Source organism: Xenopus laevis, chromosome 2S, assembly GCF_017654675.1.
Source record: "Xenopus laevis strain J_2021 chromosome 2S, Xenopus_laevis_v10.1, whole genome shotgun sequence".
NCBI lineage: Eukaryota > Metazoa > Chordata > Amphibia > Anura > Pipidae > Xenopus > Xenopus laevis.
The window spans coordinates 71,487,756-71,631,934 of record NC_054374.1 but is presented as its reverse complement, the minus strand read 5'-3'; the positions used below and the strand labels follow the sequence as shown (position 1 = coordinate 71,631,934).

The window sequence follows — 144,179 nt, the reverse complement described above, 5'->3', positions numbered from 1 at the left end:
ACATGTTTTTTTACTTCTAGGCATACAGCTTCCATGTCATTTGCAACACTGCATCTTGCTACAACGTAGTCATCAATTTGTCTTGCCCTGGTGTTACCAGCTACCAGTGCAGTTATATTTATGTGTATATGTAATGTACTCACACGCCCCTCATCGTGCAGAATTGTTTTGCCCCGCAAACACTATATATGTAAACACTATATATGGTATACATTGTATTATCCATGGTAGAGACATATTTCAATTTATCACATGTTCATAAAGTTGAAAATAATTGATTAAACCACTCAGTGTACATTCTGGACCAAACTGGAAGATAAACATTCCATGTCCAGGACCAAAAAAGACATATATCCTGACTGAAAAGCATTTGTGTCAGAAGCATGTCATTTGGCGAGGGGCAACATCTGATTAATCTCAAAATCTTACCAAATGTGTTGTTTCATGTACAGTATGTGGTGCTTTTCTTTCCACATTGCCCTGCCCTCTGCGAGCCATTATCAGCCCAAGAAAACACAACCCAGACTGCTTTGTTTGTCTCACAACTTGTTAGAAGAAATCATTATAAATAAATGTGTTTAAAGTATATTCAAAAAATGTCAAAGGCCTGAGTTATTCAGCTAGAAGTGTTCTACAAAACAATTTTCCATGAAAAAAATGATATACACTGCTGACTGCGACACTGACCACACTGTCTGAAAACTTGTGTATGTGTTGGTTGGTGGTTTTAGGTTGTTAAGTCCTTTACCTCCAGGTGTTTTGTGTACAAATCAGGATTCCCCAGCATTAAAGCAGACACAAGATATCAATTTTCCGCTTACTGCTCCTGTTCAAGGCTCTGTGTCACTTCTACTATCTTGAGCAGGACTTTTGGCAGATAGCTTATTGACTTTAGTCAGATGGAGCATAAACTGAATCCCATCTGCTCTCTCACCTAGAACTTCTAGTTAGGCATGTTTTCTGTTTGAAGAGCATGGATTTAGAAGAAAATAGTAGAAAGACATTAAAAAGAAAAAAATGCCTTCACATTAGTTGTTATCTTTAATCTCTACACCCAAGTGTCCTTGCCAAGTTACTGAATAAGGGCAGATTTATCAAAATACTTGTTTGAGAAAAAAAAAAATTTGAGACTTTTTTCAAAAAATGCTAGCTTGTTTAAAAAAAAAATGTGACAAAATATTTCCTTTACGTGTTTTTTTTTTGCGGGAAAAAAAGTTGCATGCCATTTCATTGTTCCTTCCATTATCAATAAGGCTGAAAATAAAGTTGTTAGATAACATTTCCACTGATTTATATACAACCTTGCAAACTTTTATTTGCTGAGTTTTTTCTGGTGACGTCTCATGTTTTTTCCCTTTAATAAGGTATGGTGTTGCCCGTCTGTGCCTCCATGCAGATTAACACTATATACTAAAAAATCAGCTTTGGTGTCCACTCCTGTGGGTACAGACACACAGTACAAAATTAGATCAGTTCATTAATGCATTGAGACAGGATGGAATGCATAAAATTGCACCACATGCACATATTATATGAATGCCTGTGTGTACAGAGCCCTACTCCTATATTTCCCTTGATCCTGATCTATATTTTAGGTATAGAAGCTAGTGATGAGCGAAACTGGCCATTTTTGCTTCCTTGGCCAATTTGCAAAACTACAATTAAGTTGGCAAATTGGTGACATTTGTTGAAATGCATTGGAGTCACTGGGAGGTAAAAATACATTGCAGTTTATTAGCTCTACAATAGCACATGCATTGCTCTACCTTGTTAAAGAAGTTCCTTTCTACAAAGTTACAACTGTTCTTCATTCAAAATATATATCTCCCATGGTGCCAATATTTTCCAAACATGGAGCTTGAACAATTCCAAGGGGGGAATACAGGGGACTACTCAGCACATGGTGAAATACTTTGTTGTTGGTGAAACCATAAACCCATCCCTAATAGCAGTCATACAGCGATTGGCCTTATTTATTTAAAGGTGAGAGAACTAGGTCTTGGTGTATTTGTTGTAACCTAGTTAATGCCAGATGTCCTTATCTTCTCTTTGTCTTTTATTAAATAGGGTAGGAAAAAATAATCCAAATGAAATATGTCCCTTTGCACTATTGCATTGCTGGTATGCAGTTTGTAGCCGTTGTAAAGAATACGTTTAAACAAAAACAATGAGCAAAATGCAAAAAACCCCAAAAAAAACAAAAACACACCCACCTTAAAATTAAATAAAAGAGCTGATAAGGAGAAAGGCTAGGAGCAGAACAGCAGCCACTCATTTCACAGGCATGTGGCAAATAGAAATAATGGCTTAGAGGCCCAAAGACATACAAACAATAAGAGAATGTCACATTCCAGCCTACTGTGCTATGTAGCTAGTAGCTTTTTCAGTTGACTTGTGTTAATCCACATAAATGTCAGTTAATTTTGCTGGATTTTATATGTGCATCACCCAAAAATATAACAATATTATTAGCTCATTAGCTCAAAATACACGCATGTGGCTTAAGCCAAAATGTACTGTATATTTAATATTTAGGAATCATTGCCTTTTAGCTTAATTACTCGTTACAGTACTTACAGTATTTTTTTTTATACAGTTTACTTTTATACGAGAAAGTTATTCTTTGCAAAGATTCTTCCTTGGAGGTGGCACTGATAACAAGGAACCACAATGTCATTATTTGTCAGTATCACAAGGAATGGTTATATAAAGCTTCTGGGAAAGCTATCTAAAGCCAAGTTATAAGGGAAGCTGGTATTAAGCTAGTTTTTATCAGCATTAATGACTCACATTTGGTTTTAAAAAAAACAAAACACATCTGTAAACACATAAGCACACACATAGTTATGTATTCATATACACACACGGTACATAAATATTTTGGCATTATTTAAACGAAAGACATTAATAAGAGTTTTGCATGTCATGGAATCTGCTATCACAACTAGCAATACACTGGTCTTAAATTTCACCTGCATACTTAAGGTAACAACTGATCTATAAAGAGGCAAAATTGTGGTTTTAATCCCTGAAGTCAATGTCCTTTTTTTTAAATACATAAGAATAATTTATAAGCTTTAGTAGACACTAACACTTATCAAAATCATTCTAAATCAACGAGGCCCCAAACACAGTTCCATCAAGTGTTTACACTAGTGATGCATTTAATCCAGCATTCGTTATGCTGCAAAAAAAGCAGATGTTTTCAATCCATGAATATAAACATCACCTCCTTTGGCTTTAAAGGGTGCAGGCTGTCATCATGTTTCCTTATTTCCTTTTTTAAAACAATTGATATAGCACCCCTACTGGCCATAAATAGCTTTCACGTTAATAGTATGTTTATTTCCATTCCATTTTAGAACCTTATTCTAAACAACACTAAACTCTGCAGTTGCTAATGAGGTTCTGTGTATACATAAAGGTGAGGCTGAAGAATAATTGCTATCAATCTCAGTGAGTTTCATTGACTATACATTTTACATTTGATCCAAACTGTGTCCTTATATCTTTCCTATTGGATTGTCCTGCAAGACAGGTTGGGCCAGTCATTGGTATCCACTTCTGCAGAGGAGAATGGCCTTCAGATCTCTTAATACTATGAGAAAGTGCCAGAGATAGCATCACTATGCCCTAGAGACCCAAATCAGATGCTAAAACCAACTTGTAAAAATCCTGTGGATCCCTCTTCCCAAACAAACATGAAAGTAACAAATCTTTCCAATCTTTAAAATCCCTAAAGCTGCATGTGTTCTTTTAAAATGCATATAAAATCAAAGCAGGATTATGTTTCATTAATGGTAGTTTTGAGAAAGAATACAGTAAAATAAAAATATGCCTGTTCATCTGAGTAAATACAATAAATGCTGATTTAATCAGTGGTTTGGAAACATGTATTTTAGTTTGCCCTTTAATCATGTAGCTCTTCTGGAGGAAGAGTACAGTACTCTGCCATTAACAAAAAATGCTGTCTAGCAATGTCACTGGTGCAGTATCTCTTGTCTAAATTGCAAGTTATTGAGTTATAGTATTGCAAGGTAGGCATACAAAGGCAAAGCAGACAAGAAACACAGAATCTGGTGCAAGTCAGAATGGCTGAAACCTAAAAGAGAAGTACGATGACAAATCTTTATTATAACAAATGCTGCTATCAGAGATGCTATATCTGTATGCAGTAAATCATAATTGTAAATGAGCAGATCAATTCAGCTGACTTTTTATCTATGTATTCTATGATATGATTGTATATGCATGTCCAGTCCCACCTCCTCCACTGATAGATGGGTAGGTTGGACACAGGTATATAAATCATTGCAGCAAAGTCAGTCTCAGGTTGGATTTTTCAATCTGCAAATCACTACAGCAATGTTTTCATGCGGAAAGCACAGGCCCTTTCTAAAGCACAAAACATGTGGCTGTGGTGCTGCTTGGTGCAAAAAACATGCCAGTTTGCACTTTGAACCACGTGAATTTCCCCTTATACTGTACAATGGCAGAGCAATGTGCTGCAAATGTGCTGCAAATGGCTGGGAATGTTTTTATTGGTGTTTACCGTAACATTGCTGGCATGGGTCTGGAGGGGGCCACATTGCTAGAATAGAGATCGAAATTGCACTCTCTGCGCTAGACAAACAGAATTTCCAGTTTAATAACCGGAAATATGGCCCTTAACGTTACCAGAAGCGGCTTTTTACTGCCCCTGGTAACTTCTGGGTAACTGCCGCTTGAAGCAAGGTTCTCACCAGAAACAATGGCCACAATGCAGTGTTTACTCAGATTTCTAGTGTAATTGCAGGTGCATGCTAAGTTGCATCTGCCACAACGTATGGGTACAAAGCACCAATATGAACACAAATTAATCTTGGCATTCTTTAACACATTAGTGTTGGAATGGCTTCACTTCCATTGAACAGTATTAACAACTTCAGATTGTTGGCTACAGATGCAACTGGCAAAGAGAACCTATAAATTACTAACATGTCCGGTCTACTGTTATTTGCAGCATGAATGTGCACCAAACTAGTGCTTTGATCTCGCAATTACTTTCATAAATTATCTCTTATACTTATGAGTCCCTATAGATGGGTTTAGATCCCTTGCGAGACAGAGGTTAACATAAGGATAAAAGAGAGACTGCTGACACTTTATTAGCCTGCATTTGCTAAACTGATGTCCTCAGATGCTTGATATCTGTGTATGGCTAAGGGTTAGAGAATGTCTTACAGCAATCAGCAGTTGGGAACTTCATCAAAATGTACCTAACATGAAATGACCTCTGACTTATTCCTGATCTTTAGAAGGTCCATGCTATATTTTCATGGTTTTTCTTTTTAATTTTATATTTCTTAGATTTTCTATAATTCTTCTAGTCAAGGTGATTCCCTTTTACTTGCTGTAAATAGCAGAATAATTTATAGCTGTTTTTAATATTTTGGGTTCTAAAATTATTTTTGTTTTTAGTTTTGCAGCTCCCAGGTTTGTAATTAAAAGGATTTTTAGAGGTTAATTACCCTAACTGTAAAGGGACCTAAAAAAACAAGAATAAAGCATAATAATAATAATAATAATAATAATAAAAAAAGTCTCCTCACACACATTTTATTACTTAAAAACTGTGATTGCAATATGGTAAATAAAATATTAATATACAGATGAAGCCACTTTGATTTGTGAGTTAAATGCGTCATGACTCAGGGTTAATTGAATAAACTGTGCTATCTAAAGTCATCTTAACTCATTTAATGCATTTAACCTTTTCATTAGCATACCAAAGCACCATTGTTCACAATGGTGAATGCTTTAATTAGATGGGATGTTGTGATGCAGTTTTCTGTGTTAAATGAGATAAATGGGATATCTGTGTTTAGTTATTCTGTGTCAAACAGACAAACCAAAGTGGCTGCATCTGTAATAATTACAGATGTCTACATAAATTTACTGTATATTAGTGAACAACCAGAACAACAAAAATTCCATCTTCTAGCTTAGGGGGCGTGGCTTGGAACGCTATGGAGTAGCAGCTCCTCACAGCAGTTCCTGGGCCAAAGTTATTAGAGTGTCCGAAACCACGCTAAACGGCAATAAAACTAGATCCGATAAAACCAGAGTGTTTCGGAACATTAACCAACATGTGCAGAACAAGGAGAAAGAAATTGCCGCTTAAACTTACATCGTTCTTTGCAAAGAACTCGGAGTCTGAGAACACCCAAGATGGTGCTGGAAAGCAGTCGGAAGATACGGCCTCTCGACAAAGCCCCCCAGCTACAGGGAAATCTGCCCTGTCTACGCCTCACAGGCCCTCCAATTCTGAACTTCATATGATGGAAATGCTCTCCTCATTCCAGTCAGATCTACAGGCTGATTTTAAAAACATGCTTAAGGAGCTAAAACCGGAGATTACAGCGCTGGGGAACAGAACAGTACATCTGGCGAATAAAACGTAGATATAACTTAGTAGACGAGTCGCAAAAAACTGAGGATGCTGTGTCTGAGATAAGATGAAAAATCATGGACATGGAAGATAGATCCAGGCGCAATAATGTGCGGATAAGGGGTATTCCGGAGGAGATACAAAAAAGTAATTTGCATGAATTTTTTATGGAATTCGTACCCACTTCGCTGCCTGAAGTAGACTCAAGCTATCTACTTGTGGATAGAATTCACCGTACGCATAAATCCAAAGAGATGCTGCTTAAAGCACACAGGGACCCTTCCACAAAGGTCGATACATTTAAACACCTTGTACTATTTGCTGGTTTATCTCCCATGACTTTACAAGCCAGAAGGGAATTTCATGAAACAACTTCAGTATTATGGCAACATAATATTCCCTATATATGGGGATTCCCCCTGCGGCTAATCATTGTGAAGGACGGGGTTACAACTACAGTAACAACTCCAATACACGGCGAATTACAAGTGAAGCAGTGGGGTCTTAAACCACAATTATAAATGCAGCATGTACCACTAATAAGCTGGGGATTAGTCAAAACGTTGTAAGATCGCTTCAAGATTGTATATTAAAATATATCTGCCTAGTTAGGTTTATCCATTGATGTTTGTTACCCAGATCCTGCGAGTGCCTTGTCACTTTATACCACCTAAGAGACAGGTCACCCACCCAAATGGACTTTACCATTATGGCTCTATCTTTTGAGGAGCCCCATGGTACAGTGGTAACAACCATTTTATTAGTGTTAATGTTTCTTTTATTATTTTTTTTCTTTTTTTCCCCTTTCTTTGTGGTATGAGCTACTTAATATATTGTTGATATGTTTGGATATAATGTACATAAAATATCTTCAATTCTGTACGAAGCAAGGAAACAAAAAGCAGATATTATATTTATCCAGGAGACACATTTTACTCCACAAACAAATTGTCTCCCTAGGAATAAATATTATTCCATATTATATTCGGCTCCAGCTCAGTAAAAAAAAGAGGGAGTAGCAATAATGATTAACACCAATTTAGATTTTGTCTATCTAAGTCATCATGTGGATCCTAATGGATATTGCACTGTACTAAATTGTAATATTAACCAAAACCCATATACGTTGGTCAATCTTTATACGCCTAATACATCACAACTATCTTTTATTAAGCAAGTGTTCCAAAAAAGATCTCTCTTAAAACATGGATATGTAATAATAGGGGGGATTTTAACACTGTCCCTAAGCCTCAGTTAGATAGATTGTATTCGATAAATAGAGACCCTTATACTAAGCCCTCTCCATATCAGAAATTATTATTTAAATATTCAGTATATGATATTTGGAGTCTTCATCACCCAAACGAAAAGTACTACACATTTTATTCCCATGTCCACTCTTGATACTCAAGAATAGATCTAGTATGAATACAAACATTACATGGTCCCATACTCCTCATTATTAATCCCACATTAACCAAAATTTTTAATTTAGCATTTACCTTGGGAAGATCCTACATTAGTACAAAATTATAGACCAATCAGCTTATTAAATGCTGATTTAAAAATATATGCTAAAATCATTGCACTGCGTTTACAACTGATTATAAGATAATTGATCCAGACCAGGTGGGATTCACTATGGGAAGAGGAGCTCCAGATGGTACACGTAGGGCTATAGATATAATTCACTATTTGCAATATACTCGGACGCCTTCTCTGCTTCTATCATTAGAAGCGGAGAAGGCATTTGATCGAGTTAATTGGTTGTATTTATCTACAGTTTTGCGAAGAATGAATTTCCCAGTTGAACTGAGGAAGGCTATAATGGCCCTGTACCAGGGACCTTCAGCTCAAGTGATTATTAATGGCACCCTCTCTACTTCTTTTAATATAACTAAAGGAACACGTCAGGGTTGTCCATTATCCCCCCTGATCTATTCATTAGCGATTGAACCACTAGCACAATCCATAAGGCAAGATTCCAAAATCAAGGGGGTCGATATAGCTGGATACTAAGTGCTCCAGTAAGAAAGTATGTGCATGTTTGCAATCTTTTGGGAGGGCCGGGGACACCAGAGGACGTTGGCCTCTGGGCACCCTTGGAGGAAATTAGATTGTTTTGGAATAATGGCAGTGTTGTAAGATATATGTAACCTCATTATTACATTAAAGGGGAGTTTAATAAGACATATATATAGACATCTAAGAAGAGCATATGATAGATTGGCTCAATCATGATATGTAGACAGATTAAATGGATGTCTATGTTTGCAAGGTACTCATCACTATATACTTCTAGTTTAAGCTTGCACTGTGAATAAGGCACCACCCATTTGAGTTAGCCATTGTTAATATTTTACTGTCAGTCTGATATATTGAGATCAGTTCTTGGAAGGACCAGCCCAAATAGCAATTGTGTAAGAATGCATGTATGAATGTACACCCTTTTATATATTTTGCATTTACATAATTCTGCTGTCAAAATAGGCTGACAACACCATATGTTATTTTAATTAGATGCTCATTTTATATTGTGTATTTTTTAGTTTCCCAATGAATGTGTTAAAGGGGAACACCACCAAAATATTGACAAAAATTACTTTTTGCATGATAAAACAAATGTACAGTAATTCTTCCAAAGTGCAATAATTTTAAAAAAAAGTTGCAATAAAAGAAAAAGTTTTTAAATATTTTGCAAGTTATTTGTCAGGAAAGGATAATGATGATAATGTAATTGCCAGTGTCTCTGTCTGTTCTCTGCACTGCTTCTCATGATTCTTGATACAAAGCTTCAGAAGCCAGCTCTTCTCCAGCAAGACTTCATTTCCCACACTGCTTTGCATGATTTGTGACAAACAACTTGAAACTGTAAAATAATTCTTCACATTGAAACTGTAAGGCAATGGATTAAATGAATAATACAAAAATATATAAAATATAAAAATGTATACTATATGGCTATAGTGCATTTTTCATTTCCATTCCCTTTGGGTGTTGAAGTAAGTCTTGGAGGCCTATTTATTAAAGGTCAAATTTGTGGTTTTAGTGGTTTCTGAAAACATGATTAAACTCTAAAACCACAAAGTTATTAAAATATCCAAATTTAAAAATCTGAATGATGGGCAAAACAATGAATATATCTTAAACCTCTAAAAATTTTAGTTTTTCAGGGAATTACAAGCAAAAAAGCTGAAAACGTAAATTTTGGAGTTTTATTGTACCCCAAGTCAGCTATAAATCCAAATCTGAAAATACTCCATCTTTAACCTGTCAAAGTCAATGGCAAAGGTCCGCAGAATTTCAAAGAAAGTTTTCTTCAATTAAATTTTTAGAGTTTTTACAATGATAAATAAGATAAATCCTGGATGGGAGTTTAGTCAGACTTTTTAAAATTAAATTGTAAGAAAAAAATCAGATTTTTGTAAATAAGCCCCCAAATCTCAAAGTATAAGGGGGTTATTTACTAAACTCCGAATGCAAAAATCTGACTTTTCAAAAATCACGAATTTTTGGAATTTATTAAACCCACGAGGATGGAAAAATCAGAATCTGAAAATCTGGCATCTCAGACCTGTCGAGGTTGCATATACTGTAAGTCAATGGGAGAAGTCCCAATGATTTTTTGATATGCGCTGGGTTTCGTGCAATACCGCAAATTTTTCGGAGGTTTCGGATGAAAAAATAGTGAAAATCTGATGTTTTCCCACAAAGCAGATTTTTGGGAAAATGTAATAATAAATAAGCGGAAAAACCCCAAGCGGATTTGATTTGAGTTTGTAGCAGTAGTAAAAAAAAAAAGCATGTATGGACTGTAAAATGACATTAACCAAATTTCGTTCCTCTGCAGAATGCATGTAGAAATACACAATCAATTATCTTTTTACAATGCACATGAAACCTACACAGGTATAAGCAACTGGAGTTATTTGGGAGGAAAAATTCGGTATGTTAGAGTTATCCAAGGGCCTAAGACAAATATTTAGCAGAACTGTTGTGTCTACAAAAAAGCAGCACAGGTACAAGAACAGCAGCTTTAGTTCTTTAGTGAATAAAGTGTGCAGTATTTTATATATGTTGTTGGGTATATTCTGCCTTTAAGGAGGTCCTTTCTTTTGTTGTGGGGACAACAATTGACACGAAAGCACACAATGCTGTATTTCAGTTTCAGTATATTAGAAAGTATCTTAGAATTTAATTTTCATTCACCATGCAAATTTTATATTTTCATCACTTATACATAAATGTGAGAAAAACACAGAGGACATAAAAACTGTAGGTTAGATCTGTATTTTGTGAAAAACAATGCACATACACTTGGAATCAAGCAGCAATATGGGGCTGGGACCTCCTTCGTCTTATGTTTCACAGTTTGTATATGTTAATAATCCTACTGTATAATCTTTCAAGAAAGCATCAGATTGGGGGGCTCAGGGCCCACTAGAGCTAATGCCTTGGGGCTCTCCACACCCTCCTGAAACCCCACTGCAGCTGCAAAGCTCCCCCACCCAGGTAGGGAGGTCAGAAGCAGATGCAGCATCTTCATGCAGGGAGCAGATCTTGGTCGGAGGGTCCAAAAGGATTAGGGCCACCAGGTTTTTTTCCCCGGTGTCCTGCTGGCCCATTCCGACCCTGTATATGATTCATACATATGTGTTTGCTACATTGTGTAATTCGTTATGGTGAAGGCTGTTCCAGGAGCCCATGTACTCATACCATTGAACTGACTGTACATCACAAATAATTGCAGGGGAGGTGGTGCTAATGGGTTGGTATAATTAAAAACATCAACAGCATAATCAAACATTCAACCACAAAAGCATTCAACTCAAATTGAAATCATGAATTCTGGTTAAAAGGGATAAAAGGGGATAAACCAGAAATATCAGTGTCTACCTTGAATCTCAGTTCTGTTCCTCTTCTTCTCTTCCAACATACTAAATACATAAATCCTCGGCACACTACTTACCCTAAATAGTTGGCTACTATCACAAGGTCACATAGAGCTCCTTTTTTCTTTTTTGTAAACAAAACAAGAGAATTTGTGTCCAGGATATTAAGAAAACGGACATGCTATAACCTGAACACTTTAGAACTTTAGGTGTGTGCCTTATATCTCCCAATAACACTATTTTATATAATGGAAGCTATTATGAGACAAAATAGTAGTTTAGTAAGGATATCAGTCTTTAAAGGGTACCCTCCCCGGAGTGCTTCAAAAAGAAGCATTTCTCAACTCAAGGAATGTATCCTTAAAATAATCTTGCAGCTGTCTAATAAGGAGCATCGGTGAGAAGAAATGATTACTGCTTGCAATTTCAATAAAAAAGCTGGTTATACCGAAACTGCTAAAAGGAGAAGGCAGCACGATCAGTTAATCATTTCCTCTATAAAAACAGAACATATTCGTGAACTTGGATTTAGTTTATAAAGGAAATTTGACAAACCACCTGTGTCATCAAATTATATTTTTCTGTATCTGTTTCACACGCCAAGGAAACTTCAGTTGGTATAAAGCAACAGGCTTGGTAAAACGATACCCTCACTGTATTGAAAACTGTCAGACATCCTATAGATGACAAATCACTGAAACAAAAGACCCTCATTTCATCCACTGTTCACTTTCACTGGGGTTTTCTTATTTATTTGACACATTTTCAAATCTTTGCATTGTGTAGACCACCTGTAATGGTGTTTTTTAACTGCATGCAATTAGCTCTGACACTGACTTGAAATCTAATGACTGATGTGGTCAGACCTGGCAGATTGTATAGGCAGAAAGGAACAACATGTTAGCTCTTGAACTCTGCTTGTTGTTAAATCTCCCATAGCATTTCCTTTATATTGGCTCCAAACTGGTGTTGAAATACACCAAACATTGCTATTTCAACTCCATGGATCTCTGTGTAAAATGTGTATTTGAAAAGCTGTATAATGACATATTTGTTGCCAAGTGTAACATTTTGGCAATTTGGATTAAAAAATGCATAAAAAACTTGTGTTGAGGGTTGTCATTGTCTACACATCATTTTGCAGCACTTTTCTAGGCAGAAATTCTTTGCCATGTAAAATTGTTAATGTTAATGGGTTATGTTAGGTCTACACTAATGTGAAATTTTAGGTATTAGTCTAACATATTTAAATTTAAATTTACTGACTGGCTGTTTGCATTGGTCTATGCCTTTGATCATGATGCATGGGATTAATCCATATTTAGGGAGACACTTTTTTTTGGCATAAAATATTTTACATGGTTTAAAAAATAGATGTAGTACTATAATCTATTGCTACACAACTGATTTTCAGACTGCAGGATAAGACTAAAAATATTGTTCAATACTAGTACTTTATACTGAAGTAAAGAAGAAAGTCTCTCACTACTACTGCAAGATCCATGATAGTTCAGGGTTCTAGTCTTTTCTTTTCCTTCCAGAAGGTGGCACTACACAGTCTTTATCTAGTTACCTTCCACTGATGCAGTGTCCCGCTTGTAAACAATGTATAAATGTGTTACATTTTTACTATAGCATAAACAGTATTGAGTAGTTCTTTTTTTCAGTAGTCAGATGTTATCCTCAACCCTTTATTTATCAGCATAGGCAAACAGTGGAACGATTCTTTAATGTAATAATATTAATGTAAAGTCAGAGTGTTGATGAGCATAAGTAGATACTACAACCCCTAAACTTCTGTTCATAATTATAATTGTAGTGGAGGTGTTTCCTATATGTTGCTAAGATTTGCTCTGATAAACAGCCCTGGTAAAGAGATAAGAGAAGAGAAAATCCCTGGTATGTCATAATGAAGACCTTTTTTCACAGGATAACTCTTTTTCAAAGCAAACTTTCAGCGGTAAAATGAGCTGACATTTTTGGCCCAACTCACTAAGAAGTGCTTCAGCAAGGTAGTCTCCTACACTTTTATAGGGAAAAGGGGTCAGCAACTTGACTTCTGGGTTTCTTACTGATTCTGCCCTAGAAGTTCAAATGGTTTTCCCCAGAAAAAAGGATGCTTTGGAAAGAAAATTAACTCTAACAGTGTCCAAGGCATGATGAATAAGAGATTTTAAAAAGTGTCACTATGACTATGAAGATTTTCATTCATCCAGGTCATGGTATATCTAGTATAGGTAAATCTAAAAACAACTGGACTTGCTGAGTAATCAATAAAGACGTTTCACTACTCATCCGAGCAGCTTCCAAGTCCAGTTGTTCTTAGATTTACCTTTACTAGATAAGAAGTATCAATATTTGATATAAGTGCTATAGCGCATGAGAGGGCAAATTAAGAGGGGTGACACGAGCACCAGAGGATGCAAGGCTGAGAACATGCATTCAATACAGGGCTCTCTTGCACCTGTCAGTCATGCAGAGATTGTAGGAGCACTAACTATGCACATGAGTAAGACCCTACATTTTACTGTGAGATAAACACTGGATTTCAGCAACGGAAGTGAGATAAGCGAGTGCCCCTGACAAAATACCCCATTTGAGTGTTGAAAATAATTTTCAATCTTCATCCTCCAGCTGTTGTTAAACTATAATGCACAGCATCCCTTCCCTAAATGCATTTGTTAATGAAGTGCTACTGATTGACTAAATCCAACAACTTATCAACTGCTGGTAGATCCCAGCTTGGAAATTAATGACATATCTAAGCATGACTGTAATTTGCTAGTTTTAATTCATCCCTTAAAAAGCCAGTATAAATTACAGCTTAATCCACCAGGTAGGAATTTCCAGCAGCATGTGCAGTGATGTAAATACCCAGGGCTCAGGTTGATCACCCACTAAAGGGGCCTTGGGACAGAATTTTAGTACAATGAATATCTCTGCCATAATTCTAGAAGCTGGTTTTGCAGGGGGGGCGCTTGTCATGTTGCATTAACTTCTGAAACAGACTCACAAACATAGGTGTGAGTTTAATAAAACATCTGGTTGGTCCAAATTGGATGGCTACTGTTCACTGAGCATATTTTCATCAATATATGTGATGTATTTATATTCACCCACTATCAAGAGGCTACTGGAAGATAAAAGTGATGGTACTTTTTAGCACTCAGCTCTTGAAAAGCAAATCGTTCTATATTGAGATATCTAAAATAGCCAAATTTTTAGCTTTTACCAGATTGAAAGTACAGGTCTGTTGTTGCATGTTGCACTTATAGGAACTCACTGTTGCACCACTTAAATTACATACAGTTGTTGGGGTTTATAAGTGCACAGCGCACAGTGCAAAGTCTTTGTGCCTTATAGTGGTGGAATTCTGAGAAGGTATGTTGCATTGTTGGTATGCATAGCAAATGGTGCATCAGTGTTTTTGTACTTTAGTAAAGGAGTCCTCTATTCCTTTATTCCAAGCCTGGGCATAGCATAGTTCACACAGTTGACTCAGTTATAGATACCAAAGGCAGCAAACAGAAGACATAGCTGCAAAAGTGTGCAAGTGCATGAATGAAACTGTTTGGTGTGCACATATCACTGAATGCCTATGCAAAAGGTCTGCTTCCGTTTGAGGCAGTTTTCCTTATCTTTTACTAATTGCATGATGGCAACTTCCCTTTTAAATAACAATATCAACAGTGGAAGATGTAACCAGACAAACAGGCTTCGATAGTAGTACTTTAATGAAACAGCGTGTACTTCAATTCTTTTGTGTAATGAAAACATTGCACAGTCACTCACTTTCTATTCATTCCTAGGGGATTTTTAGAATTGTATTTATAAAATGGAGAACTCTAACTTTAGCCTATTGAAAAATACTATTTTAAAAATGCCATAGGAAAGAATAGGAAGGGGCTGAGTTTTTCTGTAGTATAGTAATTTTGATAAATTTGCCCCTAAGTTTGAGGAGGGACAACTAAAGCTCCCCATACACGAGCCAATATAAGATGCCAACAGATCAAGTCAGCAGCTTATTGGGCAGTGTATGGGGCCCTCTGCGGGGCTTCTCTGATCAATATCTGGTTGATGTGGTCCTCTGACTGCTGGTATACTCCACTGTGATTGGATCGTTGGGCACTAGAGCCCACAATTGGATCAGCTTGATATTGCCAACCTCAAGGTTCATTTCATACTATAACACTCAAAATTGATACAGAAAAATTATGGAAAGTTTTAGTATGAATTTTATTTAGAAATCACACTTAATAACAATAAGCAAGGTGCAAAGTTCAAAAAGCTTGCCTCCTCGTGCCTATAATAATTGCACTATGGACCTAATTCACAACAATTGCAGTAATTGCTAAGGCACAGGCACTGCCCTAGAAAATGCACTTACAATGCACTGCATCTATGCATTAAATATATATATATATATATTTTTAGTTATTTTTTATGAAAGATTTACTGTAGTACGTTGTAAGTAAAAAATAAATAAGAGCACTAAATTGGTGTAAAATAGACTGAATTTTTACTTTGGCTGTTTTTTAAAATTTTATCTTGTTTTGTCCCATTTTGTTGCAATGTTTTACCAGCTCCCATCAATAATGAACTAGGTCAAATTGCATGTCTAGCAGGCTTGGAGGGCCAGAAATGTGCCCACTGGTACATAAAAGTAGTCTTGCATAAAAATTTTCTCCAATTAGGCATGGAGAAAATGTATTTTTACAAATATAGAAAACACTAAAATTATTAATCCTTTAAAAGAATTTATAAACTGGAAACCTCTGGGGACGTGAATGTTTTTTTAGCCAGAGTAATCAATTTTTATTTTACTCTGGCAATCTTTTCCAAAACCATGCACCATAACAAAACAAGTCTGGGTTTACATTTACTATGGATTTTCAAATTTATTTCAAATAGTTGTTGGCATGAATTTGCCTTTAAACAAAGTGACTTTCTGTATTCACCTTTGAGGAATTTGTCATTTCCATCTGTCACTGCTTCGAGGCAGAAAGTCATGCCCCTGGAACACCTCACATTGCTTTCAGGGACTGTAAATATCAACTTTTCAGTGGAATCTGTGTACCACACCTATGTTTATTCAGCTAGTTGCCTCTAAATTATCTTAACATCATTACTGACTCTCTTCTTCTGGTGGAGATTCTTAAATCAAAGCTATAGTAGATATATCTGTCTCTTAACATGTTAACGAAGTATATTGCATATTCATGGAGTCTCTCTTAGCAATACAGCTACTAAACTATGCCGCCAGTTTGTCTAGTAACATGCTTTATTAAAAGTAATGGCAACCTGCAGATAAGAGGAAAAACCACAAAAGAGAAACAAAAAACACTTGTCTCTCAAATGCTCAAAATGAATGAAAACTATATTATGCACACCTTAACAAATGGACAACCAAGTAAAGTTGGGGTTTTGCACAGTAAGAAACGTATAAAAAAAAGGAAAGGTATATAACATATGAGAAAATCAGTGCAAAAACTACTCAAGTCAAATCTTACAATGTATAAAATTATTATTTTAAGTATTACGTAAACATCAGGAGCGAAACTTGTTACTCAAAAAGAAGAAGAAAACTACCCAGAATTTTAAACATATTAACAAAACATTAGTTCCATCTTTGTGAGTTGTTTTAAGCTTTTGTGTTTCCTGCCACATTTTGAGGTTATTTACTAAGATCATAAACATTTCTAATTTTTTTCTTAAAACCACTTCGACCTAACTTCTGTGCAAAATTTGACCTTATTTATTAATAAATGAACTCGAAAAAATCTGGTGTGGGAAAAGACGTGAAAAAATTCCGATTTGACACCTGAAAACCACAAATTAATCGGATTATTGTACGAAACCCAGCGCAGATCTTGATATCTAATATTGATATGTAAACAGGACATCTGCCATTGAATTCTACATGACCTCGGCAGGTTTGAGATGGAGTACTTTTCTATTTGGACTTTTAGTAGCCTTGGAGTTTAATAAATCTTGAAAATTCGATTTTTTTGCTCCAAAAAAATAGTTTTCCCCTTTATTTATATTCAAACATTTTATTGAAGTTATACAATAATAAGACATAAAAGTGTAGGTGATGGATATAACATGCAGTATCAATAACCAGTGACTTAAATGACACTACATTTGATAAGTTCTAAATTTATAGGAAAATAAAAGAAATGTATATGTATATGTAACATTATAGGTATACCCACTGGATGTGCAGGAAAAAAGACAAGTAAATAAATAAAGATTAACCATTATTTCCATGATATGGAAGAACTTAACCATCTGATCTTTATTTTTGGAATCAAACTTAGTTTTCCCCTTTAAACCTCCGAACAAAAAAAAATCTTTAATAAGACTTTATCCCCTTTGAGTTACATTTGAGAGCATTTTTCTGAATTTGCTTTTAGCCCTTCCTGAATATGTCCTGTCTAAATATATATGCCATCAAGCAGGGCCGGAACTAGGGGTAGGCAAAAGAGGAACGTGCTTAGGGTGCAAGGCTTGGGGGCATCAGGCACGTACCTCATAAGTAGCCTACCCCATGTCTGCCACTGAAAAAGGTTAAGCAAGGGCTGACGCAGGCCCGTCCTGCTCGTTTGCGCATGACTGCGCACGCGTGTCCCCATTTGCGCACAGGGGGGAGGGGCGCAACATGGCTGGGTTGCCAGGGACACCCTGGGCCGGCATTTCCTGGGACTGCAATCAAGTAAGTCATTAAGTAACTCTCAGCTATACACATAGAGGGACATTCATCAAAGGACGAATTTCAAATTCATGTGAGTATTTTTAAACTCCTTTAAATTCGAATATACTCAAATTCAATTGGAGGGGTTACTTAATAAAAAAATCGAATATCTAAAACTTGCACAAATTTTACACACTCGAAAAGTCGAATCGAATTTGACCAAACTCCCTGGACCTCTCCCATTGACTTATACATGAACTCAGCAGGTTTTAGGTATAGTCAAATTTGAGTTCTTAAAGGGCCAAAGTATGATAAATCTCGAAATTTAATTAAAACTTAAATGGAGTTTGGATAATTCACAATTCGAATTTGAGAGTTTTGTCCATAGAAAAAAATTTAAAATTTTCAAATCGAATTTGAAATTTCAATTCGACCCTTAATAAATCTGCCCCATAGCATGTAATAATGATTTTTTATTTCAGAGAAGAGATTCCTGGCATCTTTTAAAGATCAGTATGGGGTAATGAAAGTGTTATCACCCTAAATTTTAGTTGATTTCTCATCTTTCAATTCATCAAAATGAAGAAAAAGATTGTAAATGCAGGTTAATAAGTCATGATTTTTTTTGAGTGTGGCTGATATATGGATAAGGTTTTTCCAGCTATGACAGAAGGCTTCTAATTTATATTAATATGCTAAAGTGGTATAAAATCAATATGGGTATGTGATCTGTTATCTGGAAATCCACCATCCAGAAAGCTATGAATTATGAAAGGCCATCTCTTATAGACTCCATTAAAAAAAAGGTTTAACTTTTAAATATTATTCTCTGTAATAATAAAACAATACCTTGTTCTTGATCCTAAATAAGGTAAAATTGATCCTTATGTCAAAAACACAATCCTTTTCTCATGCCAAAACAACCTTGGTTTACTTATTTGACTTAAGGTAGGGAGAGCCAAATTACAGAAAGATCCCTTATCCGGAAACCCCCAGGTCCCAATCATTCTGGACAACAGGTTCCATACCTATACTGGGTGAAACAATGCAAAAGAGGATCTGAGAACAGAAAGAGGTACAGTGAGCTTTATAACATTCTAAAAATGTCAGGAAGTTTTCTTTCTTTGTGTATTTGCGTTGATTTTTGTAGTAAAAGAACAGTATGATAGTAACATATACCATTATGAGGTCCATCAGAATGTTAGTGATTTGTTGCTACTTTTTCTTACTCATCTTTTATTTAGGTCCTCTCCAGTCTCTTATTCAAATCAGAGAATTGTTGCTTGGGAAATTTTGAACCTAGCAACCAGATTGCTGAAATTGCAAACTGGAGAGCTGCTGAATAAAAAGCTAACTAACCAACCCCTTTAACCAGTGGAATGGGAGCCCTCAGGGAGCAGGTCTGGAAGAAACTGGCAATGTGTGATTTTATTTTTTTCAATGAAGAACAGTTGTAGCATTGTGGAAATTAGTTTCTATAACAAGGTAGGACAATATTTATGCTTTTATATTGCTTTAAATGCTTTACTATACTGTAATTTTGGCTTTGGCCTGCATTTTGAAAAAAGTTTGCTCATTACTAGTTGGAATCGCATTATCATATAATACTTGCCCTTATACCTTAAAGAGGAAATATCCATAAGCCTCGAATAAGAAGGCAAAATTGTGCCAAATGCATTGGTATCAATGGGCTTTTTTCCAGTGAAAAAAAAACCAAACACATTTTTTCCTGCCTTTATCAATGAGATTGCCTCAAAAATCTTTTTACAAAATAATATATCTATATCTTATAGACCAGTTACTTTTTTTAAGTGATGTAAAATGTTATGGGACCAATGCAGTAGATGACTATATGCAAACATCCACGTTTCAACAAAAAAGCCAAAGGTTGATTGCCTTGCAAAGCTATTGAACAGGACTTTTTATTGTCTTTTTTTTTTTTTTTTTTAGAAATCCTTGCCTTTGGCAGGTATTTAAAACTTTGGATGAAGCGTTAGTATGCTAATACAGCAGATGTTGTAAAATCAGTGGAGATATCTCAACCCATGTTTCTGTAGAAGGAGCGATAGATAGATATCCCAACTGTAACCAAGCTTGTTTGCCTTGATTAGTAACCCCAGTATTGACCCACTAAGTGGGTAGATAAAACAGCTAAGAATTAAACATGTAGTAATGTTTGCAGATATCCTCAGTTTTCTCAGTTTAGCGCTGAATGCCCTAAATTTTTTACAATAAATAATGCTGATTTCATGCACATGATAGAGCACTACATATATAAAATAAAGCTACCGTAGTTTTGCCTAAAGTTGTGGAAAATATATTAGACTGATTAAACATTAAAAATGTTTTCTGGGAGCTCCTTTAGGCCACGTATGTGTCTTTTTTTTTATAAACAATGACTTCAGCTTCCAGTTAGCTGTGCCAATCAGAAGTCAATAGTAGTGATTTAGTACATGTAGGGCAAAGTGCAGAATCCACCATGTTTTTGCACTACACTCCCTGCCCTTTATGTAGGGAAATTGTTGTAGGTGTCTGCACTCGAAAAAGTAGCACAGTTTGCACAATGAATACAGCACTGACTGCTATCTAGGTGCAGAGTACAACCAGACCCCAGAAGCAAGAGCTTTTTAAATGAGCATCATGGGTTGCACTGCACACTGCATGGATAGCTATCCCTCAAAAACACAGACTAGGAGCAAAAATAACATACACATCTCCCTCATTCCTATGTTTTCACTTAGTGGCGGTTTGATTTCTGGAACATGTAATGATTACTAAACTGCCGCATGCTCTATAGCATGAATGAAGTCCCATCTACTCCACTCTACATGTCATTTTAAATAGTATCTGGGGTATAGATTTACATGACAGACAGATAGATATGCATCCCAGAGAAGTCTGGTTTAGTGTATAGTATATATGTGTGTGTGTGTGTCGGTTTTGGGAAAAGGTAAATGATAGGTCATACACTTTGCCTTAGGGAAATGGACTTGTGGGTGGGGAAAATAACTAAATTCCCTATATAATAGTTATAGAATTAGCTGATAAGTGAATGGTGCCCAAAGGCTAGAAAAATATACTTAGAATTCTTTTTGCTAAACCAGGTCTTGAAAAGCAGGTTGATGATTGTTATTCTTTGGAATCTAGTAGGAAGCAAATCCAAATGGTTCATCCAGTCTCCAGTAATCATCAATATACTGTAACCATGCCACAAGAATTCATTTTGCCGTCTTTTGAAGTGCTTTAAAGCGCTTCTGCAAAATAAAATGTTCACATACAATCATATGGAAAATATCTACTTGGAAGGCTAGCAATAATTGGCCCATAATAGAAGAATCAATCAAATCAGACCACATTGTGGTTACCCGTTAGAGACATAGTTAAAATGATTTGTAAGACGGCATCTTATTCATACTGTATAAAGAATCTGAATGATTGTGTAGCATTGATCTGTACAGGAAAAAATCGTATCTATTCTTCTACAGAACTACACATACCAACATCGAAAAAGAGCAATCAAATATTTCCCCAACGCAGTAAAGGAAGTAATTGAAAGAAATTATTTGGAAGTCCCTTTTTAACCAGTGGGCTGTTTTTGTGCTCTCCTTCTGTGTCATAGGGTATGTGTATTGTGTAATAATCAAAATGACTGTCTTCCATTCCAAGTCATTTTCCTTTAAGGAGAACTAAAGCTTAACAAAAGAAGTAGGGTATAAATGTTGTACATTACGTTTTGGGCTTCTCAAGCTTCCCAAGGCAACCACAACCCTTTAGCAGGAAAGCTCTATGTATCCAAAGATCCCACAGTAGTTCCCCATCTTCTTTTCTGCGGATAATTGTGACACCGCAGTTTACACAATTAGCAGCAGAATTTAATAAACAACCCTGCAGCATCAGCTTAAATGACAGGCCAACCTCATTTTCTGATTGATAATTTGTGACGACCCCTAAGCTTAGCTTCTCAACAGCTGTTCAGAGCCCACTGAGCATGTGAGTGTCACAGACACTTTCCAAGATGGTCACCCCCTGTGACAAGTTTTAAATCCAGGATCATTACTGCTATTGAGAAGCTGAAGCTGGTGCAATAAGTTCGGTATATAAAAGATTTTCAGCCACATTCATTTTTAGGGTTTAGTTCTCCTTTAAATTAAGTTGAAACCTTCGATTAAGTTGAAACACTTGAATTCCATTACTTTCACTGGTTGCATTGCAATGTAGCATTTAATTGCTAAGAAGAAAAGAAGGCACAGTATAATGTTTTCTGCCACAAGCAAATGTTGGTAATAGTTTGTATCCAGTGTCTCCTACCATTTATTAAAAGTAAGTAACCTGTGGGTTGAGATGATTTTGGGAATGGACGACTCTCTCCATTTAGTAGTTGTACAAAATTGAATTCAAATGTACTGCAGTTAACTTATTTTAGCTTTTTATTTTATACAGTAAATACCACATTTATAGTGACAGAGGAGATTTTCTCCTTAATTACAAAAAAGTCACAACTGTAAATTAGTCCATGCAACTATAAATTCTCCTCAACTGCCTCCAAAACACAAACAAACTGAACCTCATGAGATCAGTAGTATGCGTTGAAAACTTTTATTTATAAAAAAAATTAGTTATAAGCCTAAAGCCTATGACTAAGCCAAGCTTAGGCACTAAGCCTCTGGGTTTATTGCCACATACCCCATTGTGCCCGAAAGGGATTTACCTCTAAATCTTCACCAAGGGGGTTATTTACTAAACTACGAATGTAAAAATCACTAAAAATTCATGATTTTTTTAAAATAAAATCTGACTTTTAAAAAAATCATGAATTTTTCGGAATTTCTTAAAAAATATATTAAACCCTGAGGATGGAAAAGTCCGATTTTGAAAATCAGACCTGTCGAAGTTGCATATAAGTCAATGGGAGAAGTCCCAATGATTTTTTGATGTGCGCTGGGTTTTTGTGCAATACCTCGAAGCTTGCCGAGTTTTTGGGTGAAAATTCAGAAAAAATCATGAAATTCGGATGAAAAAATCCGAAAGATTCGAGAAAAATCAGATTTTTACCGCAAAGCTAATTTTCGCGAAAATGTAATAATAATAATAAGCGTAAAAAACCGAGTGGATTTGATCGGAGTTTGTAGAAGAAAATATTGAGATAAATTCGGACTTTGATAAATAAGTGTGTTTATTCCTATAGAAAACTCCCACTGTATGTATCCTCACTTTGCAATTCATGCCTAAGTTTATTTATACATCCCCCCTTTCTGCCCCAGTAAATTAATCTTTACTACATTTTCTGTCCCCTTTCTTCCCCTTTTTGCCTAAAGTATTTATCCAAACCAAGGTCAGTTACCGTATATACTCGAGTATAAGCCGACCCGAGTATAAGCCGAGGTACCTAATTTTACCTACGAAAACTGGGAAAACTTATTGACTCTAGTATAAGCCTAGACACAACTACAGCCCTGTCTCCCAGTAGCGCACATTCTGCCAAAGCGACCCCCCCAGCGATCAACCGGACTTCTTTGCAAAGTTGATGGTGACAGAGAATTGCCAAACAGATTACTGTGTGCATTGTCCCACTGTCCCACTACCATGTGCAGAGGGTGCTGTGTGATATTGCCATCACTGTTAATCCTTCATATAACCAACAGAGGGCGCTGTGTGATATTGCAGTCACTGTTATTCTTTAATATAACCAACAGAGGGCGCTGTGTGATATTGCAGTCACTGTTATTCTTTCATATAACCAACAGAGGGCGCTGTGTGATATTGCAGTCACTGTTATTCTTTCATATTACCAACAGAGGGTGCTGTGTGATATTGCAGTCACTGTTATTCTTTCATATAACCAACAGAGGGCGCACTGTTATTCTTTCATATAACCAACAGAGGGTACTGTGTGATATTGCAGTCACTGTTATTCTTTCATATAACCAACAGAGGGCGCTGTGTGATATTGCAGTCACTGTTATCCTTTCATATAACCAACAGATGGCACTGTGTGATTTTGCAGTCACTGTTATTCTTTCATATAACCAACAGAGGGTGCTGTGTGATATTGCAGTCACTGTTATTCTTTCATATAACCAACAGATGGCGCTGTGTGATATTGCAGTCACTGTTATTCTTTCATATAACCAACAGAGGGCGCACTGTTATTCTTTCATATAACCAACAGAGGGCATTGTGGGATATTGCAGTCTCTCCCCAAGTGAACTGTTGGCATAGGAATGATTAAAAGTGACTGCAATCTCAGCTAAAGCCGAGGTAGACTTTTTCTGCCATCCATTTATAGACCTGCCGATGACATCACAAAAGGGGTAGGCGTGCACCTATAAAACCGTAAGCCGGCAGCACAGAGCAGTAACTCGAAACCGCCCCCAACTCGTGGGTAAACAGGCAGGTCCCGTGAGTAAACCTGCAGGTATTGGGTCGGCCCGCACATCACTACCAAGAACCATAACACCACATAAGAGTTACTGTGCTAAGCTGCAAAAAAAAACCATAAGCAAAACCAAACAAACAAACAAGACAGAATACAATTTGTTTTGCTAAAGGTTTATATCCTGATGACGTTGCCAAAAAGAGCAGCTGAACACATGTTGTATGTGTAGCCCTCAAATTTAGTAAATATATCTTTCTGTCCTATAGCAAAGCATGGGACTAGAAGGCATTTCTAAATTTCAGGATTAATATTAACTGTGCATGTTAATATTTATTGTTTTGTGTTTTTTTGGACAGATTTATCAACTAGAAAATCCTTATGGATTCCCGGTAGAATGTCACATACTTTTCCTGGATAGTTAGTGTCACATTTATCAAACCTGAAACCTATATTAATTCATTAAATTGTGTTCTACTGCTCAGAGCGCTGTTCTATGGTGTGCCACCATTTGGAGCATTCTTGTAGCACTGATGAGCGCTATCCTCTGTCTGAATCTTTGCAGTGTGATGCATATTGTAGGTTTAAAGAAGGGATTTGTACTACTATTTCCGGTGCTAGGCACTTTATATTTGAAACCTGAAATAAAGATGAAAGCTGAAAAAATAGTTAACTTTTCCATGATTTGAACATAGATATGTTACTTGTGAAAGCAATTGCTAAATAATAATGAAATGGACCTTGCCTGACCTTTTCAAGTAAACCTGTAGTATCTCTGGGTTTTACACTCAACAAGAAAAACATAATCATCTAAAAGCCTTAAATGTGATAATATGAATGGAAGCAGAAAAAGTTTGGGCATTGATAGGTCTTCTATAGTAAAGTTAATCCAATATTAAAGCATGGGCAGGCGCCAGAAAAAATGCAGTGTATTAATATCATGACACAGTGTCTTTGTATGTTATTGTGCCAGAATACAATACATTCTTTGGGATAATGCAAAAAAAGAATTCCACATATCACTTAACCCACCTGTACAATCATACAGTGGTGAAATAGGCATCATGTGGGCAAAAGCAGCAGGCAAGCATAAGATTTATACTGAATAAAAGTGGGACTATGCTAAGTATTAGTTATAGACTGACACAGACCCCATTCATCCCCATAACTTCAGACTATATGAAGATAAGAGCAACACCTTCTTATAGCATTAAACAGGTATGGGAACTATTATCCAGAATGCTCAGGATATCAGATCTTTCTGTAATTTGGATTTTCATACCTTAAGTCTACCAGAAATCATGTAAACATGAAATAAACCCAAAAGGCTGGTTTTGCTTCCAATAAGGATTAATTATATCTTAGTTTGGATCAAGTACAAGGCACTGTTTTATTATTACAGAGAAAATAGAAATCATTTTAAAAAATGTGGATTATTTGGATAAAATTAAGTCTGTGGGAGACGGTCTTTCCATAATTGCTTTCTGGATAATGGGTTTCTGGATAACGGATCTCATACCTGTAGTTTATCAATGTCAGCTTGTCTACTCCTAATTGACTTTGCATCTATTTCGTTGTTGAAAGTCGCAGAAAAATGTTTTTGGATAAGTTAAGACAAATTTATTACAGGGATAGTTCACCTTTAAATGTACATTTAGTACTAGTATGATGCAGATATTTTGAGACAATATGAAGCTGGTCTTCATTTTTTGTTTTCGAATTATTATTAGATTTTTGTTGTAGCTTTTATGTTTTGAATTTCAGCTATTATTTGGTTGCTAGGGCTGAATTACCCAAGCAATTAAGCAGTGGTTTCAATGATAGACCGGAATTTGAATAGGAGAGGGACTGAATAGGAAGATAAGTAATAAAAGTTACAATAACTAAAAAATAGTTGCTATTGCAGGGCAATAGTTTTGTTGGCTGCTAGGGGCAGTGAACTCCATTTGAAAGCTGGAAAGGAACAGAAGAGAAAGGCTAGATCATGAAATATGTAAAAAGAATTGTTCTTCCAGAAAAGTTGTTCCTTTGTATGTGAAACTGCGTACATCTTGAAGAACAGGTATAGGATCCATAATCTAGAAACCCATTATCCAGAAAGGATAGGACCATCTCTCATACACTCCATTTTCATCATATTTTAAAAAATTATATATTTTTCTCTGTAATAAAAAAAGTGTATTTTCTACTTGACCTAACTAAATCCTTATTGCAGGTAAAACAATTATTTGGGGTTTATTAAATGTTCAATAATTTTTAGTAGACTTAAGCTATGGAGATCCAAATTACTGAAAGACCCCTTACCTGGAAAACCACACACCCGGTCATTCTGGATAACAGGTCCTATATCGGCACTGCATAATGGAAAGGTGGTACATGTTCCATGACAAACTTGGAGCTTGTGCAGCATTCAAAACCTATTAAAAAGCTAGGAGTGCTAGAAGATGTTAAGAAGGCCTCTACTTATTGCTTGCTTACGGCAAGTACAGGACATCCTTTCACCTGTCAGGTCTGTGCTCTGCACCTCATTTCTGGTTTTAAGTCTGGCTCAAGGTGCAATGGCATCACTGGAAGCCCTAGGTACAATTGCTTTGCACATGAGGCACTAGGAAAATTGGGAGTCTTGGGTGGAGGGAAGCTGAATGCTGCAAGATCGTATCCATTGCATGGGTAGTCAGAAACAGCAGTGCAGAGAATAGCAAAGAGCCCAAGAGGTTAATTAGGACTTTAGTTTCAACCAGACCTGCCGCTTATTCCTGTCACTTCCTTGGAAGTTAAATTGTACCACATAACTCTTTATGCAAGTAGTTGTCAAAAACATAGGTTAGTGCATTCTTTGACAAGATGGAATGACACCGTTCTACTGGTTATATAACCTTGTCACACTGTGGATGAATAAAACATCTTTCCAGTATACAGTAAATAACCAGCATGTGGCTTTAAACTTGGTATATAGTGTATGATAAACTGCCAATAGCTTATGTATAAGTTGTAGGCCATGTTTTTTCTTGGAACAGATCAGCTTTCTCAAATTAAATTAGAGGCTTTTGGCAGAGAGCTCAGAAAACTCACTTAGATAGAATTGTAACAATGTAAGATAAACAGGTCTCTTGGGAGAACTGTGACTCACAGCTTAAAGGACAATTCCACCTTTATTAGCCAAACTGTTATAATACATAAAACATGTGCCTAAAACTGTCAGAAATGTGTTCAAACTTTCAAAGCCTGCCAAATTTTGTAAAATGGACAGAATAATTAGGGGTTGTGGCCATAAAATGGATGTGGTTGAAAACATTTACGGTGCATGATGCGTGGCAGATCTGTTTGTCCTTCTTTCCAGTTTTCAGATGTTGGGAAGTTTGTCACTAGAGGGCAATACCTCACCAACAGCTAAAGGAAGTCCAAAAAAACAAATACAGCTCAACAGGCGAGTCAGAAGTGATGGGGCACCAAGTGACAGTGGATCCTGGACTGTGCTGCTCTAGCTTGCTCTCCTGTCTGTAACCCAGTGCCAATTCATCACTGAGGCACCCCAACCAATGTCAAACCCTTATTTATAGGTGGACATACAGTAGATCTGCCACAGTTCTCCTGGTGTGAAATCCACAACCTATTCACAACCTATTCTTATATTTTATATGATTCTTAACAGTTCTCGTTTGATGAACTAAGTTGAAATCCCTGTCCTCCGCTATAGGACAATTTGGCATCACTGGGGGGAAGGTCTGGTGTGAGTGGAGGCCAAGCTTGAATCAAAGTGTCAATTGCGTGTACACGCAATCCTAGGGCTTTGTCATCTGTCTGTAAGTTTGATAAATATGCTCAATAATGCTTAGGAATTCCATGAACATTAATAACTTAATTCATTACTACAACTCTTCTTTAATTTAATTTTTTTTTTAATCCCAGTTAATCAGCCTTAGTGAATGACAGAGGAAAACCAAGATGAGCTCCCACTGCCATAAAACCAAGGTCAAGGACTCAAAGGGCACTGCTAATATGCTGTATATAATAGAGTAGATATACATTTTAGGGTTTGACCACCATCACAGATTCAAAAACATGGGCTAAATAATGAGCAATTTTGCTTTGTATTGCATTTATATTATTATTGTACTTTATGGTTACTAGAGTTGGTGACCCTTCAGCTCCAAAAAGGACATGAAGTAAAATTAAAACAAAAAGAGGGAAAAGAGAAATCAATTAATTAGGACACTTACACGCCTAATTTAATCTTAAGAAAAATCAGTAGATGATAAATATAAAGGGGGTTATATAATACAAGGCAATAAGTTTGCCCAGGAGCAGTTACCCATAGCAACCATTCAGAAGGTAGGATTCCCTGGTCATCTGTTTAAATGCAAATATCTTATTGGTTGCTAATGGTTTCTACTCCTGGGCAAACTTAGTGCCTTATAACATATGGAAGAAAGTGTAATACATTTTTTTATTTCAGTTTTTTCCATACATATCTACATTATCAAAGAGGCTGTTCACACCTGGAGCAAAATAAACAAAACCTATACTGATTCTTTTAATTTACAATATGAATATTTTCTTAGATATTTTTGCATTATAAAATAGCAATTGCGAATAATTTTGCTTTCACACTTACTACTGGAGTAACTTAAATTTTCCCTGTTTGCCCTGCTTAACACTTGAGATAACAAAAACCATAGATCATAGTTAAAGCAATATGCAAACTGTTCTATTTATTAATTTGATGTTCAAGAAGTGGGTATGCTGCCCCTTTAATAATTTTTGGTAATCCTGTAAAATTCAGCTAGTGAGCTGATATCCTAAGCATAAAATAAGACCATAAATAAAAATCAGTCTAGGTTTACTTGTACTTCTTGTAAAAATAGTAGCAATCCTTAAACTTTAACGTACAAAATTACTCTTTGGTGTGTCCAACCAACCCCCCCCATGATCTTTGTGTCAACTTTTACCTAATAACTGACTACATGAACTTATATTGGTTAGTCTGCTTAATTGTTTGTTTTGGATGTATAATGGATGTACAAAAAAATAAAGTAGCAATAGTTCCAGCCGTCATTTTGGTACAGCTGAATGCCACATCATTGGCCATATAAGTGAGCAGTTCCAGAAAGTTATGATGGAAAATACCTCTTACATTGCAAAGCAACTTGCTTCCTGTGATTAGAGTAATCTCAACAAACCAGTTTTCTGCGAGAATAATCAATTGTTTGATAGCACATCACCATCAGAGTCTGTTTCTATATTTAAAGGGCAGATTGTTTAATGTTAAGAGGATACCCTTGTATTGTTCCACTGTAAGTTACCCTTGTATTGTTCCACTGTAAGGTTAATTATTATCTGATATAACTGACACTAGTGTGTACACTTTGTAGAGAAATTAGAATTTAAGCACTACTGGGCTAGGAATGATATAAATAAATTCATACATTGCAGCTATATAAATAAAGCATAATAAATAAACATATGGTCAAGACAACTGATTAGCACAGGGGTCCCCATCCTTTTTTACTTGTGAGCCACATTTAAATGTAAAAAGAGTTGGGGAGCAACACAAGCATGAAAAAGTCTATGGGAATGTCAAATAAGGGCTGTGTTTGGCTGTTTGGTATCCCCTATATGCACTGGAAGCCTACAGGAGGCTCTGTTTGGCAGTACACCTGTTTTTTGCAACTAAAACTTGCCTCCAAGCCTGAAATTCAAAAATAATCACCTGCTTTTAGGCCACTGGGAGCAACATTCAAGGGGTTGGTGAGCAACATGCTGCTCACGAGCTACCGCTTGGGAACCACTGGACTAGCACATTCTAAAATTATTACCTCCTGGATCATTCCATAGCTCACTCCTTTTTCATTTATTTCACTGCATTAGAAACACTGGCACCTGTGTTGATTAGAGAACACTACCTGGGCAAAAGAAATAGTGATTACAGTGAGGAAAGCTTTTTTGGCATTGGTTTAATGAAAAGCATGTTTTTTATTGTTTTTTAATCACTAAATATCACTGGTAAAGTATTAGAATAACGGCTTTTGGGACCTTTGTTTCATGCGAACTAGTGCTAATTATTCATTATAGTGATGTGCTGCAAACATACAGTACTACATGTACCACTCATGCCTCCCTCTCCCAGTTTCAGTTTTTTGGTAGCTCCCACATACCTCCCAGCACTTTGGGAAAAAAGAGCAGGACAAAAAAGTTGGCATTTTTTGACTACGCCCGTTTTTGCGACCACACAACCTAATTACCATGTTCATTTTACAAAATTTGGCAGGTTATGAAAGTTTGAACATATTTCTGTGGTTTTTTTTTCCAGCTATTACAGTTTTGCTAATGAAGGTGAATTGCCCTTTAAGCCATGAGTATAACTTTTCCCACGAGACCTGTTATCTTATATTGTTACAATTACTTATCTCGAAATTGTTACAAAAGTATCTTATCTGCAGCTGTGGCTGTTCTGGGCTCTCTGCCAAAAGCCAATTAAGTTAGAAACTTTGTTTCTTTTTCTGGCTGTTCAATAGGGACTTTCCAGTACAAAAGAGGGACTGTGGGTTGAGCTGTCAAAAGAGGGACTGTCCCTCTGAAAAAGGGACAGTTGGGAAGTATGGCTCCCATACATGAGAAATTCTTTGTTCTAGGCAGGTAAAGGTGGAGGCATGTGGTTTTGCCCTCAAATGGGCAGCAAAACAGTCAACATTCTGGACAGAGTGATCATTAGAAACCAGTCATGCATCTAAGTGATAGCAGATGTGGTCTTATTAACATGGACATGGCCAAACTTTTCCGTACCATGCTGTACATGTCTTGGTTCCAGTTCCACATTCGCAGTACAATTCTTCCCTCCACTAGGCCATCTTATTCTTGTTTTTGGGAATTTATTTTTTAAGGGTTTTTGTAAGCCATACAAAGCTGCTGGTTTTTCATTTTATATAAAGCCCTGTAGCTATTAACTGAGAAAAAATTCTTGGAGAAAAGTTGAAGCAAGGCAACAATACTTTGAATTCTTCTCATGCTTAGTTTCTAGGAAATCTGCCAGCCAGGAAGCACAAAGAAACAAAATGCTGTAGGTCAGTATTTAAGAATTTAGCTTTGATCAGTTCTTATGCGGTAAGACTAATGAGAGAAACAAAATTACCTCAAGCTCTCTCTTACATTAAAATGATTGATCGCTTCTTTCCTAAAACTGATGAGTCAACAATTACATACAGTATATATATATATATATATATATATATATATATATATATATATATATATATATATATATATATATAATTTATATATATATATATATATATCTATATGAACTCAAGAGACTTAGGTCTTCCTTCCCAAATCAAAGAAGTACTCAGTTTGATATAGTGTACATGTAAATGCTGACAAATTAAGCTAATTGTGATTTTATGTCGCATTCACATAAGAGAAAGGTTTACTGATGGAATATAGACATCTGTAAAGACTCTTCAGTGGAAAGGAAAATAAAATTTTAGGGGATAGAGTAAAGGTCAGCAAAACAGTAGGCAGAAGAAGGGCTGTGCAAAGTGTGCAGGCCTGAATTTATGAATTATGAACCAGAGGGTCCTACAACTGCTCCTTGCACCCACACCCCCTCCCTTGTGAGTGCACACTTACGCAGGTTTCTGCTGGAGCACTGGGTATAGGTGCACAAAAGATTGAAAAAGTTGTCTAATCTCAGGTGCATCCCCAGTGCTTTCAAAACAATTAAGATGAGACTGGGCTGCATGCTGCCGTAAAAAATCTTGCTGCCCTAGGCCTGGGCCTTTGTAGCCTTCTCACAAAGCTGGGCCTGGGGCGTGCAGAATTGACGAAATGATGGAATAAAATACCAGAACTAGCAGGACAGGCACTGGAATACCTTAGGGTAAATAGGGACCCGTGAACGTCCAGCTCTCCATCACTTTGCTGTCCCAGAAGCCAGCGTACATATTTCACCTGCAGACCTGGACCAGAGCCCCTAATCCTCTCCACACATCAAGGCTGTTGTGCTGACAGATACAGGCTTACTGGCAGAGACAGCATGTGCGAGAATAATGTACAGTTAAGTAATCCGGTCACAGGAGGGCAGGCCAAAAAAAACATTCGGTCATAAAAGGCCCCCTGCACATGTGACGAAGTTACATTTCAAAAGTCTAAAAATATATACGACGTGCCTCTCCAACATATGTCAAATATATGAATATGATATATGAACAAGACCAGGCAGCAACTGAAAAAATATTATAAATATAACTCTGAGCCCAGACTTAAATATAATTCAACTTAGGAAACACACTGTACTGCCAACCACAAGATGGCAGCAAATACCAACCTCTCAGTCCACTACCTAAACATCATAAACTGAACATCAGACACTCTATAGACCAAATAGAACAAGACCAATCTAACTTTCTTAGGTAGAATACATCTAATAAACTGTTTCCCCCCCAAATTACTATATAAAATACAAATGTTACCATACCAAATCACTCCCAAAGACTGCAAAAGAATAAAATAATGAGAACATTTATATGGAACAAAAAGTGCCCTAGAATCAGTACCTTTCATCTTCAACAACTAGAAACTCTTGGAGGCGTTAACTTCCCCAACATAACGGAATATAATGAAGCTGCCATTCTGTGATACATCGGGGATTGGCTACACCACAGGAGCACTTTAACCGAAGGCACGACGAAACTTTAACTGAAGGCACCTCCATGAACTACCTCTTACACATACCCCTTGGACACATCCCCCAAGCAATGCAAGGTGAGCCTCACTTTATTCATACTTACAAAATCCTGCACCTATTCTGTAAAAGAAATAACTTCTCTCCTTTAAACTCTATCCATTTTACTTGGATAGGGAACAAAAATGTATTCCCAGGCCTCAACAATGCTCTAATCTGAACACATTAGGACTACACAATATTAATGATCTTACAACAGACACCCATACAATATCACCAATCAAATCCCTAATGCAAAAGATCCCTTTTTGAATAACCACCACTTACTGCTATTACAGTTACTTCATTTTACCAAAAACTATCACAACCAACTTACAGAGACAAGAACAATCCACTAGACCAACTCTGGATGAGGCACCACACTATAAAATCCACATACAAAATATATAAACATATCAAAGCCACCATTAACACAGATCCCCCAATATTAAACTATTAAAACTGACAACACTAATCTCACAGACATGCAAGATATTTTTCAATACTATACCCATATCATGAAATGCCTTCCATCTAGTAAATGTCATGAAATGCCCCTACAAATCTTACACCAATCTTATCTGACACCCCTTAAAATACATCATATACTGTAGGTAAGGCCCCCACAGACAAATGTTTGAAATGTGATAGTCCCAGAGCAGATCTTATACACTGCATTTGAACCTGCCCAAACATACAACAATTTTGAGAGGAAATTGACAATTACTGGAAGAACCTGACAGGGAAAACTTAAAATATTACCCCTATCTGAGCTATTTTTAGTAAGCTTACTTCTAATACACAAATTGCATGTCCAGAAAAAGCCTTAGCAGAACACCTAGCCACAGCAGCAAGGAAAGCAATACTACATCAATGGCTCTCACAAACCTCTCCACCCCTTAAATTAGTGCAACACAAACTTTACCACATTTTTGTCTTAATTGGAAGAAACCTTGACCAATAAGGAAAAACATACTTCGATACATGGCTCACATACAACTTCTTACCTCTACCAACAAAGAATTTAACAATACTTGTATTCCAACACACCACATTGTATAGCACCGAAATACTCAGAAACAACCCACTTGTCCATGAGGCAAAACAGACAAATTTTGCCATCCCAAGACAACCTTTAATGTACGTACTCCAGGAGTTATCAAGCTGACCATCGTTTAACAAATTTTTCGGTAGGACTGTTTTGATCTGAACACCTCTGCCAGAAATCTCAAACCCCATCCTCGAAATGTCTTAACCTCAATGGACAAATCACAGATACACTTTGAAGTCACAATTTTGAAAAATTTACTATGTTTTTGTTTTATTCTCTTCATTTTATTGTGCAATATGATAAACAGATAACTTTATTGAACTTTCGAAACTGTTTTACAATATACTGAAAATTCATTAAATAAAAACATTTTGGAAAAAAAAAGTAACACATAACTAGTAGGGGGCAATGTCCAATGCAATGGAGAGGGGGAGTGAATGAAAAGTAAAAAAAGTCTGCTTTAGAGGCTGTGGGGAAAGGGGTTCCTTCATACACACATGGTGGACCTGTACAATAGCCCAAACATTCTGGAATACAGTAGCAACCCTGCTCTCCGAGGTCCTACAATGCACCATACCAGCAACTCCTCAATCATTCTTGTTAGGCATGAAAATAAGTGCCTTACACTCAAAGCAGTCCCGCAAACTAGCCACTCACATTCTCACAGCAGCGCGATCACTATTAGCAGCACACTGGAAAAAAACTCACATACCAGGACTACAGATGCTGATTACAAAAGTGAAATGGATCAGGGCAATGGAGTCAATCAGAGACCATCTACTTGAGCGGAGCTACGAAGGAGAGCTGGAGTGGCTTCCGTGGACCCATTATTTGGAAAAGACACAGCTGAGACCCAGTAATCTCCCCTAGGTTGCCCATTATAATGAACGTATTTTTCTCCGTTTTAGCAGTCTCTATGGAACCTGTGCTAAATCTTGTACCCCTACCCTCATCTCTTCTTTCCTCCTATACCCACCCTCCCCCCCTACTGGTTTGACGTAAGAGCTATACTGTGGCACATTGTGCTACCAATGTGCGCATTACTGAATCATATACATCTCAATGACTGAATGCATACCAATGTATAATTGTGACTGATGACGTGTCACTGAGCTACTTCTATTTGTACTGTGTTTTCAGTATTATGACTGTTAAACCTATCTTTCTTTGAAAATCAATAAAATGTTCAAATGAAAAAAAAAAAAAAAAAAGTAAAAAAAGTGACAACTGATAATACGTAAGAAGATAGTGAGAAGGGCTGCAATGAAAAGGAAGATCACAAAAGGAAAGGATTTTTAGCCACAATGTAGCTTCCCAGAATTTCAGCATAATTGCAAGTGTGTGGGAAGCTGTGCCCTCCTCAATATGCATGCAATACGTCGAATCGAATGCAAATATAGCATGTGTTCTTAGGAGAATCTGGCACGTGTTTCAGCTTCACAGAAAACATTGCTTCACTTCTACACATATTGAAAATTATGTTTATGTCCAATTCACTGGACACAGGGTGTTAAGCCTATTGACGCAACTTGCTGTGGGAGCTCTGAACTTCTGCCACATCCAGGGTGCTATGCTGCAGCTAGTCACTGTAATTAAGCCTTTTGGCCTTATTTACTTTTAGGTGCCATATCACATACATACTCCCGTCACTTTGAAATTCTGGTAACTTTTTGTTTTTTAGGACTAAGAGGTACATATACAGTTAACAGAAAAAAAAACTTTTCGTCACATGCTATAAGGTGATTGGTCGAGAGCTTTGCCTTTCAAACTGATTGTTGGTAATTGTGTATGCTAATTAATTTAATTGGTCACTCTTTATATTGTTTGCACTATGGTCAGTATGTATGCTTGATAAAGGGGGTCACCCCGAAATGTTGCACGTCTGCACAAGAAATAAAAAGCAAGGGGAAACCCTGCATTTCACTTGCCTCGAGTGCCAGAGTTTTTCTCATTCTACATATACAGTTAATCCTGTTCACTTCTATTTATTACAAACTCAGTTGCAAGTATGGGAGTTATTTGCATACCAATTGATGATAAGTCATACATTTAGTCGGTTATTTATTTATTTATTATATAGTCTGAATGAAAAGAACTCGAAAACTTTAAAAACATACATTTTTAGTGGAAAAAAAACTCACATGAAAAAAACGTGAAAATAAGATTTTTTTCCGCAAAGCAAATTTCGGGAAAATGTAATAATAAATAAGCGTAAAAAAACAGAGCAGATTTGATTGGAGCTTGTAGCAGAAAGTATTGAGATAAATTCGGACTTTGATAAATAACCCCCTAATAGTGCAGTTTATCTGCTAAATAAATTTGTAGCAAATTAGACTTTAGGTCAAGTGAGCTTTCCAAGTGATTTCAATAGCGCAGTGAGAGACAAGAAGATCTAAATATCAGTTTCTCGTCTGACTCCCCTAAGAGGAGGATTTGGAGGGTTGTCAGGTGTAGTAAACCTCTGTTCATATAACTTTATACCATGATCTTAAGAAACTAATAAAAAATGTGTAATGACTTCTCTTTACACAGGAATTGTATTGGACAGAATTTTGCTGAGATGAAGATTGTATTGGCTTTAACCCTGTACAACTTTCGTGTGAGATTGGATGAAACCAAGACAATACGTAGAAAACCTGATCTGATCCTATGTGCAGAAAATGGACTATGGCTGCAGGTGGAAGAACATGACTGGTGGAACCAACTGGCTTGGCAAAGTCCAGAATTAAATATGAAGTGTGTCAAACTAAAGAATAAATTGGTAGTATATGTTTACTCACTTGGGTGTACACAAATAAGGGCAAGAGCGGGTAAGTGCCCCCTCCTACTGCTTTAGCTAGTTCCAAGTAAAAGAAAATATTTCCACATCAAGTTTCCCAAAACACACACTCACACTGTAATATCAGATGGGAGGATTTGAAGGGAAAAATTCAGGGTCTGTATTATAGGCAGCTGCATACCTGTTACAGAGGCAGGGATTGGCTAAACTAAGAACATGCAGGGAGTGCTCATTGACTGTTAACATGGTAGTGGGAGGGTATAGAGTGAAGCAAGTGAAAGAACTGCCCATATAGGAAAGAGGCTTTCTGCCCTTCAAAAAGAATTGTGACCTATTTCTAGGATGGTACCAGATCTGGACTGGGATTCAAAAATTCAGGCCCTGTCATTTCAAGTATACGGAGGCCCAAACAGCCTCCCACCAGCTAAATAAATAGTGACTTTCTATTGCATCTTACAGCAGCTCTGCTGGCATTTGAAAGAATCTACAAATTGCCAAACTGGGCAGGTTGGTACTTGTAAGGTATATCAAACTAAATTATCTTAAAGGGATTCTGTCATGAATTTTATGGTGCAAATAATTCACTCTACCATGTAAAATTTCAATCCTAACATAACAAGTGGATTTTTTTTAGTTGTAATATTGGTGTGTAGGCTGCCATCTCAGGTCATTTTACCTGGTCATGTGCTTTCAAAAAGAGCCAGGATGGAACAGCTTTCAGGCAGGCTATTGTTTCTGAAGGTGTCTCAGTGGGACATGGATTTTTACTATTAAGTGCTGTTCTTACATCTACCAGGTTATCTGGTTATCTTCCCATTGTTCTGCTGATGGGCTGCTGGGGGGGGGAAGGAAGGGGTTGATATCACTCCAACTTGCAGTGCAGTATAAAGAGTAACTGAAGTTTATCAGAGCACAAATAACATGACTGGGAGCACCTAGGAAACTGACAATATGTCTAGCCCTATGTCAGATTTCAAAATTAAATATTAAAAAATCTCTTTGCTCTTTTGAAAAATGGATTTCAGTGCAGAAGTCTGCTGGAGCAGCAGCATTTTGAAAAAAAAACATGTTTTCCCATGACAGTATCCCTTTAAGATGCTTTGCAGACTTCATATATGCCACCTGCTGCTTCTGTCCTGCCTCGTGCACGTGCTGTGCCAGTTCTGTTCCCTCCTCTGTTATTGATTTGAGACAGCCCATGTGACTGTCTCAAAATGAACAGTGACAGATTATTAATGGATTAATTCATCAATAACACTCAACATTTGGACTGCACATTCCAGTCTGCCAGTCCAAACAGTACCCTATAACGTTCAGGAGTCATGACTGGGAGGACGAGTGATTGATTTTTTTATGAATCTCTAACCAGACAATTTTACAAAATAGCTGATGTGGAGCTCTTTCTCTGAAATTACAGAATGATTGGAATGTGCAGGTCTGAAGGGACACCTGTTAGCCCTTTACTAGACTTACTGACACCATAGAAGGAATATATAAAAAAGTTGGGTCTAATATGCTGTGGCTTCCTAAATATGCCAAGGTACTGTCCAGACCTGCACTGGCATCTGTGGATTCTGGCAAATGCCAGAGGGGCTGCTGTAAGATGCTATAGATAGTCACTATTTATTGGGTTAATATGGGGTTTTATGGCCTCTGTGTGCCCTAAATGATGATAATTTAGCTACAAATGTGCATGTGTGTGTGTTGTGCATTGCCATAAATGGTTCTTCAGTGGGATGCTACCCTGTGTGATACTAGATTTATTTGCCTTCTCCCAAAAAATATCTGCAGGTGCCCATGGTTACAATTCTGTAGATATACACTCAGGACATTTAACGTTTGCCTTTAACTCTCTACATTTCTTACGTCCGAAAAAAGGCAATATGAAGGTGTTCAGCTTGATGTTGTGTACTTGTAGATGCTAACATATTCAACTAATTTTAAAGGAAAACTATACCCCCCCAAACAATGTAGGTCTCTATAAAAAGATATTGCATAAAACAGCTCATATGTAAAACCCTGCTTCATGTAAATAAACGATTTTCATAATAATATACTTTTCTAGTAGTATGTGCCATTGGGTAATCATAAATAGAAAATTGCCATTTTAAAAATAAGGGCCGCCCCCTGGGATCGTAGGATTCACTGTACTCACAAACATACCAACAAACCATACATGTTAGGTCACATGAGCCAATTAACAGACAGAGTTGTGTCTTTTGCTTCCACACTTCTTCCTGTTACAGTAAGAGTTGTAGTATTTCTGGTCAGGTGATCTCTGAGACAGCACACAGATCATCACGAAATGGTGGCACAAGGCAAGAGATGTAAAAGGGCAATATCTACTTAAATATATATTCCAGTTTGGTAAGATTCTTTAATATGTCACTTAATATGATATGAACTATCTGTTGCTTAAGTGTTCATTTTGGGGGTATAGTTTTCCTTTAAGTAGTATGCACATAAGAGAAAGGTTTGCAGATGGAATATAGGCATCAATAAAGGACTCTTTAAGTGGATACAAAAAAAATATTTTTAAGGAGTATAGTAAAGGGCAAGCAAGCAAAAGAGAAGGAGGTGAAGGAAAATGTAATGGTGGGAGAAAAAGAAGGACAGGGATGGGGGATTAAAGAAAAAAAGAAAAATAAATATTGAAGGGGTAGAAGCACAGATGAGAGAAAATACCAAGGAGATAGCAGACAAAAGAAAAGTAGAAAGTGGAGCTTTAAATTGGTTGTTCATCTTTTAGTATGATGTAGAGAGTGATCTTCTGAGACAATTTGCAATTGGTTTTCATTTTTTATTTGTGGTTTTTCAGTTGTGCATTCTGAACGTACACCACATTCGGGATTGTTGTGTCAGTAGACGCATTTGTGCACGATTCATCAGAATACATAACAATCACACAATAACACTCAGTGCTGTATTGCAGTTAGCGACTGTAAATGAGCTATTTGGTTTAATGTACTTTTAGGTGTGACATCACACACATTTTCACACACCATGCTATTACTGTGACGTAGGCACTGCACACTTTTTGCATTGTGAATGTTAAGCTCCTATGGCTTACATGCTAGTCACAAATAAAGCCAATCTCAGGCCGGATGTTACAGCTCCAATTTAGAACATCATGGGCCCACCCCTGAAAATTATTGTCCCATCTCCATTTGTCAGTGTCAGACTGAAGTACCTACCTCCCACTGGAAAACCCAAGGGCCACTACCCCTTTGCAGTCACATATACTGGTATTTGTATGTCATATGGCAACTTTTGTGAGAATGGTCTTCTTTGACTTTATTATAGCAGTAGAATTACAAAGAACAAATGTTTGAATGTCTTTGTGCTCATAATAATGGTGGCAGTGGGGTACAGCATCAGTACCCTAACAAGAACTTCAAACCCAGAGCTGCTAGCAAAATTAGTAATGCTGTTATTAGTGTGCCCCCCCTAAAAAACTGTGTCTGGACACTGCAATAGTGGGATGTCTAGCTGGGCATGAATTAATATTAAGCCATCATTCTGGATCAGGATGACTGTACAGCACAGCATAACAACATGCTTGGTGAGTTTTCTTTCATTATTTTTATTTAGCAAGGCACTAATGTATTAAAATTAATCAGCCTTTATTCTGAAGATTAGATGTAAGCAGAAATCGTAGGGACGTAGGGGAGGGCATAGGTAAGGGATCCCTTATACAGAAAGCTCCTGATTATGGGAAGGTCATCTCCCACAAGATCCATTTTATTCTGTGTAATAAAACAGTACTTGGTACTTGATCCTAACTATGCTACGTAAATCCATATTGGTAGAAAAGCAATCCTATTGGTTTTATCTTTAAAAAATGTTTGCAGGCTAAATCCAAGCCTGATCCATATTCTGGAAAGATCCCATATCCAAAAAAAACCAAAACCTGGATCCAAAATATTCTAGATAACAGATTCCATATCTGTACAGTGAAAACTCGGTAGACACATCTGTCAGATTTCACATTTATATCTAATACCATAAGGTGCAATTTCAGATAAATAACACAGTGAGGCAGCAAAACCCCATTAGTTCACAGTCAGGTCTGCTCTTTTTAGATTGGCTGAAAGGAGGCCGTGCCCAAAGCAATGTAGGAAGTATCTAAACAAAATTCACAGAGGTCGTATTTGTTGGGATAGTAACTGCAACTCTTGTAATTGCTAGGTAAGAAACTTTCTTTCTAGTAACTGCCATGTATGCTGATTCAGGAAAAAAATATAATTTATTTTATTTTAAAACAGCACAGAATTTTTTTTTTGTTAGAGGGCCAAATATAATGTGTGTATGAATCAGTGAGCAGCACTTTAGGGTATGTCAGTAGTGCAGATGGATTGATTATTAGCAGAGGAAGCAGTAATTCTCTAGTTCAGGGGTCCCCAACCTTTTTTACTCGTGAGCCACATTTAAATGTAAAAAGAGTTGGAGAGCAACTCAAGCATGAGAAAGTCCATGGGGATGTCAAATAAGGGCTGTGATTGGCTGTTTGGTACCCCCTATGTGAACTGGTAGCCTACAGGAGGCTCTGTTTGGCTGTACACCTGGTTTTTATACAACCAAAACTTGCCTCCAAGCCTGGAATTCAAAAATAAGCTCCTGCTTTGAGGCCACTGGGAGCAAGATCTAAGGGGTTGGAGAGCAACATGTTGCTCGCGAGCTACTGGTTGGGGACCACTGTCTAGTTAGTGGATCTGGCACTAATACAGTAATATATCATTTTGGCTGTTTGCAAATAATGTATTGTATGTCGGGACTATTGTTGCATATAAATTGTAAGCTTGGCAAGCCAGGGAACTACTTCTTCCTGGTCCTCTCTAGCATGGCACTTACATTTTGTAACTGTGTATACAAGCAGTGCTATATAAAGAAAGTTATACACACATACACCAACAACTCGGATGAAATACTGGCAGCTGAGCCATGTGCTGGGAACACTAGTTAACACATACCTCCCAACATTTTGGAAGTAAAAAGAGGGACAAAAAATGTTTTCCCGCATGTAGCGCAGCAATTTTTGGACCACACCCCTTTCTGTGGCCACACCCCCTAATTACCATGTTTGTTTTACAAAATTTGGCAGGTTATGAAAGTTTGAAAATATTTCTCCTTATCTAAACTGTGTTTTTGTGTCTCGAAATTGTTACAAAGTATCTTATTTGCACCTGTTAGCTGTTCTGGGCTCTCTGCTAAAAGCCAATTAAGTGAGAAACTTTGTTTCTTTTTCTGGCTGTTCAGTGCAGAGAAAAGAGGGACTTTCCAGTACAAATGAGGGACTGCGGGTTGAGCTGTCAAAAGAGGGACTGTCCCTCCGAAAAAGGGACAGTTGGGAGGTATGGTTAACACATCTGCAGTGCTGGTGCAGAAAACTGTAATGTCTGTTTTTCATGTGTCATTTCATGAAAAACGTCAGCAAAACTGTGGCCATTGCTTCTTGTTTACAGTGAATCAGTTAAACGTAATCAAATTAACTGTTAAAAGCCATCCCAATAGGCCATAAACTGCTGCAGCAAATGTGCCAGGGCTACATGATAATCTATGATTTATGTTATTATGGGAGATAAAAGTTGAAATGTGTACTTACACCACGGGCATTGCGTATTCATCTAGCTGTTGTATACATTTTTACATACAACTCCAGCAGAAAAAACAATGTATGCTTAGAATGCTATTTAAAAAATAAAGATCTTCCATTGCTGTTTTGCTTGAACAGTTTTAACTTGAACAGTTTATGCCATAATAGAACCGGGTATGATAACCCCCATTAAATACTTCAAGCAGCATAATATAATATAAATTATTTGCCATTTATTCTGCACTACAAAATTCACCCCTTCATTCTGCACTGCAGAATTTGTTCTATTGTCCCTTGAGTAAATTGCATAACTCATTTACATAAATTGTAGACTTGATTATAAACTTAGATCCTTCTAGACCAAGTTGGTAGCTTTTTGACCAGTGTATGGGGCCCACGAATGGGCCTACCTGACCAATATCTGCCTGTAAATCAGCCAGATACAAATCAGGTAAGATTGAATATTCCATTAGTCACAAGGGCTAGAAAAAAAAAAAAAAAAGTCTTTATTCAAAGCTACATTCAAAAAGTCAGCATCTCCATCCTAAGGACACTAAATGAGGGTGTCATGGGGCTGGTACACCTGGACCACGTCCTCCACTTGGTGGAAAAGGGGTTGGTCACTTTTAAATTAACTTTTTAGTATGATGTAGAAAGTGTTAGAGACTGTTTGCAATTGATTTTCATTTATGATTTTTGAGTTATTTAGCTTTTTATTTATCAGCTCTCCAATCTACAATTTCAGCAATCCGATTTCTAGGGTCCAAATGACCCTAGTAGACGTACACTCATTTGAATAAGAGACTGAAATATAACTAAGAGAGGGTCTGTATAGAATGATGAGTAATAAAAAGTAGCTACTGTATAACAATCATTAGCCTTTGGAGCATTTGTTTTTTTTAGATGGAATCAGGGACCCCCATATGTAAGGTGGAAAGAGTCAAGAGAAAGACAAATAATTAAAAACACGTATTAGCCATTCTATAACATTCTAATCGTTGACTTAAAGGTGAACCACTTGTTTAAGTCAGAGACATGATTAGGCAATACTTGTTTGAGTAAAAGACTCCCACCATGTAGCCAACAGCATGCAGATATTGCCAATTAAAGGCTGTTTTCAGCAGTACAATTCACCAATAAATTAACATAGTATCTATTATCTGAAATGCTTGGGGTCTAGTTTTTCTCTATACTGATTTTTTTTTTTTGTAATTTGGAGCACCATGCTTTAAAGCTACTTAAAACATGTTAATATTAAAAAAAAAAACAGGATGTTTTTGCCATCAGTTGGGCGTAAACCATTTGAATAGACCGGGAGACCATTGGTTCTTGCTGCATGTTGTTGTAGAACATGTATGGATCCAAGTAGCTTGAGTGAAGAATGCAATAGAAAAAAAAACACAATTGTAATCTATTACCATGAATTACAGGGAAACTCAAGCTTTAAAATAAACTCAATTGTGAGAAAAATGCTAAATACATAGGAATGTGGCACAAAAAAGTCCCCCAAAGCTGCCCCCAGCTTTGGCAGTAGCATGATCCTTCCTCGGGCTAATTACAAGTGAACACAGAACTCTAACCAATGGAAGAATTGTGCCACCACCAGCCCAGTGTGACCAAACAGCTTTTTAAAACTTAAAAAATCCTGCCATATGCATTTACATACCCAGGGACATCTTTTAGACAGGTGGAAAATTCCATTGTCTGAGAGCAGCAAGGGGCATGAATATAGTCAGGGGCCAGTGGGTCTGAAAAGGTCCTAGATTTGATCCAGTTGTTGGCTCAAGAGTTCAACTTGTCCCATGTCTTTGACTAAAACAACTGTGGCGTAGCCCATATTGGAGCCCGCTTTTGTCAACTGCCTGTTTCAACAAATAATGCCTAAGGATTGGGGAATAGAAGTGGTCCATAGATGTAGCATCTGTAATGTCAAAGCAACAAGTATTATGCATAGTTTAGTACCTGCAAAGATGGGACCACTACTTTGTACAATGTTTCTTAATGTTGTCCACGAAACTACATTTGTCTCTAATGAGAGCGTCATTAGTTAGCCAACCGGTGCGCACAGAGAGGAGGCTACCTACCCTTGTCTGATTTTGATAACCAAGTAATTAACAATGTTTTTTGCATTTTGTTTTCTCAACAGCTTTTATATGTCTTCCTTCTCTCTCTCTCTCTCTCTCTCTCTCTTACTATAGGATGTTGCAGTTTTTGGACCATTTTCTGGACTCCCTAAACCCGAGTCACACAACATTCCGAGTTTATATTTTTGCCGCTATTATTCTAATCTTCTCTCTTATTATCTTTCGAACCATATTAAAGATGGTGAAATTTATTTATGCTTACATCATCAATGCCAGGCGTCTGCGTTGTTTTCCAGAGCCTCCAAGACGTAGCTGGCTTTTAGGACATATGGGACTGGTAAGCATGCTTAATTACTCCTGAAGTTGGTGATGCAGAGAAAGCATAAAGTTGTTTATTAAATATAATATTACACCCTGCATTGGGTCAGAGAGTATCAAGAAATAATCAGCAATTATCTTTGAACAATCGAATGCAGTTAGTAAGAAAACAACGATCCATAATTATATTTGTAAAAAAAAAAAAGTAAAATACTTTTTAATAATCAAGCATTACCAAATAAATATATCTAGATTATGCATGGTGGTAATGGACTGGTGTTTAGCCCAACAGTTCTCAACCTGCCTGTTGTCATTTGGGGTTCACTTGTCATAACTAGGCACAGTGAAGTTATGCATCGAAGTATAAGTTTAAGGTCAGATATTTATGTGTAACACTGCATTGCTTAGCTGAGCTCTAACCTTTACTATATCATTATGAGGGAGGAGCCACAATTAACCGAAAAGCCCTGGAAAATTAAGTAAGACGGAATTGCTTCGCTGCTAATTTATACACCACCTATGACCGATGCTCCATCTTTATGTAACAGGAAACAACTCAAGTCCTACGAAGTTGCCGGCTTCAGCAAAATGCAATAACATTTCAGATTTAACTTAGAAATACATTTTTTGCCTTATGCTGAAGGTTTGAGTTTGCCATTAACACCATCTAGCTTCCCTAGGATCTGTGCTTTGCTTTCATTGCTTTGCTGTCGTTGTTTGCAGTTTATGCCAACAGAGGAGGGCCTTACAGAAGAGAATGATGCCATCTCTACTTTTCGTAAAACATTTCTGACATGGCTGGGACCCATCTCTTTAGTATCACTGTTTCACCCAGATACAGTTAAACCAATGGTTGCAGCCTCAGGTACAGTAGAAAAAGCCTGTAATAGGCCACAACAATCTAACAGGTTATCATTGCTATACTTGAAAAACATACAGCAGGTTGTTGGCTCCTGTCTCCTGTCACTGTTCCTTGTGTTTGTGATAGGGACCTTAGATTGTAAGCTCTACTGGGGCAGGAAATGATGTATCGTGATTATATAATTATATAAAAGTGCTGCTTAAATGTGTCACCGCTATATAAATAACAGATAATAATAAGACCTTAAATTTCAGCTAAATTAATATACCAGAGCTTTCACTGTTAGCAACACTATGGGCATATTTATTTACATTAAAGACAAACATGCTGATGTTGCCCATAGCAATCAATCAGCAGTTCGATTTGAACAGTCACCTACATGAAAATAAAAGCAAAGATCTGATTGGTTGCTATGAGCAACATCACCCATGATATTTGGCTCCAATGTTAATACTGTAAATAAACCCCTAAGGCAATTGCGTATTACCCATTATTTTTAATGTAAATAAAGGAGTATTTGCAGGCTACATCATTTGGTTTTCAGTGTACCGCCCATAGCTACATACTAATGATTGCCCACAATCTCACTGTTCTTACTTCCCCCTCACTCCAGATCAAGAATACTGAAGAAGGACTGTTGGTGGTGGACAGCTTGGTGAAGACCTACATCTATGCCTGCTCTTGGTGGTTTAGTCTTTGTTATCCCATTGTGCGACTTTTCCACCCAAGTAGCATTAAGACAATACTGCAGGTGTCAGGTAGACTTTCATAGCTCTCCTGCAATTTCCTTGCCTGTTGCAGCCTTGCCCCTGTTTGTTTTACTTTCAGCAGCAGGGATCATAGTAGAGTAGTGTCGGCTGAGCACAATGTTAAATTCAATAAAAATACTATAAAAAACAAGAACACGTATTTTAGTTAACATCGTGATGGGGTTTTAATACCTTTAAAGGCCACAGTATGCATAGAATTACATGGCAAGGATTGCCATACTAGTGGGGCAGATTATCCTCTTATAGTAATGCTCCATGTGGCATTTTGTTTGATGAAGGTCTCTTAGGATAAACTATGAAAACTGCCCCACTAAGTTCTATTTCTTAAGAATGCAGAAGTTGGAGAGCATTTCCCATTCTGCTGAAAGGGAAGTGGCTGCCTACGGTGAAGGGTGTCTTGATCACTGTGTTTTTTTCACACAGAAATGTGGCAATTTAAATTTCTGGTTTATTTACTGATATTTACGTTTGGTCGGGGCAGGCTTTGAGGCTCAAGCAGTATCTGTCTCAAGTAGTATGCGCTTTATTATGTATGACAATATGAAGTAAAAGTTTGTTGCCCATACAACTACATGAAAATTTCTCCAAGACAGACAGCTTTTTAAGAGACAAATGGGGTTATGTTATAAAGAGCATTAAGTTTGCCCAGAAGCAGTAAACTATAGCAATCAATCAGCAGGTAGCATTTGCTGGTCATCTGATTAGAAGCAAACATCTTGTTAGTTGCTATGGGTTACTGCTTCTGGGCAAACTTTTATTACATATATCAAAAACTGTTCTATTCTATATTGGTGTTGTACCTTAGATAGGTAATTCATTGTCGCCATTCATTTTAAACCCTTTTATAAATTGTTTACTTATCTGGGGGAAAATGAAATATAATTATATATCATTATATTGGGGCTGATTCACAAAAGGTCGATATTCCTTAACACGCAGTTGTGTGCGTTATTTAAGACGCATTATTTAAGAAATGATTCATCAAAGTATTTTCACAAATCTAAAAGGCATATCACAAGCGCTAATTCTACATTTCTGCAAAGCGGTATTCTAATCGCATTGCAATATTTATAGAATAGAATTAATCTTAACGCATTATTCACTAACATATTTTAAGCAACAAAAGCATAAAATAGTGTGATAATTACTGTGAAATTTAATACCTCCCAGAAGTAGGCGTTACTAAACAACATCAGATGGATTAATAGAGGAAGATGTAGTGAAGAGCTGTAGGGCAGCAATTAAAGACCTTTATGAGGAACTGGAGACCTACAGCCACTAACACATTTTCATGATACCTTGAGCAGGTCCAGAATGCACTACGTTCTGTGTCATGGAATTATATTGAGTTTCCCAGGGAAAGATATGACTAGAATACTGTAAAAAGAGACTTCTACTCTGCCAGTGGCATCCCGAATGTCTTAGGTGCTATAGATTGCACTAATAACGTGTGACAATATCATATGCCTTAAAATATCGCACAAAGATTCAGTAAAAGATTCAGTGGAAGACAGGTTAGATGAGATAGTGGGCAAAGAAAGGGAAAATGTGGGAGCAGATTTGGCTGGGGGTACTGTTAAAGATAGGGAGGACCACATGTCATATGTTCAATATGGTACCAGTATTAATTGCATGTTTGCAAATGCAAGGAGTCAAACTGGTAAAATGGGAGAGCTGGAGGTGCTGGATGGAAAATATGATGTGATTGGTGTGGCCGAAACATGGCTGAATGAGTCGCATGACTGGGCAGTTAATATCAGTGGCTATACTTTGTTTTGGAGGGACAGAGGCAATAGAAAATGAGGAGGGGTATGTCTGTTTGTTAGGCAGGATTTAAAAGCTCATATAAAGGAGGAGGTTATGTTAGAAAATGAGGGGGCAGAAGTTGTATGGGTGGAGTTCTTCACCAATTGTAAAGAGTCCAGCAAATTAATTGTAGGCGTATGTTATAGACCCCCTAATGCAGGGGTCCCCAACCTTTTTTACTCGTGAGCCACATTCAAATGTAAAAAGAGTTGGGGAGCAACACAAGCATGAAAAAGTCCCTTGATTTGCCAAATAAGTGCTGTGATTGGCCATTTGGTAGCCCCTATGTGAACTAGCAGCCTACAGGAGACTCTACTTGGCAGTATACTTAGGTTTTTATGCAATTAAAACTTGCCTCCAAGCCTGGAATTCAAAAATAAGCTCCTGCTTTGAGGCCACTGAGAGCAACATCCAAGAGGTTGGTGAGCAACATGTTGCTCACGAGCTACTGGTTGGGGATCACTGCCCTAATGTAAGTGAGGAGGAGGAGGCTAAGCCCCTGATGCAAATAGAAAAGGCTGCTAGTTTGGTAATGATAATGGGGGATTTAATTACCCAGATATTGACTGGAGCAACAGTACTGCCAGATCAGTTAATGGAAACAAGTTTATAAACTTGTTGTATGACAATTTTATGGCACAGGTTGCTGAGGAGCCTACCAGAAAAAATGCTATTCTGGATCTAGTGATCTCTAATGACCCAGAACTTTTAGCAAATGTGCAAGTCATTGAACCCCTGGGTAATAGTGACCACAATGTTATATCATTTAGGGGCACATTTACAAAGCTCGAGTGAAGGATTCGAATTAAAAAAACTTCGAATTTCGAAGTGTTTTTTGGGCTACTTCGACCATCGAATGGGCTACTTCGACCTTCGACTACGACTACGAATCGAACGATTCTAACTAAAAATTGTTCGACTATTCGACCATTCGATAATCGAAATACTGTCTCTTTAAGAAAAACTTCGACCCCCTACTTCGGCAGCTAAAAGCTACCGAAGTCAATGTTAGCCTATGGGGAAGGTCCCCATAGGCTTGCCTGAGTTTTTTTGATCGAAGGATATTCCTTCGATCGTTGTATTAAAATCCTTCGAATCATTCGATTCGAAGGATTTAATCGTTCGATCGAACGAATAATCCTTCGATCGTTCGATCGTAGGATTAGCGCTAAATCGTTCGACTTCGATATTCGAAGTCGAACGATTTTAGTTCCTAGTCGAATATCGAGGGTTAATTAACCCTCGATATTCGACCCTTAGTAAATCTGCCCCTTAATGTCTGGTGCAAAAAACAAATATATACTGGGGCAACAAAAACCATGAATTTTGGAAAAGCTTATATTAGTGCCTTGAGGGCTGCCCTACAGAGCATTGATTGGGGCATTAGGTTTCCAGCTAAAAACACAGAACATAAATGGCTGTCATTTAAAATTATATTAAATCATTACTGTTCTCAATGTATTCCCTTAAGGAGTAAATGTAGAAGCTCTAAGAATCATCCTGTGTGGCTTAATACAGAAGTAAAGAAGTTAATAGGAAAGAAGAGAAAGGCATTAAAAAACTACAAATCTGTTGGGACAGAAGCTGCATTTATTGAATAAGAACACTGTAATGAATGTTGTAAATCAGCAATCCGGAATGCAAAGAAAGGAACGGAAGAGTTAATTGCAGTGGAGGTGAAAACTAACCCTAAAAAGTTTTTTAAATATATTAATAGTAAAAAGATGCAGGTTGAGAGTGTTGCTCCATTAAATAACAGTACCAGTATGGTTGTAACAGAAACAGAAAAGGCAAATGTGTTAAATCAGTTCTTTTCTTCAGTGTATACAATAGAGGAGTCTGAGTTCTCAGGCTTACTTTATAACTGCACGAATGGTTCAGCTCAATCTAGTCAGTGGCAGAGCTTTATGATTCATAAAGCTTTAATAAAAATTAATGTAAACAAGGCTCCAGGTCTTGATGGCATACTCCCCAGGTTATAAGAGAGCTTAGTTCAGTTTTAGACCAGCCCTTATTTCTGATTTTCTCAGATTCACTGTCATCTGGTATGGTGCCTATGGATTGGAGAAAAGCTGATGTTATTCCAATATTTAAAAAGGGATTATGATCTCAGCCTGGCAATTAAACACCAGTAAGCTTGACATCTGTGGTAGGCAAATTATTTGAAGGGATCACATTCAAAGTTTTGTCCTAGTGATTGGCATTATGAGCAGCAATCAGCATGGCTTTATGAAGGATAGGTCATGTCAGACAAATTTGATTGCTTTTTATGATGAGGTAAGTAAGATGCTGGGTGGGGGGGGCAGTAGATGTGATCTATTTGGATTTTGCAAAAGCGCTTGATACTGTGCCCCACAAACGACTGCTTTCTAAACTAAGGTCTGTTGGGCTCAATGAAGTCATTTGCACATGGATAGGAAACTGGCTACAGGATCGGGTACAGAGGGTGGTTGTTAATGGTACATTCTCTACTTGGAGTAAGGTTCTTAGTGGGGTCCCTCAGGGCTCAGTATTGGGTACACTTTTATTTAATGTGTTTATTAATGACTTAGGGGAGGGTGTTGTAAGTAATGTATCAGTGTTTGCAGATGACAAAAAACTATCCAGCCCAATTAATTCCATCCAGGATGTGGCATTCTTGCAACAGGATCGTATACCCTTAATGGGACTGCACTAGGCCAATCCATTATGGAAAAGGACTTGGAGTCCTTGTAGATGATAAACTTGGCTGTAGCAAGCAATGCCAGTCAGCAGCATCAAGGGCAAATAAGATCTTGAGCTGTATTAAAAGGGGCATAGAGTCACGGGAGGAGGGGGTCATTCTTCCACTGTATAGAGCACTTGTAAGGCCCCATCTAGAATATGCCTTAAGTTTTGGTCTCCATCACTCAAACAGGACTTTATTGTATTAGAGAGGGTACAGAGAAGGGCAACTAAGCTGGTAAAAGGTATGGAAAATCTTAGCTATGAGGAAAGACTGGCCAAATTGGGGATGTTCACGCTGGAGAAGAGGCGCTTAAGGGGTGATATGATAACTATGTATAAATATATAAGGGGATCATATAATAATCTCTCTAATGCTTTATTTACCAGTAGGTCTTTCCAGCTGACACAAGGTCACCCATTCCGATTAGAAGAAAAGAGGTTTGGCCTAAATATTCGGAAGGGGTTTTTTACAGTGAGAGCTGTGAAGATTTGTAATTCTCTCCCTGAATCAGTTGTACAGGCTGATACATTAGATAGCTTTAAGAAGGGGTTGGATGGCTTTTTAGCAAGTGAGGGAATACAGAGTTATGGGAGATAGCTCATAGTACAAGTTGATCCAGGGACTAGTCCGATTGCCATTTTAGAGTCAGGAAGGAAATATTTCCCCCTTTTTTCAACCTTACTTACTATGTAACTATGAATGGAATCATACTTGTGTCATGCTGGAAGGGTATTTTATTTGCTTATGCTGATGTCTTTGTCTCAACATAGATACTGTTAGGTGTGTCAATAAATAATTATAAACTGGTTAAAACTCTTTAGCTTACATATGTAGTATTCTAAGCTCACACGTGGGATAAAAGTGCCACTGCATTGTCTTTTTAAAATACTTTGAAATAAGAAATATATACACCATTTATTTTGCAACATGAACCAGTAGGGCTATTGCATTTCCTTCCTGTTTCTAGAGAATAAACACATTGCTCAAGAAAATCTCACAACTTCTTCTGGTACTTTGATCTTGAACAGATCTGTATCTGATTATAATTACTATATGGCAGGACATGGTACCAGAACCCTATGCAATAAAGAAAAACTATTTTCAGTGTAAAGAAAGCTTATTAGTATTTTACAGTGATATCAAACTATATGAGGGAAAAGTAACAATAAATTGTCTGCTTTTGGTTACTAGAACTTTAAACCGTATTCCACAAAGTCGAACCATAAGGAAATGATAACAGGCAGCCGTTTAGAAACATCCTGCTGAGCTTTTATGGATAACTCATTGTAACAAAGCTCAAGGTGACTGGGTTGTGTTCCAATGATTTCCATTAAACAGACAAATAAGGATACACTTTGCCTACTGTACAAGAATGTGAATTTTGAAGAATGTTGAATATAAATGGTTTGTTTATCAGGTATGGCTTAGTAAATATTAAGTAAACCCTGGGATTGTATAATATAACGAGGCAATTTCAGTTTGCTGAGATTTTTAAATTTCTGTAAGATTTTCATTGTGCTTGTCTTGTTAAATAAAAAGATATTCTGCTTATGCCAAAAAGCTTGCTGCTTATTTTTACATGATTTTAAATTGTTGCCCAATCTATCTCTATCTCTTCCTCTATAGATATATGTTAATGTCACAAAAGTCCTTCTTCAAACGTAGTTACCCCATGTTTTTTCCATGCCACACACCATAAAACCCTTTGGCTCATTCTGTGCACGAGTCTTCATATTTATTTAGAAGGCAGAAGTTTCCATATAGGGTGCCCTTTATATTGCAGTTTATTGAGTACAGTTTATTGTGCTTTTGTGAGTCATTACACTTTGTGAAAAATTGTAAACTTTATTTTTTTACAGTGATGAACTTTTTGATTTCTTTAACCCATCTATACATAGATCGGCAGGTAGCTTTTTATAATAAACTCACTAATTTAATCTAATTAAGGAAACAAACAATTTTGCAAGGAATCGTATAAACACACATCCACAGCGCCATCATTAGTTTAATGAGCAAAAGGCTACTACTTCCTCTTTCTGTAAATGGCATACTCTTTACATATATCATATTATCAACCATACACTAAAAAACTATTTTGATCTTGCTTGCCTTATAGCTGCCATTGCTCAAAAAGATGAACTGTTCTATGGTTTCCTCAGACCCTGGCTTGGTGAGTTCTTGAAATTAAAAAAAAAAATAAAAAGTGCTTTCATATATCAGTTCCAAGGTTTTTTTTATTCAGGGTTGAATTCTTCTTTAAAGGGGTTGTTCACCTTTGAGATAACTTTTAGTATGATGTAGAGAGTGATATGCTGAGACAATTTGCAATTGTTTTTCACTTTTTATTAGTTAAGGTTTTTGAGTTATTTAGCTTTTTATTCTGCAGCTTTTCAATTTGCATTTTAATATATATATTTACTAAAATATTTTTTAAAACATTGCTATTTTTAATATAATATGCATTGCAAATGTTCATAGTATGATTTTTTTTCTTTCAACTGGCAATGTTATTTTTGTTTCCATTTCTTTTAAATGTAATTATTTATTGTTAGTTTGCTAAGCTAGGTTACCCATGAAGTTCAGACTCCTAAAGATAATGGCACTAAGCTTGTTTTAGTTATTGAGCAAAGGCTGCACAAAGATCTGAAGTTGCGCACAAGTTACTGATCGTTTGCGAAGTTGCGCTAGTGATGTTACGATCATCAGTTCGAATTTACACTAGCGACCGTAAATTTGCATACAGTGCGAAATAGAAGTTTGAATGGACGTGTATGCTGCAGCAAATACATTACACTACACAAGCCCAGGAAAACTTAATAAAATGAATGGTATATAGAGGTGTTCTAATGCCCTACACATGAGCCCACAGTATAGTTTATGTGCCATATGTTAACAAAAGTATGGGGGAAGGAGGGTACGCTAAAAACAAAAAATTTGATCTTTTTCAGCCCATCACATTATAAAATGTAAAAAAACTCCAGCATTTTTTGGGACCTCGAAAAATGTTTAACTTTTTTTTTACAAACTCCTATCTACTCAATTGCACTTCGCCTTGTCTAACCTGGTAAATTTGCGTAGTTTTGCCCCTTCCCCAGAGTGCAACTTCGCCTGGCGTTAGGCTGTGAAGTTGTACTAGTCTATCTACTTCGCTAGCGAATTTTCGCCAGGGACACTTTTAGTAAATGGGCGAAGTGGCAAAATGACGTAACGATGTCGAATTTTTGCTAGCGTAAGCCACTTTGCCGGTTAGTGAATTTGCCCCTATATCATGCTGGGTAAACCTGGTCTGCTGGTTGTTAACAGGTTTTGAAGATTTTATACATTATGTCTGGCATGTATATAACTCTTATATCTGGTGAGTGGGAAATCTCCCCAGAGAGGCACATATCACCTCTTCTGATTTGCAATGATTTTCATTCATGGTGTGTGGCTGTGTGCACTAATATAATTCACTTGTCTGGAAATTCTACACCAGGAAGTTTTTTGTTTTTGAGTTTTCCCCACATAATTCATGCTCTGACTGTAGATGAACAGGAACATGCTACATCAGACTAGGCCTATGCTGATGTACATGAGACATGAGTCTTACTGATCCTGTTGCAATGATATTGCAGCTAGCTGGTACTTTTCTGCTTTGCCTTCTCTCTGATATCTGTGTGGACTTGTATGACCATTATTTTAAATGTAATTTATTTTTAGGGGATGGACTGTTGCTTAGCCATGGGGAGAAATGGGGGCGGCACCGGCGTCTTCTAACACCTGCCTTTCACTTTGACATCCTTAAGAACTATGTGAAGATTTTTAATCAGAGCACAGATATCATGCTTGTAAGTTCCCTTTTGGGATTGTGTTGTACTCCCTGTAGTTTTTCTTGGCCACTGAATATTTGAACAGCTTTCAAAAGTTTGCCAAAAATCCAAGTTGCTTTTTGTAATTTTCAAAATATTTGCTTTTTTTGTTGTACGGGTATAGGATCCCTTATCCAGAAACCCGATATCCAGAAAGCTCCGAATTACGGAATGGCGGTCTCCCATAGACTTCATTTTATCCAAATAATCCAAATTTTTAAAAATGATTTCCTTTTTCTCTGTAATAATAAAACAGTAGCTTGTACTTGATCCCAACTAAGATATAATTAATCCTTATTGGAAGCAAAACCAGCCTATTGGGTTTATTTAATGTTTACATGATTTTCTAGTAGACTTAAGGCATGAAGACCCAAATTACAGAAATCTGTTATCCGGAAAACCCCAGGTCCCGAGCATTCTGGATAACAGGTTCCATACCAGCACCATGTACCTAATCCAAACTAAGATATAATTAATCCTTATTGGAAGCAAACTCAGCTTGTTGGGTTTATTTAATGTTAATGCATTTCTAGTAGACTTAAGTAATGAAGATCCAAATTACGGAAACATTGTTATGAGAAAAACCCCAGGTCCTGGGCATTCTGGATAACAGATCCAATACCAGAACAAAGCTTAACTCACAAAATAATTTACTGTGATGTTTCAGTAAGGAGGATTTATTTCACTATAAATTAATTACTAACCAGCTTTTGAGACTCTATGGTATATTTATCAAAGAGTCAGTGTTCTCCACAGTCCTCTAGAGTGAAATTCCGCCACTCTCCAGTCATTTCTATGGCTTTTTGAAAGGCGCATTTATCAAAGGATGAACTTTCACACATTGATAAATACTCTTTTAAAAATCCCATAGGCGTAATTTCACTAGTCTACTGTGGCTATCTCTAGCTTCACTCTTTGATAAATATACCCCAAGGTCTTGTTAAGGTAAAAGTCACAGAGGGTTAATACCTGTGCTACTCTGTGTGTGCAGGTCATTGATGGTAGCAGACAGTTCATTCCTTTAATAAAATGTAATCCTTCACTGAAAGTTATTCTGAGGTATCAAATAAATATGTCTGCAGTTTTAACAGTGGGAATACATGTTTAATATACCTACTACTAGCACATCTTTTTAAAGGGAATGGAAAAAGCAGAGTCTCCTGGTTTTGGCCTCCACTCTACTAGTCTAACTTTCCCCCAAAAGAAAATATAAAACCTCCTGTATTTTGTCAACATTGACTAGTGATGAGCGAATTTGTCCTGTTTTGATTCAACGAAAAACTTGAGAAACTGCGAAAACATTTGCGAAACTGCAAAGAATTTGCTAAACAAATTGAAGTCAAAATTCTGTTGACACGCGTGACAATTTTTTCGCTACAAATGCATTAAAGTCAATGGGCATTTTTTCCTTAAGGTGACTTTTTTGTCTAAACGCATTTTTTTTGGTTGGGCGTGTTTTTATTTTTTTTGCAACAACTTTTTTGTCGCAACGACTTTTTTCTTTGTTGCAGCGAATTGTCCTCAGCAAATTTTTGCCACAGTTTCCCGAACAAATTTCGTTGTGAATCATTCTCCATCACTAACAGTAAGTTGTTGGCCTCAGGCAGTATAAGAAGGCATGGCCAGGATGTGGTTGGGGAGTGGTGGGGCAATGATTCCAAAATACTATTTTGTCTGTTACTACATCTTTCTCACATGGCTGATGATTGCAGTGACAGGTCATCTAAGATAAACCCAAATTAAGTCTAAAATGTTAAAAAGTTTTTTTTTTCAAAAGTGCATTATCTATTTTCACAGGCAAAGTGGAGGAGGTTGGCTGTAGAGGGCCCTGTGTCTCTTGATATGTTTGAACATGTCAGCCTGATGACCTTGGATACACTTCTTAAATGTACTTTCAGCTATGACAGTGACTGCCAAGAGTAAGGCTTATTCCTTCTTACTTACACATGATTTTATTTTCACATTGTAAGACAGCTGCAGAATGTGGAAGAATCAGGCACAAGGTGCAGAGCTCAGCACATTGAGGTGCTCTGTGCTTAAATAAAGCAAAGTGCAAAAAGGAGGCCACTTTTAATCTGTTTATGCAAGAAGCTGTTGTTTAAAAGGTATTCTTTAGAAACATATTGAGGTACATTACAATCTAGACTTGCAAACAGGAGCAGAAAATCAACTTAACTGACAGAGCTGCCAATCAAACAAGTAACAGATCCAATATGTACCAAACTTATTTTGAAGTGATAATCAAAAAAGTACCTTCTTCTGACCAAATATACACATAGTCATCCATTGGATTTTAAAACAGTATCAGATGCCCTTACCCTGCTGGAATAGAAAATGAAGGGGGTGTAAGTTGCCTATGGCAATGACATTGTAATAAAAGTTGAACATTTGCTCCAGATCTAGTATCCCATGGCAACCAATCTGCAAGTGGAACAAGGTAAAGCTGAGCACACTCCCTCCTTTCCTCAGATGGCCTGGTGCACAATGTAAGAGGGTACAGCAACCCCCAAATAGGACAATTGTGTAGAAATACACTGGCACTCAAACGTTCGCACGAAATAAACAGCAAGGGGTAACCCTGCACTTTAATCGCCTTGAGTGCCAGTGTATTTCTACACAATTAACCAATCTGCAAGTCCCATTTATTGATCTACTTGGATAAACTTTATCTACTATTAATATTACTCATGACTTGTGTGATAATAAGAAATGTTTTGATTTCAGGAAGCCAAGTGATTATATCACTGCTATTTATGAACTGAGCTCACTAGTGGTGAAACGTGAGCACTACTTGCCTCATCATGTTGATTTTATCTACAACCTTTCCTCCAATGGAAGAAAATTCCGCCTGGCTTGCAAAAAAGTACACAAATTCACTGCAGGAGTGGTACAGCAGAGAAAGAAGGCCTTGCAAGAGACGGGGGCGGAGGAATGGATAAAGTCAAAGCAAGGCAAAACCAAGGATTTTATTGATATTCTATTACTGTCAAAGGTCAGACAAATCATATTCATCATAAATATTTGATTTCCTGACCACAAACCTTCCTAATAATATAAATATATTATATAATATAAGTATAGTATGTTTCAATAATATAAATGTGGAGGCATATTTATTAAAAGTCTGATTTTAGTGGTTTTAGAGATTTTGAAACCATGACTAAACTCACAAATGCTAAAACCAGGACTGTCATTGAATTTATTAACAGTCATCATTATAAAAAGTATGAGGGAAAAAAAGGTCTGAGCATTCTGATGAAAGAATACGAATACCACGAAAAGCTCTAAAATTTTGAATTTTTCTGACAATTCGTAGGGAAATAAAATCCAAAAAACCTCTAACATTCTGATTGGTTTAAATGGTCCAATAGGATCAGTGCTCCTCCCAGTGGCTTCTACAGCACCTTAACAACTTCTATTTCCTCCCCCCTCCCCTATTTATTAATAAATGTTTTGAAAATTTCTTGTCCGGGAAAAAACTCTATAAAATTTCAAAAATATCTGAATCGTACGATTTTTTTTGGATATGTTGCTGAAACCTCCAACTTTTTCAGATTTGACGCCTGAAGCATCTGACTTTTTTCGGGGTTTGACACCGAAACAAAGAAATCTTTGGATTATTGAATGAAATCCAGCGCAGATCAGGGTATCTGCCACTGACTTCTACGTGAACTAGGCAAGTTTGAGTTGGAGCACATTTTTATTCTGACTTTTAACACTGTCGTAGTTTATTAAATCATGGGGAAAAAATCAAGTTTTTTTTCCTCTGAAAAAATAGTTTTTCCCTTTAAAAGTCCAACCAGAAAAAATCTGACTTTAATTAATAACCCCCTAAGTATGCTTGACTTTATTAAGTCAATGGCAGAAGTCTCTTTAACAATTTTAAGATGTTCCTTGCCATCATGATTTTCTCTAGGGTTTGAGCTGGTTTTCATTCACTAATCCAAAAAAAAAAAACAATTTTTGGACATCAAATTGAAAATTCACATTTTTCAGGGCATCAAATCGAAAAAGTCACAGAATTTGTCTCTGTGGGCACTGATTCAGTAACTGTGAGTTGCATCAACCCACCTAGATACTGCATATAAAAAGTTGCACCTTAATTAGATGAGAGATATATGTAAGGATTTTTGAGTGATTGTTGTTATTTTGGTCAAGGTGTGAGTTTTGGAATGTGTATGCTGGGGCAACAATTCTATCTTACCACGATCTGTACCATAAATATAGGAATATATACACCATATCTTCCAGAGCATAGTGCAATAACAGATAAGGAAGTGAAGAGGAGAGGAGATAGATGTTCTAATTGCTGAGTGCACTTTAATAAAGACCCGCCATTAATTTACACTTGTGGAAGTGCTGGGTGGTCTAGAAATCCCTTCTCCTATATAGAGGTTGATACTTGACCAATAGAAAAGAATCCAGTAGCATTCCATTGATTGCATGGTGAAATAAGCGACTTTTTTCAGTGCATATACATATGCACAAAGGCCACTAGGTCCCTTATAAAGCCTCGGTGGAGTACTGATGGATTATTTTATATTGGTCAAATGTTCCAGCTGTTGGCCCTGATGAGATGAGCAATAGAAGGTGGCCATATTGTGTATGGCCACTCATATGGGATCCAACCATACGGCCTAAGAGCTAGTCAGTGAGAACCAGACAAGTATCAAAAGTGTATGTGAGATTTCCTTCTATGTTTCAACGAAGATACAAATATGTCAGTTTGTATTTATGGGTATGTGATTGTATTGGAAAGGGCAGGTATGTCTGGAGGAACAAACTGAATATAGGTTGGCTGAATACCTATTGACCAGGTAAAACTAGTACTACTAGGGCTAATTTATCAACATTGGGCAAATTTGCCCATTGGACAGTTACTTACCTAAAGCAACCAATCAGCGATTAGCTTTTTAAAGCCAGAGTAGAAAAATAAAAGCAGTAATTTTATTGATTGTCATGGGTTACTGCCCATGGGCAAATTTGCCCAGTGTTGATAAATGACCCCCACTAAGTGTATTAATAGCAGGTTCAGTGTAAGCAGCATCAGATAGCCATTCATAACTCTGCTGGGTCATCTTTCCGTGTTTTAGTAAAAATGTTAAAAGAGCCAAAGTGCATTTGATTAAGTAAACAAATGTGATATTCAGCATGTGGGTCTGTTCCTGCAACTGCAGAAACAACTGACATTTTGGAACAGCCAGACCCATTCTTGACCCATTCTATGAGTATATTCCACAACTTGGTTGCCAATCTGTGGGACTGACCTCCACAGAAACTGCTTTTTGTGCACCCAATGAAGCTTTCAGCATTTATTTTTATTTTGAGGGGCTACAGGATGAAGATGGAAACCAGTTATCTGATGAAGATATGAGGGCCGAAGTAGACACATTTATGTTTGAAGGTAGGATTACCAGGGTAACCAGGCTTTATTATTGAGAAATGGTGCCTAACCTGTTGTTATTATATAAATAACTGACTGAATGAATTGGCTCAGTTTTATAAAATTGCATTTTATGTATTATGAAAGTTACATGAGCAAGCTGCAGGTGAGATAGAAATTGCATTTTATGTATTGTGAAATTTAGATGAGCAAGCTGCAGGTGAGCTAGATACTTGCTAGATATGAGCAAGGTGCAGATTAAAGACTGTACAAATCCTTACCCCCATATATGGCTGGTAAGTGCATGGGCCCTATGTGGCATGGTCTTGTACCTCTTAGTGCCCTTACATTTGTGCCTTGTGTTATCGAAAATGTGTGCAATGCTGGCTAATGTTTAATTTCTTAAAATACAATAAATTCCCAAGTAAAGCTACAAGTAAGTGCACAGATAAGTTTTAGTAGTTAATAACAGATTTCTGGACAAAACTGTGTTCCATTGTAAGTTATTGATATTCCTTAGGTGGGCGGACTGTGGATTCCTAGAGTAAGATCATGTTGAATTTAGTATTTAAAAACTCAATAAAAGAGTTAAGTACATTAAAACGTTCTGCCTAAAGTGTTTGAGTTACATAAGTCAGTGCTGTGTTGTAAATCTCTACTGAGAAAGGCTGTTTGTCTCATCCCTAGGCCATGACACCACTGCAAGTGGCTTATCGTGGATTCTATACAATTTGGCTCGTCATCCTGAATATCAAGAAAAATGCAGAAAGGAAATTACAGAGTTACTGGAAGGGAAAGACACAAAGCATTTGGAGTGGTAGGTGTATCACAAGACACAATGCATTAGTCAATGATGAGTCTAACGTGATGATTTGAAGGGAACCTAGAATTGACATTTAATGCTTAATGCAACATATTTCAGCTTGCTGAGAATCTGCTCGTACATTTAGCATATGGACGACAACACTGTCCTTCTCTGTAGGTTAATGATATATGTAGTTCTTTACATTTGGCTTTGCACGTATGTAAGTGCGAGATGGTTGCATTATGTTCCTTGTACTTGAAGTCCACTATGCTAATTCTCTATAAATTTCGATTAAAAATTCATGTACTTTTTATGTACCAACAGACCAATTAAAAAAAGCTTTGAATGGAACCCTTCATATACATGCTCAGATTTGGTCAGTTTGGCCACTAGCAAGCATACTGCCCAACCAACTGTACATGTATGCCAGCTTGTGGGGTCATTACGGTCCATCAACCTGTGATTCTATCAGATCACAGACAGATCAGACATGTTTGAAAATTCTATCTTTAATGTACCATGTTGGTACAACTTCTCTTTGCCTTTGCTTTCTGCAGTTCGATTGGCCTGTCAGCCGAAATGGAAAGGAACAATAGGAAGGTAGCCAAACAAGTGTATGGCATCCATCTGTTGAGCCCATGGGCTCAGTGATCTCATAACCGATAGTAGTGGCAATTGATGGCCCCCTTTAGTTGATGTTTTTATGGCACATGCATGCTTAAATTTTTTTTACCTGAAACATATAAATACTGATGAAATAATCACTATAAAAAGTATCAGGGTAACTGGAAATTTGCAAAAATAAATACAACATGCTGATGTAAGCTTAGAGCGGCACCATTACTCTCACTTGTAGCCTTACTCCACTATTGCTCTGGATGAGACCTTGTATCTCAGGGGATGGTGGCAGGGTGTTGTGCTTGAAATTTAACCCTTAAAATTGATATACTGAAGCAGGCCCGGACTGGCAATCTGTGAATTCTGGCAAATGCCAGAGGGGCTGCTATAAGGTCCCATAGAAAGTGAGTATTTAGTGGGCTGGTGGAGGCTTTTTGGGCCTCCATGTGGGTTCAATGAGAGATAAGCAGGAACATTTATCATCGGTGGATAGGCAAATACTCTTAGCACTAATGTCAGTACATATCCCCACAAGGTAAACAGAATACATATTGTCTATGGAAGTATTCCCAGCTTTCAGCCTTTACCCTAAGTGGAGCTAGCTCTGACACTTAGGGAGTTATGTAATAAAAGGCACTAAGTTGCCCAGGGGCAGAAACCCTTAGTAACCAATCAGCAGGTAGCACTTACTAGTCACCTGTTTAAAAGCAAACATCTTATTGGTTGCTATGGGTTACTGCTCCTGGGCAAACTTAGTGCCTTTTATTACATTTGGGGGTTAGTCCCTACTTCTGGGCAATTAGTACCCGAATCCTATTCCCATGCAACACTCCTCAGTGGAGTCTCAGCTGCTCGGTTAAATAGTCTAACTATCTATCACTCCTAGAATGATCTATGAAAGTTAGTACCCTATCAATAGCTAGACCTGGTCTGTCTAGGTCCAAGTGCAACCCTTCCTGCCTGCTCAGGTAAGGGGGCTGGCAAAATGGACCCTGAGCACATGTGTGCTCAGCTTTTGTAAAAAAATGCCATCTAGGAAAATGGGATAATTAGAGGTCATGCTTTGACCCAAGTAAATGGAGTCTACCTCCTGTGCAACTAAGGTGCCCTTTAGTGGCCAAACTTAAGGGGATTGCACTATAAATGGGGAATACATTTGTCAGTCCCCTACACTTACTGTACATGAAAACATTGCACTTTAAGTACCTGTTTCTTTGAACAACATATGATGTAACTAATGTAATAACAGGTGCAACTGGTCCAGTTCTTGTAACTACAGTAATCCGTCACCAAGTAACATTTACTGGTTTGCTTTTATTATATGAATCCCTCATTCTCTTATGTTAAACAGTGGAACAATTTTATGGAAAAGATCTCATGAGTAAACGTCAGGCAGAATGCATCTTGTAATAGTAAAACTACACTTTTATTTATAAAGGTTTCAAAAAATGTTTTTAATAACAAAAGCAACAGGGTATGAGACATTATGTTTATGATCAATGTAGTAGTGATGTATGACAGATACCAGACAAACATGGGCTGTGAACAAAAATAAAGGATTTGAAATACACCTTTAGGACCTGTAGGTTTAGGAACTAAAGATTTAGCAGTGATGACACTGGACTACAAGCATTGAATGTACAGAGGTATTTATATAGCATCAACATAGTTTGCTGTGATTTACAGAGATTGTACATTATTCCTTGTGCCAGTGGAGTTTAATCTAAGACAATATTACCAGGAGCCAGTTAACCAGTGTTAAACCCACACAGATGCAGGGACAACATACAAACTCATCGAATATAGTACCCAGACCAGAACTGCCAAGCAGACATGTTACCCTCCGAGTCACTTTGCTGCTTTGTATATATTATCCAGAAATGGCCTTGCTTCCAAATATGGCAATGCTATTTTCCATAGGGTCGTATTTACAGGGGGTTTTCTTCTCAGTGGAATACATACAACAAAATAAAAGCAAGCAGCCTTTCAAGGAATTTGTTGTAGGTAATTACAGATCCACAAGTAGGAGGAAAAGTATTACTTTATTCAAAGGCATAGTTGTATGCATTTTGTGCACAAATGCACTTAATAGTGTTTAATTAACACTATTAATAATTAATATTCCCAAGCATTTAAGCAACAGGCTACATTTCAATACCACCATAAAGGTGGCTCATGTCTGTGTGCACAGAAGGTGCAGGGAGTAAAGTGCTGTCGTTTCTGTACTGCTAAGCATGGCTTTTGTGAGTGGTAGTGATTGTGAAAACAATTATGTTACAGATGAGAGACAGGCCTTTTTCCTTTCACAGCAGGTGCTTGGGTGGACATATTGAAGCAACATATAAAATATCCTAAAGTTGATATTATATTATCTCCCAGGGATGAATTATCTCAGTTGCCATTCACAACAATGTGCATTAAGGAGAGTCTGCGGCTTTACCCTCCTGTAACTGCAATATCCAGGCGCTGTACAGAGGACATCAAATTACCTGATGGCAAAGTTATCCCCAAAGGTATAACATGAATATCTGTTATATTTATAGGTTATATGCTGTGTGTGACATGTAAGTAATATAACTAAATAGCAATTAATCTGTTATTTTGGATCAGGTCCAGTAACTCATAGCAACCAATTCGATGTTTGCTTTCAAATAGGTGACCAGTAAATGCTACCTGATGATTGGCTGCTATGGTTTACTACAAAGTTTGCAATTTTTATTACCGCCATAAGCAATACATGTCTGAGCCACATTTCTTTCATATTTGGTCTCATCCCTCCTGAAATCCTGTTTTAAGTTTGTGAATTTCTTTTTCATTACTTTGCATTTTCTCAGACCCCTTGTTGTCTCTATCATATTTATGCATAAACAGAATCATATATATAAAAAAAGCAATTTATCCAAAACTAAAAGAACCACCCAACTGTAGTTCAATTGCTATTTTAGCAATACATTTGATGGAGCTCCTTTTTAATAGTTCTAGATCCTTTTCATTCCACTAGCAGATTCCCCCAAACTACAGTTAACTGGCTTGGGCTCTCTTCCTTTCATTAAACATCTGTACCAACATACATTTGTGCTTCAATATATTTTGGCTCTCTATAGTTTGCTGTTTCACCAATAAAATCCCTTTGCCTTCAATGCATTTCACATTCTTTAATTAGCATGCTTCCCAGACCTTGCTGTACTTTAGATTATAACATCATTATTGTAACATAATTTAAAGGATTTATAAAGGTCCATATAAAATGACATCCCCAACTTCAAGAAATTTCACTCTTATATGGTAATCCATATAAGAGTGAAATTTCTTGAAGTTGGGGATGTCATTTTATATGGACCTTTATAAATAGCAGCCCAGATCATATTCCCATGTCCATAACATTACGTACAAGGTTTATATAACATAAAAGCTGCCTTGGTGTTAATTAGAAGATTGGTTTCTTATTTGGGATTTTTGTACTGAAATGCAATTGATGAAGCAACATTTGTTTTTCTAATGTTAAAGTTAATCATCAACTATCTATATTTATACTCTCACTGAGGTCAATCAGGTCCCACTATTACAAAAGTCAGTGAAATCTGACAAGCAATGTTACGCAGCCTGACACTGTTGGCCAACACAATTGCTTAGATCACGGGGGAGGGGGGAAAATGTTAGGCACCCCCAATGATTATAATTGCTTACTTGAGACACTGGAATGGTGCTACCAAAAGCTGAAACTGTACAGGCCTGTGGTACTTACGTAGGAGCTCCATGTCACAATATTTTCCACTTCTCTGTGACCCTGGGCCAATTGCACAAGCCCAGCAATATGAAAAGCTGCCTTTTACCTTCTAAATATGACTTTTCACTCTACTGAGAATGGGTACCTGGACAGGAATGTAGAGAATATTAAGAAAGAAAATTATACTAAAGTGTGTCTCAGATAAGCAATTATAATCAACGGGGGATTCCTAACATTTTGCCGCCACCCCGCCACCGCAGCCCCTGTGATTACACCTTTCCTTTTCCTTTCATTCAGGCTGCAGCAAGGAAGCATCTCTGTCCATCTGCTAACAGTTGTGTCATTTCCAAGAAACGTTGGGGCACTGTGTAAAATGTTAATAAAAAGGATGATTTACAAATTATTTAACCCTTTAAGTGCCAGCAGAATTTCACATTTGATTTGCACAGACATTTCATTTGCTAGACATTTTTTGAATATTTTCTGCTCTCTCAATTTAGGGGCATTTCCTGGGGGGATCTTTAGTGTACCTAAAAAAATTATACATTGGTTTTTTTTTCAGGAGAACCTGGGCTTTCTAAATCTAAGTTTTTGTGTATTTCCACTTCAGGAACAAGATTTAGGGGCAAATTCATCAAGGGTCGAATATCGAGGGTTAATTAACCCTCGATATTCAACTGGGGAATGAAAATCCTTTGACTTCCAATGTCGAAGGATTTTGTGCAAATATTTTGATCGAACGATCGAAGGAATAATCGTTCAATCGAACGATTAAATCCTTCGAACCGTACGATTCGAAGGATTTTAATCCAACGATCGAAGGATTATCCTTCGACCAAAAAAAGTTAGGCAAGCCTATGGGGACCTTCCCCATAGGCTAACATTGAGCTTGGTAGCTTTTAGGTGGCGAACTAGGGGGTCGAAGTTTTTTCTTAAAGAGACAGTACTTCGACTATCAAATGGTCGAATAGTGGAACGATTTTTAGTTCCTTCCTTCGAAACAAGCAAGCAACACCTATGCAGAGCTGACAAATGCAATAAAATGGCTAAAAATGCAATGAAATGGTTAAAAATGCAATGAAACTGCTAAGAAAAATTGCAATATAATCAACAAAATAATACACACAAGGTATTACGTAGTGCAGTTAGCGAATATGCTATACGTAATGGCAATAAAACATTTTTTCAGACAGAAAAACAGACGAGGGGATTATTGAAATAAAAGCCACAAAATAGTATAAGTGCATAGGTGTGTGTATACTTAGAAAATTGCGTGTTTTGTGCAGGTTGTGTGCATGTGCAAGCACGTGTAAGTGGGTATGAGTGCTGTCCCCCCCGGTCCCCAAAAATATATTTGTGTGTGTATTAGTGTAATAAGTGTGTATTTGGGATGTGTGTAACACTAACCTGGGGCAGAAGCTGCATATTGTTCTATAAGTGCTGGAGGGGTCCCAGGAAGTAAAGATCAGACTTCCTTCTTTGAAGTCTTTTGTGAAAACCCCCTTTAAATAAATTTGGGCCTAAAGAAGGTGACAGTGGAAGCATGTACAGTTAAGTGTATACAATATTTCAGTCATCCCAAAGCCATTGAAGTGGATTTTGTGACAAGACAGGTGAAACAGATATCAGCACAGGTATGGGACCTGTATCCAGAATGCTGTTGACCTGGGATTTTCCAGATAAGGGATCTTTCCATAATTTCTCCAGTCTGCTAAAATTATATTTTAAACATTAATTAAACCCAGTTGGATTGTTGGTGCCACCAGTAAGGACTGATTATATTTTGGGATCAAGTACAAGTATTATTATTTCAGAGAAAATGGAAATAATGTTCAAAAATTTGAACAATTTGATTAACATGTAATCTATAGGAGATGGACTCGGGTTTCCTGACAATGAATCCCATACCTGTATTACATTTTGGTGTTTATTATGGCTAAATAAAATCCAGTTCTTCCTTTAAAACTACCATTTGGAGCCTGCATCTGAGTATTCAATTCATCAGTTTCAGTATCATGCTAAAAGGGAATAACAAGTTCTAAAATATGGGTCTGCTTCTTATCTAAGGAAACTCCTGCTTGATCAGTATTTATGGAACCCACCACAATCCTGAGGTCTGGCCTAACCCACAGGTACAAGTTGCACCATTCCTATTATTTCATTTTTTAAAGCCTATCACCCAAACTGTTTATGTAGCATAATCGAAACATATGATCTTTAATCATTTAAGGTTTATGACCCATATCGCTTTGATCCAGAGAAGCTGCAGGAAAGGTCTGCCCATGCGTTTGTACCATTCTCAGCTGGACCCAGGTAAGCAGACATTTTAGCACCATGATTTTCAATAGCATTACACGAAGAATATCAGGGGTTATTTACATACTCTGTAACAACACTAAAATGAACTCCCATCTCCCATCCTTTCTTGGAAATCTTAGCATAGTAACTACCTATGTGCACCAAAGCGATAAGATGCAGATTTTATTGATACACAATTCATGTTAAAAGACCCTATCCCATAAAAACAAAGTAAAGTATTTGGATCCAAATCGGATTAAACCCATGTCTGATAGGGATGTAGCGAACTGTTCGCCGGCGAACTAGTTCGCGCGAACTTCGACTGTTCGCGTCCGCCGCAAGTTCGCGAACGTCGCGCGACGTTCGCCAATAGGCGTTCGCGTCAAAATCGGTCGCCCATTCGACCATTCGATCGCTAAAATCGAACGATTTTCGTTCGATTCGAACGAAAATCGTTCGATCGAACGATTAAAATCCTTCGATCGTTCGAATCGAACGATTTTCGGATGATCGAAGTTCGCGAACAGTTCGCGAACAGTTCGCAAATTTTGCCGGTGTTCGCGAACGGCGTTCGCGAACACATCGGCGGCGGTTCGCTACATCCCTAATGTCTGAAGGCGCATGGCCATAGAGTTTGGTGCTACAGTGTTTGGGATATGTTAAAAGGGGACCTATCTGACTATGAGGCAGATTAACCCTATGATGGAATTCAGTTATGTAATACCAAATTGTTATATTTGTGCCTAATAAGTTGTTTTGGGGCTTGAATACACAGTAAAGAAGACTTTTATGTACTTATATGCTACACAAATTTACTCTAATGCCAGTTTTTTCACTACTCCTATGAACTTTTCCACCAAAACATAAAAAGCTATATAACAAAAGTCTTTTCAAATTAAACATGAAACCCAAATACTTTTTTCTGTGAAAACATCTACCTGTTATAAACTTGCCTAAAAGTCTCAGCTATCAATCATATTTTACCTGCCCTTCCACTATGCCTTAGGCTTAGGCATAAAGGTGGGAAATGCAATTGCTTTCACTTTCACTAGATGTCAGTGCACCTCCACATTTCCCTTCCCTCCTCACCATCAGACCTGGACTGGGAGTCAAAATAGGCCCTGCCATTCCAAGTACACAGAGGCCCAAACAGCCCCCCACCAGCCCAAACAGCCCCCTACCAACCCACTATATGGTATCTTTCTATTGAACCACACAGTCCGGGTCTGCTCATCATCTATTTGTGAAGCCAGTGCATGGGCATGGGCATAAGGTGCCCCATTCTGGCACATAAACAAGGTTTTGGTATGCTGCTGCCTGCTTTCTGTGAATTTCAAGACTAAAAAAAAAGGATGTAAATCATTTTATAGTATAAGCAAAATTTATTTTGCTTGACTAACAACATAAAAAAGGATTTGTAATTATTTCTTAAAGTGACAGGTCATCTTTAAAGGCGCATGATGATTTTGAGCAATATGATACCCAACACCAATTAATAACTTCACAATACCAACAACCAGCTATTAACATAACGATTTAGCATTTTTTACAGGCCTTATGAACTAGCCATATATGGACATATGGGTATATGTATTAACCCGAGAGGCCCCTCCAAATACTATGCTTTATTTATATGGGGTAGAGTATTGTTTCCTCCCTTTCTCCACTCCCCACCCCTCAACCAGAAGAATACACTAGGCTTTTTTACAAAATGAGTTTAATCTGAAAAATACACACAAAAAGTTGTGTGTATTGTTGTTTTTGCCCAAAATGCACCTGCCTGCTGTACCTGTCTGTGCAATACTCACAGAACCTGCCAGTGCTGCACACATGAGGGTGGTACATGGGCTGTTTGTACTAGTAAAAAAGCTGGCTCTCGCACACCCTTAATTTGAAGGTACACTAAGGTAGAGGTTCGGCACATTTAATGAGGAAGTGCAACGTTTCGGGCTCATGCCCCTTTGTATGCTTGGCAAAGGGGCGTGACCTGAAATGTTGCACTTCTGCATTAAACTTGCAAGGTGTTCCTTGCTTGCAGCAGTTCCGTGTGCCTTTGGATTTTTTGCCTGGCATGGGCTGTTTGTATCATACCCATCTTTCTCTTCTTGTGACCTCTGTGATACAGTGCCATTTATCCCGGGCCGGAACTAGGGGTAGGCAGAAGATGCATGTGCCTAGGGCACAGCGGTGGGAGGGACTCTTAGCACATACCTCTCCCATCACTTACCCCTAGTCCTGACTCATCAGTAGATAACTCTCAAATGCTTTATTGAAAAGAATTGTGGAAATATGTGAAAACTGAATAACTTGAGACTTGAGAACTGTTGACTTGAAAACAGTAGCATGAATAGAGCATCCCAACATTTATAAAACAAAATAGCGGCAACAACAATTGACAATCCACATGTCAGTCTCTCTGGATGGTTATTAGGGAGTTGAAGCCATTGGATCCACTCACAGTGATGCAACAAATAGATTCCCTGTGTGTTTATTCATGTGCAGCTGGTAGTAATGGTGACTATAGGGTGTAATTCCAATGAGCAAGCAGCAAGCAGTTTCACACTGACCTGTAATCCAGCATATGTACAGACTGCACAGTATAGTTTGGCAGGTTATGGCAGTCTATCCTCAAGATGTGCCAAGCACAGGGGCACTACAATGTGTGGGCAATGTCACAGACTGGGCACAGTCACTGGTACTGGCAGTGTCGGACTGGGGCACCTGAGGCCTACCAGAGGATCTGACTACAAGGGCCCCCCTGCATACTTAATTATGCCCATTTGACTACTGTGTAATGCTGTGCTGTTTGTAACATTCACAGTGGGAGAGGTGAGCCAAAGGGAAACTGAGGTACAGCATAGTGGGGATTATGAGGTGCAGTAGGTAGTGACTAGTGCAAATAGCAAGGTAGTCTCAACAAAATATGTGGCCTAAGGGAAGTGTGTGTATCACAGCTGGAAAAAAATCCTACACCTCTTTACCAAATGCCATCCCCAGTGTGACATTGTTGAGCACCAAATAACCCAGACATATCAGTAAGATCAATGCAAAAAATGAATTTAGACAATTGCATTAACTCCCAGCAAGACCTGCATACCAGTAAATTCATTGCAAAATTTGATTACAGGTTAAGAGCAATGCATTTAACCCCAATATCTCAATTTTTCATTGTTTCCAAATTTTCTTTAATCATTTCAATTTATCCTACTTAATGTCCCCAACTATACCCTTATATTTTATATTCTGTGTTGTCCTTTTCAGGTTTTACCAGCTATTCTCAAGTACTACCCCCTCCACCCAGTTTTTCAGCCATATAAAACAAATATGTGTTACCTTCCAACTTGTTATTGCTATGCTCTTTTTGTATTTTCTCCTCTTTCAAATGCAGTGCAGGAATTGCCTCCCTCCCATGCCAGAATATCTACTTATCTGTTTTTTTGCTTGTCTTCCCATGGTAAAGATACTGCAATCAGCCAGCGCACCATGATAATGGGAAAATAAACTCAGGCCGGATTTGTGGAAAGGCCACCAAGGTCTGGGCCTAAGGCAGCAGGATATTAGGGGATGGCATGCTGCCCAACCACACCCACGTTGGTTCAAAAACAGTGGGGATGCACAGGAGATACAATAGTTTTTTTAAATTTCCTGTGCGCAATTCCCCATAAACTACTGCTGCTAGTCCACTCTTGGTGCATCTTAGCCATTTGCCTGTATTCAGAAAGTGTTCTCTGGACAGCTTTACGAAGAGAAAGGCAAACAAGAAAGAGATAATCTAATATTGTGGCACAGGCATGCGTGTCTGAGTGAGACAAGTTCCTTCACTGCACAGGCAATGGGATACAACAGAAGCACACAACAGGCACAAATGGGACAGCCTCCATTTCCCCATACCCCTTGTAAAATGCCCTGTTAATGTGTATTTAAATGACAGCTTTGTCAGCAGACACAAACTTTAAAAAAAAAAGCAGCCGTACAGGGGAACAAATTAATAATACAAGCCTCCAGACCAGTCAGGGGCCCACTAGGACCAGGGCCCACCAGGTATTTTCCCGGTATACCGGTGGGCCAGTCCAACCCTGGGTACTGGTAGTGCAAATCCCAGAGGGTGATGAAGATGAAGGCCAGGGGGGAATGCTGCACTTTGCTCTTATTCTGCTCTTACACTGGGATGATTTGTGGGCTTTATGTGGCAGCCCTTTACTGGCACTGACATTAATAATATCCAGTTTCCCACTATCAAACTCTTATGAGTCTCTGTGCAGGGCAGGACCGAAGCCACCTGTGCCCCAAAGTCTTCCTCAGTTTCTCTGTGCCAACAACTTTGCCCACTTCCTCCCTCTGGGAAATGTCACTTCCTCATTGTCTTTCCCCACCCTCAGGGTTGGCCTCTCACTGGGATTGGTCAGTTGGACAGCGATGACAGTTCATGACAGACAATGGTAGAAACATCACACTGACCTTTGTCCTCTCACTGTGACTTTTCTGGTATCGCCCCCGGTCTATGTGCTCTTATGTGAGGATAGGCGAGGTTGCACATGCGTGCAGGGCGCTTTTATCTACATCATGGTCTCCACTGTTTCAGAAAATGTGCTTTCAGCTGAATGGAAAAAGTCTTGAAAGGAATAATATTTCAATGTTGATTTACAGTTCAGATTAACATATAATGAAATTGCCTTCTCCTCTACCTTGTTAATCCTCTGCTTAGTTAAAAAGCTCTAACTTCTCACTACACAGAAATTGTATCGGACAGAATTTTGCTATGGCCGAGATGAAGATTGTATTGGCCCTAACCCTTTACAACTTTCATGTGAGATTGGATGAAACCAAGCCAGTACGCAGAAAACCTGAGTTGATCCTGCGAGCAGAAAATGGGCTCTGGTTGCAAGTGGAAGAACTGAAAAGTTAATGGCAAGCAACTGGTTTGGCAAAGTGCACCATTTAATATTAAGTGTGTCATGGTAAAGAATAAATGTAATAGCGCAGAACTGTGTTTACTTAATAACATGAAATAAAATTAAAGTATTACTTGCTAAAATGAAAACTGACCTGGAAGAAGAATGGTTGTTAGTACTCTTGCTTACTATTAAAATAACTGGGTTGTACAGCTCCCAGCATCCCTTGAAAGTTTAAGGGGCTGCACAGAGTTGTACATGAACCGCAACTAGAATTTTCTGTTTTGGATTCTGAAGTTATGTTGATATTTAATTTAAGGGACTCAGAAACGGATACAATGGATAAAAATCCACTGTAAGAAATACTTCTATAAATATATTCATTTGAGTTAAAATAAGATTTTTATCCTTAATTAATTTCAGCAAACTGCATTCTCCACTCCATATGTGAAAAATAAAGTAATAGAAAAAATGAAGCCTGTTCAATTCTGTAATTAACAAGATTCTTGCCATACGCTAAAGCTTAAGGGTGGAATGAGAAAAGCTTAAAGTTTTACTGCCAGCTTAGCACTGGTACAAAAGTGGACCATAAGTGAACAACTACTATCGCAACCTATTGGCTTTGGCCAATTGGACATCAGACCAATGAATAGGGATGTAGCGAACTGTTCGCCGGCGAACTAGTTCGCGCGAACTTCGACTGTTCGCGTCCACCGCAAGTTCGCGAACGTCGCGCGACGTTCGCCAATAGGCGTTCGCGTCAAAATCGTTCGACCATTTGACCATTCGATCGCTAAAATCGAACGATTTTCGTTCGAATCGAACGATCGAAGCCATTGGATTGAATGAAATCATTCGATCGAATGGCTTCGATCGTTCGATTCGAACGAAAATCCTTCGATCGAACGATTAAAATCCTTCGATCGTTCGAATCGAACGATTTTCGGATGTTCGAAGTTCGCGAACTGTTCGCATTTTTTGCCGGTGTTCGCGAACGGCGTTCAACCGGACTTCTTTGCAAAGTTGATGGTGACAGAGAATTGCCAAACGGATTACTGTGTGCATTGTCCCACTGTCCCACTAGTGTAGAGGGTCCCACTAGAACGGCGTTCGCGAACACATACTCGGCAGTTCGCTACATCCCTACCAATGAATGAAAATGTGTTATTGGTGGTTTGCTACTTTTAGGTAGCACTGTCTCTATTTGTCTCTATTTTAGGTAAATTAAGTGAGATGAAAATGAAGATTTTCATTCATCCAGGTCATGGTATATCTAGTTTAAAGTGGACCTGTCACCCAGACACAAAAATCTGTATAATAAAAGTCCTTTTCAAATTAAACATGAAATCCAATTTCATTTTTTTATTAAAGCATTCATAGCTGTTGTAAGCTCATTTAAGAATTTCAGCTGTCAATCAAGTATTGTCTGCCCCTCCTCTATGCCATGGGCATAGAGGCGGGGCAGACAATTACTTTCACTTTCCATTCAGCACTTCCTAGATGTCACTGCTCTCCACACAGTCCCCCATTCTCTTCATCATTTAATTGTGTAGGCAGGGCATGGGGATGGACATTGTGTCCCCCATTCTGGTGCACAAACAAGATTCTGGTGCACAAACAAGATTCTGAGATGATGCAAGGTTTGCCTTAATAACAGTGTCCACAAAATGGCTGCTGCCTGCTTGCTATCATTTTGAATTCCAAGACTGAAGGAAACAAGATTCAAATAATTTATATAGTGTAATTAAAGTTCATTTTGCTTGACTAATGTGATAAAATAGGATTTTGAATAATTTTTTTTAGTGACGGGTCCCCTTTAAGTAATTCTAAACAACTTGTATATACCTTCTATACTCGAGTTTAAGCCGAGGTACCTAATTTTACCTACAAAAACTGGGAAAACTTATTGACTCGAGTATAAGCCTAGATACAACTACAGCCCTGTCTCCCAGCATTGCACATTCTGCCAAAGCGACCCCCCCCCAGCGATCAACCGGACTTCTTTGCAAAGTTGATGGTGACAGAGAATTGCCAAACGGATTACTGTGTGCATTGTCCCACTGTCCCACTAGTGTAGAGGGTCCCACTAGAACGGCGTTCGCGAACACATACTCGGCAGTTCGCTACATCCCTACCAATGAATGAAAATGTGTTATTGGTGGTTTGCTACTTTTAGGTAGCACTGTCTCTATTTGTCTCTATTTTAGGTAAATTAAGTGAGATGAAAATGAAGATTTTCATTCATCCAGGTCATGGTATATCTAGTTTAAAGTGGACCTGTCACCCAGACACAAAAATCTGTATAATAAAAGTCCTTTTCAAATTAAACATGAAATCCAATTTCATTTTTTTATTAAAGCATTCATAGCTGTTGTAAGCTCATTTAAGAATTTCAGCTGTCAATCAAGTATTGTCTGCCCCTCCTCTATGCCATGGGCATAGAGGCGGGGCAGACAATTACTTTCACTTTCCATTCAGCACTTCCTAGATGTCACTGCTCTCCACACAGTCCCCCATTCTCTTCATCATTTAATTGTGTAGGCAGGGCATGGGGATGGACATTGTGTCCCCCATTCTGGTGCACAAACAAGATTCTGGTGCACAAACAAGATTCTGAGATGATGCAAGGTTTGCCTTAATAACAGTGTCCACAAAATGGCTGCTGCCTGCTTGCTATCATTTTGAATTCCAAGACTGAAGGAAACAAGATTCAAATAATTTATATAGTGTAATTAAAGTTCATTTTGCTTGACTAATGTGATAAAATAGGATTTTGAATAATTTTTTTTAGTGACGGGTCCCCTTTAAGTAATTCTAAACAACTTGTATATACCTTCTATACTCGAGTTTAAGCCGAGGTACCTAATTTTACCTACAAAAACTGGGAAAACTTATTGACTCGAGTATAAGCCTAGATACAACTACAGCCCTGTCTCCCAGCAGTGCACATTCTGCCAAAGCGACCCCCCCCAGCGATCAACCGGACTTCTTTGCAAAGTTGATGGTGACAGAGAATTGCCAAACGGATTACTGTGTGCATTGTCCCACTGTCCCACTAGTGTAGAGGGTCCCACTAGAACGGCGTTCGCGAACACATACTCGGCAGTTCGCTACATCCCTACCAATGAATGAAAATGTGTTATTGGTGGTTTGCTACTTTTAGGTAGCACTGTCTCTATTTGTCTCTATTTTAGGTAAATTAAGTGAGATGAAAATGAAGATTTTCATTCATCCAGGTCATGGTATATCTAGTTTAAAGTGGACCTGTCACCCAGACACAAAAATCTGTATAATAAAAGTCCTTTTCAAATTAAACATGAAATCCAATTTCATTTTTTTATTAAAGCATTCATAGCTGTTGTAAGCTCATTTAAGAATTTCAGCTGTCAATCAAGTATTGTCTGCCCCTCCTCTATGCCATGGGCATAGAGGCGGGGCAGACAATTACTTTCACTTTCCATTCAGCACTTCCTAGATGTCACTGCTCTCCACACAGTCCCCCATTCTCTTCATCATTTAATTGTGTAGGCAGGGCATGGGGATGGACATTGTGTCCCCCATTCTGGTGCACAAACAAGATTCTGAGATGATGCAAGGTTTGCCTTAATAACAGTGTCCACAAAATGGCTGCTGCCTGCTTGCTATCATTTTGAATTCCAAGACTGAAGGAAACAAGATTCAAATAATTTATATAGTGTAATTAAAGTTCATTTTGCTTGACTAATGTGATAAAATAGGATTTTGAATAATTTTTTTTAGTGACGGGTCCCCTTTAAGTAATTCTAAACAACTTGTATATACCTTCTATACTCGAGTTTAAGCCGAGGTACCTAATTTTACCTACAAAAACTGGGAAAACTTATTGACTCGAGTATAAGCCTAGATACAACTACAGCCCTGTCTCCCAGCAGTGCACATTCTGCCAAAGCGACCCCCCCCCAGCGATCAACCGGACTTCTTTGCAAAGTTGATGGTGACAGAGAATTGCCAAACGGATTACTGTGTGCATTGTCCCACTGTCCCACTAGTGTAGAGGGTGCTGTGTGATATTGCCATCACTGTTAATCTTTCGTATAACCAACAGAGGGCGCTGTGTGATATTGCCATCACTGTTAATCCTTCATATAACCAACAGAGGGCACTGTGTGATATTGCAGTCACTGTTATTCTTTAATATAACCAACAGAGGGCGCTGTGTAATATTGCAGTCACTGTTATTCTTTCATATAACCAACAGAGGGCGCTGTGTGATATTGCAGTCACTGTTATTCTTTCATATAACTAACAGAGGGCGCTGTGTGATATTGCAGTCACTATTAATCTTACATATAACCAACAGATCGCGCTGTGTGATATTGCAGTCACTGTTATTCTTTCATATAACCAACAGTGGGTGCCCTGTTATTCTTTCATATAACCAACAGAGGGTGCTGTGTGATATTGCAGTCTCTCCCCAAGTGAACTGTTGGTATAGGAATGATTAACAGTGACTGCAATCTCAGCTACTGCCCACTGACTCGAGTATAAGCCGAGGTAGACTTTTTCAGCACATTTTGGATGCTGAAAAACTCGGCTTATACTCCAGTATATACGGTACATAGTAATACCATCTGAAATGAGCTCAGGCAAACAGTGAAATCAGCTGTATCTTGTTTTGGCAAAGCCGAACTACATAGTGTTATTCACATTAATGCCTTCTATGGCTCAGCCCAGTTGCTTAGCCAAAATAGTAGAGGTTAGAGCTAAAATAGAGGCTTTAAAGAATGTGAATTTTACATAGGGCTCAGACTGGGCCGGTGGGACCCTGGGAAAAACCCAGATCCGCATCCTGTGGATACTGTGGATACTCCCCCACCTGTTCACAACCACAAGTTAAGCAGGATGAAAGCATTAAAGGGTATGCAGCACAGGTTGGGGGGAGGCAGAAGCAGGGAGGGGGGTCTTTTTGGTCATTATGGGGGACACTTGATGTTGCAGCCCCTGTGGACAAGTACAAGTTTTGGCTTGATGAACATTTGTCAACATGCATGGTCAACTCTTTGTCAGGCAAAATCTCTCCACAGAAACTTTGCCACTTTACTAAGTGCACAAAATTGATTTTTTGCTAAGACCATTATAAAGGGAGCTTTAACTACTTTTGCATCTCATTATCATCATGTCTACCACCACGCTAATATACCAAATATCTGATTTCTTCAGGATGGAAATTTTCCCTACGACAAGGGTATTTGAAACATACACTGGCAAATTTTTCACCAGGACAAATTTCAGCACATTGCTCTTATGAAATGGTATTAAGACGGGTTTTTTGGGGGGGCTTCTGTAGAGTGATTGAAACTGACCACACATGCATTTTGATAAAACAGATCAGTGATTTACTGATGCTTAGCACAAAAAGCTGAGGGACTCCCCCACAGTTGCTCAGCAGCTACTCCAATATAACCAGGCACTTTCAAGTCCAGACAGAAGTCATCACCAGCGTCGCAGCGGGGCCGGTGGGACACGGGGAGAAAACCCGGTGGGCCCCCGTCGACCATGGTCTGCAACTGGCAACTTGTACAGGAAGTAATGAGCTTTCGCGTAGCCCCTCCCCTGAGCAGGCACGAGCTGGTGCAAACAAACTCCGCACACACAAACTTGGCACGCAAAAGGTATGCGCTGGGGGTGGTTTGCGATTGGTGGTGGTGGCACTTGCGACTGGGGTGGGGGGCCCCCAGGCAGCACCCTGGTGGGCCCTGGACACCCCAGTCCGACACTGCATCTTGCCAACCCCCAACAAGACTTTTATATATGATTAGAGAATGTGTAGTCCAACCTGCATATTATATATGGTAAAATCAAGCAGTATTTAGTTTGCTACACCCTTTAATGGCAAGAGCATTCAGCGCCATCTTTAAGGTGTTGTTCTAATGTCAATCGTGAGTCACTCATTTTTCCCTGCAAAAACATACTTTAGTAAATTTAAACCCTTTTGTGTCCCCCACACACTCGTACCTGTCCTTCCCACCACTCGTACCCCCTCTCAGCCACCTGCTAGTCTCTCTTCCCACCACTGTTCTAGTGTGATCACTTTCAATGGGGGCTGGGCGGATGGGAGATTCAAAGAGCTGGCAAAAGCTCTCACCCAGTCCCCAGTGGAGATATGTTCAGTGGGCAGCATGCTGCCCCCCAATATTGGCCTGCCAACAAATTGTAAGAAATTGCCATCTTGATTTTGTTATTTAATATGAAAGCTGTTGTTCAGGGAACTTACATGAAGCCCTGATTATCATAACAAAGGTTTTCCTGTGACTACTAAGGTCTATGTCTGCTGTGGGGACCATAAAACTGTGTATGCGAGAAAACTTGCTCAACAGGATGTAGGCAAGTTGGGGGTTTATCACAGCATCTTGGCAGTTGGGAGGGTTCCTGCGGGGGAAGGTGAGAACCCAGGATAAAAGAACACGAGCAGACATGTGAAGGGGTGGGCAGCAGAGAGGGAGCTGGGCAGCTGAGAGGAGGCAGCTAGAGAGCTGGAGAAGCCAGAGGAGCCTGGGACAAGACATGTGAGGAATGAAGACCAGAGGGGAAGGCAGAGATGAAGCCGAACTCTATTCCCCTGCCTTTTTGGTAACAACTATGTAGACTTGTGTAATGTGTAACTGTAAATATTGTAATTTTTGTTTAGTCTAAGTGTAATCATTTATGTAGAACAATCAATTGATTTATTTTACAATACATCACTTTACTATACGCTCATTGGTGTGGATTCATTGTCTGCTTGCTCAAAAGAACCAGAAACCCTAGTAAGTGGGTTGAGGTATATTGATATTATTATTAATGATATAATATACATAGAAACTTATAAAATGCTGGACTGAAGAATACACTTGATGAATTCAGTTAAACTTAGACAAGCAAAAAACTCACACTTTGTATTCCAGAGGGCATATTATTTGGAATGGTGTGTGTGAATTTGTTCCACAAAGTAGACATGTTACTCTAAATAAGATGGCTGGAAATATCACAGACTTTGTCATAAAGTGCAGTCTCAGGAAACAGTGCAGGGTGAAGTGCCCAAACTCTTAAAATGAATATTAACACCAAAAGATGAATGTGCTTTAAAGTTATTAAAATATAATGTACTGGTTCCCTGCACTGGTGAAACAGATATGCTTCCTTCAGAAAGACTACTATAGTTTATATAAATACGGTGCTGTGTAGTCATGGGGGCAACCATTCAAGGCTCAAGTTACATAGCAGAAAACAGATGCACTCTGCAGAATCCCATTGTATTCTATCACAGAGCTTGCCTGTTATCTGCTAAGTAACCTGTGCCTTTTCTCTTTTTCTTGCCTCAATGGCTGCCCCCATGGCTTCCCAGCAACCTATTGATATAAGCTATAGTTGTCTTTCTAATGCAAACACCAGTGGCGTAACTAGATGCTACGGGGCCCACAGCAAATTCAATTTAGGGTTCCAAAATATTGAAAGGTTGGCCTAGTCTACCAAGATATATTAAAATGACTTATTAATTAGGGCCTTACTGGGGCCCCTACACTCCTGGTCCCCCCTTCAACTGCAGGGTCTGCTTCCTCTGCAGTTATGCCCCTGGCAAACACATAACTTTTACCAATGCATGGTAACAGTACATTTTATTCTAAGTACTTTAAAATGCTTCTATTTTTTGGTGTTACTTTAAGTGCTTTTGCAAGTACAGTGGAATAAAAAGAATTAGCAGTGACTCCAGACAGTGTAGATAATCTCTCATCTGCTCCTTTGTGTAGCTGACATTTACAGGCACTGCATCAGTCTGTGTGCAGCTTCATTAAACAACATCAGCACAAAAATGCATACAACACAAATGCATATTTTAGCACTTCCAGGCTGATATTCGCTACATGTAGCTGGCACTCCACTTTCATTAGCCAATCTCTAATTGTTGGCACCTGCTGTGTGTTCCAGTGTCTAGGAATTAGCAGTTTGGCCACATTCAACAACAGAGGAAGTGCTGAGTTAATAAAATTTATTCTATAGGGGCATGTGAAATGGGAGGGAGTAAGAAGGGTCATTAAGATCTCTTCCATGTGCGACATATAAACACACATGGAGAACCTGTTTCCAGTATTGCTCAACCATGGGAAATGTCCAAAAAATATGTAACTAGGTGCCCTTTCCATTTCCACATCTCCAGCATATGCGTGTCGATTCGGGAATGGTTTATACAACCTAGAAGGTGTATAGTACGGTTTTGTTAACATTTTATAATGAAATTCCTGGATTCTACTACATCTAGAGCTCCTCATCAAAGTGTGTACCATATCAGTAGTTTCATTTTCCGTTAATGTTATGTTTAGTTCTCTGGTCCACTTCTTTATGAATGGCAGCTCTTCTATCTTACAAGCACCTATAAGACTTTTATAAATGGAATAGAGGGCATGGGATATGATTTTCTAGCAATTTTAATAACCAATTAGCACAACATGGTAATGATATTGTGAGACCTAAGTTCATAACAGTAAGTTTGAACTTAAGTGAAAGATAGTTCCTTTTGCATAGGATGGCTTAGGGTTCCAATAATAGGTTAGACCCATTGTGCTAGTTGGTTCCTCATCAACTGACTCCCACAACTACCCTCACTTCTCATCGATCATACTCCCTAACGTATCCATTGTATTTCCAAACACATCTGCTCAGAAAGGGGATGCTAGTCCAATTCCATCCCCTTGTCTAATAAGCTTTCTGAGCTCTCTGGATGAAGCATAAGACAAGGTATGGGCACAAACTACTCACAGTAGGGGATGGAGCTCCCATATTGAAAGCTGTGAGTTTCAGCAGACAGAAAGGCACCAGTGCTTCTAAGGGGTTGTGGCAAGCTTAGAATCCAAATCACAGAATAATTTATATCATGCAACACATGGCACTGAATTCCCCTCACAAAATAAAGCAATGCTGAAAATACAAAATAAATTGGAATAGCACATGAACCCAAGACATAAAAGACATAAAAGAGATCTCTCCATCTGTGTACAAAACGCAGGCAGATACAGTAGAAGCAGATGCACCACCGACCCTTAGACTAAGCAGGGGAAAACTGGCCTGCCCAAATGAAACACCCTTGGCACCCAGGGCTTGCTTCATTTACAGTATATGGGTTGTTTTCACACTCATATTCATGTTTAAGGTATATACAATGCTCACTTTAGGTATACTCATCCCCTTCTGGAACAACATACAGTATATGGCATTCAATAAAAAGCCATTCTAGGTGACTACCTTCATGTTGCATAACATGTATAGTTGTGTCTTTACTATTTAGAGACTGGGGCGTCATTTGTTCTTTATTTTATTTTTTATCTAGGAAGCTATACAGTTCCCAGTACATTATCTTTATTATCCCCTTTCTAAAAAGAGCAAATAGTCTAGATAATGTCTCTAGAGAGCACTGAAATATAGACAAAAAGATCATTTTGTTTTGGCAGCATTGAAAGCACTATATGATAATGTTTTTTGGTTTTTTTTTAAATGGAGTAACATGGCTCCTGTATTATGTTTGATGTTTTTGGCAAATTCTATAGTGTCTTACTGCACATCATGTGTGATACATGTTTCAAGATTTTAGAATAGCTTTTACTATCAGATATCCATAAAATTTGAAAAGTGTTCATAGGTGCATTGTGTGTGCATTGCTTTTTTTTTTTTTACCTGGTTCTTGCTCAAACCAGTGGGTCTCTGCAATAAAAACATAGTTTGTCCATGTTCCAGTGAAACATAACAACCAATTAGCAGGAAGTGCTCACTGGTCTACTGTTTGAAACCAAATATCTGAATGGTCACTGTGGGTTATCTAAACTGTTCTTTAATACAATACTTTAAATGCATTGTTGCCAACTGGTAGTTACTGTATATAACATATATTTCTTCGGTTCAAATTCTCATGTGAATGTAAATACTTACATAGCAAGCGCTGGCTGCTATCCATAGTTAGTCAGTTTTGGGCTTCTGCCATTTAAAAGGCCTAAGGCATTGCTGTTTGTTAGTAAGAATTGGACCAGACATCTTTACATAGATATGTCTGTGGTTAGTAGTTGTGCTTAAAGGCACTTATTCACAGAAAAAAATCATTTCTGCATATCAAGATCTGTTTATATGACTCATACTAGTTACAGTTTACTATAGAACAGCTAGAGGCGACGATTTGTCAGCAGAGTAATTGAATGGAATTTCCACTTTTTGAAATCCAAATGAGTAGTTTGCTGACAGGATAGAAACCATTTGTTGTTTTTTTGTTTTCTTGAGCTAAACAAGTAGGTAATTAAGATTACTGGACCAAAGATAATCCCACTACAGTGTGTAATAATGCTCATGAAAAACTGGTTTTGGGTTTTCTGGGTGCAGTTTTAGACCATAGCCATTACTTCCATCCAATGACGCCTTGTATTTCAGCAAAAGATGTGGAAAAAAGGTCACATGCAGGTTGTAACAATTTATATTTCTTTTGTGTGTGTTTTAACGGGGGTTAGACATTGCAGGCTCTGTGCAGGTTTATTACCGCCTGCTGTTTTATGGTCCTTTGCTGCAAGCAGACCCCTGTCTCTCCCTGTGTCCCACTCCCCTCCCATTTCCCCGCCCAGAGGGTGTTTATGTATATCCACCAGGGAGCCATTTTTCCTTTGCTCTCTGAGGACTGTGTGGATTTTGGCTCAACTTCAGGCAGTGAAGGTGATTGGCTGATAGGCTAAACTGTCCTGATAGCCTAGTACAGCCCCATCTGAGTGGCTCAGGGACTTGTCAATCATCCCAGGGAATGTGCCCCTGCTTTTGAGAAAACCCTTGCGCAGCCTCGCCCAAGTTAGTCTATGCAAAAGGAAGCAACCCAGTCAACAAGTTGTGCAAGGACTCCCTGGATCTCCGAAACCAGGATTAAGCTAAACCTCTACTTCCTCGGAGGCTATTTACAGTTTCTTACAATAGGAACGTAAAGTGGTAGTTTTTTCATATTTCCTTTACTGTACTGTATGTGTATTATATACATTGCTATTTGTAAATTGTGTGCTGTGAACTTCTCCTATTAAATTCCAATTAATAACTCATCTAGCTTGGCCGAAGAAAAGTTCCTACATTTTTATCCTTTTTGGGGTTTGCATAGTACCTTTGCTTACATTGTTAATTTGTAGTGGGGCCCTAGACTGTCTGGTACCTCTGAGACCTACAGGTTTATAGGAGCTCAGTGCGCCCAGACAGATAGGATTTGGGGTGGAGGTGAGTGGGCATATTAATCACCAGGTGGTCACATGCTACCCAAGCGCTGTGGCGCTTTCTAAAGTTTTGGGGCAACTCAGGGTGATCCAGTGAAGCACCATCCGTGGGGTCAGAGGACCTGGGTGTATTCAGGCTGGATTTGAGTTGTGCCTGTTGCAGAAATGAAGCTAGAGTAGGCCTCTTTGGATTAGCCTGGGAGTATTAGTAATTTTTATAGTCTTCTTTTTATTTTTGCCCACTTAGTAAACCTGGTGGACGGAACTACCCCCCAGTTTTGTCACCCAGGTATACTGCTGTAAAAGTTTAAGTGCTGTTATTGCCATACTACATGTGTCTAGCAGAGCTCTTTTTTTGAGTGTAAGGCTGGTCATAGACAGAAATATAAAGTCGTACAAAGGTACATACAATTTTGGACCATATGTGGATCATCCTGGGTGCAAGCATGGGGTCAGGTGTGAGCAGAATGCAGCATCTAGAAATCTGACCCTGGATAGGAGGATATATTTTAAGGATATATATAAGTAATACATAAACAGGTGAAGATACGGTTGCCACCCAGCTAGTATTTCACCGGCCTAGAGGGTTAAATACCAGCCAGGGTCTGGGCAGGTATTGCAAATTTACTTTCCAGTAAATTTGTAAACCCTATTTGTTCTGGATCAGGCATACCCCTGATCTGCCCCAATTCCACTCACTACTCCCTCGTCCATCCTGCCCATTACCTCCTTCAACCATTTTTCCCCCAATTCTTCCTCCCCTTTGGCCACCAGGGGGCCAGCTCCGAAACCCAAATGCATCATAACCCCACCCCTTCTTGGTCCTGCTCCCCCTCCATTTAATGGGCCAACCAAAAGGTAGCAACCCTAGGTAGAGGCCTATTTATATCAGTCTCATTTTAGTGGTTTTTGAAACCACAACTAAATTCACTTTCTCTAAAATCAGGAATGACGTGACATTTATTAAAAGATCCTAAATGTAAACACACAAACGGGAAAATTTGCAAAAATTGCAACTTTTTCGACTTGTTGCACAATAACTTTGACTTTCGTATTGTTGCACAAAAGTCAGTGTCAAAAACACCTGACAACCTCTAAAACCATGAATCAAAGAGTTAAGCTGAAGTATTTTTGGATTCAGAAGTGTTGGTTTTGTCACTTAATAAATCACGGAAAAGTTGCACTTTTTTCGGCTACTTTTTGGATTCTTGGTGCCAAAAAGCCTGACCTGAAAAAGTTTTAAAGCAGAGCCTTAATGTCTATAAATAATCACAAGAAGTGAGTCTATAGTGTCCCAACAAAAGTTCGTAATGTCCAAAAGTCTCTTAAAACAGTCCAGCTGTTGAAAACACTTGACTCCGGCACTATCTGCTTAGTGCTCTATGCTTCACATTAGGAAAACAGCCTGATACAGCTAAAAACCAATGCGGCCAAAATAGTACGGTAAAATTAGTTCTGATTCATAGAAATTTTAAAAAATTCTAGAGCAGCCACACTATCCTTACCAGTGTACTCACCATCGCATACAGTGAAAGCGAGATTGCAAGGATCCTAAAGATGAATTGCCGTTACGTGGAATTCCCTGCATAACTTATCATTCCAAAGAACTTCTGTATGCAGAAAAGAAGGAAATCAACCTTCATTTGCATATGACATCACAACATCACATCTCAATACACGAAGGCAAAGTGCATACCTCAAGGATTGAGAATGGATATACAGCCTAACCTTTGTTCTGAGGATCCGGTCTCGCGAGGCAGACTGCCACAAACAACAGAGGGGGAAAGATTAAATGATCAGTTATTGGATTTTGCTGGCACATCATGTGCCAATGGTGGAGACCACTCGAGCAGCACTTGATCTACACTTCATCAGCTACAAGCCAATGGCAGCTTGCCAGTTCTAAGCAGAGTCATTTCTATTTTAGATCAACATACTCAAATACAGTGAAGAAAACCAAGGGCATCAATCCCAAGAGAGAATTATCCACAGCAGAACAAACAAAGGAGGCAATTGACACAGTTATTAATTTTGCATCTCATGTACTTTGTCCTGAGGAAAAAGCTGATCTAAATAAAGTCTTAGGCTTTGTACCCTCATATAATTTAGATCTTCTCATTTGGGACTGAAAATGCGTTTTTTAGGCAATAAGAATTGTTATAATACTACTAATAATGGTGTGTTCAAGAAACTGACCCTTTCATTTCATTGGAACAAAGTGAAGCCTTTAAAAAAAGGTTTACCAGCTTTATTTATTGCATTGCATGCTAGAGGGGAGTTAGTAATTTCATTAGTAATTTCCTTCTTTCTTTTCCAGTATTTCTGTCCTTGTGCTTCCATATTTACCCTGACCTCCATCTCTTCCTGTGATCACCCATGTCACCTATGTCTTGAAAAACAAATGCAACTGAGTAACATATTTTGCTTAATGCCAGAGGTTGGCACCAGACTTTATTATATGGGAACAGGTTAATGTTAATACAATGACATCACAATATGCACGTGTGCTTTATCCATTTTAACCAATCTGCTCCAAGACCCTTCATAGAGTGTCAATGCACATGTGTGTACATGTATGACAACCCAGTATTATTATATACAAATGAGGATATCAAAGTCAATAAGTAAGCATTTATCAGTGCAATGTATCCCCACATTTATGTTTACTATGGCTTTTAAATGGAGAAGTAAAATACCCCATACTTTCCTACTTTTTAATAATACATTCATGATGCCATATAGAATAAAATAAACTCATTGTCAAAGGAAGAAAAATTTGTCTTTGGCTCAAAATCAAGTGCCTTGAAAACTATACTGGTGAATGAGTCAGGCCAGACACACCTCAGCCTGAACTCATAACTGAAACTTCTTGTAAGAGCAGCTTGGAGATGATCCATATGAGATGTCTAGAAACCTAATGTAATATACATTTTAAAAAGGGTATTAATCACCAACTAGTATAACAAAAAAACAATTCTAATCTAGCCTATTACCAGACCACAATTCTCTGCTTTTATTACAGTACATCTACTGGCTGAAAAGTAATTGGCATTGCCAGCCCATTCTGATCATTGCTAGTCTGGGGCTCTATGGTCTTCCTGATACTGCTGCATAAAAAATGGATGTTGCTGCCAGGCCACAAATTTCCAGGCTCCCTAAAGCTTTCTAAAATCCACAAAGGCTGCTTCTCTTGATGGTGGCCCTTAGTGATATGCAGGCCGACCTGATTCCCGTGGGTTGGACGAGTTCAGGCCAACCTCGCTGCTTCTTTTGTGGGTCGTGAGCGGGTTCAGGTTAGACTGACGGCTTCAGGCAGGCGGGGCACGCCGGCGTGGGTCTATAAATGGAATGGGGAAGTTGGGTGTAGGTGGGTGGGGGTCAGGTGGGTATGGGTACAGGTCGAGAAAAACTCGACCCGCACATCACTTGTTTTGCCTATCAATCTTATGGCTAATATAGAACATTTTCCAAAGATGTTAATACATTAATATTATTTTTTGCAGCAGAATAGTGTTGAGCAAATCTGTCCTGTTTCACGAAATTGAGAAAAACATTGTGAAACTGCGAAAAATTTGTGAAAGGCATTAAAGTTAATGGGCATTAAAATTTCTTTTTTCACATGTGGCATGATCATTTATACTAACTCCTAATGCAATAAAGTCAATGGGTGTTTTTCTTTACTAAAGGGCAAAGTGACTAATGCTGGCGAAAATTGGTCAGCGTGACGTCATTTTGGGACTTCGCCAATTTACTAAGGGGCACAAAGGAGATAGAGTGTATCGCTACTTCGCACTCTAACGGCAGGCGAATTTTCGCTCTGGTGAATGGAAGTAACTACGCAAATTCATTAAGATGTGTTTTTTTTCTTGCGCCAGACTTGCCTTTGCCACCTCAGACCAAGCAAAGTGCAATAGAGTAGATAGGAGTTCCTCAAGTCCCAAAAAACGCTGGCGACTTTTCAGTTTTTCAGGGTGATAGGCTGCAAAAGATCGTAATTTTTTTTAGGGTACCTGGCTTCCCCCCTACATTTCCTAACATATGGCACATAAACTATACACTGGGCTCATGTGTAGGGTAATATAACAACTTCATTTTAGTCTATTAAGGTTTCCTGGGCTTGTGTAGTGTAATGTATTTGCTGCAACATATACGTCCATTCAACTTTAACTTTCCGCCGTATGCAAATAAGCCAACGCTAGCGCTACTTCGCTTTGCTTGCAGAATTAATGCTAGCAAAACTTCGCCATTGTTCGGCGCCCTGGACGCAACTTTGCATTTTAAGGAATTAGCATTGTCCTGGCGAAGTGTGTCGATGTGATCGAAACCGACGCTAGCGAATTTCCGGAGGTTAGTGAATTTTCCCCCATGTCTTTTCTGCTGACTATTTTTTGTTGAGTCATTTGTACTTGAGTATGTGAGGGGCACTGAGCCATTAGACTCTTTCTATTTGCGTAACAGAGGGGCCCTTATTGTGCTACTTTCCTGGCCCCTCCACCCAATCTGCTATTTGAGATAACGAGTTATACGTTACTTTACCGATGTGTTAAACCCTATATAAAGAATGTGCTTGTGTGCTGTATTTTTAGAGTATCGCTTGTGCACAGCTCTGTCACAGCTGTCTGTATACTCTCTTCATGTGAATAAACCTATCATCAATCAAACTGGCCTATCCAACAGTTTCTTCCTTATCAAGACATAAACAATAAATTGCAAATGTATGCCAATAAAAAAGCAGGCCATTTGTGTCACAGTAAGCCTTTTAAATTGTACAGAACAGAAATATGTTGTGTCAATTCAATAAAAATGTTTTTCATTTTATTGGTGTGATTGATCTTTTAACAGTGTGCCAAATACAGATAAAACCTCTGTAGTCCTCCAGAATGTAAATAAATAACTTTTGTTTGGGCAAAGAGTCTATAAATCATAACCAAATGGAACCTGGAATCATCATCCCTTGTTTCAAATAACAATGCAGAAGACAAGATATTGTTATTATATTGTAAAATACATACACAGAACACATACTGCACCCTCTGCCCAATACCTGCACACATTTTTGTACCAGTTTGCAGAGATATCATTTAAAGCCACCTACAAAGGTAATGATACAGTTCTGCCATTTTTGTATATTCCAAATGGAAGCATTTTCTCCTTGATGACATTTAATTAGTTGATGTCTCCGGGTTTTCCCTACCTAAGAACTCACTCGCAAAGCTTATGATGAAATAACACATTCATTCAATAATCATTGTCTTTACCATAGACCAGTGGTTGTCCAACATAATTGGGTTAAGCCCCCCTTTAAGACCCAACATTTGCCAAGGATCTTACAAGAGCTAACAATCTATGTGATGAAACTGTGTGCTACTTGAACTTCATGTGTCAGGTATATCAATTAATGCTTCATAAACTGTACATTTGCCACCTTACGGCGGCTCAGCTTTGTCTGAAGTTAAAAATAGAAAGTGAAAATGGGAATGATTACTAAGGTTGTGTCAGTGCCAGAGGCTTTAGAGCAAATCCAGTAATGCGCTTTATGCAGGAAATGAAACACAATCCTCCAAACATGCTTGCCCAGTTATATGATTTATAAAAACATTTAATATGCCAGTTTAACAACAATTTTGCTTGCTATGTTCTTCATGCATTAGGGTCTATAACTAGTACTTTTTTCCAAATAAACACCTTTTGTTCATTCAGTCCTGTTCAGTCCTGCGAGTGCAAGCTTTTGTTGTGCATATATATATATATATATAAATATATATATATATATATATATATATATATATATATATATATATATATATATATATATATAGAAAAATGAAGAAGCCTGCACTCTCAGGTCTTATCAAATCAAAAAAAACAAACAAGGGAAAGTTGTGCTCACCACTATTTTTTAAAACCATTAGGCGGGGGTGCAATGAGGCTGTGACCACAAAATACATATAGTCAAATACAAGAGTCCTCTGCACTCAACCCATTATCAATATATTTAAGACAGAGACATTTTGTGCATACTGCTACTGAAAAATGCCTTACCCTTAAACAAAACAGGAATTGTTTGTCCATATATTGCAATATATTTAAGCTGGCCAACTACGTCAAAGTCATCCCATATCTGGCCAGTCCTATGCTCAATTTTCATCTGATTCATTAAGAATTCTATTGCTTCATTATACATTTTACAAAGGGACTAAGTTTTACCTGCAGAGGACTCTTGTATTTAGAACTTTAGAACTTTTAAACTATTAAACTATACACAGGTGGGTATCCTAATCCCTACGATCACTTCTTATTGTGAAACCCTCTAGAATGTGTCATAAATATATAGATAATACATCATCAAAAATTATATGTCGTGATGTGTATCCAAATATGCAACGTGTCATGAAAAATCTAATTATTAATGAACATATATAAATAGATAAATTTAAAATGCCCCACATGTTGCACCCAAGTAAACTACTCATATACATAATCATGTGTCGCACCGATCCCAAAAAGGCTGCATTTACCCTTAGTTGTGTAGATGCTGTACAATTTAAATAGACACTAAGGGCAAATTCTCTAAGGCGCGAAGCGCCGAACGCTAGCGTTAAATCGCTAGCGTTTGGCATTTTCGCTACTGCGCAAATTCACTAACGAATGCTGGCGTAGTTTCGCTAGTGTTATTTCGCAACCTTACGCCATACAAATCTTCGCTAGCGACGAAACTACGCAAATTCACTAACTTGCGCAGTGTACTGAACGCTACCTTTTACGCTAGACTTCCTTCTCCACCTCAGACCTGGCGAAGCGCAATAGAGTAGATAGGGATTGTTTAAAAAAAAGTCAATTTTTTTTCTAAGTCCCAAAAAACGCTGGCGTGTTTTCTACATGATGGCTGATAGGCTGAAAAAGATCGAAAAAAATTTGGGGCTCCCCTTCCTCCCCCCTACATTTCCTGACTCATGGCAACTTACCTAGACAGTGGGCACATGTGTATGGCAAAATAAAAATTTTATTTGCTGATTTAAAGGTTTTCTAGGCATTTGTAGTGCAGATACTTGTTCCTCCATTGAAATTTGAATTTCGCGCCGTATGCAAATTAGCCTTCGCTAGCGCAACTTCGCTTTTTATAGCGAATCAACGCTTGCGCAACTTTGCAACCTTACGCTACCCCTGTGCGCAACTTCGGATTTTAGTGAATTTGCGGAGCCCTGGCGAAACCACGCCTGGCGAAGTGTGGCGAAGTGCGGCGAAGTTGCGCCTGGCGCAACTTCGCATCTTAGTGAATTTGCCCCTAAGTGCTCCCCACCAAAAATACCCATCCTTAACAAATAAATAAATAGAAGTATATAAAAAATATAAATAAAAATATATATATAAAAAAGTGAAAAAGCAAAAAATCATTAAAAAATCAACTGCATATTATGCACAGTTCCCATGTCAGTTCAAATATGCTGCTTTAGTCCGCGCAGCGTTACTCGGTGAAGTTTCTATGTATAGTTCATGTGTGCATGTTCATGACGTATCCTTTTATCAGGGCACTCAAACCAGGGGTCTAGTGAGACAAAATGTCTATGTAAAATTGTCACAGTTTTCAGCCAAGAGCATTCTTTTTAGTGTGTCCCCACTGCCACCTGTATGGCTACAAGGGGCCAAGGCTGTATCCGCCACTTATTATTGTCAGCCAGTTTGTGGCTATCAGTCACTACGCGCCCACAACGTACAGGAGCCATCGCCCTCCTAGTAATAGACTGGCGTCCACACATGAACGATACATAGAAGCTTCACCAAGTAACGCTGCACGGACTAAAGCAGCATATTTGAACTGACATGGGAACTGTGCATAATATGCAGTTGCTTTTTTAATGACGTTTTTGCTTCAGTTAACTACGGGCAGATTCATCAGAATATGAGTTTGTGGAAAAAAGAGAGAAAAAACCTTTTTTCTTAAATGCTAGCTTATTTAAGAAAAAAATTGCAACAATATACTGTATTCCCTTGGGTGTTTTTTTCACTGAAAAAAAAGTTGCATGCCAACGACAATCTCATTGTCCCATTCATTTTTAATGAGGCTAAAAAATCTTGAATGTTTTCTTAAACTGGGAAAATAAATAAATAAAGTTATTAAAGGATAGCCCGGTTGACTTCTATACAACCTTGTCAGCTTTTTCTTGCCGAGTTTTTTCTGGAGAATTTTCATGGTATTTTCCTTTAGTAAATTCCAACTATTTGAGGTTTTGGAAAATACATCTTTTCTCAGTTTTTTTCGAGAAAAAAAGCTAACTTGGTTTTTGCTTAATCAGTCCCTAAATCACTACAATAACCGGCCAGAGAACTGATCCTGTCAGCATTTACAGTATTTAAATTTCTACAACATTTTTTTAAAAAATTTTATGTATTTTTTTAAAAGGACAGGTGTCTTATTTTAGTACTTGTGGATCCAGAATTTTTTGAGAGAAGCATGAACTCAAAAGTCAGCATGGAATGTTTTTCCAACAAAGTTATCTCCCAGACATATGCCTGCTTTGTTTTGAGTTGCGAATTGCATTAAAAGCATGCATGCTTGCTTTGTCACATGATTTACATATGCAGCAAGTCTGACATTGCATGGTGAGAGCAGAAATGTGACTGCTATGGTTCTCCAGAGTGATTTATCCTAATTTGTGAAGACAAGGAAGTTTTGGCGGCTCCTAAGGGTATGGCCACACTGGGCGTTTCGGGAAATTTAGTCGACTGGCGACTAATCGACTCGTCTTTGCGGCGACCAATCTCCCTGATCGCCTTCCCTCACTCTGCGCTGGCTAAAATGAAAAATCGCCGGCGCTAATCACACGCAGCGATTCGTTTTCCGAAGTCGCCCGAAGTTTCCTCGTGAGGCAGCGCAGAATGAGGGAAGGCGTTCGGGGAGATTGGTCACCGCAATGACGAGGCGATTAGTTGCCAGGCGACTAAATCTCCCCGAAACACCCAGTGTGGCCTTAACCTAACTCTATTTGATATACCTTATATAGTGAGAACTTAACGAAAGTTTTTTACCTGCACCTTATTAATCTATTTGATATATTAGATCTGCAGGATTCTGACCCACTAGCTCTTTTTTAATGAATTAAGTTCGATAGTATTAACTGAAAGATCAATGTGTTTAAAATTAAACCATTGTCCTAGCCTACCAGGCAGTTACTCCCTCAGACCCTCAACAAAAATGAAAATTATAAGCTATGGGCAACACTAGGTTGATTGTGCTCTTATGTCTTTAAAAAAACAGAACAATTGCATCTCATACAACCCATAAATAGTTAAATAAATTCAGCCTTCAATGTGCCTAATATCTGTTTGCATTGGTAACATTTATCTTATGGGACGTCCCCTGCTTGGGACGGGCTGTGCCTAGGGCTGAGGTGGATCCAGACTCAGGTGCTGTGTGTATAGTTACTGTGACTCACAACTCCCTACCTTGGTCCTGGGACATTTTCATAAAATGAAGGGCTACCGCACAGAAGGTTTTGTATTAAAAATATGTCTGTCTGGTTCACCTGGGCTTTTCTAGTCAGCCAGTGTTTTGTGCTGCAGATTGCAGGTAAGATTTATATCATTATCCCTGTGTGCTTTGATTTGTCTGTGGTTAGATGAGGATCTGGGAGCATAGCTGCTTTCAGAGAGAGAGAGAAAAGTTGTAATATACATGTGACTTATTTAGCTACAAGCACGCACACTTGTTGTTTTGTTTATTCTTTTCTGCCCTCTGGTTTCTGCCCTCTGGTTTCTGTCCTCAGTGCAGCTAAAGTCAGGTAGGTCCAGGGGTATTAATCAGCTGATGTTCTGCTAATTTGTTTTGAAAGTCAGAACCAGAAATGCAGAGAATGTAAACAACCAGACAGATACACCCTTCAGTTTCAGTGATACACTGACATCAATGAGAGACTGCAAGGGGTCGGGCAGAGGAGAGTGAAAAACAATGATATGGTAATGATGTCAGAAGCATGATGGAAAATGTTTAAAAGAAAAACTTTACAACACGAGACAGGACACAGGATGAAAATACTGAGAAATGATTACAGGAAATCTGATCACAGAGATACTGAGCAGCTGAGAAACACAAGAGGGCAAAGTCAAGACACGGACACATCAGAAGGGTAGAAAGGACAGAGCAGTAAACAAGAGACAAATAGTGGCCAGCTATTATAGGTCAGAAATGCAAACAAATTAAATATTGTCTTTGGAAATTGGTAATCTAAGGAATAATTGCATTAACACTTGCCCTCTTTTGGCAGCATCAAATAACGGATAGAGAGGTCATTTGTTTTTAAGGGGCAGTCTTCCTTTAAGTATTTTAATTAAAACAAAATGTAAGCTCTTAAAATGAAATTTAATATGTAACTCAGAAGCCAAATATAACATTCTGGGTGATACATTTTATTGTTACTCTTTTATCATTTATCTTTATTTTAAGGGCCCTCTTCTATAGTATAAATTAAAGCACCAAACCACTTTTTTTAATTCATTACAGTAGTGATGAACTTAGTAAAAATACCATTCAAGCGCAAACAGGTTCAACCTGCAGGCAGGTTAGCTGTGGCCCCATGCATTGGGTTCCAACCTTGGTCTATATCCAGTGTTTTTCAGCAGTAAAATCCAGTACAACAATGAATTATTCACGTTGATTGAAAATGAACTTTAATAAAGTATATGTTCAATAAATTAATATAAAGTGTGTGGCCCTTTTGAAAAATCAGGGCAGGGGCCAAGTGAGTCCAGCAGTGACGTTATTAAAGGTTACTGCTATAGAGCAAGTTAATGTGAATAGTTTTTACCCTATTATAGAAATAGATCTACAGATTCACTGTAAAGCCAGTAAAATGCATCTGATTCATTGGGTGACTAAATGGGGCTAACTAAAGGCAAAAGCTTGGTGCATATGAGGGCAAGGTAACATGTAAAGAAAAAACAATATTTTGTATGTTAAACAAAAGAGTCAGTGTATTTGCAGAATGGAAAGGGAATTAGCACAGGTTGAACCTGTTTGCGCTTGAATGGTATTTTTACTAAGTTCATCACATTGTTAGCATAGTGATGATCAATACCTAGTTTGGAGGAACCCAAGAGGCACATGATTTTGAGTTTCTTAACTGGAAGTGGCTGGACTGGTTCACGATTAATGCCCCATTGTAGCAGCGTGGACATCACATACATACAGATTCTTGGCTAGTATACATAATAAACTGTTGTGTGCACTGAGGACGATATTTTTTACACATGCCCATAAAGAAATTAGAGGAAAATAAAATACAATAGAGATAACCCTGCCAAAATCAGAGCTTGTTTACCTAAATGCAATCACTTCTCTAAAAGTGGCACACAGATACGGTATGTTTATTTCATCAAAATAACCCCATCAATTTTACAGTCCATGAGGTGTGGTGTCTGTTTTAACATCACTGCCAAAAATTAGCAAGTGTAATTGAGAAGAAATGTGTGTATACAATTGTTAGTGAGTTCATGATATAAAATGAATATAACTAACTCATATTTATTGGCCATTATACCTTGATAAAACTTGGTGTTCAGTAGAATTGAACTCGTGGCTTCAGGACTTCAACTTCGCCTCCTTGCGTGACTTTGGGTCTTTTCACGCTTTAGGACTTCAATTCTGGCTGTTTTAGTGACTTCGGGTCTTTTCGCCACATGAGGACTTCAATTTCAGCTATTTTCGTGACTTCGGGTCTTTTCGACACTTCGGGACTTCGGCTTCGGCTGTTTTAGTGACTTCGGGTCTTTTCGACACTTCGGGACTTCGGCTTCGGCTATTTTCGTGACTTCAGGTCTTATCGACACTTCGGGACTTCGGCTTCGGCTATTTTCGTGACTTCAGGTCTTATCGGCGCTTCGGGACTTCGGCTTCGGCTATTTTCATGGCTTTGGGTCTTTTTCCGCTTCGGGAGTTCGGCTGTTCGGCACTTCCACATTTTCCACTATTCGGCTGCCCGCAGATCTTCGGCGCTGGCAAGGGGGGCCCGGCTCTTTCTAAACTGCAGCACTGCCAGGCCCTCCTTCATGCCCGGGCCCGGGACACTTGTCCCCCCTTTCCTCCCCTCATGGTGGCCCTGTGGAAGTATAATCATTAATTGCATCATATCAGTTTGTTCCATTTTCTGAGCTATTCATCTGAATGGACCTGCCTGCTTTTTCTGTGTTTCAATGACTCACTGTTTCATATTTGGAGGTGTGGCTAAAGTGAATATGAATTTGTGGACAAATTAAATTGAACGTTTTTCAAATTTCTGTGTTCTAGAAGGAGGAATTCTTGGGAAGGTAAAAATCCTTTTGTATTTTGTATTCCATTATCCCTTCCTGTTAGTACAGAACAAAGGTCTGTAGGGTTATATAGTACATGTTATTTACAAATATATGTGTTTTGCTCTCTGAATATGAAAGGTATTCTTAAGCATTGATTCATCTGTTTTTATTATTTTTTCTTGGTTCTAGGCATTTTGCACCCACCTTTGAATGTTACTACTATATCCCGGAATTTCAGGCTGTTACTCACATGGTCACCAGCTCCTGGAAATCCTCCAAATGTATCATATCAAGTGGCCTACAAATACATGTAAATATCAGTAACCAGTACATTGAGACATTATTAACTAAATGAGCTGGATAATATTTAGAGAACTTGGGAATCTAGGATGTAATCAATCTGTCAATTAATTTAAAGCCCTAAATATTTATCCAACATAAATATAAACAGACCTACAGAGGCTGAGTACCAAACATACCCAACCACCCTCTCCCCCCAAAAAATCTGCACTTTCAAGCAGACTAGACCCTGTTTTATATCTTAAAAAAACCTGGTGTATATCATATGTACACTTGGCACCTAGTACTTATTTGATGCCACCTTGTTGCTGGAACTAACAACATCAATCAATGGCATAACCAGTTCAATCCAAGAGTAAGAATTCTATTAGCAAGTAAATTCCAATGGTATTTGCTGTTTCAAGCATTTTCAATTTTTTACATTGAAAATGAATACATGGTTTTATTAATGAGCCATTTTACATGATATCTGGTGATCCGATGATTTGTGGCCATTTTTTGTTACACAGTTTGATAAATAGTCCCCGTAGGTATATAACTATATACAGTATAGGGAGCACTATATTCTTTATCATTGGGTTTATCTTTAGCCCAACCACAGATCTACTCATTTGATATGTTTACTAATAAACAAGCATTTTATTTTAGGTTCTAAATGGCTCTCTTTTGCCCTTCAATAAGTTTACAGAGGGTGGGGTCATTAACAGCTTTAGGAAGTACTACAAATGTTGACTTATCTAAACATAGACAGCACCTGCACAAACCATACAGGAGGACAGTACTTACTGTTTGCCTTGGCGTGGTCAATGCTATTCAGACGTCTCAGGATGGAATCTCCATGGAAATTTCCTGTAACATCAGCGACAGCTGGGTTAGAATTGGTCACACAGGAAGCTTAGCACTTCCTAAGCTTTAGTCAATAGTCATATGTACTGAAAAATGTTTACTTTATAACCATTATGAATTTAATTCCTGAAACATTTTCATACATTGTTTACTGGAGTGCTTTTAAATATCATTAGGACACTTCAATAAAACTTTCCAAAAGCCATCAGGATAACACAGATAATTGTTTGAATTATTCTTACTGCCCCAGATCAGTAAATGTTAACTGCTGACTGCTGTAGAATGCAAGTCATGGACTAACTATGCTTCTAGGGGAGATGCACAAATTTGGTGATGCAGTTTGCTGACCGTCTGACCAAACTTTTTCCCTTTTAAGCTCCAGTGCTGGATCTCTATTTAAATTTTATCAATAAACTTTAAAAAAATGTAATATTTATAAAAGTATGACTGTAATATTAATTTAAATGTTTCCTTTCAGACATTCAAGGTGGAGTAAAAAGCATACTTGCAGAAATATCACTATAAGAGAATGTGATTTGACCTGCCTTCTTGATTATACTCATAATTACATAGTAGGGGTCAGAACTATTTCTGGATCATCCAAGTCACAGTGGGAAGAAATAAAAGACCTATCATACATATTTACAGGTATGTGGAGTGTATGAGGCGCCCGGATTTCACAAAAGTATATATAAATAGATTACAAGAAGAAGAGTAAAAATGTTAGTAATATTTTGAATTTTTTTTTTGTTCGTATTGAGTTGTCCATAATTATATCTACAGAATAATCATTATATTTTACTTGTTAGTGCCCGTTTGCCTCTACTTTCATACAGCCCTAGCACACTGTATGTAAATTCTATATATCCAGCTGTCACTCAGCTGCACAAGACATAATATCATCAAATACACTATGAAATCTGTTTGAAGTTTTCTTCATTTATTTTCTGTAGATCCTGAAGTTTTTAATCTCCTTATTTTGCAGTGGATCCAGAGGCGCCAACATTACAAGTAAAACTAGTGAACAACAGCATTTATATTAATGCCACAGTGAAGACACCACATTGCATCAAAGACATTTACAATTTGAAATATCACATTGTAGCATGGCTAAATGATGAACCAAAACAGGTACATGCCCTAATTATGTGTGTTTAGTGTTTTTATTTCTAACCTGCAGTAATGCCAATAAGGAATTATAGGCAAAAGATCCATTACAAAAATTTACGACATTCAATTTTGTTTGCTAGATGATATTCAGAGAGGTTAAGATGAACTCTGTCGTCAACATAAACACTGCAGGACTCAATGGGAACTATTGTGTTGAAGCATCAACCATATTTAAAATGGTGGAAACCAAAATCAGCCAACAGTCCAATTCATATTGTCATCTTATCAAGGATAAAGGTATTTGATTATAGTTTTTCTTAAGTTTATTTTTTTTTTAAATTACTCTTGGTATTTGTATTTGGTCCAAATATATTTAAACATAGTAAATGTGTGCAAATGTAGAGAATCTTGTAAACTTGGAATCACTTCTATTTGCCCTTAAAATAGGGGGAGAAGGACTTACTATGTTACTCCTGTGTAACAGTAGGTAAGTTAAGGCTGTAGCCTGCAAAGCTCTAGATGCATTTTGTCATAAAACAAATTGTCAAGTTTGTTTTTCTGTAAAGGGCAGAAATCATTTTCATATAAATAAGTGCTCAATCACTTTGTATGTTTCATTTTAAGGCCTATGCATTTGTTTAGAAAATGCACTGCAGGGCTAGGGACTATACACTCCTTTCCTCTCACCCAGGGCCAGACATGGGGTAGACAAGGTAAAAGAGATACATGCCCAGCCCCCCCCCCCACATGTTTTAACTATGTAACTATGTTGCGCCCTAGGCATGTGCTACTTCTGCCTACTAGCGATGTGCAGGCCGGCCCGAAACCCGCAGGACCTGTGGGTTCGGGCCGTTTTCTGCACCAAATCTTTGGGTCTTCCGGCATCTAAATTTATAGACTCAATCCTGCCCCACCTCTTTTGTTACATCACTTTGGGGCATGATGGGCGTGGGTCTATAAATAGGGGGGCAATGGCAGGCCAGGCTGGATTCGGATTGGGAGGGGCGGGTTAGGGTCTGGTGCGGGTCAAGAATTTCTCAACCCGCACATCACTAATGCCTACCCCTATTTCCAGCCCTGAGGTTCTGACAATGCTTTATAGTAACTTTAAGACTTTTAGCCATATATCAGGCTTACTTAACCACCTGTACCAAAGTGAAACACCCAGTGGTGCATACTTTGTAAAAATGTTAACTTTACTGCTGAGGTGTGAGAATAAAAGCCTTTTTTTAGGTTACATTGTTTATTAAAAATATAAAGCAAATGTACCGCCTATTGCAAACAATAAGAATATTTAAATTCACTGCAGAAGTTTATGATCATATAAAGGCACAAGGCTGCATGTAGAAAGCTTCATAAAGGTGAAATTACCCACAAGTGGCCTGTGGTGAACTCTAGTTTCATTGTTTGATAAGTAAGCAGCATAGCCCAGGAATAATCAGTGCATGCATTGCTTGTTCATCTAAAACCCCATCATTATTTTAAGTTATGTTGTGATTATATGTGTACATAAAATATTACAATATCAACAAATTAATAAATACATTTTTTACATTTTTTGGGGGGCAATGGCACATGGGGTTTTAAATCAAATACTTCTATTGATATCACTTTTTAAATCTTAGATATTGATGTCTGCTTTATTGTAACCATAACTAATAATGTCCATTTTTCCATCTGTAGAGCATAACAGTTTCCCGAATTGGAGTTTTGCAGTTTTGATTTTTATCATCTTAATACTGTTCCTCATTTGTGGCATCTTCCTTTATTATCACATCAAGTGTATACATCCTATTGAAGCAAAGATACCAGTTGCATTGGTATGTTTTAAGAAAAATGGGTGTCCTGTTTTAATGTTTGGCAGTAGTAAACAAAGGTTCATGTCTATAGACCAGAATGGAATAATTACCACTGTAAACTGCTGTAATGAAGTTATCTACTTATGGTATAGCCTCATTTACCCACATTGTTGCTAACATCCAATTGATTTCCTATACACAAAAAGGGGTGTTGTAGGAACAAGTGCATGCATTTTACAAAACAGAGGTTTTTAGTTCAAAATTCTGATAATAAAATTGGTAAGCGTCCATACCACAGCAAATTTTTAATTTAAATGTGTATTGCAACATCTGCTTTTATTGTGAAATTAAATAGGAATGCTATTGTAGTCTAGGAAGTTAAGCTGCAGGTTGCTGTTGTTGCTTTTGCTCATTTGCTGAGCTGCTCTCTTTGCAAATGTATGTTTTATTCTCATGAAAGAAATCTACCTTTGGTTGATAAGGGAATACATGAACAGGCTTGCTCACTGGCTATAAGACTTATGCGTGTTCTTGATTCTCATTGGTGCCAAGGCAATTTCAGATTTGTTAATTACAAATCTAAAACACTGCACAAAGACTGGCCTGCACATGCATTTATTGGATAGGAGAGGGAGCAGGCAAAGGTCCATGGCAAGGCAGTACACAATATAAATCCAGCACTGTAAAAATACAATTTAATAGCTAGTCCTTTTTATTTTCAGAAAGAAAAGTTGTTGTTGTTTTAAATGTATTCTAAATCTTTGCCTTTCAATTATGAGCACAGTTGTCAGTGATTTTTACAGCATCATTTGTCAGTGCATTTATATATAAAATAGTGCACAACCTATTGTAAATTATAAAGTTATCAAAAGTCAATAAGCAAATCTAGGACAATAGCAAGATACAAATGATTTTATATAGTATAGGAAACTCCTAGGTCATTTATAATATCCATATAATACACAGGTTTCACTGAATCATGAGATGCAAAGGAGATCACTAATCCTCAGGAGTGTAACTTTGGGATGTAACTTTAAGGGCTTGGCCCCCCTCAAACATATATGTTAAGTGCACTGGGAGTTTTCATTAAACAAAGCTTTATTCAACTGATTACTGATTCAACTTATTCAATACTCAGTACTCACTTTTATGGTGTTTTATTAAACCCATTGAAAATTGTCTCTGTATATCTCAGCAGTGTTGACATCATAATTAAAGTTTTTTGCAGGAGGGCCTGGTTAGCTGTAGTTATTCCACTGTTTATTATCCCTATTGGTAAAAGAAATGTGGCCCTTTGACATTGCCATAATTTATTTACCGGTTGCTTTTTTTTATGTTTCTTAGGATTTCTCCAATGTCAGTACTGGCAGGGAACTGTGTACCTTTGAGTCTCCGGAAATGATTCCCAAGCAGTATAATAAAATCTCTGCAGTAGAAATAAAACAAAAGTGCTATTCCCCCAGCTCTTTGTTTTTAAGTGCTAAGGAAAGGAATATTGATGATGATAATAATGAATTAAGCCAGTCTGGATACACAGAGAAACATCCAGAGAATCTGGAGAAGATGGATATAAATGGATCTAAAAACAAGATGTCTGGTTGGAACATGCTTGGCTCTTTCAGAGCTTCACTAAAGGATCACAGCAGTGATAAAGGTTCCACCTCAGACTTCAGTTGTGAGGAAAGTGAAAACTCCTCAGGACCAAATATTCCTAGACTCTTAATACTGCAGGGTATCCAGATGGCTAATCTGGATCCCATCCAAGATGAGGATAAAGACAAAATCAGGAAACCTGATCCCAATGAATTACTGTTAAATACTGTCAAATCAGACTTCTGGAACATGTCCTCATTAGGACCCAAGTCTTCCTGCCAGCTCAATCAAATTCTAAGTGTGTGCTTTGAGACTTTAAAGATTGAAGGGAAAAGTAGCCAGATGGAGGATTCGGATAGTGTATCCAGTGACCGATTCTCGTCAGAATTGGAGGATTCAGCAGAAGATTTAAGTGAGGAGGTTTCAGAGAGTGAAATGACAGATCAACTGTGCACTAATTCAACTTTGCAAAACTTAAGGTGTACAGGCTATGAAAGCAGGAGTTATATGGCAAGGTAGTGGTAAAAGTGCGTGTTTGTTGTTACTATTATTCTGATGAATATTTACCTGTAAACCTCTGTGAGGTCCAAGAAATGTATGACTGATACAAGCATATCATGTATGATGATTAAATTAGCTAGCCTTTCTTGCTAACTAAGTAAGTCATCAATATGTCTATTTTCCCTTAAGTGTTACAGTGAAAGCCTAATTATAGATTTCAGCTGGAGAGCATGATCATCATCATTGTTGGGCCAAGAAGCTATACAATACTTTCCATTCACTTTTTTATAAGAAACTAATACTGATAAACTAACAAACATGGATCACAGAATGAAACCATAGGATTAAAGGGGTTTATGTGCAAGGGATTTCAATCTAAAGACGTAGTTAGCAAAATACTGTTGTACAGAAGAATCAAGAATCAAACCAAACACTTAAAGCTATTGGTTTATCACTAACATGTGGCTTTGATAAATGAAGGTTATGATGTTACAAAATGTGATTGAGTTCACTTACAAATGACCTCCACTGATGCAAAGGTTGAGTGGTAGGTATGTTTGTAAGGACAGGTCTGCAAACAGGCAAAGTTGCACTCACCACTAAACATTTTTATTCTCTTAGGTTGGGGTGCAATGAGGATGTAACCCCAAAATCTTTACGGAAAATGGTAAGAGATCCTCTGCACTCACCCATATCAGTATACTAAGTCAGGTGATCCCTGTGGTGTCCATACGATATATGGGCCACCGTTTGGAAGTTTTAAGCAAGTTGCAGCATTCCCTGTGAAAAATGCATAGTAAAATAGTAGAATTCCTAATGAATCAGATGAAAGTGAGCGTAGGACTGGCCAGACCAGGGATGCCTTTGACAAATTTGGCCAATTTGTATATATTAGAATATATGGACAAACAATCCCTGTTGTGTTTATAAGGGAGGGTGTTTTAGTAGCTTGAAGGCCAGGTCTGTAACTAATTGTAGATCAAAGGTTAAAGCAAGATATGTTGCAATTTATGCAACAGAATTACTGTACAATTCCAAAGGTACAGATCTATAAATGCCAAAGCCAGCGACCTACAGATAAGGCCAGCCTATCACCACTAATAACTCTTTATGGGAGCTGACAGACAGAGGAGAGGCTTTCCTGATGGTACAAAGCTAAAAATTCCCAATGTGCAAGAGCCCTTAAAAAATACTTTCTTTAGAGCTGCTTTGATTGTATCCAAATTTTAAAGTAATGATCTAACTATCTAACTTTAACTGTATTTGCCAAGATAAATGATTAATGGGAAATACTGTACATACAAAATAGGTTTTGCATTACTGCACAGAATCGGTGCAACTCTACAAGATGAATTTTTGAGCAGTGTCCTTCTTTAAGAGGTTGTTCTGGTAAGAACAAATATGCACCTAGTGTGCTAATTGTTAATAAGTTCAGAAGTGTGCTGTAGACTGCACTAATTTCTATGAAACAATATGGTGTATATGTTTATTTAAGTTGTATAGGTCAAGATTTAAATCAATAGTTTGGCAACTGCTCTTTTCTATGAAATAATTATAATACACCAGGGTCGCACTGGGGCAGCGGGACACCGGGAAAAACCCGGTGGGCCCGGCTTTTGTGGGCCCGCCAGCCCAGATCCGCAAGCTTCCTCCTGCCGCAACCTCCCTTATTCACACGGCAGCAGCAAAAACATAGTGTGCGTGGGCGGCGCAGCAAGGAGGGCCCTGGGACAGCAGCCCTGGTTGGCCTCGGGCCCCCCAGTCTGACACTGTAATACACATACTGCATGGTTGACTATTTATTATCTCCTCCAGACCCCATGTGCAATAGTTCAGCAGAAAATGAAGGTGGAGTTATTCTGGGGGGCATCTTCTGTAGCATAGATCTACAGCATAGATCTACACCATACAAGAGTCATCTGTACCTCTGGGCTGATACAATATACTTAACACAATAGTTTAAGCATGAAAAAAATGTCGCCTGTAGACTTCAATGCATTTTTCCCCATTTCGGGAATTTTCGACAAAGCGAAACGGGTCAGATTCAGCCATCACTAATTATAAGCTTTGTTTTTTTTTTGTTTTTACTGCTTTACTTGCCTAATTGTTCAGAAAAGCTATTGAACATCTTTGAAAATGTGAGAATAAGTAACTGTTGTTAGTTCCTATGATGTGTGTTTTTATATATATATATATATATATATATATATATATATATATATATATATATATATAATACACAAAAGCCATGAATATCCTGTAAATTATATCCTTATAAACGGTGAGTTCTGATGTCATCAGTTATAAACGGTGAGTTCTGATGTCATTTCTGTCTCATGACTCATTGAAATTTGCGTATTATAATAAATTGACCTGTATAAAAACACTCGGCCTTCGGCCTCGTGTTTTTATATGGTCATGAAACTCCTCGGTAACTTATAATATCCCTATATTTTACAAAAGGGGGTACTTTATTCACTATATATATATATATATATATATATATATATATATATATATATATATATATATATATATATATAGAGTAGAGTAGAGAACCGGCACTCACGATATTGAGGTCATCTGTGCCTGGGTGCAGTCATCGATCAGGAAAATTAATAGAAGTAGTGGAGATCGCACTCACAGGTCTTAAGTGTAGTAAATAACATTTTATTGTGGACAATCGCTGACGTTTTGGCTGATACAACAGCCTTTCACCAGAAAGGCTGTTGTATCAGCCGAAACGTCAGCGATTGTCCACAATAAAAAGTTATTTACTACACTTAAGACCTGTGAGTGCGATCTCCACTACTTCTATATATATATATATATATATATATATATATATATATATATACACAGAATCCAAGCTGTGAGTGTTTAGCAAAACTGCACGTTCTGGGCTGCTGACAGCACTTTTCCTTTTGAAAGCTGAAGAACTTATTTTAAAAATAATTTCCCAAGAACATGACTATAATGGGCTGTCAGTGAGTTTGATTTACTAAGTCACATTAAAAACTGCCCCAAAGCAAGCAAATCTAGGAGCTACTCAGCAGTTACATTTTATTGTATAATTCAGGGCAGGACCGCCATCAGAAATCGCAGGGCCCCACCACACAGTAAAAAAACAAAAAAAATATTGGTGGCTAGGGTTCCCACATGTTCATAAAAAATAAAAAGATATTGGTGGCCAGGGCCACTCCATTATAAAATATTGGTGGCTAGGACCCCACATGAGAAAAAAAATTGGTGGCCAGGGCCCCCTACATTATAAGAAAATTGGTAGCCAGGGCCCTTTAAACATCCATGCCTTCCCGAAGTCAGCAGCTCTCACAAAGATGGGGGGCCCGGCTAATCAAGTAAGTGTGGCGTGTCTGGCCCCCATTACCCTCGGGGCCCTCTACAACTCTCCCCCCTGATGGCGGCCCTGATTCAAGGTAGCAAGGTTACATGCTGCTTAGTTACTGTGGGTTACTGCATACTGAGCCAGAAAACTGATTTGATGAGAATGAAAGAATTACATGCACTTTCCTTCCTTGTCGATTGTTTCTGACTAGACAAAAGACCCTTTGGTGTATGTGCATTAATAAAAAGGTTTTTATAGATAATGTTGGTCTTATGCATACCTCCTAACATTTGAATAACAGAAAGAGGGACAAAAAGATCTGGCGCGTACAGCGGGGCAAATTCTTTTGACCACTCCTATTTTATGGCCACACCTCCAATTACCATGTCCCGTTTACACAATTTTGCAGGTTATGAAATTTTGAACACATTTCTGGGAGTTTTAGGGGCAATATTTTATGTGTTATAATAGTTTTGATAATGAAGGTGCTTTAAGCTGCTAGACTCAGTTCTCCCAAGAGACTTGCATATCTTATGAAATAGAAATAGTGCAGGTTCTGGTCTCTCTGCCAAAAAAAAAGCCTGTTATATTAATTACGTTTCAGAAACATTGTATCTTTTTCTGGCATCAGTGTAAGAGATCAAAGAGAAACTCTGGACTTTTTTAAAAAAATCTGCGGGCTGAGCTGTCAAAATGTGGATGGTCCCACAGAAAACATGACAGGAGGTATGCACATGCACCCAGGGGTGCTCCCTCTAAAAGCAAGCTGAGGAACTTGCCTTGGGCAGCAGGGCCCCGTATGTTACAAAGAATGTCACAAAGCCACTCCTGGTAACTTTAAAAAGCAATTTAAAAAACAGAAGGTTAGGTCTACTAATGGAGAAAGCGCAATTACAGTCTTTTCACTGGAAATGTGCCCCAATAAGAGACCAGCTGCTTCACAGAAGACCCTGTATGCACAGCAGGGTTAGTGAGATGTACAGTATTGTGCAAATCCCAAGGTTCTTTTTCTAATCCCTGGGGCACAAATGCAAGAGTGCTAATGGGTGCAAAAGCATGTCTCTTAGTACATACTTACTGAGCCACAGGGATTGCTGCTCTCTGAGCACAGAGTCCAGAGAGAGCACAGTCATGAGGTGCAGCACAGCCTTAGGCCAGGCAGTATGGACAGTGCCCCAGTATGGGCTGTGCTGTCTGACCTCCCTTACTTGCTCTTATGAATGACCTACATACTTCACTTACTGCTCTAAAGCATTGCCTAATGGCATCCAAGGGGCCAGCCGCAGGTCTCTGACTCTGAAAGAGAAAGTGCAATAAAGGGAAGGTACCACACACTAGTGAAAAAAAAGCACACTGAGTTGATATATGCATGATATATGACCTCTCCTGTGTTTATTCTTATTCACTCAAAAAGAGAGGTCTGAACGTGATTTATTTTATTTGTAAAAAGAGTTATTTGTTAAGGCTATGGGGACAGTATTTCACAAAACTATCTCTTTATGTCTTGCTTTTACTGCACATATTTAGGACTGTTGGCATGCCCTCTGCTGGCCCTTTGTAATACAGCAGCTTAAATGCCATTAATTATTTGGCAAAAAAGGTTTTGGTTTTTCTTTCTTTGTTTTTTTTTTTTTTGCTTTCACGATTCACTGTCCAGTAAAAGCTTGCTGCTGATTGGTTACTATAAGCAAGCTGACTTGGGAAACTTTGCACGTTGTTGCAAAACCACCCTTTAGTTTAGAAAAGCTGCCACTGCATCTGTTTTCAGCTTTAAATCCCTTCTTAACCCTCTCTTAAACCATAAGCTTATGAATTAAAAATATATATTTATCTACTATTTATTTTTATAAAGTTAATTTTGATCAAACAATGTTACTGAGGATCCTTCTTTTGGCAAGCCTTAAAAAAACATACATGACCCATTTGGAAACAATGCCCTTTCTATAGTAGAGGGATTAGTTTCTGATCTTGCGACATAAGAATAAGCCGCGGGGAAAAATGTAGAATAATCACTACATGGGGAAAAAAATGGATGCAAGAAATCTATTTAAGACTGGTGATGAATGGGCTATTTCAGACTTTTATTATTTCATTATTGGTGGTTCTGATTTGTTATGTCACCTATTTTTTCCATTATTTGTTTTTTTACCTTACTGTCCAACGTTTTCTCCTTCATAAAGTTGATGTAATACACAATGATTTTCCACAATGAAATAGTGCCTTTGCCATCAGTTTTGTATCAGGATGCACGTGGCCCTGATTCATATCATCATGACGCATGTGGTGCTGCATTGTTGCATTTTAAGTAAAAGGAAATTCAAGAAAAAAAGTAAACACATTAATAAAGGATACAAGGGAATGTCAAAACAAGACATAAGACAAATAAACATTGTAGAGGATAATAAAGAAACAAAGAATACAAGGGAAAAGTATGGAGAACAATATATAGCATTGTAGAAAATGGGGCTTGAGAATAGGGCAGAACAATAGGTAAGGAGTTAGGAGAAAGCAGAAGATAAAGTGAATCGGAAAAGAGGAGAATAAAAAAGACTGGGTTGGAAGTTCAAACCACCTTTCTTGTTACATTGTAGAAGCCAGAGGTTTAATTGAAGAGTATTATAATTCCAAGACATTAATTATTAAAACTGGTAGGCATGCACTATATAATGATCAGGTGATGTCAGTATTCCCTTTTTTCTCTGTATAAAGTGCTGATTACACTATGGGGCACATTTACTTAGACTTGAATTTTCTCTTCGGAAAGCTTGGCCATACTTTGTGCAACTACGTCAGACATTAATTCGCAATGTAAATGTGCCGCTAAATGTTTCGCTAAATAGTGTGCTTGGAAAGCCACTACCCACTGTTGACTGTTTAATGTGCAAGGAATTAAGGCTTCACCTAGCTGGTAATAAAAAAATATATGATGCAATCCTATTTGGAATGCTAGAGGCCCATGATCTTATTATGTAACATTTTTATTATTTTTTGTTGTATTATTACACCAAAGCATATTACTCAAGCATATGTAGAATACATACAAATATTCTATGAGCAACAATATTATAATTTGAAACATTTTAAAAATATCCCTTATATAATTGCAACAGTAGAGTTCACTGCTCAACAGAAATTATCTGGGCCCATTATTAACTAGTAAAATTAGAAAAGTTAACTCAGGGGTGCCCTCTTTTACTAATGCTTTAGGTAAAGCTATCAATTTGATGTCTGCCACGTCAAGTTTTTTACTGCCATGTACTTCATTGCTTTAGACTGAGAGCAAAACAATATTATTGCAGTTACTGGGGCAGGATTCCCCTTTTTGTTTTAATAAAAAAAATCTACGGTAGGTTGTTGCTACTTCTTGAGTTAAACAGGCTAAGAGGGAAATTGAAGCTACTCAATGTAATATTGCTAAATTAGCAGTATACAGGCCCCTCCTTCCACACTTTGTTGTGATTGTTTGGTATGCAGAAGTCAATTATACAGGGCATTATATGTGCACTGCTAATCTAGTATGTTTCCCTGTTTGCCTTGTGCAGTATAACAAAACACAGTTTTTTTTTAATTTAAATATACAAAGGTATTTTCAGCAGAAGCCTTATTCCTTGTTCTCATGTACAAGTGACTATAGTGCCCCTTTAATTAAAAAAATTATTTTCAATCAACATTTTCACAGAATAGAGAAGAGGGTTCTGATGAAGCTATATTTGAACAATTTTGGGTTGCTGTAATTTGTAACCAGCATAGATCTACTGGTATATCACAATCTACCATTTGGGCGTTCCTGAGCTAACTCTTAAAAATTCCTTAACTATTTCTCAGAATATGTACATTTTTATAGGCTTTATGTAAAATGACTGTAACTCATCTACCGTAAATCAAGAATTACATTCCAAGTAACAGTGATTTTGCCTGCTGGAAGTCAGACTGAACAGGCAAACTTCCTCAGCAGGATTGGGGGGCCTGGGAGTTCTTATGAGGTAAAAGCATGGGTCATACCACAAAAAAAAAAAATAAACAACAACATTGAAGCATAAACTATAAAAATAAAATTTACATATGGAAACAGGGATTTAATACCAGGCATGCAACTGGGGGGAAACATTAACTTATTTTCTAATTACAATCTAGCCGTGTAGACAGCAAGGTCCTTTTAAAGAAATACTGGCTGGCTAACAATAAAGACACAGTTCAGTCAATGTTATGGACTCCTACCTCCACGTCTTTCCATGTAAGAATGTCATGTGCCTCTATGTAGCAATTAAGTCATGTTATAGTAGTGGAGTAACATGCCTTTATATAGCTTTGTACATGGCAGAACTGGAACTAGATACAGCTGAGCACACTCCTTTTTCAAATAGCCTGGTGCACAAGCGTAAGAGGGTACGGCAACCCCCAAAATCAGACCAAACTGTAGAAATACGCAGGCACACAGGACGATTAAAGTGCAGGGTTACCCCTTGCTATTTATTTCTGTGCGAACGTGCAACGTTTCGGGGCAAGCCCCTTTGTCAAGCATACCACAAAAGTGCAAGTGCAGACAATATAACAGGTATCCAATTATACAAATTTACATAGTTAATTGACCACCCCCACGTGCTAAAAAAACCAGTAATACCAAATACGAAATGACAGTAAAAAAAAATAAAAAAGTTTAAACACTGTGATGTCCAAAAACATTCATGGAACTGGCCAATGCAGAAAAAAATTGTCCCAATGTGATTATTCGTTTCCTGTGTATACATACAAAGTTTATCTAAAAACAAGATAAAAAGATAAAACAGATACAAAACAGCCGTTAAAAGCCTACTATTTAAAATAGTAACAAGAAAAGTAATGTAACATACTAGCAAGCTGGCCCTATTATAGAATAAGTAATTTACCTGTCCCTGCAGACAACAAGTGATTCTCTTATCTGTGAAAAGAAAAAGCACAGTTTAATACTTAGTGACAACCTAAAATACAACAAGACATCCTGCGTATTTATATAAAACAAGATAGATTGTATTCCTCATTTAAACCATTTGGGCTTCTGGACTGGAGCAACCAAATCCAGAAACATTCTCTCTGAAGTAACAAACGTTTTTTATCCTGGCCCTGTTGAACTATAACTTTTTCGAGTATCTGCCAACGTAGTTGTGCCACCCGGTGGCCATGTGTGAAAAAATGTTTAGCCAACAATGTTTCCTTTTTCCCTTTACCAGTATCCTTATCGGCTATTTTTAACTCAGGTAGCTGCGTAGCTTGCGGTTTAAAATTCCGTATAGTGCATTTATGTTCATTGAGCCTAATTTTTATTGGTCTTGAAGTTTGGCCGATATATGCAAGTCCACACGGACATTTAATACAATATACCACATCACTACTTTCGCATGTAAAATAACCATTAATGGGATGTCTAGAACCCTTTAGTGGATGTGTAACAAAACCACCTTGTGTAATGCTATTACAATGACCGCAGTTCCTGCATGGGAAAGTCCCATGCGAAGTCGATTTAATCAATGTATTAACCCTCGGGTGGCCATGTTTTTTGGATTTGATCAGATCCCCAATACTCTTCCCCCGTTTATACGAAAAGAGAGGAGGTTGTTGAAACAAATGACCGTATTTAGGGTCATTACTTAGTATACCCCAGTATTTCAAGACTATCTTCCGGTAACACTTAGCATTGCTGTCATAAGCAGATATGAATGGTATCCTCTGTGTCCTATTAGGGGTCATTCTTTTTTTAGCCAATAATTGCTGTCTTGATGTACCTTTTACTTCCTGTCTAATTGACTCTGAATTATTTCTATCGTACCCTTTTTCCAGGAATTTATGCAACATTTTATTGGATTCCATTTCATATAGCTCATCATTTGATGTAATTCGCTTTACTCTTAAAAATTGGCTTTTTGGCAAACCTTTAATAAGCCCGGGTGGATGGTGGGATGAAGGTCTCAACAAATTATTACGGTCGGTAGGCTTAGTGTATAAAGTAGTTACAAATTTACCTTCAAAAAATTTAACATTGACGTCCAAAAAATGAATCTCAGTAGAATTAAATTCCATTGTAAATTTTACAGTTGGATGTACAGTGTTAAGATATGTAAGGAACTCTTCCAAGGTGTCCCTAGATCCACTCCACAAAAAGAACGTGTCGTCCACATAACGCATATATGCGTAAATGTACTGTGAAAATTGTTCATTGGAAAATATGTGGGCCTGTTCGAAGTGATCCATAAAAATATTTGCATAGGCAGGTGCCATGTTGGCACCCATGGCACAGCCTTGCTTCTGCAAATAAAAATCTTTTTCAAATTGAAAATAATTTTTAAATAGAACAAATTCCAATAACTCACAGATAAAATTAATCATGTGATTGGCTAGGGACCCTTTCGTAAGGTAAGCACGGATACTCTCAATCCCTTCCTGGTGTGGTATAGACGTATATAAATCTTTAACGTCTAATGAACACAATAAAAATTCACCTGCTGGCACAATCGAGTCATTAAGTCTGTTTAAAAAATCAGTAGTGTCCAATAAACAGGGTTTTAAGGTAGATATCACCTCCTGTAAAAATGAATCAATATATATGGCCAAAGGTTGCCACACTGACCCAATATTAGACACGATAGGCCGTCCAGGTGGATTAATAGGGTGTTTGTGGATCTTTGGAAGGAAGTATATATTAGGGATTTTAGGATGTGCAGTGCTCAATAAATGATAAATATCGTCACTGATAATACCCTCCATAACCGCAGCATTTAGATAAATGTTTAATTCCGCTTTATATTTGAACGTAGGATCAAAATTCAACTGTATGTAATGGGTGGCATTATCCAATTGACGCATCGCCTCAGCCCTATAGTCGCTTGTATTAAGGATAATAGTACCCCCACCTTTGTCAGCTTTCATAATTGTGATATTCCTATTGCCCTGCAAAGTTGTAAGTGCTGTTTTCTCATTAATAGTTATATTTTTTGCATAATGTTTAGTACATTTATGTTGTACCTTACTCATTTCAGAGGCAACAATCGATTCAAATGCTTCGATACAGGGGTAATTCCCAGGGGGAATAAAATTACTCTTAATACCCAATTTGCTTTTAAGGGAAGGTATACCAACATTCTGCATAGGTCTATCTTGTTTGTTAGAGAAGAATGCTTTAAGTTTTAAACCACGTGTAAATTTAAACAAATCAATAGAAACTGAAAAAGCAGGTGCAGTAAACGTGGGAACAAAACCCAAGCCTTTCTCTAACACAGTCAATTCAGGTAAACTTAGTTCGTGGTCAGACAGGTTAAACACAGTTGTTACCTGCGATAATGTCTCTTCTGCCTGCCTCGATGCCTGGTGCTTCGGTTTGCGACGTCCCCTTCTGGTCTTGCGCCACTGTTTGTGACTTGGCTTGGTCCTAAAAAAGGAACCGCAGAACTTTGTGAGGACGCTGACGACTCTTGTCCTCCATCGGATGTGCCCACCGATGACCTGTCGGGCGAAGAAACCTCCGGACGTCTGTAACTGCGGAATCTGCGCCGCGTGTCTCGCCAGGTATACGCCTCCCCTCTTTCATAATCCTTGGTGTCGCGGGTAAACTTACGGAGTTTCAACTGCAGAATTTCTTGCTGTAACTTCTCCATCTTTACCTCCAGCTCCTTCAGCTGTGTATTATCGGCCTCCACGAGGGTTTTAAATTCCTCTTCCGCAGTGTACAAGTGTTGCTTTAAGTCGCGTGTTCCTGTTTGCAACTGCTGCACCGTTAAAGTAATTAGGTCCAGGCTGCAGCGGTTCAAGATACCACGCCATTTCTGTAAAAATGCAGTGTTATCTTTAAATAAGGCTGGTTGTAACATAATCCGTAGCCCTCTGGGTATGCGATGTGCTTTAGCGTATTCCGCCAATGAAGCGGTATGCATGGCCCAAGATATCTCCCGCCGCTTTAATTGTTCTAACTTACGTAAAGAGTCAGCTCCATTTCTTGTAGTGATGGTAGGCAACGGCTGTGTTGCATTAAGAATTTTCTTCCTTTCAGCCTCAGTGAAGCTGAAAGTGTCCGCTCGTCGATCTGTTGTGGCGGCGATGTCCGCAAAAGACATAATGTAATCTTTCTGAGGTGCTTCAAGCTCAAAGCCGGTCAAGGTTGAACTGGAACTAGATACAGCTGAGCACACTCCTTTTTCAAATAGCCTGGTGCACAAGCGTAAGAGGGTACGGCAACCCCCAAAATCAGACCAAACTGTAGAAATACGCAGGCACACAGGACGATTAAAGTGCAGGGTTACCCCTTGCTATTTATTTCTGTGCGAACGTGCAACGTTTCGGGGCAAGCCCCTTTGTCAAGCATACCACAAAAGTGCAAGTGCAGACAATATAACAGGTATCCAATTATACAAATTTACACAGTTAATTGACCACCCCCACGTGCTAAAAAAACCAGTAATACCAAATACGAAATGACAGTAAAAAAAATAAAAAAGTTTAAACACTGTGATGTCCAAAAACATTCATGGAACTGGCCAATGCAGAAAAAAATTGTCCCAATGTGATTATTCGTTTCCTGTGTATACATACAAAGTTTATCTAAAAACAAGATAAAAAGATAAAACAGATACAAAACAGCCGCGAAAGTAGTGATGTGGTATATTGTATTAAATGTCCGTGTGGACTTGCATATATCGGCCAAACTTCAAGACCAATAAAAATTAGGCTCAATGAACATAAATGCACTATACGGAATTTTAAACCGCAAGCTACGCAGCTACCTGAGTTAAAAATAGCCGATAAGGATACTGGTAAAGGGAAAAAGGAAACATTGTTGGCTAAACATTTTTTCACACATGGCCACCGGGTGGCACAACTACGTTGGCAGATACTCGAAAAAGTTATAGTTCAACAGGGCCAGGATAAAAAACGTTTGTTACTTCAGAGAGAATGTTTCTGGATTTGGTTGCTCCAGTCCAGAAGCCCAAATGGTTTAAATGAGGAATACAATCTATCTTGTTTTATATAAATACGCAGGATGTCTTGTTGTATTTTAGGTTGTCACTAAGTATTAAACTGTGCTTTTTCTTTTCACAGATAAGAGAATCACTTGTTGTCTGCAGGGACAGGTAAATTTCTTATTCTATAATAGGGCCAGCTTGCTAGTATGTTACATTACTTTTCTTGTTACTATTTTAAATAGTAGGCTTTTAACGGCTGTTTTGTATCTGTTTTATCTTTTTATCTTGTTTTTAGATAAACTTTGTATGTATACACAGGAAACGAATAATCACATTGGGACAATTTTTTTCTGCATTGGCCAGTTCCATGAATGTTTTTGGACATCACAGTGTTTAAACTTTTTCGTATTTGGTATTACTGGTTTTTTTAGCACGTGGGGGTGGTCAATTAACTATGTAAATTTGTATAATTGGATACCTGTTATATTGTCTGCACTTGCACTTTTGTGGTATGCTTGACAAAGGGGCTTGCCCCGAAACGTTGCACGTTCGCACAGAAATAAATAGCAAGGGGTAACCCTGCACTTTAATCGTCCTGTGTGCCTGCGTATTTCTACAGTTTGTACATGGCAGATCATCCCATACAGTCTCTCTGGAGTTTAATGCATCTTTCCAGGACAAACCCTGCAGGAACTGCTTCCTCCCTCATTATTTTGTGGATGAAGATGTTTGTTTGAGCATCCACTTATTTGCTGTGGGGCCCAGTAATATCTAGTTACACCACTGCAGATACAGTATATTATTGTGTGGTTGCACATTTGTTCATCTCACCTGTTACACCATTCATTTGAGAGTGATAAAAGGGCTGCAGACTTTGCTCCACTGCTAGTGACTCACAGTATCCAATCAAACTAGTCCTGTTGTAAAAATGCAAATAGGAATATAATTGCTAGTTATGGGTTACCTGACATGAAGCACATGTTTAGCCTGTTATTATATTACCTGTAAAATGTTTTATATATATTTGCAAGTTGCATACACAACTAGACTGCTCACTGCAATCAGCAGGTATATTTTACTGGTCAATTCTTTGAAAGTATGGGTTATTATGCTACTCCATTTATACTGTTATATATTTCAGTGGTGTAACATAGCCGGGCGTCTTCGTCCAAAAGAATTTTATGGGGGCTGGCACAGATTCTCAATCACATGTTTGTGTTGGGTAGGGAAAGTTAAACTATTGGAAAGGGCTGGGGCAGGGGACCATATACAGCAGACCCGATCAGTGACCGCAACACACTTAATTAAAGCAGGAAGTACATACCTTACTGCTATCTCTGTATCCACTTTTGCTTTGTGGATTAAATACAGAGAGTTTGCAGGTGACAAAAAGCATTTTGGGGCTTAAATTTTACAGCAGTAACACATATTTACTGTTGTTCCGACTCTTCTTAAAATACCAGGGGAAGTAGCAGATAGCTGAGTTCGCAGAGTGTAGTAATCCAGGCCAAATGTCAGAACAAGCAGGAAGACTCTATATTCAGTCACAGAATCAATAACCAGGCAATTAACATAATGGCAGTTGGGTACATGACACAGCTATAGGAAGGCAGAACACCTAGCACTATGACTAACAGTATTATGACTGGCCGGGTATGGGGTACATATGCAATTTTTTATTTATTTATACCCATCTCCAGTACAAATCAGACAAAACAAACTGTTATTGTTTTGTTCAGTTCTTTTAATGTAGGGGTTGTGTAGGAGCACTCTCTATGCAATTCCACTCAAGAATCATTGTATCCCAGTGACAACACAACCAAAAAAAGTCTATACCTTTAAGGATACTTTAAGCGTTGTTTAAATGTTTATCTGCTTCAGTGAGGAAAGTAGCTTAAGGTTGCTTATCTGTATTTATGAGTAATTCAGGGATGGCACTGCAAATGTATGGAGCAGCAAGACAGAAGGGTTTAAAGCGGAAAACAGGTGCTCTGAGAAGCTGAGAAGTCTGGAAGCAACATATGGAGACACAACAGAACAGATATAGTGAGGTGCAAAGGAATGAAGGGCTTTGACGGTTATAAGAAGGACTTTATAAGCAATTCTTTTGCTTTGCGAGAAGCGAAAATAAGGGCTTTAGCAATAAAAGGATATATGCTCTCTTGGATGAGAGGAGGATGGCAGCAGAATCTAATACAAAGAGAAGAGTTTGGCATGCCAATTAGTAGCAAGTTACAGTCGCCTAGCTGGGATAGAATGAGAGCATGTATAAGCATCTTAGCTGTTGCTTGTGGAAGAAAGGGATTGATTTTGGCAATATTGCGTAACAGTGGCGTTTATAGGGTCAGAGAAGGAGAGGAAAGAGTTAGATTACCCCCAGACAGCATGCTTAGTTGACCATCAATTAGTGGCGTAACAAAATCATCAGAGGGGCCCAGGTGCACAGAAATCCCTACCTGGCCCTCCCACCACCCACTTGCACACACAACTGCCATTCCCCAGCCGTTCAATCGGAAGTAAGAAATTGGCTGGGGAGAGGGGATATCTATAGATATGTATAGAGGAAACACATCCTGCAGTCTGCGGTCCCCTTTTCCCAATGACCTTATAGTTACTCCACTGCCATCAATAGAGATAGTAACGGGTGGGGGGATTCGGACCAGGTTTTGGTGGAAAGATGATTAGTTCAGTTTTTCAATTTGAGGTGGCATTATTCATCTAATCCTTTCATCCAGTTGGACATTGTTAGGAGACAGTTGGGGGTGGAAAAAAACTCCACCCATTGTTTTAACCCCAGAATCAGTGAGTAAGTAACATTAACATCATTGATTGCCTTTTAGGTACACAGCTGACAATTGAGGGATGTAGCCATCAATGGCGTGCATGGGGTATAAATGACCCCTAATTTCTGGAGCCCTGTAAACCAATATTTAATATGGTTTAATATGTCATAGGAGGGAACAAACATGCAATGGTCCCTCTAATGACAGGGATCCCCAACCTTTTGAACCTGTGAGCAACATTCAGAAGTAAAAGGAGTTGGAGAGCAACACAAGCATGTTCTTGGGGTGCCAAATAAGTGCTGTGATTGCCCATTTGGTAGACCCTATATGGATTGTCAACCTACATTGAAGCTCTGTTTGGCAGGACATCTGGTTTTTATGCAACCAAAACTTGGACTTCAAAAATATGCACATGCTTGGAGGCCATTTGGAGCAACATCCAATGGTTTGGAGAGCAACATGTTGCTCATAAGCCACTGGTTGGGGACCACTCTAATCCTTCTCTGCAATATGCTCAAAAAAATTATTTTGTGTGTGCAGGTCAGAATAAATGCAAAATTTTCCTTGTGCGCACCACAATTTGTTGTGTGCGCTGGCCTCAAAATTGTGTGAGCGCATAAAAGTGCACATCTTAGGGGGAACATTGCAAACATGACACTTGTTCTTGGCCGCAGAGGAAAAAAGATGTATCTTCGTCATTCTGAGAGCCTTCTATAGTGAGAAAACAGCAGCTGCTGTCTGACGCTGGGTTTGGCTGTTTGGTGTGTACTCAACATTTGCAGATGGTAAGTGGTGCTATTCTCTTACTGTGTTTGTAAAGATATTGAAAAGAACCAGGTGGTATTTCAAGTAACTGAAAGTGACAGGTTAATCATCACTACCTTTCACCAGCAATAATGTTGAATAGAATAATAGGGGAGATCACCTTTAAGTTAACTTTTAGTATGTTATAGAATGGCCAATCATAAGCAACTTTTCAATTTATCTTTATAATTTATTTTTTAGATATTTTATCATTATTTGCCTCCCTCTTCCAGCTTTCAGATTTGGAGTCACTGACCCCATCTAAAAACAAATGCTCTGTAAGGCTACAGATTTATTGTTATTGCTACTTTTAATTACTCATATGTCTATTCAGACCCTCCCCTATTCATATTTCAGTCCCTTGCTCAAGCCAATGCATGGTTTCTAGGGTAATTTGCACCCTAGCAACCAGATTGCTGAAATTGCTAACTGGAGAGCTTCTGAATAAAAAGATAAATAACACAAAAACCACAAATAAGAAAAAAATGAAAACCAATAGCATATTGTCTTGCAATATCACTCTTTACATCATACTAAAAGTGAACTCAGGATTAGGACAAGATTTATCCACATACAGGTTTGGACCTGTTATCCAGAATGCTCGGGACCTGGGGTTTTCCGGATAACGGCTCTTTCCGTATTGGGTCTTCATGCCTTAAGTCTACTAGAAATTCATTCAAACATGAAATAAACCCAATAGGCTGGTTTTGTTTCCAATAAGGATGAATTATATCTTAGCTGAGATCAAGTACAAGCTACTGTTTTATTATTACAGAGACAAAGGAAATAATTTTTAAAAATTTGGATTATTTGGATAAAATTGAGTCTATGGGAGACAGTCATTCCGTAATTCGGAGCTTTCTGGATATCGGGTTTCCGGATAAGGGATCCTATACCTGTACTTATATTACTATGGAATATATAACAGACCTTACTATGCTCAAGGCAGCATTTCATTGCTCCTGTTTAACCTTTCCCCTCACTTTTTCTCCCCCCTCCTCTCTCTTCCCTTACCCCATTTTTATGATCTTTGTATCTTAACAGCCCCATTTAAAGATGTATAACACATATATTATAACTGCTGTTTAAAAATGCTATATGTTGACTTGCACAATTTTCTGTTACCACGGTGGATATTTGTACAATTATAAGAGAAAAACGGAAAATACCTTCAATAAAAAAATATTGGAAGAAGAAGTTAAATCAAATGTGAACAACCCCTAAAAATAAAAACTGGGTAAATAGATAGATTGTGAAAAATGTAACATGTTTCTTATATAGTTAGTTAGGCAAAAATGTAATGTATAAAGGCTGGAGTGACTGGATGTGTAACATAATAGTCAGAACACTACTTCCTGCTTTTCAGCTCTCTTGGTTTACACTGACTGGTTACCAGGCAGTAACCAATCAGAGACTTGAGGGGGAGCCACATGGGTCATAACTGATGCTTTTGAATCTGAGCTGAATGCTAAGGATCAATTGCAAACTCGCTAAACAATTACGTCCCATGTGGCCCCCCTTAAAGTCACTGACTAACTCAGAGTTAGAGAGCTGAAAAGCAGGTAAAAGTGTTCAGGATATTATGTTAGACATCCAGTCACTCCAGCCTTTATATTTTTGCCTAACTAACTATATTAGATACATTATTTATCTATCTATTTACCCAGTTTTTATTTTTACACTGAACTGTTCCTTTAAGAGCTCTGAAACAAATCAATATTTGAGAAAAAATATTGTAAGGTGAGATACATTCTCAGCAAACTTTTTTTTACCCAGATGATTACTCTACTACTTATGTACTGGTTTGTCTTATTCATACAGGCAGCTCCTAGTTGCGAAACTCCACCTGTATATGGAACTCAACAACCTTTAAGGAGGGAACACCCATCAGTGTGTGTGAGGAAGTCCAGATATACACAAATGTGCCGTGGATTTCTATTACCTGAGTCAGTGTGGCGTACAGTGAGAACTATACCGACATGAGAAGAAGTAATCCTTGAATATTTGTTGTGCTGTTGGAATAGATGAAGACAGGGATTTATTTTATGTTCTTCTGCTGCATATACCGTAAGTTCCAGATCTGGGGAGTGGGACAGTACTGTAAGTATTTGGTGGGGGTGGATTCTTATAAACACTCTCTAGCCAGCCTCACCTTTGTATCTATAATACTTGTGTTTTGTATTCTGTGTAATGGATAGAATATATGATTAACAATGTGCTTATTTTCCAATTAAAAGGGACCAAGGCACTTTATTATAAATTGTCTACAGATAACTGAAATACTTTAGTATCTCTTTTAGTATCTCTTTAAAAATGTCCAACTGATACGAAGGTACAGAAGTGCAATGAAAGTGATCTTGTGCACAACATGGCCACCTGGTTCTTCTTGCAGACTGCAACAATGTTATGAAAAAACTATGTTTTCTGGTGCAATAGACTCTCAGATAAATATTGATTATTTACCTCAAAATATACAATGGTAATCAGTGCTGTATTTGTATACAATTTAGCAACCCACTTTTATGATAATTGCTTCCGTATTCAATGTCACATTCCATGGACAGTTTTGCTTGCTTGGCTGAAAATATAATCTATAATTAGCTATTAAACTGTATAAAATATGAGCTGTCTTAAAATATATAAATATTTACAAAATATAAAATGTTGTAAGGCACCCTTAAGTGCTTTAGATAACCCCCCAGCATTACAGCTCCCAACACTGGACCTCAGGATGCTGGGAGTGGTTCAGTTGTGGATGCTCAGTCTTGCTATTTCTCCCACATTAGTGATGTGTTGTGTTTTATGTTTTTTTTTTAGAAAACTTCAGCTATGGTTGTGAACAGTTTTCAAGGCAACATGTGACATTTGAGTCAGTAAACTTTGAATTCATTTTGCAATGGAGCAGAGAGGATCTGAGAGAAGATGTAGTATTCAGTGTCGAATATAAGAGGTTTGTAATAGATGCTGCTCAGCATTAACCAAAATGATTAATAGAATTTCATTTTAAGGCTAATGTGCATGTGAATGTACAAACAGATGACACAAAAGTGGCTCTAAAATTTAACAGTGTCTAAGTGGATCAGATAATAGAGAAGTTATTTTGGAACTCCATTTGTGTCCCTCTAATGCAGGGGTCCCCAACCTTTTTCACCCGTGAGCAACATTCAGATGTAATAAGTGTTGGGGAGCAACACAAACATGAAAAATGTTCCTGGGTGGTGCCAAATAAGGGCTGTGATTGGCTATTGGTAGCCTCTATGTGGACTGGCAGCCTACAAGAGGTTCTGGTTGGCAGTACATCTGGTTTTCATGCAACCAAAACTTGCCTCCAAGCCTGGAATTAAAAAATAAGCCCCTGATTTGAGGCCACTGAGAGCAACATCCAAGGGGTTGGGGAGCAACATGTTGCTCGCGAGCTACTGGTTGGGGATCACTGCTCTAATGTAACTGTCAAAGGTAAATTCTATATACACACAACTAAAATTAACACCATTTTATACTGACTTGGCATATTCGTTACCTGATATATTATTGCCAACTCACAAGATTGCAAGAAATAACATCAGTGAGGGTGATATATTTCTTGATCAACCTACAGCAGTGGTGTAGATGCTCAACAGGGCCATAATTGGATCTTGTTTTACATTTTTGTTAATAAATTTTGGTGCACCAGAAGTAGATCAGCAAAATAACTGTATTGAGAGAGAAACACATGTAGAGGGCAATACAAATTGGTTACCACAAAGTATGTGATCATATTGAGACTATACATTTATAGTTCATATGGAAGAAAGATATCTAAAGAAAGGAAAGAGTCTACAGAAAATGAATTAACAAGGGTTAAGTATTGCAGCATTGATGTTACACTATGGGGGGCATGTGCAAGGCCTCTCTGTCAGTCACATACACAAGCTAAAGCAATCAGTGATTTTTGCATGACTGTATGAGCTACAGACTAATTGGACTTCACAAACCATGGAAAAATAAGCCTCTGGTTAGTATTTTAAACTTCATAATTTCACTTATAATAATATCACAGACGTAATTTTAGAGAATATCAGGACAAAAGTTTCCAGGGAAAACAATCAAGAGAAAGCTCCCATGGGAATTTTTTATAAGTTGGTGAGGCCACAAAAAGTGTAAAGTACATGAAAAGTTACAATTAGGGAATGTAAAATTGAGATTATTGGGTCTTTGGCATACCCTAGAGTAATTTCACTACCAGAGTATTATAACTACAGATACTACAGAGGTACCTATGGCTTTAAAGATCTTGAGTCAAACACAAACTGTCAGGATGTAAAAATGTTTTACTAATATATTTGTAAATTATGCACAATGACATCAAACCTAATTTATTCAAAGTTTTCATCTAAGGTATTCAAAATCCAAGATAAAATATATATAATATAGCATTTACCTCTTAGGTATGGAGACAAAGAGTGGTCCATAAAGAATGAGTGCCAAAATATCAGCAGACCCTTCTGTAATCTCACAAGTGAAATAGCTGGGGATGTAGAGCTATTGGAGCATGAATATTATGGACGTGTTAGAGCATCATCCAAGAACTGCTTTTCTGACTGGGTCATGTCAGAAAGGTTGTATCCAAGAGAGTACAGTAAGTATATTTTCTTCTGACATATACCTGTAAATCATAAAATATTTTTTTATTAAGATAGCAGAACCTCATGCTCCATCACTGCAATGTTTCCAATATGTATCTGTAAATTCTACCAACTGGATGTCAACTGTTATATCTTATCCCCTGGGTGTTATTAGCATAATAACTATGTATTGTTTGCTTTTCCTTTGCAGCGCATATTGGTCAGCCAGAGGTACTATATGTTAAGGATGCCAACTCCATAACGATATTTGTTAACACTCCTTACATTCCAGTAAAGAATAAAGATGGAGAACCACAGACTATGCAAGATCTTTATATGTTTTTTGAATACCATTTAAGCCTATCGATTCTGGAGAAACATGACATGGTAAATTATTTAATGGATGTTGTTTATGAGAGATATGAGTGCTAATATGTAACATAGGTGCTAACTTGCACACATGAAATGGCCAATAGCAAACAATGAAATCCTTGTTTTTATTTTACAACTTGCAGACAGTAGACTGTTCTTAACTAGTTGCTAGTTTTATCTGTGCCATGGTCACAAAGATTAATACCAAATGGCTACAGAATATCAGATAGTTGTCACTGTAAGTAGTGACTATTAAAATATCTTGGGATTACCATGGGTTTTTTACATACGGCAAACCTAAACCCAAGGGTAGTGACTGGATTCCTGTCTAGGTGTGCTCTTCTGCCTATAACAGCCACCTTTGGCTTTGGGCCTGGCCTTTAGATACTCAGGTGATGCCTGGACTTACCGCACAAGAATCCAGTACACCCACAGGGCAGTCAAGGGTGCCAGACGTGTCCTTTGTAGATGGAGCTGGTAAGGAAGGAGCTGGATGTAGTCCCATAGGCTGGGTCAGATCCAGATAACAGGAGTAGAATCATGAGGGAAACTCAAGGTCAGGAACCAGCCGGGGTCAGAACCAGGGGACAAGAACAGGTAGCAGGAGTCAAAGGACCAACAATCACCAGGAACAGAGAACCTAGGACAAGGCATGCTTGACCTATTACGGCAGTGAGTCAGTATTCTTGTCCTATATATGGAGGGAGTTTTATTAAAACACTGTAACTTACACTTGCTATTTAAATTGTATGATTTAAAGTAACATGCTGCATCTACCTCTGTGGTTCTCTTGGTCGGCATTACTATTATTTACATGGTTTTGTTTGGCTTTGACTTCCCCAGTCAACATGATGTTAGTAACAAAATGAGGAAATCATATTGGTAGTATACTGTAATTATTGGGATAGTCAGGGAACTAATTGTTTGCATTTCTCCATATTCCGGAGTATGCTAAATTGGTCAGCTACTGACCACGGTTTTTAGCAATAAAGAGCTGTGTAGTATAAGGAGGCCCATACCCTGGAGGCTTTTGAGAAATTCTCGGCTAGCTTTAGTTCAGAGCAAAACAGTTAACTTTATCGTCACAGATTTGAGGTAAGAAAGATTATATATACATATGTTAATAAAATATATTCAAGCCCATAATTGTCAATTAAATAAGAGCTCTCCCCACCACATGTATGACTAAGTGATAGTGTTGAGTTTCACACATGTTTAATAAGTATTTTTCTTCTTCCACCAGTGGCAAAAAACACAGACTGACAACAAATTCAAGGTGACTGGATTGAAGCCAAATACAAAATATAATGGAAGTGTCTACATCTTTATAGAAAATACAAGGAAAAGTGACATACTTAATTTTGTGGTTCAAACTCTTCCAGGTAATAAACAATCACACACAATACATTTTATGCGTAATAAATTAAATGTAAAGTGGTTATATGTTTTATGAGAGTATGATCTGAAAAAAATATTGATCAAACAATAGGCAGGGATAAAAATGGCTTTCGACAATGAGCAATTCGATTTCTTTGCTTTATTATTGATTATATCCAGACCCAGTTTTATAGTATACCACACAAATTATATCAGACCAGACCCTGCCCCTTGGACACATTTGGCAAGTTTACAGGAGGACTTTGAAAAGAAGAAAATGTGATTATGGAACATGTAACAAAAAAATGGCTCCAGTTATTTAATTGTTTATTTCATCTTGCAGACCATTCCTTATTCACACTGATTGTTTGTGGATTTGCAGTCTTAGTATTTTTCTTGATTACACTACTGTTGTACCTCAGTTACGGATATGTCAATCTAAAGGGAACCCAAATACCAAAATCATTGGTAAGTGTTTCTCATATCAGTTCATCACACATTCCATAATATATATATTCATTTAATATCTGTAGATCTTTTCTGTGTAATATTGTTATAAGTTAAGATTCATATATAGACTGGTATAATAAATGCTGTTTAATAACACTGGTGCATTCTATCTTTAAGCAGTCATGTGATGCAGTTTTGGCAGTAGCAGTTTTGGTCGATTGTACAGAGGGTGACATATGGGGGGGTATTTACTAAAACTCAAATTTTACCTCTTAAGTTTTTGAGTTTTCGAATGAAAACCAGTGTGAAACAGCCCAAAACCCTTGAAGACCATGAAGGCAAAAACCATCTTCCTTATGTAAAATCTGCCATTGACCTCTGCATAAGTTTGACAGGTTTTAGCGGGAGTATTTTCAGATTCAAATTTTTAGCAGCTTTAAGGTGTAATAAATCTTAAAAAATTCAAGTTTTTTTTCTCTAAAAATTTAAAATTTTCCTCTTTAAAACTTGACCAGAAAAATTTGAGGCTTAATAAAAAGGCCCCAATGATGACATAAATCTGGTTATTGAGAGTGACCCTCATTCACCAACACTTCCAATACAGAATATTCTAAGTAGTTACTGGACTACAATGCATACACATTTCCTGCATAAAATGAGCATCTGAAATTCTGGTTCTGTAAGAATAACAGAGATCTACTCAGTGCTAATGTAAAGGATTTGCATATGTTTTCTAAGATATGAAAAAAAACTGGTATTTCTCCATTTCTAAAACTCATGGTTCTAATCCAGGTTTAGTAAACAATGGTTAAAGAAATATTTACCTTTAACTTTATTATGCTGACAATGGCATTCCTGAAAATGATGTTTTGTATGTAATTTGTGGGGTTATGTAATATCAGGAGCAAAGTTTACTACACTTCTTATCAGCTATCAGAAGGTAGCATTTACTGGTCACCTGTTTTTAAGCAAGCATTTTATTGAATGATATGGGTTACTGCATATTAATATATAATAATAATATTATATAGACAATGGTACTGGTGACACTTGACCGTGGATACAACAATCTATAGGAAAGAAAGAATAATACAAAGCAGTGCTGTGTTTCCGGCCAACATAGTGGAGGGCCGATAATGGAAGCCAGTGCTGACCATGCCCTGTTTTTAAACCACACCCACTATAAACCACACCCATGTTACCACAAGATCATGTCCACATTAATTGTGGTAGCACACCAAAAAACCAAATGGTTGGTGCTTACTGCAGGGATATCACTTATCAATCATATGTGAAAAAAGTTGTCATATTAAGACATACCCTTAAATCCATATGCCTCCTCTTCCCCATGGATAACACAGCAGCCCCAGCACATGATTAAACACCTTAGGGGCCCCTAACAATAATTTATTTTCAAATGCTAACAAAACCCAGAACAAATACCAGGCTTATGTTCCACATACAGGCAGAGCATGGCAGGGCACATACAGGCAGAGCATGGCACACACAGGCAGAGAAGGGCACGAACAGGCAGAGCATGGCACGCACAGGCAGAGCATGGAACACACAGGCAGAGCATGGCACACACAGGCAAAGTATGGCACACACAGGCAGAGCAGGGCACATAAAGGCAGAGTATGACACACACAGGCAGAGCAGGGCACACACAGGCAAAGTATGTCACACACAGGCAGAGCAGGGCACACACAGGCAGAGTATATCATACACAGGCATTGCAGGGCATGCACAGGAAGAGCAGGGCACACACAGGCAGAGTATATCACACACAGGCAGAGCAGGGCACACACAGGCAGAGCAGGGCACATAAAGGCAGAGTATGGCACACACAGGCAGAGTATATCACACACAGGCAGAGCAGGGCACACACAGGCAGAGCATGGCACACACATGTAGAGCAGGGCACACACAGGCAGAGCAGGGCACACACAGCCAGAGTATATCACACACAGGCAGAGCAGGGCACACACAGGCAGAGTATATCACACATAGGCAGAGCAGGGCACACACAGGCAGAGTATATCACACACAGGAAGAGTATATCACACACACGCAGAGCCAGGCACACACAGGCAGAGCAGGGCACACACAGGCAGAGTATATCACACACAGGCTGAGCAGGGCACACACAGGCAGAGCATGGCACACACAGGGAGCATATGGATGGCAGAACAGAGCAAGAGACAGGGAAACCTATCAGGACCACTCTAATATGTACTACATACAGTGACACAGTGCTGGTGCCCCGTTAGCATTTTGTATAAAGTGTGAACAGGTGAACAATGTAGTCAGTTTTAGTCTGGGTCTCAGGTGTGAAGGGTACAGGGCTTTAGGGAAGTGAAAAATAGAGGTGTTACAAGTGTGAACAAAACATGGGGATCACAGGTGTGAACAATACAGGAGATTAGTCTGAATTTGAGGTTTAAACAATGCAGGGGCCAGTTAATATTCTGTAGTGATACCATTTAAAGTTTACACATGGTAAGAAAACACAGCAGGTAGGCGGGGGGCCACACAAGGTGGGGTCACAGGCTGCCAGTTGGACAGCCCTGATACATCACTCCCAATATTTCCCCAAATGGAAATAAACAAGAGTGTATTTGTTATGAGTATATGTATAACAATTTTATTAAAGGGGTTGTTCACCTTCCAAAACTTTTTTCAGTTTCATTGTTTTCAGTTCACCGGAAATTAAGACTTTTTTTTAATTTCAACTTTCTATTTGTAACCATTTTTCTGAAATTAAAGCTTAGTGCAAAGACACATGCGAAGATTCAGGGAGAATAAGTCGTTCAGCGACAAATCGTCTCTTCTTCATGCGACTAATCTCCTTGAACTGCCTTCCCACCGGCTAGAATCTAAATTGCCAGCGGGATGGCACTCGAAGCTCTTCGTTTTCCAAAGTTGCCCGAAGTTGCCTCACAAGGAAACATTGGGCGACTTTGGAAAATGAATCGATCCGAGTGCCATCTCCCCGGTGATTGACTAAATCTCCCCAAATCTTTGTGTGTGTCTCTGGCCTTAAAGTTTCATTTTTCACCTTCTTGTGCTTCTATAAAGCAGCTCTGGGAGGGGGGTCACTGACGCTGTTGTTCTAAACCAGGAGTGCCCTTAACATGATAAATATCTGAATAAAAAGAATGAAACAGGAAGGTGATTTAGACAAGCTGTTTGTTGACAGTGTCTTGAGATCTACTGATCCAGGGCCCCCCCGGAAGATTGTACGCTCTGCAGCTGGCTGGAGTTGGCTGCAGGTGCAGAGAAAAATCATGCAGACGAGGGTGGAGGCGGGTCCGTCTGCACGTCCCGCACCAGGGCCCGCCCCCACCAAGTTACATTAATGTACTGATCATCAGCTAAGGGTCTACTGGTAGATCCCGATCTACCTTTTGGGCACCCCTGTTCTAAACTGATACATGAGTTGATATATTTCTTATCATGGGCCCTCCAGAGCAGAATCCCTGAGTTTCATTAAAGGCAGCAGTTAGAATTGATACAATAATGCTACTACCCCAGAAATGCTGCTGAGAAATGTACCAACTAATTTAGCAAATTGTAAAAGTTCACAATGTCTGCACCTGGATTACTGAGCTGCCAGAGTGAAAGACCAGACAGGAACTTTAATCTTTAAACTTCAACAGTAAAATGTATACAATGGAAAGCAATTAAAAAAGTCTTTATACATGTGAAAAATCTGAAAACAACTGGACTAAACAAAGTGTTTTGATGGTGAACAACCCCTTTAAAACCAATGAAATCATAGTAACAAAGTAAGTTAGATTGAAAAAAGGCACACGTCCATCAAGTTCAACTCTTTTAACTTAATATATAACCTGCCTAACTGCTAGTTTATCCGGAGGACATTGACAGATATACAAAACATAAAATAAATGTGTTGGAAAAATAAGCAAATATTTCTCCCTATATATCCATTAAGGAAGCATACATACTGTATATCATGTAGTCAGCTAAAAATAACATCTACAGGAATTATAGTCCTTCTGTATAAATGGCTGTTATGTTGCTCAGCATGGAATATGTTGCAGCACATATAAGTATAGACAACATAAATAGAAAGGGCATAGTTACTAAAAAATTACACTTTAAAATTGTGTTTTCACCAAAAATGTAAATTCGCTACAACACCACTAATTTAGTAAAAGGAGAGACTACGTTTTGGTGATTTAACTTCACATCACGCCGGACATTCAAATCTTTTTTCCAGGTGAAATTTCTCCAGTAAATATTTGCAGCAAGAATGAATTTTTGCCAAAAAATGTCCCCAGGTCCAGAAGGACAACTTATACACTTATGTCTATAAAGACAGAGCAGCCACTTTTGCATCTCATAATCCACCTCACCTCTTCCCTAGTAATATCACATGAATCTTTATAGAACAAATTCTATAGAGAATATATACATAACACACGCAGGTGCTGTTTCTCTGTTTTTGTTCCCCTGCCTGTACTTCTCTATATGTCTGTCCTACCCTTTGTGAGTTTATCAACATAAAAGCACAAGGCTAGAAAGGAAAAACCCAGCTGGCTGAAATGTACCCCAAACAAGAATGATGGGATTGGATTAGGGTCGGACAGGGCCAGCGGGACACCGGGAAAAAACCTGGTGGGCCCCGCCCTCATGGACCCCCACGGCCCAAACCCTCTCCCCCAATCTGCCGCATGTGCGGAGTTCATGCATGTGCACAGGGCCCCCCAGAGGTTTGGAACCCGATGGGCCCCCAATGTCCAGTCCGACCCTGAATTGGATCCAGATGCTTCCTTGCCCAAGTTAAACACTAATGATAACAAAAGGCCAATAGCCTTTTATCTACTTCCAACTCAGGGGTTATAAAGTTGGAAGTAGGCCCTCAGGGTGTAACCATAACACTGGCCAGTGGATTTTATCCTAAGTCCTTTATCAAAGAGGAGAACAGGATTGTTAGTATAGGTATTTCATTACATTTAGCAGCTCTAATTCTAAAGATGTAAGTTTGAATTTGGACAAAGAGACACTTGTATTTTATTATACAGATTTGTGTTTGTTTATTTATTTATTTAGCATTTAATTGGGATAACCTATTGTACATGAACATTTGGTAGTTTGGAGATGTAAGGTGGACGTGTAAGCATCTCTGAACTTGACCCAATATTCAGTTAAATTTTCAATTCCCATGCCCCTATTTTTGTTTTCCTTTACATAGGAACTTTCAAACAAACAAGCTATTCATCCAACTAAACCACCGAAGGATTACCATCTCTGTAGTCTCTCATATGATGAGCCTCATCCCAAAGAGTTTCCTGTTGATAAAATGGAACCAAATGATCGTCAGAAACCGGTGGAATTTCCCTACAAAGCTCAGTCCAAGACTACAACCAAAAATCTTGATTCCATAGTTCCAAAGACCACATACTGCCACCAACAAAGTGTTGATTATGGAGTGGTTGAAGTGAGGGCAGTTAATAAAACAAGTGATTTAGCCAAAACATGCATTTCTTCTTCTGATTGTTCTAATCAAATGGACCAGCATTTCTTGCAGACATCAATTACAAAACGTAATGATGGAAATCAAAAGGTGACAGATAAATTGACAGATACTATAAAGTCTTCGAGTTCCCCACAGATGCTCTGCTTTGATGCAAATGAAGTTAAAAGCAGCAACAATGAGATGCCCCTTATACACACAGTCATTTTGCATAATCTTTTGGACTTAGAAGAACCACAGGAACAAGAAGAGGATCTATCACTATTGTTGTCACAGGGTTCAACCAACCACAATGAAGCAAGAGAAGCAACAGAGCCTGCCATTTTGCCCAGGGCTAATACATCATATGCATTCCAATGTCATCTTAAAAACATACAGACTGAACTACAGGAAAGGGTAATTGTTTGCCAGCAACCCTACAGAATGCAACATTGCCATGTTTCCAAAGTTTAGAAAAATCTATTTTTTAATATACAAGCAAAATAAAACTAAAAACATTTTAAAAAACTTTATCATACCCATTATATGATGCAGTGTATATATCGTAGTTCTAAAACAGTTCACCAGAGGAGAACACCAAAGCTGATTACTCACTAGCAAACTTGTGTTTGTTGGTCGTGTTTGGGCTGCAATAGTTACATGAGAACATTATTAATAGGATTTTATAGGACTGTCTGCAGAACTTGTAAAGCGACAACAAATAAATCCATATGATATTCCAATCAGTAATATTTTAAGAAGATCTGTAAATACGTACAGTATTTTGGATATCTTTTAAATGTGTATATGTTATTGTTAATCTAATTTTAAACACACATTATTGTGTGGAGTACACCATAAAGAAGTTGGTTGTATACACAATTCATACAACATTTTTGTTCCATACAGTATATGTGGATAAATACAAAATATCTACTAATTTTGGTGCCAAACACTATGAATATTTCTTGGCAAATACTGCTTAAATGGGTACTGAGATTCTGTGTGCAAAAAGACTATTGCTACTAAGTGCCCATTAACACATATATTGGCAGTTATTTATTCTGTTCGCATGTGAACCGCTCACCCGTAAGTGATAGTGACCCGGGTGCATATACCCCAGGTCCTGCTCCTAAGTTCACAGTGCCTTAAAAAGTATTACGGGTGAATCGTCCAAAGCAACTCACCAGATCCAACGAGAGCCTCGGGTGCATCACCCCAAGCCCGTAGCTATAGGCCCTGGGGATCTGATGTTTTTAACAAAGTTGGAATAAAAATTACTTTTTAACCTATACGGATGGAAACAGAGTGCTCGTCTGTTCTTGAAAATTGATCATACAGTATATGGTCATCTATTCAAACACCATCCAGTTCCCTACTATGAAATCCCTCTATAATATAGTGCCTATCAAAATACAGGTAAAGTGGTTGTTCATTGAAATATATAGTGTTAATATTGTGTATTGTAAAACACATTGCAATGTTTTAAAAATGTAAAAGTGTTACATCCTACTGATGGCAATGAGAAATTCCTTGAGTAGCCCTTGGCCCAAGACATATGCCTGGAAATACATTGTTGCAATCTTTAAGTGACAAGATGACTGAAAGCAGCTCCAAGTGCTTCTCAATGTCATGGGATGGGATCTAGGCGAGCCCTGGCATTTGGAATGTAGCTGACTAGCAATGACGATCAATATGTTTCATAACCCTTGCATAGGCCAAATATAATTATCAGTAGAACCTGCTAGTTTACTCTCAACACAAATATATAATAATTTTGCATAATTACTGCAACACCCACAGTTATACAGATATATGCTGCTATCACTGGAAATATAGCTAGGCCCAGGGCAATCTTTGAGGGGGTTGAAATCAGGTCATGCATTATAAGAAAAGTGTCTCAGATCAAAAGTATGGGCCTTCACTGAATGCTCACTGTGCACAGTAGTGATGTGCAGGTCAGGAAAAACTCAACCCACACCTTACCCTAACCTGCAAAAACATATCCCACATCCAACCCTACCCACAAAATGTTGCCATTGAGCACCAATGATGCTCAATGTTGCCATTGAGCATCATTGGTGAAATTTCTACTTCTTACAGTAAAAGCCTGTGATGGGGGGTCGACAAGTTATGGGTATTCCTGTTACATAGACACAGAAGGATTGAGAGGGAAAGTTGCTGCTTTATGCCTTTCTAGTTGCTATACTGATTATGTTGCTCTTGCACCATCTGCTGGTTTATTAATGGCTTGCATTGCCGTTAGCAGTTTCATTTCTAGGATGCCTTTTCTTATGATATCTTCAATCTAAATCCACTAATTGATTAGGTATAATTGGTAACAGTATCTGTATCAATCCTTACAACTTGGCATTTGGTACTATCATTATTTCATTTAGGTTATAATTAAAACTGAAAAACAATCACTACACTCTTAGTGAGTTGATGAAGGCACAGGTTTCGCTTCCTGATATATAATGTATAGGGAGGATAAAACATTAGTGGTATCCAAATTTAAAGACAATGGGAAAAGTGATTTTGGGATTCATCTGACAATAATGTATCCTGTAATGATTGTACTAGATCTGTCGTTCCCTGTTGTTTTTGCATTTGTTAAATGGATCTTGAAAGAATTTTGATATTTTTTGCTGTAAACCCCAATATTTATATCCTGGGTTTAAAATGGTTGCTCTCCTGGGTTCTGAGAGTTATTCTCAATCTCTACCCATAATAGCTAGTGGTAGCGGAAGCTCCAAGGTTTTACAGAATCAATAGGCACAGCTGTACATGATTCAAGAGTAGAGGCGGTTGTGCTTAGTGCAACTATACAAAAGCTCAAGGAGTATGCGTGGAGACAAGTACCTGGAATGGAGTCAATGAGCACAACATTTGTTACATTTTAAACAAGGGAAAGTTGTGCTCACCGTATTTATAAACCATTAAGAGGGGGTGCAATGCGGCTGTGACCACAGAATACATATAGACAAATACAAGAGTCCTCTGCACTCAACCCATTATCCATAAGCCTGAAAATAATACTTGCAGATATGCTCACCCTAGTGTATAGCCATGATGAAACAGAGTATGCACTTATTACTTAGTTACATAAACATTTGCAGTTCTGTAAAGGTTTACATACAAGGAGCAACCATGTCACACAGTGATACAGAAAACAGCCAAAGCTGATGAGTACAAGAAAATCTAGCTTATGTTTTAGTGAGCACTTGGTCTAGAACTAAGATACTAAACCAATTAAGCTGACATACATGCACTGATAATTCATTTTTGGTACATGCATACAGGCTGGACACTTCTGACAGATATATTCTGTGGATCAGTCAGTTTGGTTGAGCAGCTTTAAACATTTTATCTAAGAATGCACCATGTCAGCCAGTGAATGGTGCACTGGCACACAAAGGGGCAAATTTACTAAAGGGTGAAGTGAGTAACGCGGGCAAAAATTCAGCGTGACGTCATTTCGGTTTTACTAACGGGCTCTAGCGTAACTTCACTAGCAAAGAAGATAGACTCTAGCGGACTCTAGCGGTACTTCGATCCCTAACGCCTGGCGAATTTGCGCTCTGGCGAATGAACGTAACTACGCAAATTCACTAAAATGCAGATTTTACTGAACGTTACCAGATTTGCCTTCACCACCTCAGACCAGGCGAAGTGCAATAGTAGATAGGAGTTCCTAAAAACATAGTTGAACATTTTTCTAAGTCCCAAAAAACGCTAGTGTCTTTTCCTTTTGCAGGGTAATAGGCTGTGTAAACTGTTTTTGGGGTAACCTTCTTCCCCTCTACATTTCCTAACATATGGCACATAAAATATACACTGGTCTCATGTGTAGGGCATTATAACAACTATATTTTATGTTATTAAGGTTTCCCGGGTAGTGTGTAGTGTAATGTATTTGCTGCAACATATACGCCCATTGAACTTTAACTTCCCGCCGTATGCAGATTAGCCAACGCTAGCGCAACTTCAATTCGCTTGGCGCAGTAATGGTAGCGCAAGTTCGCCAGCATTCGGCGCCATGGACGCAACTTTTGATTTTAGTGAATTAGCGTTGTCCTGGCGAATCTACACCTGGCGAAGTGTTGAGTCTTAAGTGAAGCCGTCGCTGGCGAATTGTCAGAGGTTAGTGAATTTGCCCCAAAGTCGTAAAGAGGAGCCACTGCCTTTTCATATGTCAACTGGAACAAGCTGAACAATAGAAAGGTGCCTATACCATGTATGGCCTCTTGTACAGTAGCCATCTATTTAGCTCATAGGCTAATCAGGATGGGTTTGGTCTCTGTATGGGCACTCTTGGTTTCCAGTGATTGGTTACCAGGCTCTGTTCACCCCAGTCTTCAAAGATTACATTTTTGGCTAACTAACTATATTAGAAATATTTTCTATTTTGCACAGGCTATCTATTTATCCAGTTTTTATTTTTACACTGAACTGTTCCTTTAAGGACAGGCTTTCCTTATTTCACTCTAAAAAGGAAAGCAGGGCTGCTTTTGGTGGTTAGCAAGTCACAGAGCAAATTGCACTATTTGCATGTTGAAAATGCATATTAAACTCTAAACCTGTCTTTCTTTTCAATGTTATTATGGTGTGCATACATGTTGTGCTTGTGAAGAGAAGCTGCTGAAGGAGACTGTAAAACTTGCAGGTACAATTTCAGTGCTCTTTTGTTAGGGCTTATTCAGTTTTATTGAGCGTGGGTGAATAAAATATCACTTGCATGTACATGAGATCAGAACCGTTTATGATGTTCCTGTATCCAGAGGCAGCATGATTATTAGTATACTGTGCCTAAGAACACGCAATTCAATAAAAGAGCAATGCAAAAATGTTGCTTTTTTAAAAACTGTGTTTCTCATAGTGGAAAAGAGCTTCTCTAACAAGGTAGGGCAGTATATGATATTGCAAATGATGCAAGTTTTTCAACATTAGTGCTAGAGATACATAGAGCAAATATTTTCATTGAAAATAGGCTAGTCCTGACACTCATTGCAATTTAGATTAAAATCAGAAAAGTTTCTGTTGTTGGTTTTAGGATTAGCAAAAATAAACCCAACTGACATGAATACAATTTACGGCAATGACAAACAAGGAGATTAGTTGCCAGCAATTAGCCTCCACTTCCACAGGCGACTAATATACTTGCAAATGCTTTTCTACCAGCCACTGTAAAAACATACATGGCACTTCTTTTAGTTTAAACTGAATTTTTCTGATGTTTATTTGAACTAAGACCCATGAGCTAAAGCTACAAGGAGATTATTAATGCATGTGCAGAAAAAGACAAAGCTGACCAGTTACCTATGGTTTTGGCATAATACAGGTATAGGATCTACTCTCCAGAAACCCATTATCCAGAAAGCTCTGAAAGGCAGTCTCCCATAGACTTCATTCTAATCAAATAATTTCTTCTTTTTTTTTTTTTTTAAATGATTTCCTTTTTCTGCGTAGTAATGCAATGGTTGATACTTGATCCCAACTAAATATAATGAATCCTATTGGGATGCAAAACAATCCTAATGGCTTTAATTAATGCTTAAATGCTTTTCTAGTAGACTTAAGATATGGAGATCTAAATTACAGAAAGATTCCTTATCCAGAAAACCCCAGGTCACGAGCATTCTGGATAACAGGTCCCATACCTGTATGCCAAACGGCATACAGACCAATAAGTGTACTAAGAGCATAGACTGAACCAGAAGCAACTTCTGTCTAATTCTGGGCAGTGCCATTATGTGGCTACTAAAGCAAATAAAGTTCTGTCTTGCATAAAAAAAGGCATTAACTCAAGGGATGAAAACATAATTATGCCTCTTTATAGGTCCCTGGTGAGGCCTCATGTGGAGTATGCAGTGCAGTTTTGGACTCCAGTCCTTAAGAGGGATATACATGAGCTGGAGAGAGTGCTGAGACGTGCAACTAAATTGGTTAGCGGGACGGAAGACTTAAATTATGAGAGTGAACTGTCAAGGTTGGGGTTGTTTTCTCTGGAAAAAGGCGAGGGGACATGATTACACTTTACGAGTACATTAGAGGACATCATTGGCTAATAGCAGGGGACCTTTTTACCCATAAACAGGATCACCGTACCAGAGGCCACCCCTTTAGACTAGAAGAAAAGAACTTTCATTTGAAGCAACGTAGGTGGTTCTTCACAGTCAGGACAGTGAGGTTGTGGAATGCACTGCCGGGTGATGTTGTGATGGCTGATTCAGTTAATGCCTTTAAGAATGGCTTGGATGATTTTTTGGACAGACATAATATCAAAGGCTATTGTGATACTAAACTCTATAGTTAGTATAGATATGGGTTTATATCATTTATGTGAAAGCAAGCAGTCGTTTATGTGTATGGATGCTGTGTTTTCATTTGGAGGGGTTGAACTTGATGGACTTTTGTCTTGTTTCAACCCAATTTAACTATGTAACTTCCAGAAATAAAAGCTGCATCTAGGGGCATATTTATTTCTATCGGAGATAACATCACCAGTTGCCCATAGTAACCAAACAGATATTTGATTTTGTTTTCTAACTTATAGGTGACTGTTCAATCTAACTGCATGACTTCTCTGGTTCCATTTTGAGTGAATAGGGTCACTGTTTTTTAAGCACAAAAATATTGTAAAGAAAGCTAGTTAAAAAAACAATCAGTGAAAATTTTTAAATAATTTGGCTGAATTTTGTTAACATGTAAATTATTATCCTTTACTGTACAACTTTCACCCTGGCTATATGCACCCATGGTTTGCTGTATTCCTTGGCAACATTTGAGTGTATTTGGGTGTATATGAGTGTATTTGTATTAGGAATGCAAAACATCAATAAATTCTAGTTTCAGCCTAATACAGAATTGTTATTTTAAAGATATCTTCATTGTACAACATGAATATTTTTCAAACTGATTGCGTAGAAACAACTAAGAGATTGCTAATCATTGCAAGTATTGTAAAAAAATGGTCCTGGACCAGAGGGTATTCATCCCAGGTGTATTAATAGGAGTTTTTTCAATAATGGCTCATGGTAATACTCTGATTAAACCTAATAGCTCATTGCAATACTTTTATACAATTTAACTGTATAAAAATATAACACAAAGAACTGTTCTACTGTTGAACCCGATGTTGTATGTTGAGCCCAATATAGTGTAAAAAGACAGCTTTATAACATATAATTGTGTATAACAAAGCTTTGTATGATAGTATACAAGGCGGCCTTATAATCCATAATCCTGTATAATGAAGCATTGTGCACGAGAAATCATGGGAAGTAATCAACTCGATGACTTAATACTTGTTCATTTTTCTCATATGTATTATGATTTATGATTTCTGCAGCCCTAATCAGACTTTCCTTTATTGTAGCTAGGGGCACAATATGCTATTCAGCTACCAGTTAGCAAGATAAGATCTCTGCTTCGGATGTGCTTGTTGGGAGTCTGGCCAGATCCTGATGAGCGCATGGGAAGCAAGATCTGTTATTAACCAAATCATTGTATCTTCTTACCAAATTACTATATTAGCTCATTGTTTGCTAAGCCTATACAAACTGGGTGTCTCTATTCAGTCAGTTGAGATTCGCCTGTGGAGTTTACGCATGCCGGTGCAGGACCTTCCGTGAACCATTTGAGGGATCCTATCTGCTGACTGTTTCGGGATCTCCCACTCTTGGTTGCAGATTGAAGGTGCTTTGCTCTTATACTCATTCGGTAATGTATATCTTCTTCATTCTATGTATGTAATAAACTTTTGCTTATACGTAGCTGGTGTGTTTGAATTACTTCAGAGAGACTCATAGAACCACAATTAAAACACCAGGGTACTTGCCAAACCTCTTTTCTTAATTCTTCAGGATTCATTGAGGTCTGGCATGGAGTCGAGAGACTGGCGTATTGCTTTTATTAAAAAAGCTATGCTCATTCTTAAAACTATAGGCCCATTAGTCTGAAATCAGTGGTAGGAAAGCTTGTTGAAGGGGTATTAAGGGATAACATACTGAACTTTATTGCAAAGAGTAATACTATGAGTTTGAGCCAGCGTGGTTTTAAGCATAATAGATCTTGCCAGAATTTAATTTTGATTCATGAGAAGGTGAGCAGGGACCTTGATTCAGGGATGGCAGCTGATGTGATCTACTAAGACTTTGCTAAAGCATTTGATACAGTGCCAGACAGAAGGTTAAGAAACTTGGAGTTTTGGTTTGCACATGTTTTTTAGTTTATTTCTAGTTTATTTTTTGTATATATTTTTTCATCAGGGATGGGTAGTGACGTTACTTTAATGCCTTTCCCGCCACTGGTGTTTATTTAAAGGTTGCAGTTATTTTGTTTTAACACTTTGAGAAAGGCTGGGGAGCTAGACGAAACATCATCACACCGGCGCATAACCAAGGGAGTGCACGGCTGTGCGCACCATAGAGAGACCGGCGCTGCAAGAGAAAGGAGGCATGTGGCGGGCGTCCCCGCCGGAGACATGGCGGGGACCCCGCTGCCCACTAGACCAACATGGAAAGTTTTATTCCTTACATTACCCCCTCTCTAGGAGGGGCCACTGGACCCTCAAGCTTACCAAGAGACCTAAGATCGGACTGTCTCTTAAAGTGACTCTTTACCAACACTGGAGGAGGACAAACTTGCTGGTGGACCTGTATAGCTGGTTTTAACACAGAAACATGAAACAAGTTAGATAACTTAAATATATCAGGTAACTTGAGACAGACAGAGGTTGGGTTCACAATTTCCACAATAGGGTATGGACCTTTAAATCTGGGCCCCATCTTAAGAGATGGGATTTTAAGCTTGATTTTCCCTGTGGATAGCCAAACCAAGTCCTCAACCTGATATTTGGATACCTCCCTATGGGTCTTATCGGCTGCTTTTTTCTGAGCGGATGTAGCTGCTCATAGGGAACTATTTACCCCAGAACAATGCCGCCATTAGAAATCACGGGGCCCCGTACAACAGAATTTTCAGGGCCCCATGGGCCCCGCCTGCCCTGACACCCAAGCCCCACCACAGATCCCGCCTACTCCACATAACAGTTAAAAGATCACACAGACATCAGTGCTAAAAAAGTTAACCCCCACACACACAAGTTATTAAAATCTATTGATGGTCAGGCCCCCATATAAGTTAAAAAAAACTGTGGTGCCAGGGCCCCCCCCCATACAATTTTTTTAAAAAAATTGGTGGTCAGGGCCCCCTTACAAGTTAAAAAAAGAATTGGTGATCAGGGCCCCCCGAAAAGTTTAAAAAAAAATTGGTGATTAGGACCCCCCCTATAAGTTAAAAAAAACATCGGCGCCAGGGCCCCTATAAAAGTGTTTTTAAAAAAAACATTGGTGGCAGGGCCCCCCTTACAAGCAAAAAAAATGTTAAGTCTGCCCCCCCCACAAGTTATAAAAAACCATTGCTGATCAGGGGCCCCCCCTGCAAGTAAAAAAAAATTGATGGCCTAGCCCCCCCCACAAGTTATAAAAAGCCATTGGTGATCAGGGGCCCCCATGCAAGTAAAAAAAAAGTTGGCCAGATCCCCCCTAATTTTTAAAAAAAATGCTTGCCAGGGTTTTGTGTCTAAGGGGGGGCTCGTCCATGCTTCACTTACTTGATTAGCCAGGCCCCCCTTCTCTCAGCATGCTGCCAGCTGAACAAAATAGGACACAGCAGCTCTGTGCACAGAAGCTTTTCTTCTATTAAGATTTCCTGTACCCTCATGGTCCTTTATGAATAAGTACAAGAAAAGAACACACTGGCACACGAGGCTTGTATCTGCAGGGCGAACCCTTGCAAAAGTTTTTACTGCGGTGGTGCAACGTTTCAGGGCTCCGCCCCTTTGTCAAGCATACTACATACAGGTGCAAATGAACATTATAAAGGCAAACCAATTAGTGCATCATTATGCAAAATAAGTGAAGAATCGATTTCCATACAAAAACATTTTTCAGTTTAAAATTACCATATTATCAAATATACGTGGAATACTTTAATATTAGAGAAAAAATTATTGTAAAATTACTTTAGTGCTTTTTCAGTTATTACATAGGTGCCAGATAAAAAAGAGAAAAACACAGTACTTTTAAGTCCATGTAATTAACACAAAGTAGCAAATTCAAAGTCCCAGTGTTGAACACTTCAATTGAAACAATTGTTGCTATTGACCTAAAAAGAAGATAAAAATTACAAAAATCTATACAAAGATAAAAAGTTAAAAGGTAATCTTACCCTACACAGCAAAGGAGCAAAATTACAGATACCTGTCCCTGTAGTTTAGGCAAAGAAATTTTCTTATCTGTAAGGGAAGTGAGAGAGCTTATTAGGCACTTATTTTACAGAAAGCAGGACAGATTAAACTCTTCATTTAATCCCCTCGGATATCTTGTTTGCAGTAACCACATCCAATAACACTCTCTCTGCGAGAGTAGACGTTTTTTATCTTGTCCTTGTTTAGTTTTAATTTTTTCCAAAATTTGCCACCGGATTTGTGCCACCCGGTGCCCGTGTTCAAAAAAATGTTTGGCCAACATGGTCTCTTTTTTATATTTTGAAACATCAGATTTAATCTTTACATCCTCCGCTGTATTTGTGGGTGGATGGTAATTACGTATGACAGATTTATGTTCGTTTAGGCGGACTTTTATGGGGCGTGCTGTCTGTCCCACATAAGCAAGTCCGCATGGGCATTTAATGCAATAGATGACCTCATAACTGTCACATGTAAAAAACCCATTTATTTTATGTTTAGTTCCTTGATGGGGGTGGGTGACAGCATTACCTGGAATTATTCCGTAGCAGTGACCACAATTCCTACAAGGGAAGGTGCCAATGGTATGTTCAGTTAAACGCCTATTATCCAATTGCTGATTTCTAGATTTAATTAGTTGGCCTACATTTCTCCCTCTTCTATATGAGAATAAAGGGGGGTCCTGAAAAAGATGTCCGAATTTTGGATCAGATTTTAATATTCCCCAATGTTTGAGAATAATTCTTTTGCAAGATTGAGAATTACTATCAAACGAACTAACAAAAGGGATTCTTTTAATTCCATCCCCCTGGCTAGATTGTTTTTTAACCAGTAGCTCACCCCTTGGAAGTTTGCGTACCTCTTCTTTTTTTGTTTGTAGGTTTGTTTTGTCATATCCGCGTTCTTTAAATTTGTTAAGCATTAATTCAGCTTGAGTATCATACAGGTTATCAGAAGATGTAATACGGCGAACGCGTAATAACTGACTTTTTGGTAACCCTTTAGTAAGCCCAGGGGGATGGAAACTGGTAGATCTAAGTATATTATTTCTGTCAGTGGGTTTAGTATATAATGAAGATACAAAACTTGTCCCTGTAGCTGTGATGTTAACATCCAAAAAGTGTATTTCCTTGGGGTCGAATTCAAGGGTAAATTGGATTGTAGGATGGACTGTATTTAGATGTTTCAAAAAATTCACCAGTGTTTCAGGTGTGCCAGACCATAGAAAAAATGTGTCGTCCACATATCTCATGTATGCATGGATATATTTAGCATACTCCTCATTGGAAAAAATAAACTTATTTTCAAAAAAATCCATAAAGATGTTAGCATAGGCTGGTGCCATGTTGGCACCCATGGCACAGCCCTGTAACTGGAGATAATACTCCTTATTAAATAAGAAGTAATTTTTAGTTAATACGTTCTCCAGTAAATCACAGAGAAAATTTATTTTAAAATTGGGTAAGTTACCTTGGGACAAGTATGTACGCATACATTCTATGCCCTCCTCGTGGGGTATAGAAGTAAAGAGGTCCTTTACGTCTAAGGAGCACAAAAGAAACTCACTTGTTGGCACAGTTACCTCGTTAAGTCTATTTAGAAAATCAGTTGTATCGATTAAACAATATTTTAAGGTAGGTAAAACCTCTTGTAAATGTATGTCGATAAAAATAGCTAACGGTTGCCAGAGTGAGCCTATGTTGGAAACTATAGGGCGACCTGGGGGCTTGATGAGACATTTATGGATCTTAGGCAGGAAATACACCTGTGGAGCTTTTGGGCTGTCATTGAACAATTGTTTGTATAAATCTTCTGAAATTATTCCTTCCATCACTGCAGCATTAAGCAGTATATTAATGCTATTTTTAAATTGTAAAGTGGGATCTCCCATCAATTTTTTGTACAATACTTCATTGTTCAATTGACGCTCAGCTTCAATGGTGTAATCAGTAGTGTTAAGTATTACAGTTCCTCCCCCTTTATCCGCTCTTGTAATAGTTATATTACTGTTTCCTTGCAACGCTTTCAAAGCTGCTCGTTCCGCACTAGTTATATTATGTTGGGTATGTCTAGATTTGTGCTGTAACATTTTAGTCGTTTCGACCATCACCATAGTTTCAAAAGCTTCTATCATCGGATAACTCCCTGGGGGGACAAAATTACTTTTTTGACCAAGTTTATTTTTTAATACTAAGGCTATAGGATCCTTAGGGGCCGTGATTTTTTTATCCCCAAAATACGCCTTAAGCTTAAGGGACCTGATGAATTTAAACATGTCCACAGTAAAGGTGAATGGAGGAGCAGTGTATACTGGAACAAAATTGAGGCCTTTATTCAGTACAGTCAATTCAGCCTGAGTAGGATTATAGTCTGACAGGTTAAATATCGTAGTTACCTGCGCGTCTGCATTGATTTCTTCTGTTTGTTCAGTGTAGGTCCTTGCTGGGTGCCGGCGTCCCCTCCTGATTTTGCGTATCGGCGTTTGCGGCCTTCCCCCAAAAAAGGCAGTGACGCTCCGTGTGAAGAAGCAGGTGAGGTATGGCCAGTATCGGATGACTGCTCGGAGGCTCTGTCGGTAGAGAAAGCAGAGGAAGTACGCGCTCTGCGATTCACACGACGCGACTCCTTCCAGGTATATACTTCTCCTTGCTCGTAATCTCTGGTATCTCTCTTGAACTTCCGCAGTTTGGTCTGCAGGATCTCCTGCTGCATCCGCTCTATTTTGTACTCGAGTTCCCGTAGTGTCTGGTCGCTTGTGTCTGTAATGCCCTTGTACTCCTCCTCCTTGAGACGGATCTGTTGTTTTAACTCCTTGGATCCTGTCTGTAGCTGTTGGATAGTGCGAGAGTCTACTTCAATTGAAGCCTTTATGAATAAGTCCCAGTAAAGCTGTACAGTGATTGTAATGCAGATTTACCGTGACTTATTCTTAAAGGACCAATGAGGGTACAGGAAATCTTAATAGGAGAAAAGCTTCCATGCACAGAGCTGCTGTGTCCTATTTTGTGAAGCTGGCAGCACGCTGAAAGCAGGGGGGGCCCGGATAATCAAGTAAGTGAAGCATGGCCGGGCCCCCCCCCCCCTTAGACACAAAACCCTGCGGGCCCGGCCACCTGTGACAGAAGAGAGTTTCTCTAGGGAAGCAACTGCCACCATTAAAGTGGAAGCAAGACATGAGTCTTTGCACTTGGGCCCCCACTAAATAACCTCCCCAGTTACCCAATCAATGTGGGGTTGTGTACCTGTAGCCATGGTAACCCCAGAATTAATGGGGACGAGGAACCATCGAGAACGTGAAAAGCTAGTTTTTCACAATGCATATTGTTCACACACATGGATAATGCCCCCGCCGTCCACTAGACCACCATGGTAAGTTTTATTCCTTACAACCAGGGCAGCCATCAGGGGGGAGAGTTGTAGGGGGCCCGAGGGTAGGGGGGGCCCAGCCACGCCGCACTTACTTGA

General features: G+C 38.3%; 3 protein-coding genes across 4 annotated transcripts; all 3 read left to right on the top strand.

The window, feature by feature from the left end:
- The first annotated feature begins 41,051 nt into the window (after window positions 1-41,051).
- On the top strand, window positions 41,052-73,122 carry cyp4f22.S (cytochrome P450 family 4 subfamily F member 22 S homeolog). Of its 2 annotated transcripts, none has more exons than XM_018241309.2 (13): window positions 41,052-41,126; window positions 44,730-44,952; window positions 45,657-45,798; window positions 53,195-53,248; window positions 54,778-54,905; window positions 56,724-56,845; window positions 57,651-57,918; window positions 60,264-60,330; window positions 60,997-61,126; window positions 64,112-64,245; window positions 67,527-67,591; window positions 67,690-67,772; window positions 72,492-72,996. In XM_018241309.2, the coding sequence occupies exons 2-13, from the start codon at window positions 44,731-44,733 to the stop codon at window positions 72,661-72,663; spliced, it is 1,587 nt and encodes a 528-aa protein (XP_018096798.2). In that variant the 5' UTR covers window positions 41,052-41,126; window position 44,730; the 3' UTR covers window positions 72,664-72,996.
- Window positions 73,123-93,258: 20,136 nt separating this feature from the next.
- Window positions 93,259-102,473, top strand: LOC108704662 (interferon lambda receptor 1). Its single transcript, XM_018241320.2, has 7 exons — window positions 93,259-93,454; window positions 96,361-96,481; window positions 97,796-97,965; window positions 98,303-98,448; window positions 98,568-98,724; window positions 100,111-100,247; window positions 101,571-102,473. Exons 1-7 carry the CDS (start codon window positions 93,394-93,396, stop codon window positions 102,336-102,338), a joined length of 1,560 nt encoding a protein of 519 aa, XP_018096809.1. The 5' UTR covers window positions 93,259-93,393; the 3' UTR covers window positions 102,339-102,473.
- A 17,534-nt stretch (window positions 102,474-120,007) lies between these two features.
- Window positions 120,008-131,754, top strand: LOC108704661. The gene is made up of 7 exons (XM_018241319.2): window positions 120,008-120,247; window positions 120,998-121,130; window positions 122,608-122,798; window positions 122,996-123,171; window positions 124,400-124,538; window positions 124,877-125,001; window positions 130,202-131,754. The coding sequence occupies exons 1-7, from the start codon at window positions 120,205-120,207 to the stop codon at window positions 130,934-130,936; spliced, it is 1,542 nt and encodes a 513-aa protein (XP_018096808.1). The 5' UTR covers window positions 120,008-120,204; the 3' UTR covers window positions 130,937-131,754.
- The last annotated feature ends 12,425 nt before the right edge of the window (window positions 131,755-144,179 follow it).

Coding starts and splice junctions, on each gene's coding strand:
- cyp4f22.S (XM_018241309.2), top strand. CDS start 44,731: ATGTTGCAGTTTTTGGACCATTTTCTGGACTCCCTAAACCCGAGTCAC. Junction 60,331..60,996: donor AGACACATTTATGTTTGAAG/GTAGGATTACCA, acceptor TCTCATCCCTAG/GCCATGACACCACTGCAAGT. Junction 67,773..72,491: donor CCATTCTCAGCTGGACCCAG/GTAAGCAGACAT, acceptor CTCACTACACAG/AAATTGTATCGGACAGAATT.
- LOC108704662 (XM_018241320.2), top strand. CDS start 93,394: ATGTCTGTCTGGTTCACCTGGGCTTTTCTAGTCAGCCAGTGTTTTGTG. Junction 98,449..98,567: donor TAAATGATGAACCAAAACAG/GTACATGCCCTA, acceptor TTTGTTTGCTAG/ATGATATTCAGAGAGGTTAA. Junction 98,725..100,110: donor TCATCTTATCAAGGATAAAG/GTATTTGATTAT, acceptor TTCCATCTGTAG/AGCATAACAGTTTCCCGAAT.
- LOC108704661 (XM_018241319.2), top strand. CDS start 120,205: ATGAAGACAGGGATTTATTTTATGTTCTTCTGCTGCATATACC. Junction 120,248..120,997: donor GTTCTTCTGCTGCATATACC/GTAAGTTCCAGA, acceptor TTTTTTTTTTAG/AAAACTTCAGCTATGGTTGT. Junction 125,002..130,201: donor CCCAAATACCAAAATCATTG/GTAAGTGTTTCT, acceptor TCCTTTACATAG/GAACTTTCAAACAAACAAGC.